Source organism: Dermacentor variabilis, chromosome 3, assembly GCF_050947875.1.
Source record: "Dermacentor variabilis isolate Ectoservices chromosome 3, ASM5094787v1, whole genome shotgun sequence".
NCBI lineage: Eukaryota > Metazoa > Arthropoda > Arachnida > Ixodida > Ixodidae > Dermacentor > Dermacentor variabilis.
Genome location: NC_134570.1, coordinates 123353694 through 123497872, shown reverse-complemented (window position 1 = coordinate 123497872; position 144179 = coordinate 123353694).

The following is a 144179-nucleotide window of genomic DNA, read 5'->3' as shown; positions in this document are numbered from 1 at the left end:
GACAAGCACATGCACTCCCTTTGGTAAACACAGAAGCCGATACCCTACAAGATCAGGCAGACTCACTTGGGGAATATTTTGAGAGCGTGTCAAGTGCAACAAATTATACACAATCCTTTCTCAAATACAAACAAACAGAAGAACGTAAGCCATTAACAAGAAAAGGTAGAGAGAATGAGCCTTACAACCGTCCTTTTAGTATTGCTGAATTGAGAGCTGCCTTGAGCGCATGCAAGAGCTCCGCACCAGGATCGGATCGAATCATGTATGAAATGCTCAAAAATTTACACACGGATACGCAAGTTACACTATTCACACTTTTCAACACCATCTGGGATGCAGGGTACCTTCCAATCGCGTGGAAGGAAGCCATTGTGGTTCCTGTTTTGAAACAGGGAAAAGACCCTTCCTCAGTGGCAATTTACCGCCCAATAGCCCTCACAAGTTGCATTTGTAAGGTGTTTGAAAAAATGATAAATCAGCGACTCATCTTTTTTCTTGAACAGAGCAAAATGCTTGATCCTTATCAGTGCGGCTTCCGAGAAGGGCGCTCAACAACAGACCATCTTGTACGTGTAGAAGCAAATATCCGGGACGCATTTGTACACAAGCAGTTTTTCTCATCCATATTCCTCGACATGGAGAAGGCCTATGACACAACGTGGCGCTACGGCATCTTAAGAGACTTGTCAGAAATGGGCATTCATGGCAATATGCTAAACATAATAAAAAACTACTTGTCCAATCGTACATTCCGGGTAAAAGTCGGCAATGTACTGTCACGTCCTTTCATACAAGAAACTGGTGTACCCCAGGGAGGCGTGCTTAGCTGCACGCTCTTTATCGTGAAGATGAACACGCTTCGTGCTTCACTACCACCCGCCATCTTTTACTCTGTTTACGTGGACGACATTCAAATAGCTTTCAAATCTTGTAACCTCGCAGTCTGCGAGAGACAGGTACAGCATGGCCTGAACAAAGTGTCAATGTGGGCAGAGAGGAATGGATTTAAGATCAATCCTAACAAAAGCTCTTGTGTTCTTTTTACAAGAAAGAGAGGACTTATCCCAGATCCTTGCATAGAACTGCATGGACAACAGATACCTGTTAACAAAGAACACAAATTTCTAGGTGTCATACTTGACTACAGACTCACTTTCGTCCCCCACATTAAAAATCTTAAAGAGAAATGTCTAAAAACAATGAACATAATCAAACTTCTATCCCAGACTACATGGGGTAGTGACAGCAAGTGCTTAATGAATCTCTATAAAAGCCTGATTCGATCGCGACTAGACTATGGCGCCGTTATTTATCACTCTGCCGCCCCGAGCGCGCTAAAGATGCTAGATCCTGTTCACCATCTAGGTATCCGGTTAGCCACTGGTGCTTTCAGAACGAGCCCGATTCAAAGCTTATACGCGGAATCAAATGAATGGTCCCTCCATCTACAGAGAACTTATATCAGCCTTACATATTTCCTTCAAATACAATCCAATCATCAACATCCATGTTTTAACACTGTTAACGATATGACCTGCAGTACACTTTTCCATAATCGCCCCTCTGTAAGAAAGCCTTTCTCGCTTCGAGTGAGGGAGCTTAGTGAAGAAATGCACGTTCCACTCCTCGAGCTTCGCCTAATGCATCTAGCCAAGCTGCTACCTCCTTGGGAGTGGCAGCTCATAGAATGTGATATATCTTTCGTGAAAGTCACAAAGCATGCTCCAGAGATTGAAATCAAGATGCATTTCCGGGAACTCCAGCACAAATACTCCTGCACAGAGTTCTACACAGACGCATCAAAGTCACACGACGGGGTATCCTATGCAGCCGTCGGTCCATCCTTCTCGGAATCCGACGTACTGCACCCGGAAACTAGTATCTTTACGGCTGAGGCCTACGCACTTTTGTCGGCTGTGAAGCATATCAGGAAATCAAAACTCCCGAAATCAGTTATATATACGGACTCCCTCAGTGTTGTGAAGGCCTTGATGTCTTTTTGTAATCACAAAAATCCAGTATTTATTGAACTCTACTCCGCACTGTGCAAAGCATATATATCTAACCAACATGTGATCATATGCTGGGTGCCTGGACATAGCGGCATCGAGGGAAACGTTCTAGCCGACCAGATGGCCACATCAATCTCATCGCATGCAGTTAACTCTACTGCTTTGGTCCCTGTCACAGACCTGAAGGCTTTCTTAAGAAGGAAACTACGAAACCACTGGCAACGCATGTGGGACGAAGAAATAAATAATAAACTGCATGTAATAAAGCCACAATTAGGTTGCTGGCCTCCTGTAACAAAATCCCGCCGGACAGATGTCCTATTCTGCCGTCTAAGAATAGGACACACTTTTGGCACACATAACTTCTTACTCACGGGAAACGAGCCTCCAACCTGTGGTAGATGCGGGGAGAGGTTGACCGTCCTCCACGTCCTACTGGAGTGTCGGGAAGCCGAACCCGAAAGAAAAAAACATTTTCTCTTAGCATACAGGCACCACATCCCCCTTCATCCTGTTATGTTACTTGGTCCAGAACCACTCTTTGACACCAACGCCGTCTTAGGTTTTTTGAAAGATGTTGTGTTGCATGTTATTAGCCCCACACGTTCGTAGCGCCTCCTCTCTTCAGAGGATGCCGCTGCGATAATAATTTTGAATAAGCACATGCCTCTAGGCCCTTGTGGTTCAAGGGCTCTGGCGAGGCTGTAGTGCTGTAAGCAATTTAACGTCTGGCATATTTTAAACAATGCATCATTCTTTTACGATGGATTTTAATGTTCACAGTATTCGTCATTAGTCATCGCCATAATTTTATATCACGTAGATTTTATGCACTTTACAGCAACTATTTTTAGGCCACTTTACAGCCAAGTCACATCTCCATATAACATCGTGAACATCACCACTTGTCATGGCGCTCTTTGGCCACACCTGGCCCTTGCGCCATTAAACACATCATATCATCATCAAAGTAAATGCTCATATTGCAAATAGAAAATCAAGACTACTGACATTGATCACGTTGTAATATACATATATATTGCTGACACCACAAGTATTCACTTCGAAGTCTCCTTTAAAGCACGGTGATCTTGTTAAACAGGCTATCGTGTAAACATGATAGAAGCTTTTCGCTGTGTTTTACTGCGATAATGTATCAAGATCACAGAAAACCATGTTGCACTAAAAGGACACCTATGACATCTATAGATGCTATGTTCGTTTGTACGTGGACACTTTGGGAGCTCAAGGTTGCTCTGTTTGTTTTTCTTTACGACCATGACGCAATAATGAAAAAAACCTTCGAGCACAGCGCTGCGTGGCAAAACACATTTATTGCTACAGCAGCACCAGGAATGATGGAAATAGACATACACGTTGAAGGTTCGTGTAAAATATATCTAAATAGAAATACATATAAGTTTTATACCATCATAAGGAAGACGATCTCAGCTCTGTTGAGAGCACAGTCATGTCTCTTTGCGGCCAGTATGTCAGCTGCTAGTTCTCCGATCTCCAGTGGAGCCTACAAGAGCACAATAGTAATCTTAAACTGTTATAGTTACTTGTTTAAGTCACACTGCAAACCACTATCAACATGTAATGAAAGAGGCATACATTAACCATGAACAGATAAAATGTTACCACAGAACATATATTTGAAACGCAAAATTTAAGTATGTTCTATCAAGGACATTTTGGTAACAATAAAAATTCAAGGTTAAATATTAAAAAAATAATCAATTCAAACAAATCATGTAAATTAATTTCCAAGTCAGTTCGTACTCCTCTTCAGTACAAAAAACAAAACCGGAAGAACGTGACAGTTTAAAAGTCAAAACGCGATATCAAGTGATTACGAAATCAATTACTGCAATTATTATTCTTTAATTTAGGACAGCTTACAATTCAGTTGTAAATATATGACCATATCAGCACAAAATACCAGTTCCGTGCATGATGTCCAATGCTGTGCGTACGCACAAAAGTGCAACATTTACTCGAGGCTTAAGAATAACCAGCAGGGTGACTGATTGAAACTTAAAAAAAAAAACGTGTTTATCGAGCGAGACAGTTGTGCGCTTCAATAAAACTCAGTAGCGTAAGCATGAGCATGAATTGACGGTGAAATATACGACACACATACACAGACCAGCAAATAAATAATTGAAAAAGAAGAATTGCTTACCTGAGTCACATTTATGGATGTCTTCAGCATTCGTTACAGCACTCTCAACTTAAGCGATGCTCACCACTCTCGCTTAAGCGAAGTACTTTTACGATATTCCATCGGCAAAGCGGTTCCTTCCCCGCAGGGGCGTCTGCGTCAGCAGGCGTTTGGTGTGTTGCGACACCACGTACCCGAGCACACGAGGTTTGGAACCTCCCGCGTGTAGCCGTGCGCGGCTTAGCCGTGTCTGGGGACAGGGGGATCCTGGGGGTTGAGCCGATGCTGGGTGTTTGGACCTTTAAGGCCCCCTGGCGGAGGCAACACACCCCTTTGGCCTCTGCTTCGCATAGACGGCACCTCCAGACTGACCCACCTGGAGGACATCGGCAGTCGCCTTTTCCTGTCTCTCCCTCCTCGAATCTTCGTCTTTATCTCTCACTTTTTCACCTTTCCTGTCTTCTTCTCTCTTCCATTTACTTCCTTTCTCCACGGCGGCAAGGGTTAACCCTGTGTGGCTATCCAACCTTGGGTACACCATATTTGGTTATAGTGGCGGCGTACGACTGGCGTAGTGCAGACTTGCATGCAAGCTCTGCCGCGTCCCCTTCGTTGGGCTCCATGGTGGGCGGTCGGCGCTGTTGCCGAATTTATTATGCCTATTCATGGAAAATTCTTTTCCCCCATTTCCTGATCGCCCCCCTAAACGAGGGCGCACCGAAGCCTTTCAATTTTCGGGCAACCGAACATGTAACTTTCCCCGGTTTCACGTCGTCCACTCTGATCAATCTGGAAAGACGGTGAGAATGATCTCACCTTTTCTGGTATCGAAAACCCTGACTGAAGTCTTTGGACCTGGCTACAAAGCGTCGAAAGTGGCAAGCGGCGATCTCCTACTGGAGCTTCGTGATGAGAAACAACATGAAAAACTACCTAAACTAGTGTCCTTTGGCGATGTTCCGGTTACAGTTACCCCACACCGTACCATGAATACCACGCGCGGCGTCGTCTCCGATGCTGATTTGCTAGAGCTATCTGAAACTGAACTCCTGGAGGGCTGGAGTGATCAGAACGTCGTCAGTGTCAAACGAATAAAGATTAGGCGGGAAGGAAAAGAAATTCAGACAAAACACCTAATACTTACTTTCGGCTCTAGTGTTCTGCCCGACACCATCGAGGCCGGGTACCTCAAGATTCGTGTTAGGCCATATGTGCCAAATCCCCTGAGATGCTTCAAGTGTCAAAGGTTCGGCCACAGCTCACAGAACTGTCGAGGCCGGATGACTTGTGCCAACTGTAGTGAACACGAACACTCCTCTGAAACATGCCAAAATACACCACACTGTGTCAACTGTGATGGTGAGCATGCCGCGTACTCGCGGTCCTGCCCGTCTTGGAAAAAAGAAAAAGAAATAGTAACCATGAAAGTAAAAGAAAATATCACTTTCAAAGAGGCACGCAGGCGGGTTTCATGCCTGCCCAAGAAAAGCTTTGCCGATGTAACGCGCCAGGGGGCAGCGACACAAAGGCTTCCAGCGGCTGTCCGACCCACAGGCAGTGAGTCGGCAGTTACGCCATCTGCCCCCGCGGCGGTTGCAGCTAGGGCTGCTCCGTCAACCGAGGAGAAGGGATCATCGACCCCGAAGGTGGGCGCAGCCAAGGCTGCCTCAACCTCCCAGGTCCCTTCCAGCGCTGGCAACGGCCGGCGCAGCCAAATCCCCCAGGGCGCCCCATCGACCTCCGGGCTGGTGGGCGCAGGGGTCTTGCCCTCCAAGGCGGGACTCTCCCTGGTAATATCTCGCTCGCAAGAGCACGTGTCCGGCGCCTCACAAGAGGCAATGGACACTACACCTATTCTCAAGGCGCACCAAGCGCCTAAGCAGCGGCGAGGCTCCCTCGAACGCTCCAGAAAGGGCAGAACCCCCGTTACAGGGCCTCGAAAGAGCTCTGTAACCTAAGCGGCATCACCTCCATTTCCGTAAACAAAGCACAAATTTTTCTTTAAATATGGATACACAAATCATTCAATGGAATGTCAGAGGTCTTCTTAGGAATCTCGATGATGTGCAAGAACTTATCCATAAACACAATCCGAAAGTGCTGTGTTTGCAGGAAACACACTTAAAACCAAAACACACAAATTTTCTTCGACAACACGTTACTATTCGCAAAGATCGCGATGATGCTCTCGCATCATCGGGCGGTGTTGCAATTATAATTCAAAAAAGCATAGCTTGTCAACGTTTGCAGCTACGAACGGCCCTTGAGGCAGTGGCGGTTCGAGTCATTCTGCTAAACAAGCTTATTACTATTTGCTCACTTTATATACCCCCACATTATAAACTAAGCAAACATGAATTTCAGTCCTTTATTGCTGAATTGCCAGAACCCTACGTTGTTCTTGGCGATTTCAATGCACATAACTACCTGTGGGGCGACCCTCGTATAGATGCGCGAGGACGTCTTCTCGAACAGTTCCTCTTTTTTTCTGGTGCTTGTCTGTTGAATAAAAAGGAACACACATATTACTCTCTTGCAAATAGAACCTATTCTTCCATAGACCTTAGCATAGTCTCCCCGTCTGTACTGCCTGAACTTGAATGGGAAGTTACCGACAACCCTTACGGCAGCGACCACTTCCCTATACTGCTAAGATCACCGAAAGAAAATGAATATCCACCACACGCTCCTAGATGGAAGGTTGAGACAGCTGATTGGGAGAAATTTCGATCTCTAACTAGTATCTCATGGGCTGACCTGTGTTCGTTAGGAATTGACGCTGCAGTCGAGTTTTTTACAGCATTCATAATAGATGTCGCATTTAAATGCATATCAGAAGTAAAAGGCTTGGCCTGCAAACGGCGTGTCCCATGGTGGAACGACGATTGTAGGATCGCTCGTAAAAAAACAGAACAGGGCGTGGGGGTTGCTACACGCTTCTCCCACTGCAGAGAATCTTATGAACTTAAAAAAAATAAAGTCCCAAGGCAGGCGAACCCGCCGACAGGCCAGAAGAGAAAGCTGGCACAAGTTTTTATCAAGTATTAACTCGTTTAGGGATGAGGCCAAAGCCTGGAACAGAGTAAATAGGATTAGAGGGCGGCAAACACATTCACTCCCCCTGGTAAACACAAAGGGCGATACACTGCAAGACCAGGCAGACTCACTTGGGGAATATTTTGAGAGCGTGTCAAGTCCAACAAATTATACACAGTCCTTTCTCAAACAGAAAGAAACAGAAGAACGTAAGCCATTACCAAGAAAAGGCCGAGAGAATGAGCCTTACAACCGTCCCTTCAGCATTGCCGAGCTAAGAGCTGCCTTGATCACATGCAAGAGCTCTGCGCCAGGACCTGACAGAATTATGTACGACATAATTAAGAACGTACACACTGATACACAATTGATTTTACTTGCACTTTTTAACACTATTTGGGCTGCTGGATATCTTCCACTTGCATGGAGAGAAGCGATTGTGATTCCCATTCTGAAGCAAGGTAAAGATCCTTCGTTGGCGTCAAGTTACCGCCCAATAGCCCTCACAAGTTGCATTTGTAAGCTGTTTGAGAAAATGGTTAATCGGCGACTCATACATTTCCTGGAATTAAACCAAATGCTTGATCCCTTTCAGTGTGGCTTCAGGGAAGGGCGGTCTACAATTGATCACCTTGTGCGCATTGAGGGAAACATTCGCGACGCCTTTCTACATAAGCAATATTTCCTATCCGTGTTCCTCGATATGGAGAAGGCGTACGACACAACGTGGCGCTACGGAATCTTGAGAGACTTGTCGGGAATGGGCATCCGTGGCAATATGCTCGCCCTAATAGAAAGCTATTTGTCCAACCGTACCTTCCGAGTAAAAGTCGGTAATGCACTGTCGCGTCCTTTTACGCAGGAAACTGGTGTACGCCAGGGAGGTGTGCTCAGCTGCACTCTTTTTAGTGTTAAGATGAACACACTACGTGCTTCACTGCCACCGGCCATTTTTTATTCCGTATACGTCGACGATATACAAATAGGCTTTAAATCCTGCAACCTCGCAGTATGCGAAAGACAAGTACAGCAGGGCCTGAACAAGGTTTGCAAGTGGGCTGAAGAAAACGGATTTAAGATCAACCCCCACAAAAGCTCGTGTGTTCTTTTTACTAGAAAGAGAGGCCTGGTTCCAGATCCTTGTGTTCAACTGAGTGGACATCATATACCTATCAACAAAGAACACAAATTTTTAGGTATTATACTTGACTCCAAGCTCACTTTTATACAGCACATTAAATATCTTAAAGAAAAATGTCTAAGGACAATGAACTTGCTTAAAGTTCTATCCCACTCAACATGGGGTAGCGACAGGAAGTGTCTGATGGATGTTTATAAGAGCCTAATTCGATCACGATTGGACTATGGTGCCGTCGTATATAACTCTGCCGCTCCGAGCGCACTAAAGATCCTAGATCCTATCCACCATCTAGGTATCCGCTTAGCCACTGGTGCTTTCAGAACAAGCCCGATTGAAAGCTTATACGCGGAATCAAATGAATGGTCGCTCCATCTACACAGAACTTACATCAGCCTCACATATTTCCTAAGAATACACTCCAATCATCAACATCCATGTTTTAACACTGTTAACGATATGACCTGCACTACACTATTCCATAATCGTCCTTCTGTAAGAAAGCCTTTCTCGCTTCGAGTGAGGGAGCTTAGTGATGAGATACATGTCCCACTCCCCGAGCTTCGCCTAATGCATCCAGCCAAGCTGCTACCTCCTTGGGAGTGGCAGCTGATACAATGCGACACATCTTTCAAGTTACAAAGCACGCTCCTGAGGCCGAAATCAGAATGCATTTTTTTTAGAACTCCAGCACAAGCATTCCTGTGCAGAGTTCTACACAGACGCTTCGAAGTCAAATGCCGGGGTATCCTATGCAGCCGTCGGCCCATCCTTCTCGGAATCCGACGTACTGCATCCGGAAACAAGCATATTTACGGCTGAAGCCTACGCATTACTTTCTGCTTTGAAGCATATAAGAAAATCAAAACTTCCAAAAGCAGCGATCTATACAGACTCCCTAAGCGTCGTGAAGGCCTTGATGTCAGTCTATACACACAAAAATCCTGTACTTAGTGAACTCTACACCGTCTTGTGTAAAGCGTACATATCTAACCAGCGTATCATTATATGCTGGGTGCCTGGCCACGGGAGCATTGAGGGTAACGTTCTGGCGGACGAGATGGCCATGTCAATCGCATCGCAAACTGTTAACCCTACCGCTGCGGTGCCTGTCACAGATCTGAGGCCTTTCTTGCGAAGGAGATTGCGGGACCACTGGCAACGCATATGGGACGCGGAAACAAATAATAAGCTCCACCTGATAAAACCACAGTTAGGATTCTGGCCCTCTACTACAAAATCGCGCCGAACAGATGTCCTATTCTGTCGTCTCAGAATAGGACACACGTTTGGCACCCATAATTTTCTACTCACCGGAAGTGAGCCTCCAACTTGTGGTAGATGCGGGGAGAGGCTGACCGTACTCCACGTCCTCCTGGAGTGTCGGGAAGCCGAATCTGAGAGAAAGAGACATTTTTCATTAGCATACCAACAGCACATTCCTCTTCATCCTGCAATGCTTCTTGGTCCAGAGCCGCTTTTTAATGCAGACACAGTATTAGGTTTCATCAGAGATGTAGTCTTACATGTTATTAGCACCATGCATTCGTAGCGCCTCCTCTCTCCAGAGGATGCCACTGCGATAATTGTCTTGCATAGCACATGCCTCCAGGCCCTTGTGTTTCAAGAGCCCTAAGGAGGCAGTAGTGCTCTATCATTTCTTACAATCTGCTATATTTTACCTATCGTATCATTCTTATTAAATGCATCTAAATGTTCATAGTACAAGTCATACGTCATCGCCATAATTTTATTATACAGATTTTGCCCACTTTAGTGCGTATATTTTAAGGCCCCTTTACAGCCACGTCGCACCAACTTCATAGTAATCATAAGTACATTGCAAACCCATTAGCACAGAGATGGCGCTCTTTGGCCATACCTGGCCCTTGCGCCAAAAAACCCCATACATCATCATCATCGGTCGCCGCGCGCGCGGTATGTCCGCGCCGTTCGCCGACCCGCCGGCGAAGCGACAGCCCGTCCTCCCCTGCGCCCCCAAGTAACCCTGCCGTGAGGCGGCGTTAGCAACGCAACACTCGCGCCATCTCATCCCGCCGTGGGCATCACGCAGGCCACGCGGCGAAGCCGGATTACAGGAGACGCGCCATGCGGGAAAAACATATCAGGGGACGCGCGAGAGTCGCGCGTCCCCACAAGGGAAACGTATGGTGGGAGCTGTACCTGTTTCGCATGTTTATCAGGACCATGCTTGGCATTGTTGGATACTTGTTCTTAATTCAGAAGAATGCTGCGTTGTGTGTTGTATGGCTTAATACCCACAAAATGTATGCCCTTTTCGCTTCAGTCGCAGTTTTTTTTTTCCGCGAGGAAGCTGCCGCGAAAGATCCCGACCAACGAGAAACTAAAATCTTCGCTGTAAAAAAAAAAAGGCATTCACAAAGTTTCTATTAGTTAATCAATGTCGCTGTCGTAAAGGGCACAAAGAGTTAAACCAGATTATTTCGCGCAATGAAGTTCGCGCAATATTGATGTTTAGCCTGAACTGCGGAAAAGATCACTTGTTCAAAACCATGTCAGACACAAAGAAAGCCGCAACTACCCATGGGTGCGTCAAGGAAGTAGAAAAGTTGTTCTTTTTTTCTTGAAGTTGATCCAATCCCAATAGCAGCGTCGCCGGACTTTAGGAAAGCATTTCACAATCTTTCCCAAAGGGCTGTCTCTCTCTCTCTCATATTCCCGTTCTGTTACCTACTCCCCGCTGCGTGGGTGCCTGTAATTACTTGCATCCCGCTTCTGCGTAATTTGTCCGCAGGCCCGCTCTCATAGAATGCGAGAAGTGACACGAGCACAGGCGATCACAAAGCACTCCGTCAAAGCAGCGCTTATGTGAAATGCTACGCTGTCGCTACCCTGGCCCCTAAAAGCTTTAGACAACTGGGCTGTTCCACATTTAAAGGAATGTGGACATCGTCTCCGTACAGGCGCCTGGCATAACGTGTCATTTGACCTGACAAAAGCGCGTCCGACATCATCGCCCCCAACTTTGGCGACGGTGTCAACGTTCTTGCATTGAAGGGTTGCATTCGTGCGCGTCATGCAAGGTGAGTTACCTTGCAGAGAGAGAGCCGGGAAATTGATTGCATATTTAGCGCGCTACGCCGCCTACTCTGCATGTTTGAGAGATGAGCAGCTTAGCAGAAGTTGCACGTTGAAAATCCCTGCCCCATTATGTCGAGTTTCAAGCGCCTGTAAAATGCCTTATCTGTAAAATGCCTATGAATGTCTACATTATTAGAAACATTAACTAACGAAAAAGGGTTCAAACGTGACATAATAATATACGAATCATATAATTGGAAACATTTAAATATGCGGCAGTAGTTCTATACCAGTCAATCTCGTGTCGTTCCCCATTGCATTCTTGTCGGAATCCCCGATTCCTGACAGAAAAAAAAAATTAATCCCAAAAAGAAGTAACGTTTGTCAAAAATACTTTACATTGGCACATCCATTGGTTTTGTCCAGCGGTGGTGAACGGCTCGAGCCTACCGTTCTTTCGTGATCAACGGTACAAGACAAAGCGCCGTCACTTGCAATCGAATATGCCTTCAATGTTGTTTCTCCAGTTCGCTTGTAAACGTCGAAGAACAATTAATTCGCTGCTTCGTTTGGTTACACGAACGGGAACACCGCTTAGGCCTTTTCACGTTCGCTTCATAAACCTAATACGCTGCGACAAGGACCGCCCTCGCTAAGCAATGAACTTAGCTTACCGATACGCTGTCGAGTACATGGCGGGAAATGCGGATTGAAATGCGTCTACAAGAATTGTTTGCTATTTACTGGGCGGTATGAATGCTCATCTTTTGCATTCCCACAACATCGAATCAATGTTTCAGAGGTAAACAAGCGACAGGTTGCTGCGTTTCCTGCCATTGAGAGGCTGCTGTATATAGAATTTTACGCATTTAATTGTTTATTGCGGCAATGGTCATGTACTCAGCATCTCAATAGAACTGCAATTGAAACAAATGCATTCTTCTCGAAACCTATGCATTCAACCAGCGTAGCGCCTATAAATATGTCCACCATAGTGTATGCGCAGGTGGGCCACCTGCAGGTCATTAAAGTTTCGATTCCGCGATGTCCGCAATCTGTAGGTGGGGCCCAGGGTAAACCCATATGGCTGACCGGAGGGCGATCGCAATTGAAGCTGAGAGCAAGAAAAAGTGTTATATGGCGGGTTGTGACAATTTTTCCCCACCCTGACACTTCTAATATTTCTCATATTGAGCCGCGTGGCAGTGGAGCTTCCATTCTATAGCTAATTAAAGTTCAATGAGTACAAATCAAATATATGCTAGTTCATTTTCTGCGGCGTTATACAGCTCCTTCCAGTCGTGTACATTGGAGCGCCACGGGAGAATGTTAAGTGGAGGGGCTGCAACGACCCACTACCTGCGCTACCCATGCTTTATCACTCTAACCCAAAAAAAGCGAAGAAAGCTTACAATTAATACTATTTCATATGCTCGGCTTAATTAACATTACATATGCAGGTCAGAAAATGAATTCGCCGATGTTCAATACATGAAACATATATATCTCCCATTATGGCTCATTTCATTTCGCGCAAATATGTTGCAATGGACCTACGACATGAATATTATTAATAAGTACACCGGACTGTATTGGAAGACATAAAATAGTGTGTTTCTGACATATTGCTCCGATTTCTTGCAAGCTTACTAGGGAAAACATGTTTTTCAGCCTAATTTATGCAACGTATCCTATGCCGCGTAACCTTAACGCGTTGAGGACGTAGTAAAAATCAAAGAGTAGTAAGCATAACACAAAATTTTATTTGCTTATTATGACTGCCAAAAATCCTCTAGCCGGTACGCTGAAGATAAGAATCTAGATCAAGTGTAATCAAGTGTTGACCTAACCCACACGTGCGGGTGTCTTTTTATATTTCCTCTCCAGATCGCAAATTTTTCTTCTTCCTAAAAGAAGTGGCCGCCGAACTTTCTGCAATTGCACATTATCCTCTTCATCGGTGAGGTCAGGACCTTACATCTCCATAGCCTCACCAACCATTGTTTCTCGTCCGATCTTGCCGGAATGAAGAAAACTGATCTCGTTGTCGTAAATTCGGTTTCTCCACTGGGAAACGCAGCACCTGCGCTTATTATTGTTGTTCTTGACCAACGCACGAGCGAAACGGGTAAACAAAAGGATGTGCCTGCATGGCAGGTTTTGGCACATCCCGGACCAGCCTCGTGAAAACGTGGCCACGCTGCGTTGTCGTCTGCGCGACATTAGACGGGCACTGCGAGGCGGGTTGGTCAATTTTTTTAGAAATCAGGCACGCACCCACCTTCCACGGCACCCAAATCTCGACCTTGACGAATTGTCTGGCTCCTTCTCAGCAAAGCTTTACTTTTTGGGGAAGTCCACCTGAAATTTCCACGCGAAAAAAAAATTATGCAGACTCCACGCGCAGTGGGAATCGATGTAAGCGAAGCTTTCTGTGCTGGTTGCTTTCAATGACGATAATTAGCGGTGATGTTCACGGTGAAAGCTTAATTTCTTGGACGGTTAGTCTAACACGAGAGCGGTGAGTTCATTTTAAACGTTCCTTTGCGTGCGCCACTGCTGTTTGTCTGCGTAGACCAAAGAACACGGACAGGGAGAGACGCTTGGTTTACGCGTTGTGCGCCATATTTAATAATCTCCGAGAGGGTTGAGCATTGTCATTGCCTCACATGGCACATCGCATCGTGGCAGAAGTATCAAAGTTGAATTCGATTATGGGGCTGTAGGTTCCAAAACCACAATCGAATTAGGAGGCACGCCGTAGTGGCTGACTCAGGATTAATTTTGACGCCGTGATGTCATATAACGCGTCCCAAAATGTGTAAAATGTGTGCAAGTGCACGTGGTTTTTCTATTTCGGCCACGTCGAAATGCTGCTGCCGCGGTCTGGAATAAATCCGTGACACCAAGCAACGCCATAGCCGCAAAGCTGCAGCGGCGGGCACACAATTGTTGATTTGGCGGTCGACCGCTTCCGCAGTCTCGCCTGGACCCAGAAGTGCGCTTTAATTATTGCGGCTCTGATTCTGCACGTCCTGCGTAATTTCTCCGCTGACAGATTTTGCATGGGATTTATTTTTCAGAACTAGTCGGAACATACTGTACCGTACCTTGAACTTAAGATTATCCAGAATCATTGCCACCGCTGTTGCATAGCAATAGGGTTTCCTTGCCTTATCCCGTCACCTCCCCACCCTACTTGTATTCGAACTGTATCTTTACTTCCCCCTCTCTACAGTTCTAAGTATCCGCTGGAGTAGAAAAGGAAGCACTGCAGTTTCTACAATGCTTGTGAGGACGGTCACGGATAATTACAGCTGTCAAGAGGATAATGCGGCGACGCCCAAGGAGCTCCATAAGGCATTGCTTACATTCGATGCGGTTGGGACCAAACGCTGTTTCTCACTTCGCCTTATTTCTGATTCGCTCCTGTCATATATAAACATGTTCTAAATCAGCCTGCAGCAGCGCCAGCAGCTGCAGTGGTAAAGTCGAAGGAAGAGACATAGAAAGCTTCGCTTTAAGAATTATGCAGATCCCACGCACTCTGGGTATCATTGTAAGCGAAGCATTCCCTGCTGGATGCTTTGATTGACGATAATTAGCGGTGGTGCTAACGGCTAAAGCCTAATTTCTTCAACGTTTAGTCTAAGACGAGAGTGATGAGTTGATGTTAAACGTTACCTTGCGGGCACCACTGCTGTTTGTGTAGTACACAGAGCATACAGGGAGAGGTGTTTGCGTGAGGCGTTGTTGTGCGCCATTTTTCATACCCTCTCAGAGGGTTGAGCACAGTCATTGCATCATAAGGCACATCGCAATGTGGCAGAAGTACTAAACTTAAATTGGGTTGTTGAATGATATTATTTAACGTGTCCCAAAATCTAAGCTTTCTATTTCGCCCTCGTCGAAATTCGGCTGTCGCGGTTGGGACCAAATAGCCGTAAAGCTACCGCTTCCGTAGTCTCGTCTCTACCCTACGGTGCGCTTTAATTAATGCGGCTCTGCTTTTGCACCCTCTGCGTAGTTTTTCCGCTGGTAATCACTACACTTACGGTGCCTGGTACTTTACCGTCAGCACTACAGTGACGGTGCCCATCACTTTAACAACAACACTGGAGCCACGGGCCGTCGCTATAACGATGTCGGTATTGGGGGCGAGCACTTACGGAGTCGCCATCGGTCGGAAGCGCCTCAATTGCGTCTTCTCATGGATAACGCGGCGCGCTCCGCAATGTTTTGGCTATCGCCGATAAATAAAGATACCATGCGGGAGCCCTCCTGGACATTTTTGCAAGTACACAGGATGAATGCAACACATTAACACATAAAAAACAGAAAAAAAGAATTTTCTTTTTCATTATGCATGAAAATTATCAGCAATTACATAAATTATCACACCGCAAAGAACAGAACGCCAAGCAAGAATACAGGCACCAAACCAGTGGTGCATACGTAATAAATATCATTTTAGTGCTTTGAAGAAATTTTATGTTTCTTTTATTTTGGATGGTATGTTGTTCCATGTCATAATTCCAAGAAATTCACATGCATTATATGCAGGAGGCAGGCTAATATTTCCGGTGGCAGTACTTCCGGTAGCTGTTGACGATGACAGAAATATGGACACAGGTGAAGGATGATTGCATTTCGCAACAGCTGTTAACGTAGATAGCTGTTTTATGCTCAAACACCGACTCCAATGGAATTATGTTTAGTTGATTTTAGCATAACAAAATGAAGCTTCAGTGCAGCCGGGCCCCGTCACTGTAGTGTAGGTGTTAAAGAGCCAGGCCTCGTCACTGCATTTCAGATGTAAGAGGGCCGGGCCCAATCACTGCATTCACTGCCTTTTCCGCTTGACATATCTGCACGGTGTTTATTTCACAGAAATGGTTGGAACGTACTGTAGTGTACCTTGAACTTGAGCTTATTCAGTTTCCCCGAAACCGCCTTCGTTTTGCCTTCTCACGGTACCTCCCCCCCCTCGTCCTTTCTATAGGAACTGCCTCTTCTCCCTACAGTTCTACTTACGTCCCCTCCGGACTAACACCTTAGTAGAAAGGGAAGCCCTGGTGTTTGTGGAATGCTTCTGATGAAAGCCACGGACAATTATAGCGGGCAAGAGGTTAATGTGGTGATGCCCAAGGAGCTGCAGGGGGCATGGTGCAGATTCGACGCGGTGGGGCGAAAACGACTTTCTAGCGTAGCCTTTCCTCTCTAACTTATTCCTGTCATGTATACACACGCAAGGACAATCCCCCTCCCCTCACACCGACGCGGCGTCCCTGACAGCGGCAGAGGGAACATCGAAGGAAGACACAAAGAAAGTTTCGCTTTAAAAACGAGGGGCGAGTTTTCCCCTCACTCATTGCCCTCTCCCATTGGGTAAGGGGGGGCAGTATGCACCTATCGCAGCTCTAGTCTTTTTCATTCTGTGGCTGCCCGCGGTGCTGTTCGGTTCTTTGCTGTGTGTACCACTGAAAGTGATCGTGTGCTTTTTGTCGTAGGTGCCCTCTTGACTACCATGGCGCTGAACGTGAACGATGTGGAGCGGCTAGCCATGGACAAACTTCGAGCTCTCAAGCGTGGCAGCTTCGACCTTCGGAAGTGGCTACTTCTGAAGATCCTGCTGGCAAACACCAGGAGAATTCGGCACAACTGGGAGGTATGAGTTTTCTACAGCGTGTATCTTTCCCTTCCTAGGTCAAGCGTAGCCGAACCATTTCTGCGGCTACAATAAATGATATTATCAAGATGTAGTTTATAACTGACAAATTCCGGTCGCTTCGCAGTTTCTTAACAGCCGCGATATTTCTTTTTACTATGAAATTAGGGATTCAGCTTTTCCTTTCGTGAAGCACTGATTTATTCATTCCTAGAAAGAAATTCTTAAGTTGCAGGGAAGCGTAGGGGCAATGTTTTCATAATGGCGGTGCTGGTGGTGGTCGCGGGTTATCAGCACACTGGTTTAGACTAGCGATTTCTCACAGATGTGTGCTACCACACATTCAACAAATCATTCTTATTCGAATTAATGTTGCGGGATTGGCTAGTTGCTCCATACATGCAAAGGGCGTAGACAAAGATACTGCTGGCAAAGACCGTGAGAATCCGGCACAACTTGGACGCATGAGTTTATATCATGTACATATTTCCCTTGTTAGGTAAAAGGTAGCCAAGCCATCTACTGTGGCTAGCGTGAATACTGCAATCACGATGTAGCTAATAACTGAGAAGTATCGGTCGCTACATATTTTGTTAGCAACCGCGATAGCTTTTTTTTTTTTACACCTGAAGTTTATTGTGAAAACATTCCATAAATCTCCGCCACGCATGCCTATACGCCCAAGATCAATGACAAAGTTTGTAGTCAATTATCAACAAAGTTATACGCGTACACAAAAGCGAAGTCACACCCCATCCCTGCAAAAGCAACACTTGGATTACCATGATAAATTTAGAAATTAAAGTTCTTTATGACTGATATGAAGTGGGAGAGAGCGCAGTAAACTGGACAATGAAATTACCGAAGCGTTCCACATGAAGAAGTTGGGCGCGCATTCAAGTGTGAGTGAGCCTTCGGTTCATATCAATGATAAAGAAATTCAATTTCTAAATTTACCCTGTTAAGCCACGTGTTGTTGCCTTTGTCGGGAAGGGGTGTGACTTCGCTTTTGCGTACGTGCATAACTTCGTTGTTTATTGACTAAAAACCTTGTTATTTTTCTTGGGTGTATACGCATGCGTGGCGGAGATTTGTGGAATCTTTTAAAAAAGAACTGCCCTTGTAAATCCAGCGTTGTTCTGTCCGTTTCTACTTGTGCTCGCGTCTGTACTTGCTGGAAACCATTATCCGTTTACCATGCACCAACTGGCCCAGCAAACTACTCTACGAAAAAAGCCTACTTTTTTTTACTATGCAATTAGCGATACAGCTTTCCCTTTCGTAAGGCTCTTATTTATTCATTTCTAGAAAGAAAATTTTAAGTTGCGCGGAAGCATCAGCGGAATTTTTTTGTAATGGCGGTTCCGGTGGTTCTGGACGGTTAGCACCACGCTGGTGTATAACGATTTGTCACAGATTGAAGTAGTAAAGGCAAGGCGCCGAAGACCAGGACTCAAGATGAAGAACACAAACGACAGGACCGACACCACTCACAACTAATTTTATTTCCGCCACAAGCCTGCCTTATGTAGGTTATTCACGCCGAGTCCCGCACAAAACTTTAGAAGTAAAAAACAGCAATCTATCGACCACTCAGGAATCATATCTGGTGCATAATATCCAATGAGCAAACAAGAACCACACGTGTATCAGCACGGGAGGCAATTGATCTAGTATAGTCTTTTCCAAGCCAACGGCGACAAAAAACGAGAGATAAAAAGTACCGTCTGCGCTTCACTATCAAATTATCCACAACATAACACACTTCAAACGCCTAAGGCCCAGTCAGTAATAAAACTAGCCCGACTATGGGAATAATGACCTACGAATAACACGGAAAAAACATAAAAAAGGCGTCTAACCTAAAATCTCTAACAGTCACTCACCTAAAACATTCATAAAACATGTAACAGCGCGAAAAATGAACCACATGACAAACAATGAAATGGGGACATGAGTTGAACGATAAAGGTCTAACCAACAACGTCTGCGTCAAAGAAATTCAACAAAAGCTTAAGAGATACTAGAAAATCGTCAACAAAATAACAACTAGGTAAATAAAACGAAGACAGACGGAAAAACCAAATGGAATCACTCTAACATCAGGCCTGAATGAAACCTTCTAAAAAAAGTCGTCTCCTTGTCACTAAGCACAACGGACGACCTGCTGACGTATGCGTTTCCCTCTTTCTTGATGAAAATGGCTTCCACAATTTCCAGCTCGAACCTCTCTTTTCCAAACTTCAAAAATTTCGTTTTGTCAAACTGAGGGCGGCAATTAGTGCAGTCTCTACAATGCTCGGCAAGGACACTCAATTCATTGTTGCACAGATTACGACAATGTTCCATTGCACGCTCATAGAAACATCGACCTGTGTGGCCGACATAGCCGCGACCATAGCTTAGAGGGACTTAGAGTGTCCTGCATTCAGTGAACTTCTTCTGATGCTGAATTGAACAAGCCGGGCGTTTCTCTCGGTTTTAGAAGGTTTCATTCAGGCATCTTGTTAGATAGATTCCATTTGGTTTTTCCGTCTGTCTACCTTTTATTTAACTAGTTGTTGTTTTGTTGACGATTTTCTAGTGGCCCTTAAGCTTTTGCAGCATTTTTTTTTTTTGACGCAGACGTTGCTCTTTAGACCTTCATTGTTCAACTCTTCTGTCCATTTCATTGTCACGTGGTTCATTTTTCGCGCGGTCACATGTTTTATCAATTTTTTAGGTGAGTGACAATTAGAGATTTTAGTTTTGTCGCAGACGCTGTACTTAGACGCTTTTTTATGTTTTTTCCGTGTTATTCGTTGATCATTATTCCCATAGTCGTGCGGGTTTCAACACTGACTGGGCCTTAGGCGTTTGAAGTGTGTTATGTTGTGGATAGTATATAATAGTGAAGCGTAGATGGTATTTTTTATGTCTTGTTTTTTTGTCCCCTTTGGCTTGGAAAAGACTATACAAGATCAACTGCCTCCCGTTCTGATCCACGTGTGATTCTTGTTTGCTCATTCGATATTATGTGCCATATATGAGTCCTGAGTGGTCCAGAGATTGTGGTTTTCTACTTCTAAAGTTTAGTGCGTGACTCGGCGTGAATAACCTACATAAGGCAGGCTTGTTGCGGAAATAAACTTAATTGTGAATGGCGACGGTCCTGTCGTTTGTGTTCTTCTTGAGTCCTGGTCTTCTGCGCCTTGCCCTTACTACTTCAAGCATGAACCAACTAGCCCAAGCATGACTTTTACTTCTCAAAGATGTGTGCTACCACACATCCATCAAAGCATTCTTATACGAAATTATGTTGCGAAATCGGTTAATTGCTCCTATATGCAAAGGGCGCGGACAAACATTCTGTGACCCGTTGAATCCGGCACAACTGGGACGTGTGAGCTTTCTACAACGTAGATATTCCCCTTTGCTAGTTAAGAGGTTAGGCAAACCATCTCTGTGGCTAGCGTGATTACTGTAATCATGATGTAGCTAATAACTGAGAAGTACCGGTCACTTCATATTTCGCTAACAACCACAATAGGTGTTTTTTTTACTATGCAATTAGCGATACAGCTTTCCCTTTTGTAAAGGTCTTATTTATTCGTTTCTAGAAAGAAATTCTTAAGTTGCACGGAAGCGTACGCGGAATTATATCATAATGGCGGTGCTCGTAGTGGTGGCGGGTTAACAGCACGCTGGTGTAGACTAGCGATTTGTCACAGATGTGTGCTACCACACATCCATCAAATCATTCTGACACGAAATAATGTTGCGAGATCTTCTAGTTGTTCCAACAAGCAAAAGATGCGGAATGAGACCCTGCTGCCAACAACCCGGAGAATCCAGCACAACTGAGAAGTATAAGTTTTCTACCTTGCAGATATTTCCAATGAAATGTAGAAGGTAGCCAAACCATCTCTGCGGCTACACTCTTAGCACGGTAACGTTTAAGTTTGCCTTTATTCGCAAGTTACCTATAACATAAAGCTTACGAGGTTACTAAACCAACGTGATACTTGTATTTTTCTTAATTTCAGTCGCGGATAGAAGTTACATGTGTCGAAGTATGCTATTTTCAATCTACTTCAACGCCAAATTTCTCGTAACCTTTGGATTGTAACTTATATAAGAAAGTTGCAATTCGTTAGTATAACTTACTAATGAATTGCAACTTTCTTATATAAGTTAAATGGGGTTTAATGTCGCAAAAGCGGCTGAGGCTATGCTGAGCCAAACACGAGATCTTTTAAAATCCAGTTTATGAAGGAAAAGGCTTTGTTAATCTATATTTTATGTAACAAGCCAGTGTCGTCTAGAAATTTACGGACGTCACATAATGGGACTAGCGGATCATCACCTAAAATTAGAGCAGGGTGTAAAGGTAAGTGTAGTCGATATATTTTGTGAAAAAATGTTCGTCTGTGTGTTTCAGTCTGCGTACATGTGAGTAATATGTGCGTAACTGTTAGTGGCAGTTGACATTTCTCGCATGTTGGTGTGTCTTCTTTCGTAAGTAAGTACTTGTGTGTGCCCAATGCGTAGTCGGCATAAAACTACTTCGATGAACCGCTCCTGATGATAGCATGACTTCCACTCGCCAACTGTGGGTTTCGTGAGATGTAGCTTGTTGTCGGCACAACGATCCCATTCGCTTTGCCATTTTGCCGTTAAGGCTTTTCTAATTGCACGGATGCTATCTTTATATGGGAGTGTTGTGTTTGTAATGGTCTTTGTGCGCTGCCATCAATGCATGTGTATCAGCTGCTTCGTTACCCGGTATCCCAACATGGCTTGGGACCTAGCAGAAACGAATTGACCTCCCGTATTCGTTAAAACCCACCATGTTTAAAATGCCTCCAATCAGGGGTTCGCACTCAGATTTCAGCGGTAGAGCCTTCAGTGTGCTTAAAGAGTCAGTGTATATGAGTGCATTTTTGTGTTTATCAGCGATAATCTTTGTAACAACAACCCAAATAGCGTAAACTTCGGCCGCGATAACAGAGGCATGTTGCAATTCGTGGCTCAGGGGACCTATTGTATGGATTGGAAGTTTGCTGATTATTGTGTCGCATTGGCGATCCTGATAGGATATTTTCAACCAGGTCTAACGTGTAAAATATGGTGTGCGGCCGCGGGATGGAGGCAGGCTGTGCTAAATTAAGATATTCTTGGTGCCAGTCGGAATGTTTGTTTTCGCAATGTACAAAAAACCTTAAGTCTTGCCCGAGCGCATGCTCAAGTCAACCAGCAGCAATTCAGTGACCAATTTTATATACTGCATGCGGGCCATTATAATGTAAAAGCAAGCCGCAGAAACATTGAACATACATCGGAGATGGCGAGCGATGCTGTGCCATAAATTGTAACTCCGCTTGAGTGTGTTCGAAAGCCTACCGCTACCAATGCAGGCATCTTATACTGTGGTATAAAACCGGCCTTCAGAACAACTGAACGCAGATGCTATAATTATGGTGTTTGAATATACATTTGTACCCAGTGGGTTTTTTTTTTTTTAGTTGAGCCTCAACGCTTCCTTTAGTCGCGTTTGTAATCTTCTCCTGAAACACGACACCATTTGACAGGAGGACGCACATTGATGGGTGCACGCGGGCGCAGGCTGGAATACTGTAAAAGCTCGACGACCGACAGAATGAAAGCGTCGAGTAGGCCCAATAACTATTCCGTAGGGGAGAGAAATGTTTTGTACACTGCTACAGAATGTAATGTGCCGCTGTGTGTTTTTTTTAATTTTTTCCTTTCTAACGCATAATAGGAGGTGGTTCCTAAACTGCAGCAAATGTCGGGTTCCCTATAGAGAACGTCAGACACGCAACGCTTTTGCTAACACGCGACAGTGACGCCGGTACATTCACATGACAGAGGGCGACAGCCGCTCCAGTAAGGTCTCGTGGAGAGATGAACGGGCACTCACGGTATGAGGCCACAATGGCGACCGGCCAAATAAGCTGAAAGAAAATATACAAATACAAACGAACAGCAACATCTTTAATCTATAGAATATTAGAATCTTCATATGCTGTTTTGTCACACTTTGGCGGAACTGTAGCTTGATTATTGTTTTTATTTGCGCTCTGTAGATGGACGCCATAATCAAACGGGCTTCAGCTTCAGCCAAACGCGTGCGCAGTCATATCTCCTCTGCGTTGTGTAGCTCTCAAGAAGCATGCCGGGAAGAGTATCGTCGATGCGGTCTTTTTGTAACGGTCGTGTCGCGCTTTGTTTCATCGCTTTATCCACGGTTAAACGCTCTCCGATTTCGTGGTGTGCGCTTACCACGCGTGCTGTCTGTCTGAGTCGCTCATGACGCGTGGTCCAGTTACCAAAAAGACGCCTAAACCTGCGCGAGCCGCTGAATATAAGCACTGCCGCCGTAGATCAGCGACATATTGGCGCGCTGCGTGGCACTGGCTGCTGCAAGGAGCCGCGTTGCCGATGGAATATGGTAAATGTTATTCGCTTAAGCGAGAGTGGTGAGCATCGCTTATGTTGTGAGTGCTGTAACGAATGCTGAAGACATCCATAAATGTGACTCAGGTAAGCAATTCTCCTTTTTCAATTATTTATTTGCTGGTGCGTGTGTGTGTGTGTGTGTCGTATATTTCACGCTCATGCGTACGCTACTGAGTTTTATTGAAGCGCACAACTCTCTCGCTTGATAAACACGTTTTTTTTTTAATTTCAATGAGTCACCGTGCTGGTTATTCTTAAGCCTCGAGTACATGTTGCACTTTTGTGCGTACGCACAGCATTGGACATCATGCACGGAACTGGTATTTTGTGCTGATATGGTCATATGTTTACAACTGAATTGTAAACTATCCTTAATTAAAGAATAATAATGGCAGTAATTCATTTCGTAATCACTTGATATGGGGTTTTACTGTTAAACTGTCACGTTCTTCAGGTGTTGTTTTTGGTATTGAAGAGGAGTACGAGCTGACTTGGAAATTAATTTACATGATTTGTTTGAATTGATTACTTTTCTTTAATATTTAACCTTGAAGCTTTGTTGTTACCAAAATGTCCTTGATAGAACATGCTTAAATTTTGCGTTTTAAATATATGTTCTGTGGTAACATTTTATCTGTTCGTGGTTAATTTATGCCTCTTTCATTACATGTTGCTAGCGGCTTGCAGTGCGACTTAAACAAGTAACTATAACAGTTTAAGATTACTATTCTGTTCTTGTAGGCTCCACTGGAGATCGGAGAATTAGCAGCTGACATACTGGCCGCAAAGAGACATGACTATGCTCTCAACAGAGCTGAGATCGTCTTCCTTATGATGGTATAAAACTTGTATGTATTTCTATTTAGATATATTTTACACGAACCTTCAACGTTTATGTCTATTTCCATCATTCCTGGTCTGCTGTAGCAATAGATGTGTTCTGCCACGCAGCGCTGTGCTCGAAGGTCTTTTTCATTATTGCATCATGGCCGTAAAGAAAAAAAAACAGAGCAACCTTGAGTTCCCAAAGTGTCCGCGTACAAACGAACATAGCATCTATAGATGCCATAGGTGTCCTGTTAGTGTCACATGGTTTTCTGTGATCCTGATACATTATAGCAGTAAAACACAGCGAAAACCTTCTATCATGCTTACACGATAGCCTGTTTAACAAGATCAGCGTGCTTTCAGGTAGACTTTGAAGTGAATACTTGTGGTGCCAGCAATAGAAATGTATATAACAACGTGATCAACCTCAGTAGCCTTGATTTTCTATTTGCAATATGAGCATTTACATTAAATACCTAGAAATGTTAACTAGCGAGCTATACTTTATTTAAGGTGATACTTGATATTTGTGGTGGTGTGTGTGTTCTATCATACAAGTGCCACAATTGAAGTGTGATGATCTTACAATTTTACATTGCTACACATTAGTCAGCATACTTGAAATATTTGTCTGCTATATTTGCTAAGCTTTTAATATTAGCTCACATGTATGCAAGTACTGCATCTACTATTTGCATGAACATGTATAGACGTTTAATTTCAACATCCGTTCTTAATTTTATTCTTCCTCAATTACAGCATGAAAGGCTGCTTTTTTTCTCCCTCCCGCTTTCCCTATAATACTGATTTGGCAGCGCTGTACTTGGCTCTATGGTAGTGTTTCTTTTTCAGATGTTACCGGTAATCAAACATTTTAAATCTTGCATTTTTGCATTTGCTATATTATATTTGGAGTGCCTTTGGAACCATGTTATTATTGTACACAGGGTGTGCAGCGATACTTGTGCGGTCTTCAAAGGTAATATAACAATTGTCCCATTCCTCCTGTTGTACTGTAACATCGTGGTGCAGTTCAAATTTTCCTGGTTTTCTTGTTTGCTAACCGCAGTGCAAACTTAAGACAGACAGTCAACAGCATTTCATTGATGCCATGTATAGCCTGTAGTGTATTACGATGCAAATGTTGCTACATTTGAGAGACACTTATTGCTCACATGCATAGAAAAAATGCTTCCTCCAGTGCTTACATGGACATGTATAAAACTCTAATTTCAATATGTGTTTTTCATGTTATCTTTGTTGAGACGTAGGCTGAAAGACTAGTTTTTGGTCCTGATGCCAATTTACATTTATATTGGCTTTGAAGCATGCATGGCCTTATGACCCGTCTTCTTTTTTATGTGTAACCATAGGCGAAAATCTGTATATTTTCTTGCATTTGCTACATTGCGTTGGGACCGTCTGTATTGTCCTGCTCTAAGGCTGCACAGGATGTGTAAAGCTTTTTTTTTTCGGTAGGGAACAAGGTGGATCTGAGCACAAGTGTCCAATTCATGCTTTAGTGCCTGCAATGTCATATACTTAGCCTTTGCCTTGTTTTCTTGCTTCCTGACTGCAGTACGATCTTTTGCACGGACAGTTAACACGGATTTATGATGACATGCATGGCACAAACACCGTGATATGATAGAAGTGATTTCCTGTGATATTATGCAAGTGATACTATTCTTTTGAAGTTTCAAATCTAGTCATCTGCCAGCAAGGCCTGCTGTATTTGTGGTGTATCCTATGTTGCAGTTTCAAATAAAGATGTTGCATTCTAAACAACCCTATACTATAGTTGTGGAACGGTCAGTTTATACTCGAAATATTCATACAAGCTAACTGTGCCTTCTCTTCATATTGTGTTTTCAACTGTATTGTTGAGAACATTACCGTTACATATTTGCTCAAATGCTGAGCTATAGACCATCTCAAAGGGAGTTTCATTTCGCCAGAAATAAGAAAGGACACTAGCAGTAGCCCTTTGCTGGCTGGTATACAACGGCTTAGGTGTTTTAAATAAAAGTAACCTTTTGTTACCCCATTCAGCTGAGCGGTTTTTTTGCAGAAAATTTCATGCGGGCCCCGCTCATTATACGGTCCGCCGAGCCGGGTGCGGTTTAACTACGGGGACGCGCCACCTCTTGGGTTTTGTACCAGAAAGGCCAAATCCGCGCATGGTACACCCAGCCAGCTGTCGACAAACAACATAGGTGCGTCATTTCCTTCTTTCGCGCTTCTCTTTGCTTGTGCCTCTTCTTTCTTGCGCGCTTCTTTCCGTGGCAGGATTAGGCAGACTACACCCGTGCGCGGAGAAATGTGAGCCCTCGCGGAGGACGCCACTCGGCCAGTCCTATTGGGCGCTGTCTCTTCACGCGCATGCGCTTTGAAATAGTTCACCTGTCCACCGCGTGTGGTTTCTTCAGCAAAGGGTGTCCCTGTGCCTCTCACCCCCCAGCTTAAGCAATAAAAAAGAAACTGCGTGTTGCTGGCAACTTGGAATTTACCCAAGCCGTAGCATCTGCTCTTCGACCGCAAGGATATGCAGTTAAAAAATACACTCTTCCCCTCAAAAAGCACAATAAAGGTGAGCGCGGGAGAACCGATATTTACTTACGAATGGCATAGTAATTGACAGGCGCATACTCTTCTTGGGTAAAATTGTGTAGCTGCTAAGCAATTATTAAAAGAAATTTTTTGCTTTGCCCGTGAACAACGCCAAGCATTCGGACCCTTGACCCGTGATGTTGCTGTGTTCCTCCTCTTGCGTATGCGTTTACTTTTACTGCGTGGATTGCTCCAAAGGTATCATCCAGCACGCAAAAATTAAAAAAAAGAACATCAGTCAGCTGAAATTCATTGTTTATTTTCATTTTCACATGCTAAATGATACCTCAGGAGCAATCCACGGAGTAAACACAAATTTATGTGCAGGAGAAGAAAGACAGCGACAGCGCGAGCCAACGGTCGGAACACTTGCCATTCGGAAAGCAAAAATTTGCCTCACTTTTTGGTTAGCAGCAGCACAATTGTAACCGAAAAGAACATGAGTCTGTCACTTCCAATATACTATTTGAAAGTAAAGAAATTTCTGTGGCTACCGCGCTCACCTTTGTTGCGCCTTTTTGGGAAGTATGTAGCATTATTTTGTCATCATATCCTGTAGGTCGAACAGGAGATGTCGCGGCAGGCGTCAGATCTAAGTTGCCCGCAAAACTCAACGTTGGTTTTTTTTTCTTACATTGAGGGGGACACAGGGACACGCTTTGCCCTGGAACCGCACGACGTGGACACGCGAACTATTTCGAAGCGAAAGCGCGTGTAAAGGCAGCCTCCGAAAAGGATGGACCGAGGGGCCTCCGAGAGAGCGCACATTTCTCCGCGCATGGTTGTAGGCTGCCTAATCCGGCAGCAGAAAGAAGCCCGAAAGAAAGAAGAGCCGCGTCCCCGTTGCTAGGCAACACCGGCTATACGGAGCATGCGCAGCGCGGTGTCCATCTGGGAACCCCAGCAAGCCGCTTTGTGTAAACATTTTAATGGTTCAACCGGTATACTGAAGCAAGTAACCTCTATATTTAGGCAAAGGCGCTCAATACTGTATGCCTATACAAGATGTAAAAGTGTCGTAACCTGGTCTTTAGGTGCACGCCTACTTAACTTTAATAGAAGTTAAATTTGTAAAGTTTGATGTTTAACTTTTAGATTAAAGATGCACCAATCTGAGAATATACCCCTTTAATAAACGTCACCGTGCTAAGCTTGTACCATGCATACTGCAATCATGATGTAGCTAATAGCTTCGAAGTACCGGTCGCTTCATATTTTTTAGCAACCGCAATAGCTTTTTTTTTTATTATGCAACTAGTGATTCAGCTTTCCCTTAAGTAAAGCTCTTATTTGTTCATTTCTACAAAGAAATTTTTAAGTTGCACGGATGCCTAGGCGGAATTATTTCATAATGGCGCTGCTGGTGGCGGGTTAACAGCACGCTGGTGTAGACTAGCGATTTGCCGCACATGTGTGCTGCCACACATCATTCAAACCATTCTAATACGAAATAATGATGCGAGATCGGCTAGTTGCTCCCACACTCGTGAGTAGGAACAACGCGAAGGATGGGAACAAAAATTAATGCACATTGCAATCAACGCGACTACCTTCTAGGAATGCAAGAACAGTGCGTGAAACGTCAATGTGAGCCCCTGGCTTTATAACAAACACGGGCTGTTACGGACATCGTGCTTTAGCCTAGTCGCAATGATTCCTGTGATTTAGGACGCGTATATGGTAAAATACATCGATTTGTACCAATGTCTAGTATGGATGATGATGTTTGGTAATTTAGGCGCAAAGGCCAGGTTTGGCCAAAGATCGCCATGACAAGTGACAATGTTAACGATGTATTATGGATGGCACGCACAATGAATTCCTCATGGTAGATGTGATATGGCTGCAAAAGGGCCTAAATTTTACCGCTGTAATTGGCGTAGAATATATACGTGCTAAAATATTTACGCTGACTGGGTGGTGATGCGGAAAAATGTCTAGGAGGGAGAAGACGGACAGGGCAAGAGTGCTGCCCCGTCACAAGTCCGCTCTTAGTGGAGGCGTACTTCCTGTGTTCTTAGTTCTGTTGTCATTATTAAGATATAGCTATTGACTAAGATGATCTGGTCCGTTGACAGTTGCTATGCAACCACGATGGTGCTTGTTTTTTTTTATGAACCAATAAGCCACGAAACATTGCGAACGAACCCCATCGTTTTCTCAGTTTTTTTTTTCAGCCTTGGTTTTTTATTTCTTGCGCTTGACGTTCTGGCAGCTCAAACAATTCTTGCTCTTGATTTTGCAGTAGATATCTTGCATTACAATTTGCAGTTATTAAATTCTTTTTTATTATTGTTAGCCCATTGTCGTCGAACTGACCCGGATTCGAGATTGTATGTTGCTCTTCCATCTCAACTGATATTGAGATTGGTTCCGCCATTTTTTAGGCGCACCGTAGGCTGAAATATGTGACAGCATTTAAAAGGAATGCAAATTGTGTTGCCTATCACTGACTGACTGAATAAAGTTTACTGAAACCAGCAAGAGATGGTGGCTGGGCCTACGCCTCCCACGTGGGGACGTCGAGGTGTTGCCTCTTCGCCGCCTCGCAGGCCTGCTGCGTCGCCCAGAGTTGGTCGTCAAGGTTGGGGCTACGCAGGGCAGCGTGTCACCTCGACGAGAGGGTCGTGGGGTTAGTGTCGGGGTATTGGTGTGTACAGTCCCAAAGCATGTGTGGAAGTGTGGCTGGCTGTGTCTTGCAGATATGGCACGTGGGATTGGGGTAAATGTCTCGGTAGATCTTGTTATAAAGTTGTAACGAGGGGTAAGAATTGGTTTGTAGCAGGCGGAAAGTTGTCATGAAAGTGAATAATTGTCATTCATTTCCCGAATAATACAAGTGCGTAGATACAACACGCCAACGGCAGCCATTACAGATATTGTGGCGGCAACAATTTGCACATTGCTTTCATTCGCTACTAAGTAATTACATGGAGTGCTCTTTCTTTAGCCGGAGTGGTGCAACGTTAAGTGGCGTGTTATTTCTTAACAGCAACCTGTTAGGAACCTGTTAGAAACTCGTCTAACGCGCATTGCTGCTATGTCTTGGGAAGTGTCAAATCTGCTTTTTGCTTTTCACGCCCTGTGGAACGCCGCCCCTTTAAGTGGGGGAATTACTATCGCCTGCCGTTGACGGGTTGTATCTACGCACTTGTATTATTCGGGAAATGAATGACACTTATTCACTTTGATAACCTTCCCACCAGGTCATGGATTTCGACATTACCAATTTCTATGCTATCACCTGATGCCTTGTGCAGGAATACGATTGTTTCAAATTCTAAAATCTGAAATATTCTACGTTGCACATTCTCCTGCGTGCTTAATATCGGATAACTGCACTGGTCTTAGCAAATCTTCTGGATCGTGTCAATTGGTTTCTGACTAAGACTTTTTTTTGTCTATGCAACGCGAAATCTGGCACTTAGAGCCTACAAGATATAGCTGTCTTGACCGTTTTATGCTAAAGCAAAGACAAAGCACAGCGAAAAGCAGCTGATTCGATTGATTGCACAATTTGCCCGCATAATAATGCGCTGCTTGAAGTTTAAATCTTTGACGCTGAACAGCTTCGCCAATATTAACTATGCACGGAATGACGCCACTTCGCACGTTACTATACAATTGTCCCAGCTAAATTTAACCAGAATTTAAAATAATGTCGATGCACTAAGGCAACACTACCAAATGCATGTTTCAGACTATTCTATGCATTTTGCTTAAATGCATAGTTAGTCAAGTGTAATTCTTCGACTTGTGAAGCAACAAAGCAACGCAATAAATTCCAATTAGGAAGTTGTAGGGTGCTTTTCAAGGCATCTGAATAAACAGTTTCTGACTTTCTATCCATTAGGTATTAGTGTTTTTCCGCTTACTCCATATGCCCGCTAAATACAACAAATACCACACGATGTGCCCGCTTGCGCGTCGCGATTGCAGCGCAAGCTACCATATCTACTAGTTAATGTCGCTGTCGTAAAGGGCTCAAAGGGTTAAGCCAGATTATTTCGCGCAATGTTGTTGTTCGATTAGCGATATTGATGTGTAGCCTGAATTTTGGAAAAGAAATGAATTGTTCAAAACCATGTCAGACAAACAGAAAGCCGCAGCTGCCGATGGGTGCATCAAGGAAGTAGAAAAGTTCTTTTTTTCTTGAAGTTGATCCAATCTCATAAGCATGCAGAGACGCCGGACATTAAGAAAGCGTTTCGCACTCTTTCCCAAAGGGCTATAACTCTCTCTCATATTCCCATTTTGTTAGCTACTCCCCCCTGCGTGGGTACCTCTAATTTCTGGCATCCCGGCTCTGCGTAATGTGTCCGCAGGCCCGCTCTCATAGAATACAAGAAGTGACACGCGCACAGGCAATCACAAAGCACTCCAAGCGTTTATGTGAAATGCTACGCTGTCACTGCACTGGCCCCTAAAAGCTTTAGACAACTGGGCTGTTCTACATTTGCAGGATTGTGGACATCGTCTCCGTACAGGTCATAGACCCCGGAAAAGGCGCCTGTCATAGCGTGTCCTTTGACCTGACAAAAGCGCGTCCGACATCATCGCCCCCAACTTTGGCGACGGTGTCAACGCTCCTCCATTGAAGGGTTGCATTCGTACGCGTCATGCACGGTCAGTTCCCGTGCAGAGAAAGAGCCGTGAAATTGATTGTATATTTAGCACGCTACGCCACCTATTCTGCATGTTTGAGAGATAAGTAACTTAGCAGAAGTTGCACGTTGAAAATCCCTGCCCCATTATTGCGAGTTTCAAGCGCCTGTAACGTGGCTTATTAACCTGGCATCTGCGTGTTCCGGGGTGCCTCGTCATCGCGACCCTCCTATCTACACTGGAGCGGACGACACTGACGTGGACGAATGGCTCACGGCGTACGACAGGGTAGGCGACCATAACAAGTGGGATGAAGCAGCCAAATTGAGCCATGTTCTGTTCTACCTCGCTGGAGTGGCCAGCCTGTGGTATAACAACCATCAAGCAGAGTTCCAGACATGGTCGGAATTTAAGACTTCCCTCGCCGATGTATTTGGTCGCCCTGCTGTTCGCAAGCTGCGTGCCGAGCAACGTTTGCGAGAACGAGCTCAACAGCCAGGCGAAACATTCACCAGTTATATCGAAGATGTCCTGGATCTATGCAGGAAAGTCGATTCGACCATGGCGGAGTCTGATCGAATCCGAAACATACTGAAGGGCATAGAAGACGACGCCTTTAACATGTTGCTGGCCAAAAGTCCACGCTCTGTGGCTGAAATTGTCACACTGTGCCAGAGCTATGAAGAACTCCGCAGGCAGCGGTCACTGACCCGTCGATCTCTACCGCGTGACGAACACCCGCTGGCTGCCATGTCCACCCAGGCAGCGTTGCTCGCAGAAATGAAGGCGTTCGTCCGCGAGGAAGTTGCCCGGCAACTCTCGTTGATGGATTTTGCACAGCCGCAGTCGGTACACGCGCCTACGCCAAGTTTTGCGCCTCCGCTTCGCCGCGTCATAGCGCAAGAACTGCACGAGGTTTTGCCTGAGCACCACCAGCGTGTTCCTGCGGCTGCGCCTCACAGCTACGCCGAAGTCATGGCCAGGCCCCAACAGATCCCGACGGCTGTGCCACTCAGCTACGCGGAAGTCATCACCCAGCCTCAACAACTCCCTCAACGGGGACCTCTCACGTACGCCGAAGTCCTCGCTATGCCCCGACAACAGCCTGCTATGCAATCACTTCACCAGGCGCCACGTCCAACGCGTCCTTCCACATGGATGGGACCTGTCGCAACGACTCGGTGGCGTACAGCGGACAATCGACCAATATGTTTTGCGTGCGGCTATGCAGGCCACGTCGCACGCTACTGTAGTCGCGTGCAGTCACCTAGCGCTACACCTTATGGGCCAAGTTCTATGGCGGGTTCTCCGCGCCCTTATTACGACGACGAACCTCGGGCTGCGTCACCACCATTCCGCCGGTCCGCCAACATCCGCCGCTCAACTTCACCACGCACCTTCAACGCCTACGGCATGTTTTGACTTGCTTAGCGAACGCTGGCCTTCAACTGAACCTAAAGAAGTGCCGATTTGCAGCGCGGCAGCTCATGATACTAGGTTATGTCGTCTCGAAGGATGGAATCCTCCCCGATCCAGCCAAACTTCGTGCCGTAGCTGAATTTCCTAAACCGACGTCCGTCAAAGAACTGCGCAGTTTTGTAGGTTTGTGTTCCTACTTCAGGCGCTTCATTCGCAATTTCGCCGCCGTCATATCACCCCTGACGAAGCTCCTTGGCAGCAACGGACCTCTCCATTCGTGGTCGTCCGAGTGCGACGAGGCGTTCACTAAGCTCCGTCGTTTGCTGACGTCTCCTCCCATTTTGCGCCACTACGATCCAACGGCACCTATTGAGGTACACACAGATGCCAGCGGTGTTGGCCTCGGCGCTGTCTTAGCACAGCGCAAAGAAGGGTTTCCTGAATATGTTGTGGCATATGCCAGCCGTATGCTTACTAAAGCCGAGACCAATTACACCGTCACGGAAAAAGAATGTCTGGCGATCATCTGGGCGCTTACCAAGTTCCGGCCCTATTTGTATGGTCGCCAATTTGATGTCGTCACGGACCACCATGCACTATGCTGGCTGTCGTCATTGAAGGATCCCTCAGGCCGTCTCGCCCGCTGGGCGCTTCGCTTACAGGATTACGATGTCCGCGTACTGTACCGCAACGGACGCCAGCATGCTGATGCTGACGCCCTCTCACGTTCTCCCTTGCCAGACGACAATGCCTGCTGCGCAATATCCCAGCTTGACGTCTCTTCCGTCGACATTGGGACCATCGCTTCTGAGCAGCGCAAGGACCCCTGGATTGCCTCCATCCTAGACTGCCTTGCTGATCCGTCATCGCAGCCAACCACTCGTGCACTGCGCCGTCAAGCTCGCCATTTCGCCATTCGCGACGACCTGCTTCATCGACGCAATTACACCTCTGACGGCCGCCAGTGGTTATTAGTTGTACCTCGAACCCTGCGTTCTGAAATCTGCGCATCGTTCCACTATGATCCACAGTGTGCGCATTCGGGACTTTTCAAAACCTACCAGCGCCTCCGACGACGCTACTACTGGCGAGGAATGTACAACTACATTCAAAAGTTTGTTCGTTCATGCCCCGACTGCCAGCGCCGAAAATCTCCACCCCACCTCTCGCCAGCTGGCCTGCAGCCTCTACCCTGCCCTACCCAACCGTTCGGGCGCGTTGGCATCGATTTGTATGGACCACTTCCCCTGACGTCGGCTGGTAACCGCTGGGCCATTGTGGCAGTAGATCACCTTACCCGATACGCTGAAACCGCCGCTCTCCCAGCCGCTACAGCGCGCGATGTTGCATCATTCCTGCTTCGCCGATTCATCCTGCGGCATGGTCCACCCCAAGAATTGCTCAGCGATCGCGGACGCGTCTTCCTGTCGGAGGTAGTTGAAGCGATTCTCAAAGAGTGCCACGTTGTTCATCGTACGACTACGGCGTACCACCCTCAAACGAATGGCCTCACAGAACGCTTCAACCGTACGCTCGGCGACATGCTTTCAATGTACGTTGCCTCCGACCACACGAACTGGGACGCCATTCTGCCATTCGTCACCTACGCGTATAATACCGCTACGCAGAGCGCCACTGGATTTTCCCCCTATTTCTTGCTGTATGGTCGACACCCTTCGCACACCATCGACACCATTCTTCCGTACCGGCCGGATGCATCCGAGTACGTCCCTATTTCTGACACGGTCCGACATGCAGAAGAGTGCCGCGACCTCGCACGGGCCTTTACTTCCGAGGATCAAGAGCGCCGGAGGAGCAATCGCGGTGACGCCACTGCCACGGTCACCTTCGATCCGGGAGCGCTCGTGTGGCTCTCAGTCCCTTTAACTGCCCCTGGCCTCTCATCAAAACTGGTCCCTAAGTATGAAGGCCCTTATCGTGTTCTCGAACGCGCATCTCCTGTAAACTATGTCATCGAACCAGTTGAGCCATCTGAAGACATGCGCCGCCGTGGACGAGACATTGTCCATGTCGACCGTTTAAAGCCTTACTACGACCCGCTCATAGTGACGAGCTCTTAGGTCGCCGGACGGCTCCCTTCTCGCTCCCGGGGGGTGGTTGTAGCGAAGAGATTGTAGAAGAGACGCTAGTGGGTTCAGCGCTACTGGCTCTAAACGCTAGTGGGTCGAGCGCTCCTGCTCAGCAACGGCTCTCGTGCTTGGAAGCTGTGATTGCCCTGCCCGTCGACGTTGCGCTGCTCCCGAGCTCTGCCAAATAAACACCTTTAGATTAATTACAGATTATGCGAAGTTACCGCAAGGAAAACACGTGAGTTGAAGAAAGGGACAGTACGAAGCGGTTCATGTTGTCCATTTGTTCAAGTGTTGTGTTTTGCTTGCGGTAACTTCCCAAAATAATGAATCACAAATTGATCTAAACCCGCACTCTGCTATGTTTTGTTTTATTATTTACTTATACAACATACCCCAAAGGCTCTCACACCTGAGGGCATTGCATAGGGGCCCGTGGGCAGGTACAGGCAATTGATGAAAAATAGAATAAACCGCAAAATCATTGTACACATGATGTGACGTTAGAACAAAAGTATACCGAATACTGTTAATTCTGACAAGCACAAAGAAAAAGGAAAGAACCAATAAGAGGGCTGTAGTAAAAAATTATACCGATAATACATCTTCCAAACAACAGGTTAAAATGAAATGAAACAACCGGGTCTACATTATTAGAAATATTAACTAACGAGAAAGGGTTCAAACGTGACATAACAATATACGAATCATATAATTGCAAACATTTAAATATGCGGCAGTAGTTCTATACCCGTCAATCTCGTGTCGTTCCCCATTGCATTCTTGTCGGAACCCCCCATTCCTTACAGAAAAAAAAATTAATCCCAAAAAGAAGAAACGTTTGTCAAAAATACTTTACATTGGCACATCCATTGGTTTTGTCCAGTGGTGGTGAACGGCTCGAGCCTACCGTTCTGTCGTGATCAAGGGAATTAAACACAAGCACCGTCACTTGCAATCGAACTTGCCTTCAATGTTGTTCCTCCAGTTAGGTTGTAAAATTCGAAGAACAATTAATTCACTGCTTCGTTTGGTTACACGAACGGGAACACCGCTTAGGCCTTTTCACGTTCGCTTCATAAACCTAATACGCTGCGACAAGCCATGAAGAGTTTCACCGCCCTCGCTAAACAATGGACTGAGCTTACCGATACGCTGTCGAGTACATGGCGGGAAATGCGGATTGAAATGCGTCTACAAGAATTGTTTGCTATTTACTGGGCGGTATGAATGCTCATCTTTTGCATTCCCACAACATCCAATCAATGTTTCAGAGGTAAACAAACGACAGGTTACTGCATTTGCTGCCATTGAGAGGCTGCTGTATATAGAATTTTACGCATTTAATTGTTTATTGCGGCAATGGTCATGTACTCAACATCTCCTCAATAGAACTGCAACTGAAACAGATCCAGTCTTCTCGAAACCTACGCATTCAACCAGCGTAGCGCCTATAGATATGTCCACCATGCTGTATGCGCAGGTGGGCCACCTGCAGGTCATTAAAGTTTCGATTTCGCGATGTCCGCAATCTGTAGGCGGGGCCCATGGTAAACCAATATGGCTGACCGGAGGGCGATTGCAATTGAAGCTGAGGGCACGGAAAAGTGTTATATGGCGGGTTGTGATGATGATGATGAAAAACTTTATTTAGCCCTCTTTAAAGGGAAGGGGGCAATGGAATAGAGGGTGGGGGAGGAACTACTTGAAGTAGGCCTCCTTTATCCTCTCAGCCCACTCCAGGATGGCCTCCTGAAGATTGACAATTTTTCCCCACCCTGACAGTGCTAATATTTCTCATATTGAGCCGCGTGGAAGTGGAACTTCCATTCTGTAGCTAATTAAAGTTAAATAAGCACAAATTAAATCTATGCTAGTTCATTTTCTGCGGCGTTATACAGCTCGTTCCAGTCGTGTACATTGGAGCGCCACGGGAGAATCTTAAGTGGAGGGGATGCAACGCCCCACTACCTGCGCTACCTAATGCTTTATCACTCTAACACCAAAAAAGCGAAGAAAGCTTACAATTAATACTATTTCATATGCTCGGCTTAATTAACATTACATATGCAGGTCAGAAAATGAATTCGCCGATGTTCAATACATGAAACATATATATCTCCCATTATTGCACATTTCCCTTTGCGCAACTATATTGCAATGGACCTACGACATGAATATTATTAATAAGTACACCGGACTGTATTGGAAGACATAAAACAGTGTGTTTCTGACATATTGCTCCGACTTCTTGCAAGCTTACTAGGAAAAACATGTTTTTCAGCCTAATTTATGCAACGTATCCTATGCCGCGTAACCTTGAACGCGTTGAGGACGTAGTAACACATTAAAGAGTAGTAAGCATACCAGAAAATTTGATTTGCTTATTATGACTGCCGAAAATCCTGTAGCCGGTACGCTGAAGATAAGAATCTTGATCAAATGTAATCAAGTTTTGACCTAACCCACACGTGCGGGTGTCTTTATATATTTCCTCTCCAGATCGCAAATTTTTCTTATTCCTAAAAGACGTGGCCGCCGAACTTTCTGTAATTGCACATTATCCTCTTCATCGGTGAGGTCAGGACCTTACATCTCCATAGACTCACCAACCATTGTTTCTAGGCCGATCTTGCCGGAATGAATAAAACTGATCTCGTTGTGGTAAATTCGGTTTCTCCACCGGGAAACGCAGCTCCTGCGCTTATTATTGTTGTTCTTGACCAACGCACGAGCGAGACGGGTAAACAAAAGGTCGTGCCTGCATGGCAGGTTTTGGCACATCCCGGACAATCCGTGTGAAAACGTGGCCATGCTGCGTTGTCGTCTGCGCGACAGTCGACGGACACTGCGAGGCGGGTTGGTCAATTTTTGGAAATCATGCGCGCACCCACCGTCCACGACACCCAAATCTCGACCTTGACTAATTGTCTGGCTCCTTCTCAGCAAAGCTTTACTTTTTGGGGAAGTCCACCTGGAATTGCCAAGCGTAAACAAAATTATGCAGGCACCACGCGCAGTGGCAATCGATGTAAGCGAAGCTTTCTGTGCTCTTAGCTTTCAATGGCGATAATTAGCGGTGATGTTCACGGTGAAAGCTTAATTTCTTGGACGGTTAGTCTAACACGAGAGCGGTGAGTTCATTTTAAACGTTTCTTTGCGTGCGCCACTGCTGTTTGTCTGCGTAGACCAAAGAACACAGACAGGGAGAGACGCTTGGTTTACGCGTTGTGCGCCATATTTAATAATCTCCGAGAGGGTTGAGCATTGTCATTGCCTCACATGGCACATCGCATCGTGGCAGAAGTATCAAAGTTGAATTCGATTATGGGGCTGTAGGTTCCAAAACCACAATCGAATTATGAGGCATGCCCTAGTGGCTGCCTCCGGATTAATTTCGACACCGTGATGTCATATAACGCGTCCCAATACGTGTAAAATGTGTGCAAGTGCACGTGGGTTTTCTATTTCGGCCCCGTCGAAAAGCGGCTGCCATGGTTGGGAATAAATCCGTGACATCTAGCAAGGCCATAGCCGCAGGGCTAACGCAGCGGGCACACAACTGTTGATTTGAAGGTCGACCTCTTCCGTAGTGTCGCATGGACCCTGCAGTGCGCTTTAATTATTGCAACTCTGCTTCTGCATGCCCTGCGTAATTTGTCTGCTGACATATTTTGCTTGGGGCTTATTTTTCAGAACTAGTAGGAATGTACTGCACCGTACCTTAAACTTCAGGTTATCCAGAATCGCTGCCACCGCGGTTGCATAGCAGTAGAGTTTCCTTGCTTTATCCCGTCACCTCCCCACCCTACTTGTATTCGAACTGTATCTTTACTTCCCCCTCTCTACAGTTCTAAGTATCCGCTGGAGTAGAAAAGGAAGTACTGCAGTTTCTACAATGCTTGTGAGGACGGTCACGGATAATTACAGCTGTCAAGAGGATAATGCGGCGACGCCCAAGGAGCTCCATAAGGCACTGCGCACATTCGATGCGGTTGGGACCAAACGCTGTTTCTCACTTCGCCTTATTTCTGATTCGCTATTGTCATGTATATACGTGTTCTAAACCAGCCAGCAGCAGCGCCAGCAGCTGCAGTGGGAAAGTCGAAGGAAGAGACATAGAAAGCTTCGCTTTAAATATTATGCAGATCCCACGCACTCTGGGTATCATTGTAAGCGAAGTATTCCATGCTGGATGCTTTGATTGACGATAATTAGCGGTGGTGCTAACGGCTAAAGCCTAATTTCTTCAACGTTTAGTGTAAGACGAGAGTGATGAGTTGATGTTAAACGTTACCTTGCGGGCACCACTGCTGTTTGTGTAGTACACAGAGCATACAGGGAGAGGTGTTTGCGTGAGGCGTTGTTGTGCGGCATTTTTCATACCCTGTCAGAGGGTTGAGCACAGTCATTGCATCATAAGGCACATCGCAATGCGGCTGAAGTACTAAATTTAAATTGGATTATGGGGTTGTACGTGAAAAAAGCACAATCGCATTATGAGGCACGTCGTAGTGGCGGACTCCGGATTAATTCCGACACCATGATGTTCTTTAACGTGTGCCAAAATCTAAGCTTTCTATTTCGCCCCCGTCGAAATGCGGCTGTCGCGGTTGGGACCAAATAGCCGTAAAGCTAACGCCGCGGGCATGAAGTGTTGATTGTGCGGTAGACCGCTTTCGCAGTGTCGCCTGGACCCTACGGCGCGCTTTAATTTATGCGGCTCTGCTTTTGAACACCCTGCGTAGTTTTTCCGCTGATAATCACTACAGTTACGGGGCCCGGTACTTTAAGACCAGCACTACAGTGACAGTGCCTGTGACATTAACAACAACATTGGAGCCACGGGGCCGTCGCTATAACGAAGTCGGTATTGGGGGCGAGCACTTACGGAGTCGCTATCGGTCGGAAGCGCCTCACTTGCGTCTTCGCATGGATAACGCGGCGCGCTCCGCAATGTTTTGGCTATCGCCGATAAATAAGGATACCACGCGCGAGCCTTTCCGGAAATTTTTGCAAGTACACAGGATGAATGAAACACATCAGCACAAAAAAAACAGAAAAGAAGAATTTGTTTTACTTATTGCATGAAAATTATCAGCAGTTACATAAATTATAACACCGCAAACAACAGAACGCCAAGCAAGAATACAGGCACCAAACCAGTGGTTCATACCTAATAAATATGATTTTAGTGCTTTCCCGAAATTTTGTTTCTTTTATTTTGGATGGTATGTTGTTCCATGTCATAACTCCAACAAATACACACGCATTATGTGCAGGAGGCAGGCTAATATTTCCGGTGGCATTACTTCCGGTAGCATGTGACGATGACAGAAATATGGACACAGGGAAAGCACGATTGCGTTGCACAACAGCTATTTACGTAGATAGCTGTTTTATGCTCAAACACTGACTCCAATGGAATTATGTTTAGTTGATTTGAGCATAACAGAATGAAGCTTCAGTGCAGCCGGGCCCCGTCACTGTAGTGTAGGCGTTAAAGAGCCAGGCCTCGTCACTGCATTGCAGATGTGAAAGGGCGGGCCCAATCATTGTATTCACTGCCTTTTTCGCTTCACATATCTGCACTGTGTTTATTTCACAGAAATAGTTGGAAACTACTCTACTGTACCTTGAACTTAAGCTTATTCACATTGCCCGAAACCGCCGTCTTTTTGCCTTCTCACGTTACCTCCCCCCCCCCCCTCATCCCTTCTATAGGAACTGCCTCTTCTCCCTACAGTTCTACTTACGTCCCCTCCGGACTCACACCTTAGTAGAAAGGGAAGGGCTGGTGTTTGTGGAATGCTGCTGAGGAAAGCCACCTGCAATTATAGCTGGCAAGAGGCTAATGTGGTGACGCCCAAGGAGCTACAGGGGGCATTGTGCAGATTCGACGCGGTGGGGTGAAAACGACTTTCTAGCGTAGCCTTTCCTCTCTAACTCATTCCTTTCACGTAAACACACGCAAGGACAATCCCCCTCCCCTCACACCGACGCGGCGTCCCTGACAGCAGCAGAGGGAACATCCAAGGAAGACACAAAGAAAGTTTCGCTTTAAAAACGAGGGGCGAGTTTCCCCCTCAACTCAATGCCCTCTCCCATTGGGTAAGGGGGGCGCAGTATGCACCGATCGCAGGTCTACTTTTTTTCATTCTGTGGCTGCCCGCGGTGCTCTTCGGTTCTTTGCTGTGTGTACCACTGAAAGTGATCGTGTGCTTTTTGTCGCAGGTGCCCTCTTGACTGCCATGGCGCTGAACGTGAACGATGTGGAGCGGCTCGCCATGGACAAGCTTCGAGCTCTCAAGCGTCGTAGCTTCGACCTTCGGAAGTGGCTACTTCTCAAGATCCTGCTGGCAAAGACAGGTAGAATTCGGCACAACTGGGAGGTATGAGTTTTCTACAGCGTGTATCATTCCCTTCCTAGCTCAAACGTAGCCGAACCATCTCCGTGGCTACTACGAATGCCATTATCATGATGTAGTTTATAACTGACAAATTCCGGTCGCTTCGCAGTTTGTTAACACCCACGATATTTCTTTTTACTATGAAATTAGGGATTCAGCTTTTCATTTCGTGAAGCACTGATTTATTCATTCCTAGAAAGAAATTCTTAAGTTGCAGGGAAGCTTAGGGGGATTATTTTCATAATGGCGGTGCTGGTGGTGGTGGCGGGTTATCAGCACGCTGGTGTAGGCTAGCGATTTGTGACACATGCGTGCTACCACACATTCAATAAATCATTCTCATTCGAATTAATGTTGCGGGATTGGCTAGTTGCTCCATACATGCAAAGGGCGCAGACAAAGATACTGCTGGCAAAGACCGTGAGAATCCGGCACAACTTGGACGCATGAGTTTATATCACGTAGATATTTCCATTGTTAGGTAAGACGTAGCCAAGCCATCTCTGTGGCTAGCGTGAATACTGCAATCACGATGTAGCTAATAACTGAGAACTATCTATTCTTAGCAACTGCGATATCTTTTTCTTACACCTGAAGTTTATTCTGAAAACATTTCACAAATCTCCGCCACGCATGCGTATACACCCAAGATCAGTAATAAGATTTGTAGTCAATTATCAACAAAGTTATACGCGCACACAAACGCGAAGTCACACCTCATCCCGACAAAGGCAACAACACTTGGATTAACATGATAAATTTAGAAATTGAAGTTCTTTATCATTGATATGAAGTGGGAGAGAGCGCACTAAACTAGAAAAAGAAATTACCGAAGCGTTCCACATGAAAAAGTTGGGCGCGCATACATGTGTGAGTGAGCCTTCGGTTCATATCAATGATAAAGAAATTCAATTTCTAAATTTATCATGTTAATCCACGTGTTGTTGCCTTTGTCGGGAAGAGGTGTGACTTCGCGTTTGTGTGCGTGTGTCCTGTGTGGAACGCTGCCTTTTTGTCTCTGAGAATTTAAAGCTACTTTGTGGGAGACGCCACTCCCTTAACTACGGCGATGGACGTGGAGTCGCCTGGAGAGGTTCCTGGTCCCTCTACGTCAACAGCGACCGCACCGAGAAAGCGGTCTAGTCGCCCGAGTGACACCTACAGCGAGGACACTGTGATCTACTCAGGGACCAGTGATGAAACCTCGGATGACAGCGACTTCGTGCCCGTAGCGAAGCACAAAGCAAAGAGAAGGCTCGTCAGGACGTCTCCTTCCACAAGTAAGGCAACTGTGATCCCGACGCGAAAGCCATCAGACCTCACCATTTTATATGTGCCTGTGGCTGCTAGCGACAATCTGAACCGGATCAACCGCCAAGCCACATCTGTATCGCTCGAGGCACTTGTTCCGGGTCAGATCAAAGATATAAGGATCAACGGCCGTAAGAACATCCTCGCTATAGATGTCACAAACCGCAGCGCGCTAGACATTCTGAGCAACGTTAAGGTGCTGGATAGCATCAACGTACGCTGCTATAAACAAGACCATCATGACTCTACGGCCGGCGTTGTGTATGACGTAGATAATTCCATAAGCGATGCTGACCTGCATATACTCATCAAGCCGGCGACAGAGGGAATTGCCATATTGCAAGCCCGCCGCCTGGGAAACTCGCAGTGTGTCAAGTTAACTTTCAAAGGAGACAGCCTACCGTCCCACGTCAAGGTCGGTCACTTCCGACACATTGTACGGCCTTTTGTGCCAAAGCCGCTTCAGTGCAGGAAGTGTCAAAGGATAGGGCACGTTAGTGCGGTTTGCACAAACGCTGCCGTATGCTCACGGTGCTCTGGTTCGCACAGCTCCGACGCCTGTCGTGCAGAAAACCAAAAGTGCGCAAATTGTCAGGGCTCTCACGATGCAACTTCGAAGAATTGCCCACATGTGAAAAATGAGGCGAAAGTCTTGAGGCAAATGGTCAGGGATGGTTCCTCGCACAGGGAGGCTGCCGCTAAGGTGCGACGTCGACGTTCACGTCGCCGGAGATCTAGGAAACCCACTGCTATTGCTAAGGATGCACCGCGTCCACTGACAGTCCAGCAACTTCTGCATACAACTAGCAATAGCAGCGATGAGATTCCTCAGCAGAATGTCTCCCATATCATTGCCTCAAGCGAGAAGTGGCCGCCATTGCCACGGCTAGATCCACCAGCGGAGCGACAAGATGTAGCACGCTCGCCGAATCATGCTTCACCTTCTGGCAGCAACCAAGACAACGACAAACAAGTTGTCACCATGATAAGGGCCCTTATGAACACGCTACGAGCACTGCTGACCGCCATACACACTCCGGCGGCTCGAGGCGCACTTCAAATACTGGATGCCCTGTATCCGGTACTGTCCGGTCTTGAGAAGCACCATGGCTGCTCCTCTACATTCGTTCCTTAAAGAGGTCAAGGAAGCGTCTATCTTCCAATGGAATGTCAGAGGCATTAAATCGCGTATTTCGGACTTTCGTCCGTTTGTTTTTAAGAACAAATTTCCAATCATCGTCATTTGTGAACCCAACGTTGAGAGCGCCATCCGCCTATCAGGATATGAAGCTTTCATGTCTGCCACCTGTACCGACCGCAGCAAAGTCATTGTTTATATCAGATGCGATTTCACATATGTTTTACACCCAGTGGCACCTGATGACGACAATCAGTATGTGTGTTTGACTATAAAATGCAAGAACGTCGCACTCACGCTCATAGGTGCCTACATTTCACCTAATAGTCGATTTGACTACGCACGACTGGGTGCAATTTTAACAGCGACACCTGGACCATGGGTTATTACCGGCGACTTCAATGCGCATCATCCGCTATGGGGAAGCTTAAAGATGGACTGTCGAGGCAGACGTGTACTATCCTTCGCGTCGGACCATGAGCTCTGCTGCCTAAATGATGGCAGTCCCACTTTTCTGCGGGGATTGACATACAGCAGCTGCCTGGACTTGACATTTGTTTCAAGATGCCTCAGTGCCAGTGTGAAATGGTTCACGGACAACGAAACGCATGGTAGTGACCACGTTCCAACATATGTCAAAATCGACGGCATACGCAAGTCACACTCTACTACAGTTCTTCATCACATCGACTGGCCTAAATACACATTGCTCATGGAGAAGAATTGCCAAGAGATCCAGGACTGTCTGCCTGGCAACATCGAGAAGCTAATTAACGCTGCTGCTCAAGAAGCAACAAGATCTTTCAGGCCTATTCCTAAATTTTCTGAATTCGAAGCTGAATTGGAGCGGCTTCGAGCAATCCGCCGTCGCGCGGAAAGAAGGTACAGGCGCACCAAGTCCATCTACGACCTACGGGAGGCGAGACGCATACAGAAGAAGATCCAGCGTCGGATTAACTCCCTGCAGTCTCTAAGATGGAAGACCTTCTGTGATACCCTTGATCCACGTAAACCCCTGTCACATATATGGAGAACAGTGCGTGGTCTTCGAACATCACCGCAACAACGCCACCCCTTCAAATGCCTGGCTCTCTACCAAGGTCGCAGAGAGATCGACGTAGCGGAGGACTTCTGTTTCAAAGTTGCTGGTTTACCGCCATCGTTCGCTATACGTGATCCCCGTGATGTTCCAATCTCGCGGGATTCTCGTATGGACAATGTGTTTTCCATCGAGGAGTTGCAGGCGGCGTTGGCAGCGTGCAGACGTTCCTCATCGCCTGGGCCTGACGGGGTGACATACGCAGCTCTTGGAAACCTCGGTCACACAGCCCGGCATGCACTTCTAGACGTGTACAATAATTCATGGCGTGATGGAGAAGTTCCGGCTGCATGGAAGTCCAGCCGCCTTGTGCCTTTGCTCAAGCCAGGTAAATCACCCCTAGATGTGGCGTCTTATCGTCCCATTGCTCTGGCCAGTTGTCTAGGAAAGGTGATGGAGAGGATGGTGCTGACGCGTCTAGAGTGGTATCTAGAACACTACCGGTTATATCCTGACGCTATGGCAGGCTTTCGACGCGGACGCTCTTCTATAGACAACGTTATAGATCTTGTCTCGTCTGTTCAGCACGAAAAAAGCCTCAGGAGACTGTCAGCGGCAATGTTCCTGGATGTCAAAGGCGCATATGACAACGTAACCCATCAAGCCATCCTGGACGCCTTGGGTGAGGTCGGCCTAGGCGGCCTTGTTTTTCGGTGGATATCCAGCTTCTTGAAGGACAGGTCATTCTTTGTGCAAACAGAGGACGGTGCGTCATCACAACGCAACACGTACCGAGGCGTACCACAGGGCGGAGTTTTGAGCCCCACTCTATTTAACCTGGTGCTCATCGACCTGGTCCATACCCTTCCGGAATCCGTCCATGTGTCGATCTATGCAGACGATATATGCATTTGGTCATCAGGAGCAACGCGTCCTCAGGTGCGCGCCAGACTTCAAAAAGCGGCCACACTAACATCAGGTTATCTTCGAGCACGAGGTCTGGAGCTGTCCTGCGAGAAGTGCTCTATAGTCGCTTTCACGCGTAAAGCAATGAAACCGTACGTTATAAGAATTAATGGACAGCCAATTGCCTACGAGAAGACGCACCGGTTTCTAGGAGTGATAATAGATCGCGACCTTTCCTGGAGTCCTCAAATATCCTACCTAAAAAGGAAATTAGTCATGATAACCCACGTGCTCAGATTTCTTGCGGGCAAGTCATGGGGTGCGTCTGTGAGTGCGATGCTCCAACTCTATAACGCACTGTTCCTCGGTCTCCTGCGCTATAGCTTACCTGTACTGGGTGGGACCGGCAAGACCAACCTCCGTGCCCTCCAATCTGTACAAGCGCAAGCTCTGCGAATTTGCCTTGGTCTTCCCAGATGTGCGTCCACGGCTGCAACAATAGCCATCGCGCATGACCACCCCATCAACACGTATCTTCAAGTCGACACTTTAAGGATGCATATCAGGCACTTCGCCCGCCTTCCATCGCATCATCTCGCCTCCCTTCCTGCCGCTCGACCTCGTTCAGCGTTTAGCAAGATTATTGCCGCCAACCATGGAATTTTACCATCAAACTTCACGCCTGCAGCACGACCACCTCAACCGCTGTGGTGCCTCCATCCACTCCAGGCTCTTCTTGCTATTCCCGGTATCAAAAGGAAAACGGAGATGTCCACTTTCGCCCTCAAACAAACCGTGCTTTCAGTGCTACATGAACAGCACAGAGGACGCATCCATGTTTACACAGACGGTTCTGTCCCCTCTAATAGTTCTGCTGGAGCAGTGGTGATTCCCGCAGAGTGCGTCACCCTCAAGTTCAAGACATCTCACATTACGTCATCGACGGCTGCAGAACTCGCAGCTATCCGTGCTGCTCTGGAGTTTATAGTTCACAAATCATCACATTCATGGTCCATCTTATGTGACTCAAAGGCAGCTCTTCAGTGTCTGATGTCTCCTTTCAACCATGGACCAAATGAGCACCTAGTCGCAGACATCCGACTGCTCCACCATCACGCAATCAACAAGGGACACAACATCATCTACCAGTGGATACCGGGACACTGTGGAATTTCAGGAAATGACAGTGCGGATGACGCTGCCCGGTCGGCTCATGATGGTGCCCAGATTATACCCATACCGCTGTCAAGAACAGACGCAGCCACAAGTCTTCGCTCCCTCGCCCGCGAGCTTACGCAGAATCTGTGGAACACCAGTGATTTCACGAACGCACGTCTCCACAAATTGGATCCACGTCTGCAACTCCGCCTACCACCAGGGTTGCCACGAGCGGAAGCAACACTTTTGTGCCGCCTGTGGCTCGGCGTGGCATTCACGAACTCATATTCATTCCGCATTGGCATGGCCGACAGCCCTACTTGTGACACCTGCGGCTGCGAGGAGACGATTCAACACCTCCTATGTGACTGTCCCCGTTACGCAGTGCGAAGAAAAGTGCTCGTGACCGCTCTCGCAAAACTGGACAATCGCCCCTTTACAGAGGAAAAAGCTCTAGGACATTGGTCCACACGGGCTTCGGCACTGAAGGCCTTAAGGGCTCTGTTGAAGTTTTTAAGGAACTGCGAATTGTGCGACCGCCTTTGAACGTTGTAGCGCGTAGTTTCGCGTTACTGTGTGATCAGCACGGGAGGCAATTGATCTAGTATAGTCTTTTCCAAGCCAACGGCGACAAAAAACGAGACATAAAAAGTACCGTCTGCGTTTCGCTATCGAATTATCCACAACATAACACACTTCAAACGCCTAAGGCCCAGTCAGTAATAAAACTCTCGCGACTATGGGAATAATGACCAACGAATAACACGGAAAAAACATAAAAAAGGCGTCAAACCTAAAATCTCTAACAGTCACTCACCTAAAACATCGATAAAACATGTAACAGCGCGAAAAATGGACCACATGACAAACAATGAAAAGGGAAAATGAGTTGAACGATAAAGGTCTAAACAACAACGTCTGCGTCAAAAAAATGCAACAAAAGCTTAAGAGATACTAGAAAATCGTCAACAAAATAACAACTAGGTAAATAAAAGGAAGACAGACGGAAAAATCAAATGGAATCACTCTAACATGAGGCCTGAATGAAACCTTCTAAAAAAAGTCGTCTCCTTGTCACTAAGCACCACGGACGGCCTGCTCACGTATGCGTTTCCCTCTTTGTTGATGAAAAAGGCTTCCACAATTTCCTGCTCGAACCTGTCTTTTCCAAACTTCAAAAATTTAGTTTTGTCCAACTGAGGGCGGCAAATAGTGCAGTCTCTACAATGCTCGGCAAGGACACTCAATTCATTGTTGCACAGATTACGACAATGTTCCATTGCCCGCTCATAGAAACATCGACCTGTGTGGCCGACATAGCTGCGACCATAGCTTAGAGGGATTTGGAAGACAACACGCGTCCTGCATTCAGTGAACTTCTTCTGATGCTGAATTGAACAAGCCGGGCGTTTCTCTCGGTTTCAGAAGGTTTCATTCAGGCATCTTGTTAGATAGATTCCATTCGGTTTTTCCGTCTGTCTTCCTTTTACTTAACTAGTTTTTATTTTGTTGACGATATTCTAGTGGCTCCTAAGCTTTTGTTGCATTTTTTTTTTGACGCAGACGTTGCTCTTTAGACCTTCATTGTTCAACTCTTCTGTCCATTTCATTGTCACGTGGTTAATTTTTCGCGTGGTCACATGTTTTATCTATTTTTTAGGTGAGTGACAATTAGAGATTTTAGTTTTGTCGCAGACGCTGTACTTAGACGCTTTTTTATGTTTTTTCCGTGTTATTCGTTGATCATTATTCCCATAGTCGTGCGCGTTTCATCACTGACTGGGCCTTAGGCGTATGAAGTGTGTTATGTTGTGGATAGTTTAATAGGGAAGCGTAGATGGTACTTTTTATGTCTTGTTTTTGTGTCCCCTTTGGCTTAGAAAAGACTATACAAGATCAATTGCCTTCCGTTATGATCCACGTGTGGTTCTTGTTTGCTCATTCGATATTATGTGCCAGATATGATTCCTCAGTGGTCGATAGATTGTTGTTTTTTACTTCTAAAGTTTAGTGCGTGACTCGGCGTGAATAACCTATATAAGGCAGGCTTGTTGCGGAAATAAACTTAGTTGTGAGTGGCGACGGTCCTGTCGTTCGTGTTCTTCTTCTTGAGTCCTGGTCTTCTGCGCCCTGCCCTTACTACTTCAAGCATGAACCAACTAGCCCAAGCATGTCTTTTACTTGTCAATGATGTGTGCTACCACACATCCATCAAACCATTCTTATACGAAATAATGTTGCGAAATCGGTTAGTTGCCCTATATGCAAAGGGCGCGGACAAACATACTGCGGCAATGACACGTTGAGTCCTGCACAACTGGGACGTGTGAGTTTTCTACAACGCAGATATTCCCCTTTACTAGTTAAAAGGTTAGGCAAACCATCTCTGTGGCTAGCGTGAATACTGTAATCATGATGTAACTAATAACTGAGAGGTACCGCTCACTTTATATTTCATTCACAAGCACAATAGGTGTTTTTTGTTTTACTATGCAACTAGCGATACAGCTTTCCCTTTCGTAAAGCTCTTATTTATTCGTTACTAGAAAAAAATTCTTACGTTGCACAGAAGCGTACGCGGAATTATATCATAATGGCGGTGTGCTGGTAGTGGTGGCGGGTTAACAGCACGTTGATGTAGGCTAGCGATTTGTTTCACATGTGTGCTACCACACATCCATCAAACCATTCTGATACGAAATAATGTTGCGAGATCGGCTAGTTGCTCCAACATGCAAAGGACACGGAATGCGACCGTGCTGGCAACAATCCGGACAATCCAGCACAACTGAGAGGTAGAAGTTTTCTACAATGTAGATATTTCACTTGGTAGGTCAAAGGTCAGGCAAACTATCTCTGTCGCTAGCGTGAATCCTGTAATCATGATGTAGCTAATAACAGAGAAGTACCGATCACTTCATATTTCATTAACAAGCACAATAGGTGTTTTTTGTTATACTATGCAACTAGCGATACAGCTTGCCCTTTCGTAAAGATTTTATTTATTCGTTCCTAGAAAAAAACTTCTTCAGTCGCACGGAAGCGTACGCGGAATTATATCATAATGGCGGTGTGCTGGTAGTGGTGGCGGGTTAACAGCACGCTGGTGTAGACTAGCGATTTGTTTCACATGTGTGCTACCACACATCCATCAAACCATTCTGATACGAAATAATCTTGCGAGATCGGCTAGTTGCTCCAACATGCAAAGGATGCGGAATGAGACCGTGCTGGCAACAACCCGGAGAATCCAGCACAACTGAGAGGTATAAGTTTTCTACAATGTAGATATTTCACTTGCTAGGTCAAAGGTCAGGCAAACCATCTCTGTGGCTAGCGTGAATACTGTAATCATGATGTAGCTAATAACTGAGAAGTACCGGTCGCTTCATATTTCGTTATAACAACCTCAATAGGTTTTTTTTTTACTATGCAATCAGCGATACAGCTTTCCCAGCGTAAAGCACATATTTATTCTCTTCTAGAAAGAAATTCTTAAGTCGCACGGAAGTGTACGCGGAATTACATCATAATGGCGGCGCTGGTGGTGGTGGCGGGTTAACAGCACGCTGGTGTAGACTAGCGATTTCTCAGAGATGTGTGCTACCAAACATCCATCAAACCATTCTAATACGAAATAATGTTGCGAGATCGGCTCGTTGCTCGAACATGCAAAGGACGCGGAATGAGACCGTGCTGGCAACAACCCGGAGAATCCAGCACAACTGAGAGGTATAAGTTTTCTACAATGTAGATATTTCACTTGCTAGGTCAAAGGTCAGGCACACCATCTCTGTGGCTAGCGTGAATACTGTAATCATGATGTAGCTAATAACTGAGAAGTACCGGTCGCTTCATATTTCGTTATAACAACCTCAATAGGTTTTTTTTTTTTTTTACTATGCAACTAGCGATACAGCTTTCCCTTTCGCAAAGCGCATATTTATTCTCTTCTAGAAAGAAATTCTTAAGTCGCACGGAAGTGTACGCGGAATTACATCATAATGGCGGCGCTGGTGGTGGTCGCGGGTTAACAGCACGCTGGTGTAGACTAGCGATTTCTCAGAGATGTGTGCTACCAAACATCCATCAAACCATTCTAATACGAAATAATGTTGCGAGATCGGCTCGTTGCTCGAACATGCAAAGGACGCGGAATGAGACCGTGCTGGCAACAACCCGGAGAATCCAGCACAACTGAGAGGTATAAGTTTTCTACAATGTAGATATTTCACTTGCTAGGTCAAAGGTCAGGCAAACCATCTCTGTGGCTAGCGTGAATATTGTAATCATGATGTAGCTAATAACTGAGAAGTACCGGTCGCTTCATATTTCGTTATAACAACCTCAATAGGTTTTTTTTTTTTTACTATGCAACTAGCGATACAGCTTTCCCTTTCGCAAAGCGCATATTTATTCTCTTCTAGAAAGAAATTCTTAATTCGCACGGAAGCGTTCGCGGAATTACATCATAATGGCGGCGCTGGTAGTGGAGGCGGGTTAACAGCACGCTGGTGTAGACTAGCGATTTCTTTCAGATGTGTGCTACCACACATCCATCAAACCATTCTGATACGAAATAATGTTGCGAGATCGGCTAGTTGCTCGAACATGCAAAGGACGCGGAATGAGACCCTGCTGGCGACAACCCGGAGAATCCAGCACAACTGAGAGGTATAAGTTTTTGACAATGTAGATATTTCCCTTGCTAGGTAAAAGTTCAGGCACACTATCTCTGTCGCTAGCGTGAATCCTGTAATCATGATGTAGCTAATAACAGAGAAGTACCGGTCACTTCATATTTCGTTAACAACCACAATAGGTGTTTTTTTTTTTACTATGCAACTAGCGATACAGCTTTTCCTTTCGTAAAGCTCATATTTATTCGTTTCTAGACAGAAATTCTGAAGTCGCACGGAAGCGTACGCGGAATTATATCATAATGGCGGTGCTGGTAGTGGTGGCGGGTTAACAGCACGCTGGTGTAGACTAGCGATTTGTTTCAGATGTGTGCTACCACACATCCATCAAACCATTCTTATATGAAATAATGTTGCGAGATCGGCTAGTTGTTCCAACATGCAAAGGACGCGGAATGAGACCGTGCTGGCAACAACCCGGAGAATCCAGCACAACTGAGAGGTATAAGTTTTCTACAATGTAGATATTTCACTTGCTAGGTCAAAGGTCAGGCAAACCATCTCTGTGGCTAGCGTGAATACTGTAATCATGATGTAGCTAATAACTGAGAAGTACCGGTCCCATCATATTTCGTTATAACAACCTCAATAGGTTTTTTTTTTTTTACTATGCAACTAGCGATACAGCTTTTCCTTTCGTAAAGCTCATATTTATTCGTTTCTAGAAAGAAATTCTGAAGTCGCACGGAAGCGTACGCGGAATTATATCATAATGGCGGTGCTGGTAGTGGTGGCGGGTTAACAGCACGCTGGTGTAGACTAGCGATTTGTTTCAGATGTGTGCTACCACACATCCATCAAACCATTCTTATATGAAATAATGTTGCGAGATCGGCTAGTTGTTCCAACATGCAAAGGACGCGGAATGAGACCGTGCTGGCAACAACCCGGAGAATCCAGCACAACTGAGAGGTATAAGTTTTCTACAATGTAGATATTTCACTTGCTAGGTCAAAGGTCAGGCAAACCATCTCTGTGGCTAGCGTGAATACTGTAATCATGATGTAGCTAATAACTGAGAAGTACCGGTCGCTTCATATTTCGTTATAACAACCTCAATAGGTTTTTTTTTTTTACTATGCAACTAGCGATACAGCTTTTCCTTTCGTAAAGCTCATATTTATTCGTTTCTAGAAAGAAATTCTTAAGTCGCACGGAAGCGTACGCGGAATAATATCATAATGGCGGCGCTGGTGGTGGTGGCGGGTTAACAGCACGCTGGTGTAGACTAGCGATTTGTCAGAGATGTGTGCTGCCAAACATCCATCAAACCATTCTAATACGAAATAATGTTGCGAGATCGGCTCGTTGCTCCAACATGCAAAGGACGCGGAATGAGACCGTGCTGGCAACAACCCGGAGAATCCAGCACAACTGAGAGGTATAAGTTTTCTAGAATGTAGATATTTCGCTTGCTAGGTCAAAGGTCAGGCAAACCATCTCTGTGGGTAGCGTGAATAGTGTAATCATGATGTAGCTAATAACTGAGAAGTACCGGTCACTTCATATTTCGTTAACAACCACAATAGGTGTTTTTTTTCTTTACTATGCAACTAGCGATACAGCTTGCCCTTTCGTAAAGATTTTATTTATTCGTTCCTAGAAAAAAATTCTAAAGTTGCACGGAAGCGTACGCGGAATTATATCATAATGGCGATGTGCTGGTAGTGGTGGCGGGTTAACAGCACGCTGGTGTAGACTAGCGATTTGTTTCACATGTGTGCTACCACACATCCATCAAACCATTCTGATACGAAATAATGTTGAGAGATCGGCTAGTTGCTCCAACATGCAAAGGACGCGGAATGAGATTGTGCTGGCAACAACCCGGACAATCCAGCACAACTGAGAGGTATAAGTTCCCCACAATGTAGATATTTCCCTTGCTAGGTAAAAGTTAAGGCAAACCATCTCTGTGGCTAGCGTGAATATTGTAATCATGATGTAGCTAATAACTGAGTAGTACCGGTCGCTTCATATTTCGTTATAACAACCTCAATAGGTTTTTTTTTTTTACTATGCAATCAGCGATACAGCTTTCCCTAGCGTAAAGCGCATATTTATTCTCTTCTAGAAAGAAATTCTTAATTCGCACGGAAGCGTACGCGGAATTACATCATAATGGCGGCGCTGGTAGTGGAGGCGGGTTAACAGCACGCTGGTGTAGACTAGCGATTTGTTTCAGATGTGTGCTGCCACACATCCATCAAACCATTCTGATACGAAATAATGTTGCGAGATCGGCTAGTTGCTCCAACATGCAAAGGACGCGGAATGAGACCCTGCTGGCGACAACCCGGAGAATCCAGCACAACTGAGAGGTATAAGTTTTTGACAATGTAGATATTTCCCTTGCTAGGTAAAAGTGCAGGCAAACTATCTCTGTCGCCAGCGTGAATCCTGTAATCATGATGTAGCTAATAACAGAGAAGTACCGGTCACTTCATATTTCGTTAACAACCACAATAGGTGTTTTTTTTTTTTACTATGCAACTAGCGATACAGCTTTTCCTTTCGTAAAGCTCATATTTATTCGTTTCTAGAAAGAAATTCTGAAGTCGCACGGAAGCGTACGCGGAATTATATCATAATGGCGGTGCTGGTAGTGGTGGCGGGTTAACAGCACGCTGGTGTAGGCTAGCGATTTGTTTCAGATGTGTGCTACCACACATCCATCAAACCATTCTTATATGAAATAATGTTGCGAGATCGGCTAGTTGTTCCAACATGCAAAGGACGCGGAATGAGACCGTGCTAGCAACAACCCGGAGAATCCAGCACAACTGAGAGGTATAAGTTTTCTACAATGTAGATATTTCACTTGCTAGGTCAAAGGTCAGGCAAACCATCTCTGTGGCTAGCGTGAATACTGTAATCATGATGTAGCTAATAACTGAGAAGTACCGGTCGCTTCATATTTCGTTATAACAACCTCAATAGGTTTTTTTTTTACTATGCAATCAGCGATACAGCTTTCCCAGCGTAAAGCACATATTTATTCTCTTCTAGAAAGAAATTCTTAAGTCGCACGGAAGTGTACGCGGAATTACATCATAATGGCGGCGCTGGTGGTGGTGGCGGGTTAACAGCACGCTGGTGTAGACTAGCGATTTCTCAGAGATGTGTGCTACCAAACATCCATCAAACCATTCTAATACGAAATAATGTTGCGAGATCGGCTCGTTGCTCGCACATGCAAAGGACGCGGAATGAGACCGTGCTGGCAACAACCCGGAGAATCCAGCACAACTGAGAGGTATAAGTTTTCTACAATGTAGATATTTCACTTGCTAGGTCAAAGGTCAGGCAAACCATCTCTGTGGCTAGCGTGAATACTGTAATCATGATGTAGCTAATAACTGAGAAGTACCGGTCGCTTCATATTTCGTTATAACAACCTCAATAGGTTTTTTTTTTTTTACTATGCAACTAGCGATACAGCTTTCCCTTTCGCAAAGCGCATATTTATTCTCTTCTAGAAAGAAATTCTTAAGTCGCACGGAAGTGTACGCGGAATTACATCATAATGGCGGCGCTGGTGGTGGTGGCGGGTTAACAGCACGCTGGTGTAGACTAGCGATTTCTCAGAGATGTGTGCTACCAAACATCCATCAAACCATTCTAATACGAAATAATGTTGCGAGATCGGCTCGTTGCTCGAACATGCAAAGGACGCGGAATGAGACCGTGCTGGCAACAACCCGGAGAATCCAGCACAACTGAGAGGTATAAGTTTTCTACAATGTAGATATTTCACTTGCTAGGTCAAAGGTCAGGCAAACCATCTCTGTGGCTAGCGTGAATACTGTAATCATGATGTAGCTAATAACTGAGAAGTACCGGTCGCTTCATATTTCGTTATAACAACCTCAATAGGTTTTTTTTTTTTTACTATGCAACTAGCGATACAGCTTTCCCTTTCGCAAAGCGCATATTTATTCTCTTCTAGAAAGAAATTCTTAATTCGCACGGAAGCGTTCGCGGAATTACATCATAATGGCGGCGCTGGTAGTGGAGGCGGGTTAACAGCACGCTGGTGTAGACTAGCGATTTCTTTCAGATGTGTGCTACCACACATCCATCAAACCATTCTGATACGAAATAATGTTGCGAGATCGGCTAGTTGCTCGAACATGCAAAGGACGCGGAATGAGACCCTGCTGGCGACAACCCGGAGAATCCAGCACAACTGAGAGGTATAAGTTTTTGACAATGTAGATATTTCCCTTGCTAGGTAAAAGTTCAGGCACACTATCTCTGTCGCTAGCGTGAATCCTGTAATCATGATGTAGCTAATAACAGAGAAGTACCGGTCACTTCATATTTCGTTAACAACCACAATAGGTGTTTTTTTTTTACTATGCAACTAGCGATACAGCTTTTCCTTTCGTAAAGCTCATATTTATTCGTTTCTAGAAAGAAATTCTGAAGTCGCACGGAAGCGTACGCGGAATTATATCATAATGGCGGTGCTGGTAGTGGTGGCGGGTTAACAGCACGCTGGTGTAGACTAGCGATTTGTTTCAGATGTGTGCTACCACACATCCATCAAACCATTCTTATATGAAATAATGTTGCGAGATCGGCTAGTTGTTCCAACATGCAAAGGACGCGGAATGAGACCGTGCTGGCAACAACCCGGAGAATCCAGCACAACTGAGAGGTATAAGTTTTCTACAATGTAGATATTTCACTTGCTAGGTCAAAGGTCAGGCAAACCATCTCTGTGGCTAGCGTGAATACTGTAATCATGATGTAGCTAATAACTGAGAAGTACCGGTCCCATCATATTTCGTTATAACAACCTCAATAGGTTTTTTTTTTTTTTACTATGCAACTAGCGATACAGCTTTTCCTTTCGTAAAGCTCATATTTATTCGTTTCTAGGAAGAAATTCTGAAGTCGCACGGAAGCGTACGCGGAATTATATCATAATGGCGGTGCTGGTAGTGGTGGCGGGTTAACAGCACGCTGGTGTAGACTAGCGATTTGTTTCAGATGTGTGCTACCACACATCCATCAAACCATTCTTATATGAAATAATGTTGCGAGATCGGCTAGTTGTTCCAACATGCAAAGGACGCGGAATGAGACCGTGCTGGCAACAACCCGGAGAATCCAGCACAACTGAGAGGTATAAGTTTTCTACAATGTAGATATTTCACTTGCTAGGTCAAAGGTCAGGCAAACCATCTCTGTGGCTAGCGTGAATACTGTAATCATGATGTAGCTAATAACTGAGAAGTACCGGTCGCTTCATATTTCGTTATAACAACCTCAATAGGTTTTTTTTTTTTACTATGCAACTAGCGATACAGCTTTTCCTTTCGTAAAGCTCATATTTATTCGTTTCTAGAAAGAAATTCTTAAGTCGCACGGAAGCGTACGCGGAATAATATCATAATGGCGGCGCTGGTGGTGGTGGCGGGTTAACAGCACGCTGGTGTAGACTAGCGATTTGTCAGAGATGTGTGCTGCCAAACATCCATCAAACCATTCTAATACGAAATAATGTTGCGAGATCGGCTCGTTGCTCCAACATGCAAAGGACGCGGAATGAGACCGTGCTGGCAACAACCCGGAGAATCCAGCACAACTGAGAGGTATAAGTTTTCTAGAATGTAGATATTTCGCTTGCTAGGTCAAAGGTCAGGCAAACCATCTCTGTGGGTAGCGTGAATAGTGTAATCATGATGTAGCTAATAACTGAGAAGTACCGGTCACTTCATATTTCGTTAACAACCACAATAGGTGTTTTTTTTCTTTACTATGCAACTAGCGATACAGCTTGCCCTTTCGTAAAGATTTTATTTATTCGTTCCTAGAAAAAAATTCTAAAGTTGCACGGAAGCGTACGCGGAATTATATCATAATGGCGATGTGCTGGTAGTGGTGGCGGGTTAACAGCACGCTGGTGTAGACTAGCGATTTGTTTCACATGTGTGCTACCACACATCCATCAAACCATTCTGATACGAAATAATGTTGAGAGATCGGCTAGTTGCTCCAACATGCAAAGGACGCGGAATGAGATTGTGCTGGCAACAACCCGGACAATCCAGCACAACTGAGAGGTATAAGTTCCCCACAATGTAGATATTTCCCTTGCTAGGTAAAAGTTAAGGCAAACCATCTCTGTGGCTAGCGTGAATACTGTAATCATGATGTAGCTAATAACTGAGTAGTACCGGTCGCTTCATATTTCGTTATAACAACCTCAATAGGGTTTTTTTTTTTTACTATGCAATCAGCGATACAGCTTTCCCTAGCGTAAAGCGCATATGTATTCTCTTCTAGAAAGAAATTCTTAATTCGCACGGAAGCGTACGCGGAATTACATCATAATGGCGGCGCTGGTAGTGGAGGCGGGTTAACAGCACGCTGGTGTAGACTAGCGATTTGTTTCAGATGTGTGCTGCCACACATCCATCAAACCATTCTGATACGAAATAATGTTGCGAGATCGGCTAGTTGCTCCAACATGCAAAGGACGCGGAATGAGACCCTGCTGGCGACAACCCGGAGAATCCAGCACAACTGAGAGGTATAAGTTTTTGACAATGTAGATATTTCCCTTGCTAGGTAAAAGTGCAGGCAAACTATCTCTGTCGCCAGCGTGAATCCTGTAATCATGATGTAGCTAATAACAGAGAAGTACCGGTCACTTCATATTTCGTTAACAACCACAATAGGTGTTTTTTTTTTTTACTATGCAACTAGCGATACAGCTTTTGCTTTCGTAAAGCTCATATTTATTCGTTTCTAGAAAGAAATTCTGAAGTCGCACGGAAGCGTACGCGGAATTATATCATAATGGCGGTGCTGGTAGTGGTGGCGGGTTAACAGCACGCTGGTGTAGGCTAGCGATTTGTTTCAGATGTGTGCTACCACACATCCATCAAACCATTCTTATATGAAATAATGTTGCGAGATCGGCTAGTTGTTCCAACATGCAAAGGACGCGGAATGAGACCGTGCTAGCAACAACCCGGAGAATCCAGCACAACTGAGAGGTATAAGTTGTCTACAATGTAGATATTTCACTTGCTAGGTCAAAGGTCAGGCAAACCATCTCTGTGGCTAGCGCGAATACTGTAATCATGATGTAGCCAATAACTGAGAAGTACCGGTCGCATCATATTTCGTTATAACAACATCAATAGGTTTTTTTTTTTACTATGCAACTAGCGATACAGCTTTTCCTTTCGTAAAGCTCATATTTATTCGTTTCTAGAAAGAAATTCTTAAGTCGCACGGAAGCGTACGCGGAATAATATCATAATGGCGGCGCTGGTGGTAGTGGCGGATTAACAGCACGCTGGTTTAGACTAGCGATTTGTTTCAGATGTGTACCACACATCCATCAAACCATTCTGATACCAAATAATGTTGCGAGATCGCCTATTTGCTCCAACATGCAAAGGACGCAGAATGAGACCGTGCTGGCGACAACACGGACAATCCAGCACAACTGAGAGGTATAAGTTTTCCACAATGTAGATATTTCCCTTGCTAGGTAAAAGGTTAAGCAAACCATCTCTGTGGCTTGCGTGAATACTGTAATCATGATGTAGCTAATAACTGAGAAGTACCGGTCGCTTCATATTTCGTTATAAGAACCTCAAAAGGTTTTTTTTTTTTTTACTATGCAATCAGCGATACAGCTTTCCCTAGCTTAAAGCGCATATTTATTCTCTTCTAGAAAGAAATTCTTAAGTCGCACGGAAGTGTACGCGGAAATACATCATAATGGCGGCGCTGGTGGTGGTGGCGGGTTAACAGCACGCTGGTGTAGACTAGCGATTTGTCAGAGATGTGTGCTACCAAACATCCATCAAACCATTCTAATACGAAATAATGTTGCGAGATCGGCTCGTTGCTCCAACATGCAAAGGACGCGGAATGAGACCGTGCTGGCAACAACCCGGAGAATCCAGCACAACTGAGAGGTATAAGTTGTCTACAATGTAGATATTTCACTTGCTAGGTCAAAGGTCAGGCAAACCATCTCTGTGGCTTGCGCGAATACTGTAATCATGATGTAGCCAATAACTGAGAAGTACCGGTCGCATCATATTTCGTTATAACAACATCAATAGGTTTTTTTTTTTACTATGCAACTAGCGATACAGCTTTTCCTTTCGTAAAGCTCATATTTATTCGTTTCTAGAAAGAAATTCTTAAGTTGCATGGAAGCGTACGCGGAATTATATCATAATGGCGATGTGCTGGTAGTGGTGGCGGGTTAACAGCACGCTGGTGTAGACTAGCGATTTGTTTCACATGTGTGCTACCACACATCCATCAAACCATTCTGATACGAAATAATGTTGAGAGATCGGCTAGTTGCTCCAACATGCAAAGGACGCGGAATGAGATTGTGCTGGCAACAACCCGGACAATCCAGCACAACTGAGAGGTATAACTTCCCCACAATGTAGATATTTCCCTTGCTAGGTAAAAGTTAAGGCAAACCATCTCTGTGGCTAGCGTGAATACTGTAATCATGATGTAGCTAATAACTGAGTAGTACCGGTCGCTTCATATTTCGTTATAACAACCTCAATAGGTTTTTTTTTTTTACTATGCAATCAGCGATACAGCTTTCCCTAGCGTAAAGCGCATATTTATTCTCTTCTAGAAAGAAATTCTTAATTCGCACGGAAGCGTACGCGGAATTACATCATAATGGCGGCGCTGGTAGTGGAGGCGGGTTAACAGCACGCTGGTGTAGACTAGCGATTTGTTTCAGATGTGTGCTGCCACACATCCATCAAACCATTCTGATACGAAATAATGTTGCGAGATCGGCTAGTTGCTCCAACATGCAAAGGACGCGGAATGAGACCCTGCTGGCGACAACCCGGAGAATCCAGCACAACTGAGAGGTATAAGTTTTTGACAATGTAGATATTTCCCTTGCTAGGTAAAAGTGCAGGCAAACTATCTCTGTCGCCAGCGTGAATCCTGTAATCATGATGTAGCTAATAACAGAGAAGTACCGGTCACTTCATATTTCGTTAACAACCACAATAGGTGTTTTTTTTTTTTACTATGCAACTAGCGATACAGCTTTTCCTTTCGTAAAGCTCATATTTATTCGTTTCTAGAAAGAAATTCTGAAGTCGCACGGAAGCGTACGCGGAATTATATCATAATGGCGGTGCTGGTAGTGGTGGCGGGTTAACAGCACGCTGGTGTAGGCTAGCGATTTGTTTCAGATGTGTGCTACCACACATCCATCAAACCATTCTTATATGAAATAATGTTGCGAGATCGGCTAGTTGTTCCAACATGCAAAGGACGCGGAACGAGACCTTGCTGGCAACAACCCGGACAATCCAGCACAACTGAGAGGTATAAGTTTTCCACCATGTAGATATTTCCCTTGCTAGGTAAAAGGTTAGGCAAACCATCTCTGTGGGTAGCGTGAATACTGTAATCATGATGTAACTAATTACTGAGAAGTACAGATCACTTCATATTTCATTAACAAGCACAATAGGTGTTTTTTTGTTTTACTATGCAACTAGCGATACAGCTTTCCCTTTCGTAAAGCTCTTATTTATTCGTTTCTAGAAAAAAATTCTTACGTTGCACAGAAGCGTACGCTGAATTATATCATAATGGCGGTGCTGGTAGTGGTGGCGGGTTAACAGCACGCTGGTGTAGACTAGCGATTTGTTTCAGATGTGTGCTACCACACATCCATCAAACCATTCTGATACCAAATAATGTTGCGAGATCGCCTATTTGCTCCAACATGCAAAGGACGCGGAATGAGACCGTGCTGGCGACAACACGGACAATCCAGCACAACTGAGAGGTATAAGTTTTCCACAATGTAGATATTTCCCTTGCTAGGTAAAAGGTTAAGCAAACCATCTCTGTGGCTTGCGTGAATACTGTAATCATGATGTAGCTAATAACTGAGAAGTACCGGTCGATTCATATTTCGTTATAAGAACCTCAAAAGGTTTTTTTTTTTTTACTATGCAATCAGCGATACAGCTTTCCCTAGCTTAAAGCGCATATTTATTCTCTTCTAGAAAGAAATTCTTAAGTCGCACGGAAGTGTACGCGGAAATACATCATAATGGCGGCGCTGGTGGTGGTGGCGGGTTAACAGCACGCTGGTGTAGACTAGCGATTTGTCAGAGATGTGTGCTACCAAACATCCATCAAACCATTCTAATACGAAATAATGTTGCGAGATCGGCTCGTTGCTCCAACATGCAAAGGACGCGGAATGAGACCGTGCTGGCAACAACCCGGAGAATCCAGCACAACTGAGAGGTATAAGTTTTCCACCATATAGATATTTCCCTTGCTAGGTAAAAGGTTAGGCAAACCATCTCTGTGGGTAGCGTGAATACTGTAATCATGATGTAGCTAATAACTGAGAAGCTCCTTTCGCTTCATATTTCATTATAACAACCACAAAAGGTGTTTTTTTTTACTATGCAATCAGCGATACAGCTTTCGCTAGCGTAAAGCGCATATTTATTCGCTTCTAGAAAGAAATTCTTAAGTCGCACGGAAGTGTACGCGGAATTATATCATAATGGCGGCGCTGGTGGTGCTGGCGGGTTAACAACACGCTGGTGTAGACTAGCGATTTGTTTCAGATGTGTGCTACAACGCATCCATCAAACCATTCTGATACGAAATAATGTTGCGAGATCGGCTACTTGCTCCAACATGCAAAGGACGCGGAACGAGACCTTGCTGGCAACAACCCGGACAATCCAGCACAACTGAGAGGTATAAGTTTTCCACCATGTAGATATTTTCCTTGCTAGGTAAAAGGTTAGGCAAACCATCTCTGTGGGTAGCGTGAATACTGTAATCATGATGTAACTAATTACTGAGAAGTACAGATCACTTCATATTTCATTAACAAGCACAATAGGTGTTTTTTTGTTTTACTATGCAACTAGCGATACAGCTTTCCCTTTCGTAAAGCTCTTATTTATTCGTTTCTAGAAAGAAATTCTTACGTTGCACAGAAGCGTACGCTGAATTATATCATAATGGCGGTGCTGGTAGTGGTGGCGGGTTAACAGCACGCTGGTGTAGACTAGCGATTTGTTTCAGATGTGTGCTACCACACATCCATCAAACCATTCTGATACGAAATAATGTTGCGAGATCGGCTAGTTGCTCCAACATGCAAAGGACGCGGAATGAGACCCTGCTGGCAACAACCCGGACAATAAAGCACAACTGAGAGGTATAAGTTTTCCACCATGTAGATATTTCCCTTGCTAGGTAAAAGGTTAGGCAAACCATCTCTGTGGCTAGCGTGAATACTGTAATCATGATGTAACAAATAACTGAGAAGTACCGATCACTTCATATTTCATTCACAAGCACAATAGGTGTTTTTTGTTTTACTATGCAACTAGCGATACAGCTTTCCCTTTCGTAAAGCTCTTATTTATTCGTTTCTAGAAAAAAATTCTTACGTTGCACAGAAGCGTACGCGGAATTATATCATAATGGCGGTGCTGGTAGTGGTGGCGGGTTAACAGCACGCTGGTGTAGACTAGCGATTTGTTTCAGATGTGTGCTACCACACATCCATCAAACCATTCTGATACGAAATAATGTTGCGAGATCGGCTACTTGCTCCAACATGCAAAGGACACGGAATGCGACCGTGCTGGCAACAACCCGGACAATCCAGCACAACTGAGAGGTACAAGTTTTCGACCATGTAGATATTTCCCTTGCTAGGTAAAAGTTCACGCAAACTATCTCTGTCGCTAGCGTGAATCCTGTAATCATGATGTAGCTAATAACTGAGAAGTACCGGTCGCTTCATATTTCGTTATAACAACCTCAATAGGCTTTTTTTTTTTTACTATGAAAACTAGCGATACAGCTTTTGCTTTGGTTGGTAACGCTCACATTTATTCCTATCTAGAAAGAAATTCTTAAGTCGCACGGAAGCGTACGCGGAATTATATCATAATGGCGGTGCTGGTAGTGGTGGCGGGTTAACAGTACGCTGGTGTAGACTAGCGATTTGTCACAGATGCGTGCTACCAAACATCCATCAAACCATTCTGATACGAAATAACGTTGCGAGATCGGCTAGTTGCTCCAACATGCAAAGGACGCGGAATGAGACCCTGCTGGCGACAACACGGAGAATCCAGCACAACTGAGAGTTATAAGTTTTTGACAATGTAGATATTTCCCTTGCTAGGTAAAAGTTCACGCAAACTATCTCTGTCGCTAGCGTGAATCCCGTAATCATGATGTAGCTAATAACTGAGAAGTACCGGTCGCTTCATATTTCGTTATAACAACCTCAATAGGCTTTTTTTTTTTTACTATGCAACTAGCGATACAGCTTTTGCTTTGGTTGGTAACGCTCACATTTATTCCTATCTAGAAAGAAATTCTTAAGTCGCACGGAAGCGTACGCGGAATTATATCATAATGGCGGTGCTGGTAGTGGTGGCGGGTTAACAGCACGCTGGTGTAGACTAGCGATTTGTTTCACATGTGTGCTACCACACATCCATCAAACCATTCTGATACGAAATAATGTTGCGAGATCGGCTAGTTGCTCCAACATGCAAAGGACGCGGAATGAGACCCTGCTAGCAACAACCCGGAGAATCCAGCACAACTGAGAGGTATAAGTTTTTGACAATGTAGATATTTCCCTTGCTAGGTAAAAGTGCAGGCAAACTATCTCTGTCGCCAGCGTGAATCCTGTAATCATGATGTAGCTAATAACAGAGAAGTACCGGTCACTTCATATTTCGTTAACAACCACAATAGGTGTTTTTTTTTTTTTACTATGCAACTAGCGATACAGCTTTTCCTTTCGTAAAGCTCATATTTATTCGTTTCTAGAAAGAAATTCTGAAGTCGCACGGAAGCGTACGCGGAATTATATCATAATGGCGGTGCTGGTAGTGGTGGCGGGTTAACAGCACGCTGGTGTAGGCTAGCGATTTGTTTCAGATGTGTGCTACCACACATCCATCAAACCATTCTTATATGAAATAATGTTGCGAGATCGGCTAGTTGTTCCAACATGCAAAGGACGCGGAATGAGACCGTGCTAGCAACAACCCGGAGAATCCAGCACAACTGAGAGGTATAAGTTTTCTACAATGTAGATATTTCACTTGCTAGGTCAAAGGTCAGGCAAACCATCTCTGTGGCTAGCGTGAATACTGTAATCATGATGTAGCTAATAACTGAGAAGTACCGGTCGCTTCATATTTCGTTATAACAACCTCAATAGGTTTTTTTTTTACTATGCAATCAGCGATACAGCTTTCCCAGCGTAAAGCACATATTTATTCTCTTCTAGAAAGAAATTCTTAAGTCGCACGGAAGTGTACGCGGAATTACATCATAATGGCGGCGCTGGTGGTGGTGGCGGGTTAACAGCACGCTGGTGTAGACTAGCGATTTCTCAGAGATGTGTGCTACCAAACATCCATCAAACCATTCTAATACGAAATAATGTTGCGAGATCGGCTCGTTGCTCGAACATGCAAAGGACGCGGAATGAGACCGTGCTGGCAACAACCCGGAGAATCCAGCACAACTGAGAGGTATAAGTTTTCTACAATGTAGATATTTCACTTGCTAGGTCAAAGGTCAGGCAAACCATCTCTGTGGCTAGCGTGAATACTGTAATCATGATGTAGCTAATAACTGAGAAGTACCGGTCGCTTCATATTTCGTTATAACAACCTCAATAGGTTTTTTTTTTTTTACTATGCAACTAGCGATACAGCTTTCCCTTTCGCAAAGCGCATATTTATTCTCTTCTAGAAAGAAATTCTTAAGTCGCACGGAAGTGTACGCGGAATTACATCATAATGGCGGCGCTGGTGGTGGTGGCGGGTTAACAGCACGCTGGTGTAGACTAGCGATTTCTCAGAGATGTGTGCTACCAAACATCCATCAAACCATTCTAATACGAAATAATGTTGCGAGATCGGCTCGTTGCTCGAACATGCAAAGGACGCGGAATGAGACCGTGCTGGCAACAACCCGGAGAATCCAGCACAACTGAGAGGTATAAGTTTTCTACAATGTAGATATTTCACTTGCTAGGTCAAAGGTCAGGCAAACCATCTCTGTGGCTAGCGTGAATACTGTAATCATGATGTAGCTAATAACTGAGAAGTACCGGTCGCTTCATATTTCGTTATAACAACCTCAATAGGTTTTTTTTTTTTACTATGCAACTAGCGATACAGCTTTCCCTTTCGCAAAGCGCATATTTATTCTCTTCTAGAAAGAAATTCTTAATTCGCACGGAAGCGTTCGCGGAATTACATCATAATGGCGGCGCTGGTAGTGGAGGCGGGTTAACAGCACGCTGGTGTAGACTAGCGATTTCTTTCAGATGTGTGCTACCACACATCCATCAAACCATTCTGATACGAAATAATGTTGCGAGATCGGCTAGTTGCTCGAACATGCAAAGGACGCGGAATGAGACCCTGCTGGCGACAACCCGGAGAATCCAGCACAACTGAGAGGTATAAGTTTTTGACAATGTAGATATTTCCCTTGCTAGGTAAAAGTTCAGGCACACTATCTCTGTCGCTAGCGTGAATCCTGTAATCATGATGTAGCTAATAACAGAGAAGTACCGGTCACTTCATATTTCGTTAACAACCACAATAGGTGTTTTTTTTTTACTATGCAACTAGCGATACAGCTTTTCCTTTCGTAAAGCTCATATTTATTCGTTTCTAGAAAGAAATTCTGAAGTCGCACGGAAGCGTACGCGGAATTATATCATAATGGCGGTGCTGGTAGTGGTGGCGGGTTAACAGCACGCTGGTGTAGACTAGCGATTTGTTTCAGATGTGTGCTACCACACATCCATCAAACCATTCTTATATGAAATAATGTTGCGAGATCGGCTAGTTGTTCCAACATGCAAAGGACGCGGAATGAGACCGTGCTGGCAACAACCCGGAGAATCCAGCACAACTGAGAGGTATAAGTTTTCTACAATGTAGATATTTCACTTGCTAGGTCAAAGGTCAGGCAAACCATCTCTGTGGCTAGCGTGAATACTGTAATCATGATGTAGCTAATAACTGAGAAGTACCGGTCCCATCATATTTCGTTATAACAACCTCAATAGGTTCTTTTTTTTTATACTATGCAACTAGCGATACAGCTTTTCCTTTCGTAAAGCTCATATTTATTCGTTTCTAGAAAGAAATTCTGAAGTCGCACGGAAGCGTACGCGGAATTATATCATAATGGCGGTGCTGGTAGTGGTGGCGGGTTAACAGCACGCTGGTGTAGACTAGCGATTTGTTTCAGATGTGTGCTACCACACATCCATCAAACCATTCTTATATGAAATAATGTTGCGAGATCGGCTAGTTGTTCCAACATGCAAAGGACGCGGAATGAGACCGTGCTGGCAACAACCCGGAGAATCCAGCACAACTGAGAGGTATAAGTTTTCTACAATGTAGATATTTCACTTGCTAGGTCAAAGGTCAGGCAAACCATCTCTGTGGCTAGCGTGAATACTGTAATCATGATGTAGCTAATAACTGAGAAGTACCGGTCGCTTCATATTTCGTTATAACAACCTCAATAGGTTTTTTTTTTTTACTATGCAACTAGCGATACAGCTTTTCCTTTCGTAAAGCTCATATTTATTCGTTTCTAGAAAGAAATTCTTAAGTCGCACGGAAGCGTACGCGGAATAATATCATAATGGCGGCGCTGGTGGTGGTGGCGGGTTAACAGCACGCTGGTGTAGACTAGCGATTTGTCAGAGATGTGTGCTGCCAAACATCCATCAAACCATTCTAATACGAAATAATGTTGCGAGATCGGCTCGTTGCTCCAACATGCAAAGGACGCGGAATGAGACCGTGCTGGCAACAACCCGGAGAATCCAGCACAACTGAGAGGTATAAGTTTTCTAGAATGTAGATATTTCGCTTGCTAGGTCAAAGGTCAGGCAAACCATCTCTGTGGGTAGCGTGAATAGTGTAATCATGATGTAGCTAATAACTGAGAAGTACCGGTCACTTCATATTTCGTTAACAACCACAATAGGTGTTTTTTTTCTTTACTATGCAACTAGCGATACAGCTTGCCCTTTCGTAAAGATTTTATTTATTCGTTCCTAGAAAAAAATTCTAAAGTTGCACGGAAGCGTACGCGGAATTATATCATAATGGCGATGTGCTGGTAGTGGTGGCGGGTTAACAGCACGCTGGTGTAGACTAGCGATTTGTTTCACATGTGTGCTACCACACATCCATCAAACCATTCTGATACGAAATAATGTTGAGAGATCGGCTAGTTGCTCCAACATGCAAAGGACGCGGAATGAGATTGTGCTGGCAACAACCCGGACAATCCAGCACAACTGAGAGGTATAAGTTCCCCACAATGTAGATATTTCCCTTGCTAGGTAAAAGTTAAGGCAAACCATCTCTGTGGCTAGCGTGAATACTGTAATCATGATGTAGCTAATAACTGAGTAGTACCGGTCGCTTCATATTTCGTTATAACAACCTCAATAGGTTTTTTTTTTTTACTATGCAATCAGCGATACAGCTTTCCCTAGCGTAAAGCGCATATGTATTCTCTTCTAGAAAGAAATTCTTAATTCGCACGGAAGCGTACGCGGAATTACATCATAATGGCGGCGCTGGTAGTGGAGGCGGGTTAACAGCACGCTGGTGTAGACTAGCGATTTGTTTCAGATGTGTGCTGCCACACATCCATCAAACCATTCTGATACGAAATAATGTTGCGAGATCGGCTAGTTGCTCCAACATGCAAAGGACGCGGAATGAGACCCTGCTGGCGACAACCCGGAGAATCCAGCACAACTGAGAGGTATAAGTTTTTGACAATGTAGATATTTCCCTTGCTAGGTAAAAGTGCAGGCAAACTATCTCTGTCGCCAGCGTGAATCCTGTAATCATGATGTAGCTAATAACAGAGAAGTACCGGTCACTTCATATTTCGTTAACAACCACAATAGGTGTTTTTTTTTTTTACTATGCAACTAGCGATACAGCTTTTGCTTTCGTAAAGCTCATATTTATTCGTTTCTAGAAAGAAATTCTGAAGTCGCACGGAAGCGTACGCGGAATTATATCATAATGGCGGTGCTGGTAGTGGTGGCGGGTTAACAGCACGCTGGTGTAGGCTAGCGATTTGTTTCAGATGTGTGCTACCACACATCCATCAAACCATTCTTATATGAAATAATGTTGCGAGATCGGCTAGTTGTTCCAACATGCAAAGGACGCGGAATGAGACCGTGCTAGCAACAACCCGGAGAATCCAGCACAACTGAGAGGTATAAGTTGTCTACAATGTAGATATTTCACTTGCTAGGTCAAAGGTCAGGCAAACCATCTCTGTGGCTAGCGCGAATACTGTAATCATGATGTAGCCAATAACTGAGAAGTACCGGTCGCATCATATTTCGTTATAACAACCTCAATAGGTTTTTTTTTTTTTTTACTATGCAACTAGCGATACAGCTTTTCCTTTCGTAAAGCTCATATTTATTCGTTTCTAGAAAGAAATTCTTAAGTCGCACGGAAGCGTACGCGGAATTATATCATAATGGCGGTGCTGGTAGTGGTGGCGGGTTAACAGCACGCTGGTGTAGACTAGCGATTTGTTTCAGATGTGTGCTACCACACATCCATCAAACCATTCTTATATGAAATAATGTTGCGAGATCGGCTAGTTGTTCCAACATGCAAAGGACGCGGAATGAGACCGTGCTGGCAACAACCCGGAGAATCCAGCACAACTGAGAGGTATAAGTTTTCTACAATGTAGATATTTCACTTGCTAGGTCAAAGGTCAGGCAAACCATCTCTGTGGCTAGCGTGAATACTGTAATCATGATGTAGCTAATAACTGAGAAGTACCGGTCGCTTCATATTTCGTTATAACAACCTCAATAGGTTTTTTTTTTTTACTATGCAACTAGCGATACAGCTTTTCCTTTCGTAAAGCTCATATTTATTCGTTTCTAGAAAGAAATTCTTAAGTCGCACGGAAGCGTACGCGGAATAATATCATAATGGCGGCGCTGGTGGTGGTGGCGGGTTAACAGCACGCTGGTGTAGACTAGCGATTTGTCAGAGATGTGTGCTGCCAAACATCCATCAAACCATTCTAATACGAAATAATGTTGCGAGATCGGCTCGTTGCTCCAACATGCAAAGGACGCGGAATGAGACCGTGCTGGCAACAACCCGGAGAATCCAGCACAACTGAGAGGTATAAGTTTTCTAGAATGTAGATATTTCGCTTGCTAGGTCAAAGGTCAGGCAAACCATCTCTGTGGGTAGCGTGAATAGTGTAATCATGATGTAGCTAATAACTGAGAAGTACCGGTCACTTCATATTTCGTTAACAACCACAATAGGTGTTTTTTTTCTTTACTATGCAACTAGCGATACAGCTTGCCCTTTCGTAAAGATTTTATTTATTCGTTCCTAGAAAAAAATTCTAAAGTTGCACGGAAGCGTACGCGGAATTATATCATAATGGCGATGTGCTGGTAGTGGTGGCGGGTTAACAGCACGCTGGTGTAGACTAGCGATTTGTTTCACATGTGTGCTACCACACATCCATCAAACCATTCTGATACGAAATAATGTTGAGAGATCGGCTAGTTGCTCCAACATGCAAAGGACGCGGAATGAGATTGTGCTGGCAACAACCCGGACAATCCAGCACAACTGAGAGGTATAAGTTCCCCACAATGTAGATATTTCCCTTGCTAGGTAAAAGTTAAGGCAAACCATCTCTGTGGCTAGCGTGAATACTGTAATCATGATGTAGCTAATAACTGAGTAGTACCGGTCGCTTCATATTTCGTTATAACAACCTCAATAGGTTTTTTTTTTTTACTATGCAATCAGCGATACAGCTTTCCCTAGCGTAAAGCGCATATGTATTCTCTTCTAGAAAGAAATTCTTAATTCGCACGGAAGCGTACGCGGAATTACATCATAATGGCGGCGCTGGTAGTGGAGGCGGGTTAACAGCACGCTGGTGTAGACTAGCGATTTGTTTCAGATGTGTGCTGCCACACATCCATCAAACCATTCTGATACGAAATAATGTTGCGAGATCGGCTAGTTGCTCCAACATGCAAAGGACGCGGAATGAGACCCTGCTGGCGACAACCCGGAGAATCCAGCACAACTGAGAGGTATAAGTTTTTGACAATGTAGATATTTCCCTTGCTAGGTAAAAGTGCAGGCAAACTATCTCTGTCGCCAGCGTGAATCCTGTAATCATGATGTAGCTAATAACAGAGAAGTACCGGTCACTTCATATTTCGTTAACAACCACAATAGGTGTTTTTTTTTTTTACTATGCAACTAGCGATACAGCTTTTGCTTTCGTAAAGCTCATATTTATTCGTTTCTAGAAAGAAATTCTGAAGTCGCACGGAAGCGTACGCGGAATTATATCATAATGGCGGTGCTGGTAGTGGTGGCGGGTTAACAGCACGCTGGTGTAGGCTAGCGATTTGTTTCAGATGTGTGCTACCACACATCCATCAAACCATTCTTATATGAAATAATGTTGCGAGATCGGCTAGTTGTTCCAACATGCAAAGGACGCGGAATGAGACCGTGCTAGCAACAACCCGGAGAATCCAGCACAACTGAGAGGTATAAGTTGTCTACAATGTAGATATTTCACTTGCTAGGTCAAAGGTCAGGCAAACCATCTCTGTGGCTAGCGCGAATACTGTAATCATGATGTAGCCAATAACTGAGAAGTACCGGTCGCATCATATTTCGTTATAACAACATCAATAGGTTTTTTTTTTTTACTATGCAACTAGCGATACAGCTTTTCCTTTCGTAAAGCTCATATTTATTCGTTTCTAGAAAGAAATTCTTAAGTCGCACGGAAGCGTACGCGGAATAATATCATAATGGCGGCGCTGGTGGTAGTGGCGGATTAACAGCACGCTGGTTTAGACTAGCGATTTGTTTCAGATGTGTACCACACATCCATCAAACCATTCTGATACCAAATAATGTTGCGAGATCGCCTATTTGCTCCAACATGCAAAGGACGCAGAATGAGACCGTGCTGGCGACAACACGGACAATCCAGCACAACTGAGAGGTATAAGTTTTCCACAATGTAGATATTTCCCTTGCTAGGTAAAAGGTTAAGCAAACCATCTCTGTGGCTTGCGTGAATACTGTAATCATGATGTAGCTAATAACTGAGAAGTACCGGTCGCTTCATATTTCGTTATAAGAACCTCAAAAGGTTTTTTTTTTTTTTACTATGCAATCAGCGATACAGCTTTCCCTAGCTTAAAGCGCATATTTATTCTCTTCTAGAAAGAAATTCTTAAGTCGCACGGAAGTGTACGCGGAAATACATCATAATGGCGGCGCTGGTGGTGGTGGCGGGTTAACAGCACGCTGGTGTAGACTAGCGATTTGTCAGAGATGTGTGCTACCAAACATCCATCAAACCATTCTAATACGAAATAATGTTGCGAGATCGGCTCGTTGCTCCAACATGCAAAGGACGCGGAATGAGACCGTGCTGGCAACAACCCGGAGAATCCAGCACAACTGAGAGGTATAAGTTTTCTAGAATGTAGATATTTCGCTTGCTAGGTCAAAGGTCAGGCAAACCATCTCTGTGGGTAGCGTGAATAGTGTAATCATGATGTAGCTAATAACTGAGAAGTACCGGTCACTTCATATTTCGTTAACAACCACAATAGGTGTTTTTTTTCTTTACTATGCAACTAGCGATACAGCTTGCCCTTTCGTAAAGATTTTATTTATTCGTTCCTAGAAAAAAATTCTTAAGTTGCATGGAAGCGTACGCGGAATTATATCATAATGGCGATGTGCTGGTAGTGGTGGCGGGTTAACAGCACGCTGGTGTAGACTAGCGATTTGTTTCACATGTGTGCTACCACACATCCATCAAACCATTCTGATACGAAATAATGTTGAGAGATCGGCTAGTTGCTCCAACATGCAAAGGACGCGGAATGAGACCGTGCTGGCAACAACCCGGAGAATCCAGCACAACTGAGAGGTATAAGTTCCCCACAATGTAGATATTTCCCTTGCTAGGTAAAAGTTAAGGCAAACCATCTCTGTGGCTAGCGTGAATACTGTAATCATGATGTAGCTAATAACTGAGTAGTACCGGTCGCTTCATATTTCGTTATAACAACCTCAATAGGTTTTTTTTTTTTACTATGCAATCAGCGATACAGCTTTCCCTAGCGTAAAGCGCATATTTATTCTCTTCTAGAAAGAAATTCTTAATTCGCACGGAAGCGTACGCGGAATTACATCATAATGGCGGCGCTGGTAGTGGAGGCGGGTTAACAGCACGCTGGTGTAGACTAGCGATTTGTTTCAGATGTGTGCTGCCACACATCCATCAAACCATTCTGATACGAAATAATGTTGCGAGATCGGCTAGTTGCTCCAACATGCAAAGGACGCGGAATGAGACCCTGCTGGCGACAACCCGGAGAATCCAGCACAACTGAGAGGTATAAGTTTTTGACAATGTAGATATTTCCCTTGCTAGGTAAAAGTGCAGGCAAACTATCTCTGTCGCCAGCGTGAATCCTGTAATCATGATGTAGCTAATAACAGAGAAGTACCGGTCACTTCATATTTCGTTAACAACCACAATAGGTGTTTTTTTTTTTTACTATGCAACTAGCGATACAGCTTTTCCTTTCGTAAAGCTCATATTTATTCGTTTCTAGAAAGAAATTCTGAAGTCGCACGGAAGCGTACGCGGAATTATATCATAATGGCGGTGCTGGTAGTGGTGGCGGGTTAACAGCACGCTGGTGTAGGCTAGCGATTTGTTTCAGATGTGTGCTACCACACATCCATCAAACCATTCTTATATGAAATAATGTTGCGAGATCGGCTAGTTGTTCCAACATGCAAAGGACGCGGAACGAGACCTTGCTGGCAACAACCCGGACAATCCAGCACAACTGAGAGGTATAAGTTTTCCACCATGTAGATATTTCCCTTGCTAGGTAAAAGGTTAGGCAAACCATCTCTGTGGGTAGCGTGAATACTGTAATCATGATGTAACTAATTACTGAGAAGTACAGATCACTTCATATTTCATTAACAAGCACAATAGGTGTTTTTTTGTTTTACTATGCAACTAGCGATACAGCTTTCCCTTTCGTAAAGCTCTTATTTATTCGTTTCTAGAAAAAAATTCTTACGTTGCACAGAAGCGTACGCTGAATTATATCATAATGGCGGTGCTGGTAGTGGTGGCGGGTTAACAGCACGCTGGTGTAGACTAGCGATTTGTTTCAGATGTGTGCTACCACACATCCATCAAACCATTCTGATACCAAATAATGTTGCGAGATCGCCTATTTGCTCCAACATGCAAAGGACGCGGAATGAGACCGTGCTGGCGACAACACGGACAATCCAGCACAACTGAGAGGTATAAGTTTTCCACAATGTAGATATTTCCCTTGCTAGGTAAAAGGTTAAGCAAACCATCTCTGTGGCTTGCGTGAATACTGTAATCATGATGTAGCTAATAACTGAGAAGTACCGGTCGCTTCATATTTCGTTATAAGAACCTCAAAAGGTTTTTTTTTTTTTACTATGCAATCAGCGATACAGCTTTCCCTAGCTTAAAGCGCATATTTATTCTCTTCTAGAAAGAAATTCTTAAGTCGCACGGAAGTGTACGCGGAAATACATCATAATGGCGGCGCTGGTGGTGGTGGCGGGTTAACAGCACGCTGGTGTAGACTAGCGATTTGTCAGAGATGTGTGCTACCAAACATCCATCAAACCATTCTAATACGAAATAATGTTGCGAGATCGGCTCGTTGCTCCAACATGCAAAGGACGCGGAATGAGACCGTGCTGGCAACAACCCGGAGAATCCAGCACAACTGAGAGGTATAAGTTTTCCACCATATAGATATTTCCCTTGCTAGGTAAAAGGTTAGGCAAACCATCTCTGTGGGTAGCGTGAATACTGTAATCATGATGTAGCTAATAACTGAGAAGCTCCTTTCGCTTCATATTTCATTATAACAACCACAAAAGGTGTTTTTTTTTTACTATGCAATCAGCGATACAGCTTTCGCTAGCGTAAAGCGCATATTTATTCGCTTCTAGAAAGAAATTCTTAAGTCGCACGGAAGTGTACGCGGAATTATATCATAATGGCGGCGCTGGTGGTGCTGGCGGGTTAACAACACGCTGGTGTAGACTAGCGATTTGTTTCAGATGTGTGCTACAACGCATCCATCAAACCATTCTGATACGAAATAATGTTGCGAGATCGGCTACTTGCTCCAACATGCAAAGGACGCGGAACGAGACCTTGCTGGCAACAACCCGGACAATCCAGCACAACTGAGAGGTATAAGTTTTCCACCATGTAGATATTTCCCTTGCTAGGTAAAAGGTTAGGCAAACCATCTCTGTGGGTAGCGTGAATACTGTAATCATGATGTAACTAATTACTGAGAAGTACAGATCACTTCATATTTCATTAACAAGCACAATAGGTGTTTTTTTGTTTTACTATGCAACTAGCGATACAGCTTTCCCTTTCGTAAAGCTCTTATTTATTCGTTTCTAGAAAGAAATTCTTACGTTGCACAGAAGCGTACGCTGAATTATATCATAATGGCGGTGCTGGTAGTGGTGGCGGGTTAACAGCACGCTGGTGTAGACTAGCGATTTGTTTCAGATGTGTGCTACCACACATCCATCAAACCATTCTGATACGAAATAATGTTGCGAGATCGGCTAGTTGCTCCAACATGCAAAGGACGCGGAATGAGACCCTGCTGGCAACAACCCGGACAATAAAGCACAACTGAGAGGTATAAGTTTTCCACCATGTAGATATTTCCCTTGCTAGGTAAAAGGTTAGGCAAACCATCTCTGTGGCTAGCGTGAATACTGTAATCATGATGTAACAAATAACTGAGAAGTACCGATCACTTCATATTTCATTCACAAGCACAATAGGTGTTTTTTGTTTTACTATGCAACTAGCGATACAGCTTTCCCTTTCGTAAAGCTCTTATTTATTCGTTTCTAGAAAAAAATTCTTACGTTGCACAGAAGCGTACGCGGAATTATATCATAATGGCGGTGCTAGTAGTGGTGGCGGGTTAACAGCACGCTGGTGTAGACTAGCGATTTGTTTCAGATGTGTGCTACCACACATCCATCAAACCATTCTGATACGAAATAATGTTGCGAGATCGGCTACTTGCTCCAACATGCAAAGGACGCGGAATGACACCGTGCTGGCAACAACCCGGACAATCCAGCACAACTGAGAGGTACAAGTTTTCGACCATGTAGATATTTCCCTTGCTAGGTAAAAGTTCACGCAAACTATCTCTGTCGCTAGCGTGAATCCTGTAATCATGATGTAGCTAATAACTGAGAAGTACCGGTCGCTTCATATTTCGTTATAACAACCTCAATAGGCTTTTTTTTTTTTACTATGAAAACTAGCGATACAGCTTTTGCTTTGGTTGGTAACGCTCACATTTATTCCTATCTAGAAAGAAATTCTTAAGTCGCACGGAAGCGTACGCGGAATTATATCATAATGGCGGTGCTGGTAGTGGTGGCGGGTTAACAGTACGCTGGTGTAGACTAGCGATTTGTCACAGATGTGTGCTACCAAACATCCATCAAACCATTCTGATACGAAATAACGTTGCGAGATCGGCTAGTTGCTCCAACATGCAAAGGACGCGGAATGAGACCCTGCTGGCGACAACACGGAGAATCCAGCACAACTGAGAGGTATAAGTTTTTGACAATGTAGATATTTCCCTTGCTAGGTAAAAGTTCACGCAAACTATCTCTGTCGCTAGCGTGAATCCTGTAATCATGATGTAGCTAATAACTGAGAAGTACCGGTCGCTTCATATTTCGTTATAACAACCTCAATAGGCTTTTTTTTTTTTACTATGAAAACTAGCGATACAGCTTTTGCTTTGGTTGGTAACGCTCACATTTATTCCTATCTAGAAAGAAATTCTTAAGTCGCACGGAAGCGTACGCGGAATTATATCATAATGGCGGTGCTGGTAGTGGTGGCGGGTTAACAGCACGCTGGTGTAGACTAGCGATTTGTCACAGATGTGTGCTACCAAACATCCATCAAACCATTCTGATACGAAATAACGTTGCGAGATCGGCTAGTTGCTCCAACATGCAAAGGACGCGGAATGAGACCCTGCTGGCGACAACACGGAGAATCCAGCACAACTGAGAGTTATAAGTTTTTGACAATGTAGATATTTCCCTTGCTAGGTAAAAGTTCACGCAAACTATCTCTGTCGCTAGCGTGAATCCCGTAATCATGATGTAGCTAATAACTGAGAAGTACCGGTCGCTTCATATTTCGTTATAACAACCTCAATAGGCTTTTTTTTTTTTTACTATGCAACTAGCGATACAGCTTTTGCTTTGGTTGGTAACGCTCACATTTATTCCTATCTAGAAAGAAATTCTTAAGTCGCACGGAAGCGTACGCGGAATTATATCATAATGGCGGTGCTGGTAGTGGTGGCGGGTTAACAGCACGCTGGTGTAGACTAGCGATTTGTTTCACATGTGTGCTACCACACATCCATCAAACCATTCTGATACGAAATAATGTTGCGAGATCGGCTAGTTGCTCCAACATGCAAAGGACGCGGAATGAGACCCTGCTGGCAACAACCCGGACAATAAAGCACAAATGAGAGGTATAAGTTTTCCACCATGTAGATATTTCACTTGCTAGGTAAAAGGTTAGGCAAACCATCTCTCTGGCTAGCGTGAACACTGTAATCATGATGTATCTAATAACTGAGAAGTACCGGTCGCTTCATATTTCGTTATAACAACCTCAATAGGTTTTTTTTTTCACTATGCAACTAGCGATACAGCTTTCCCTTTCGCAAAGCTCTTATTTATTCGTTTCTAGAATAAAATTCTTAAGTTGCACGGAAGCGTACGCGGAATTATATCATAATGGCGGTGCTGGTAGTGGTGGCGGGTTAACAGCACGCTGGTGTAGACTAGCGATTTGTTTCACATGTGTGCTACCACACATCCATCAAACCATTCTGATACGAAACAATGTTGCGAGATCGGCTCGTTGCTCCAACATGCAAAGGACGCGGAATGAGACCGTGCTGGCAACAACCCGGACAATCGAGCACAACTGAGAGGTAGAAGTTTTCTACAATGTAGACAATTCCCTTGCTAGGTCAAAGGTCAGGCAAACCATCTCTGTGGCTAGCGTGAATACTGTAATCATGATGTAGCTAATAACTGAGAAGTACCGGTCGCTTCATATTTCGTTATAACAACCTCAATAGGCTTTTTTTTTTTTTTTACTATGCAACTAGCGATACAGCTTTTCCTTTGGTAACGCTCACATTTATTCGTTTCTAGAAAGAAATTCTTAAGTCGCACGGAAGCGTACGCGGAATTATATCATAATGGCGGCGCTGGTGGTGGTGGCGGGTTAACAGCACGCTGGATTAGACTAGCGATTTGTTTCAGATGTGTGCTACCACACATCAATCAAACCATTCTAATACGAAATAATGTTGCGAGATCGGCTACTTGCTCCAACATGCAAAGGACGCGGAATGAGACCGTGCTGGCAACAACCCTGACTATCCAGCACAACTGAGAGGTATAAGTTTTCCACCATGTAGATATTTCCCCTGCTAGGTAAAAGGTTAGGCAAACCATCTCTGTGGGTAGCGTGAATACTGTAATCATGATGTAGCTAATAACTGAGTAGTACCGGTCGCTTAATATTTCGTTATAACAACCTCAATAGGCTTTTTTTTTTTTTGCTATGCAACTAGCGATACAGCTTTTGCTTTGGTTGGTAACGCTCACATTTATTCCTATCTAGAAAGAAATTCTTAAGTCGCACGGAAGCGCACGCGGAATTATATCATAATGGCGGTGCTGGTGGTGGTGGTGGGTTAACAGCACGCTGGTTTAGACTAGCGATTTGTTTCAGATGTGTGCTACCACACATCGATCAAACCATTCTGATACGAAATAATGTTGCGAGATCGTCTAGTTGCTCCAGCATGCAAAGGACGCGGAATGAGACCCTGCTGGCAACAACCCGGACAATGCAGCACAACTGAGAGGTATAAGTTTTCCACCATGTAGATATTTCCCTTGGTAGGTAAAAGGCTAGGCAAACCATCTCTGTGGCTAGCGTGAATACTGTAATCATGATGTAACAAATAACTGAGAAGTACCGATCACTTCATATTTCATTCACAAGCACAATAGGTGTTTTTTGTTTTACTATGCAACTAGCGATACAGCTTGCCCTTTCGTAAAGATTTTATTTATTCGTTTCTCGAAAAAAATTCTTAAGTTGCACGGAAGCGTACGCGGAATTATATCATAATGGCGGTGTGCTGGTAGTGGTGGCGGGTTAACAGCACGCTGGTGTAGACTAGCGATTTGTTTCACATGTGTGCTACAACACATCCATCAAACCATTCTGATACGAAATAATGTTGCGAGATCGGCTAGTTGCTCCAACATGCAAAGGACGCGGAATGAGACCCTGCTGGCAACAACCCGGACAATCCAGCACAACTGAGAGGTACAAGTTTTCGACCATGTAGATATTTCCCTTGCTAGGTAAAAGTTCACCCAAACTATCTCTGTCGCTAGCGTGAATCCTGTAATCATGATGTAGCTAATAACTGAGAAGTACCGGTCGCTTCATATTTCGTTATAACAACCTCAATAGGCTTTTTTTTTTTTTACTATGCAACTAGCGATACAGCTTTTGCTTTGGTTGGTGACGCTCACATTTATTCCTATCTAGAAAGAAATTCTTAAGTCGAACGGAAGCGTACGCGGAATTATATCATAATGGCGGTGCTGGTGGTGGTGGTGGGTTAACAGCACGCTGGTTTAGACTAGCGATTTGTTTCAGATGTGTGCTACCACACATCGATCTAACCATTCTGATGCGAAATAATGTTGCGAGATCGTCTAGTTGCTCCAGCATGCAAAGGACGCGGAATGAGACCCTGCTGGCAACAACCCGGACAATCCAGCACAACTGAGAGGTACAAGTTTTCGACCATGTAGATATTTCCCTTGGTAGGTAAAAGGTTAGGCAAACCATCTCTGTGGCTAGCGTGAATAGTGTAATCATGATGTAGCTAATAACTGAGAAGTACCGGTCACTTCATATTTCGTTAACAACCACAATAGGTGTTTTTTTTTTTACTATGCAACTAGCGATACAGCTTGCCCTTTCGTAAAGATTTTATTTATTCGTTCCTAGAAAAAAATTCTTAAGTTGCACGGAAGCCTACGCGGAATTATATCATAATGGCGATGTGCTGGTAGTGGTGGCGGGTTAACAGCACGCTGGTGTAGACTAGCGATTTGTTTCACATGTGTGCTACCACACATCCATCAAACCATTCTGATACGAAATAATGTTGCGAGATCGGCTAGTTGCTCCAACATGCAAAGGACGCGGAATGAGACCCTGCTGGCAACAAACCGGACAATAAAGCACAACTGAGAGGTATAAGTTTTCCACCATGTAGATATTTCCCTTGGTAGGTAAAAGGTTAGGCAAACCGTCTCTGTGGCTAGCGTGAATACTGTAATCATGTTGTAACAAATAACTGAGAAGTACCGGTCACTTCATATTTCGTTAACAACCACAATAGGTGTTTTTTTTTTACTATGCAACTAGCCATACAGCTTTCCCTTTCGTAAAGCTTTTATTTATTCGTTTCCAGAAAAAATTCTTAAGTTGCATGGAAGCGTACGCGGAATTACATCCTAGTGGCGGTGCTGGTAGTGGTGGCGGGTTAACAGCACGCTGGTGTAGACTAGCGATTTGCCACAGATGTGTGCTACCAAACATCCATGAAACCATTCTGATACGAAATAACGTTGCGAGATCGGCTAGTTGCTCCAACATGCAAAGGACGCGGAATGAGACCCTGCTGGCGACAACCCGGAGAATCCAGCACAACTGAGAGGTATAAGTTTTTGACAATGTAGATATTTCCCTTGCTAGGTAAAAGTTCACGCAAACTATCTCTGTGGCTAGCGTGAATAGTGTAATCATGATGTAACAAATAACTGAGAAGTACCGATCACTTCATATTTCATTCACAAGCACAATAGGTGTTTTTTGTTTTACTATGCAACTAGCGATACAGCTTTCCCTTTCGTAAAGCTCTTATTTATTCGTTTCTAGAAAAAAATTCTTACGTTGCACAGAAGGGTACGCGGAATTATATCATAATAGCGGTGTGCTGGTAGTGGTGGCGGGTTAACAGAACGCTGGTGTAGACTAATGATTTGTTTCACATGTGTGCTTCCACACATCCGTCAAACCATTCTGATACGAAATAATGTTGCGAGATCGGCTACTTGCTCCAACATGCAAAGGACGCGGAATGAGACCTTGCTGGCAACAACCGGGACAATCCAGCACAACTGAGAGGTATAAGCTTTCTACCATGTAGATATTTCCCTTGCTAGGTAAAATGTTAGGCAAACCATCAATGTGGCTAGCGCGAATACTGTAATCGTGATGTAACTAATAACTGAGAAGTACCGGTCACTTCATATTTCGTTAACAACCAAAATAGGTGTTTTTTTACTATGCAACTAGCCATGCAGCTTTCCCTTTCGTAAAGATTTTATTTATTCGTTTCTAGAAAAAAATTCTTAAGTTGCAGGGAAGCGTACGCGGAATTACATCCTAATGGCGGTGCAGGTAGTTGTGGCGGGTTAAGAGCACGCTGGTGTAGACTAGCGATTTGTCAGAGATGTGTGCTACCAAACATCCATCAAACCATTCTAATGCGAAATAATGTTGCGAGATCGGCTCGTTGCTCCAACATGCAAAGGACGCGGAATGAGACCGTGCTGGCAACAGCCCGGACAATCGAGCACAACTGAGAGGTAGAAGTTTTCTACAATGTAGATGTTTCACTTGCTAAGTCAAAGGTCAGGCAAACCATCTCTGTGGCTAGCGTGAATACTATAATCATGATGTAGCTAATAACAGAGAAGTACCGGTCGCTTCATATTTGGTTATAACAACCTCAATAGGTTTTTTTTTTTTTTTACTATGCAACTAGCGATACAGCTTTTCCTTTGGTAACGCTCACATTTATTCGTTTCTAGAAAGAAATTCTTAAGTCGCACGGAAGCGTACGCGGAATTATATCATAATGGCGGCGCTGGTGGTGGTGGCGGGTTAACAGCACGCTGGATTAGACTAGCGATTTGTTTCAGATGTGTGCTACCACACATCCATCAAACCATTCTAATACGAAATAATGTTGCGAGATCGGCTCGTTGCTCCAACATGCAAAGGACGCGGAATGAGACCGTGCTGGCAACAGCCCGGACAATCGAGCACAACTGAGAGGTAGAAGTTTTCTACAATGTAGATATTTCACTTGCTAGGTCAAAGGTCAGGCAAACCATCTCTGTGGCTAGCGTGAATACTGTAATCATGATGTAGCTAATAACTGAGAAGTACGGGTCACTTCATTTTTCGTTAACAACCAAAATAGGTGTTTTTTTACTACGCAACTAGCCATACAGCTTTCCCTTTCGTAAAGATTTTATTTATTCGTTTCTAGAAAAAAATTCTTAAGTTGCAGGGAAGCGTACGCGGAATTACATCCTAATGGCGGTGGATGTAGTGGTGGCGGGTTAACAGCACGCTGGTGTAGACTAGCGATTTGTCAGAGATGTGTGCTACCACACATCCATCAAACCATTCTAATGCGAAATAATGTTGCGAGATCGCCTCGTTGCTCCAACATGCAAAGGACGCGGAATGAGACCGTGCTGGCGACAACCCGGAGAATCCAGCACAACTGAGAGGTATAAGTTTTTGACAATGTAGATATTTCCCTTGCTAGGTAAAAGTTCACGCAAACTATCTCTGTGGCTAGCGTGAATAGTGTAATCATGATGTAACAAATAACTGAGAAGTACCGATCACTTCATATTTCATTCACAAGCACAATAGGTGTTTTTTGTTTTACTATGCAACTAGCGATACAGCTTTCCCTTTCGTAAAGCTCTTATTTATTCGTTTCTAGAAAAAAATTCTTACGTTGCACAGAAGGGTACGCGGAATTATATCATAATAGCGGTGTGCTGGTAGTGGTGGCGGGTTAACAGAACGCTGGTGTAGACTAATGATTTGTTTCACATGTGTGCTTCCACACATCCGTCAAACCATTCTGATACGAAATAATGTTGCGAGATCGGCTACTTGCTCCAACATGCAAAGGACGCGGAATGAGACCTTGCTGGCAACAACCGGGACAATCCAGCACAACTGAGAGGTATAAGCTTTCTACCATGTAGATATTTCCCTTGCTAGGTAAAATGTTAGGCAAACCATCAATGTGGCTAGCGCGAATACTGTAATCGTGATGTAACTAATAACTGAGAAGTACCGGTCACTTCATATTTCGTTAACAACCAAAATAGGTGTTTTTTTACTATGCAACTAGCCATGCAGCTTTCCCTTTCGTAAAGATTTTATTTATTCGTTTCTAGAAAAAAATTCTTAAGTTGCAGGGAAGCGTACGCGGAATTACATCCTAATGGCGGTGCAGGTAGTTGTGGCGGGTTAAGAGCACGCTGGTGTAGACTAGCGATTTGTCAGAGATGTGTGCTACCAAACATCCATCAAACCATTCTAATGCGAAATAATGTTGCGAGATCGGCTCGTTGCTCCAACATGCAAAGGACGCGGAATGAGACCGTGCTGGCAACAGCCCGGACAATCGAGCACAACTGAGAGGTAGAAGTTTTCTACAATGTAGATGTTTCACTTGCTAAGTCAAAGGTCAGGCAAACCATCTCTGTGGCTAGCGTGAATACTATAATCATGATGTAGCTAATAACAGAGAAGTACCGGTCGCTTCATATTTGGTTATAACAACCTCAATAGGTTTTTTTTTTTTTTTACTATGCAACTAGCGATACAGCTTTTCCTTTGGTAACGCTCACATTTATTCGTTTCTAGAAAGAAATTCTTAAGTCGCACGGAAGCGTACGCGGAATTATATCATAATGGCGGCGCTGGTGGTGGTGGCGGGTTAACAGCACGCTGGATTAGACTAGCGATTTGTTTCAGATGTGTGCTACCACACATCCATCAAACCATTCTAATACGAAATAATGTTGCGAGATCGGCTCGTTGCTCCAACATGCAAAGGACGCGGAATGAGACCGTGCTGGCAACAGCCCGGACAATCGAGCACAACTGAGAGGTAGAAGTTTTCTACAATGTAGATATTTCACTTGCTAGGTCAAAGGTCAGGCAAACCATCTCTGTGGCTAGCGTGAATACTGTAATCATGATGTAGCTAATAACTGAGAAGTACGGGTCACTTCATTTTTCGTTAACAACCAAAATAGGTGTTTTTTTACTACGCAACTAGCCATACAGCTTTCCCTTTCGTAAAGATTTTATTTATTCGTTTCTAGAAAAAAATTCTTAAGTTGCAGGGAAGCGTACGCGGAATTACATCCTAATGGCGGTGGATGTAGTGGTGGCGGGTTAACAGCACGCTGGTGTAGACTAGCGATTTGTCAGAGATGTGTGCTACCACACATCCATCAAACCATTCTAATGCGAAATAATGTTGCGAGATCGCCTCGTTGCTCCAACATGCAAAGGACGCGGAATGAGACCGTGCTGGCGACAACCCGGAGAATCCAGCACAACTGAGAGGTATAAGTTTTTGACAATGTAGATATTTCCCTTGCTAGGTAAAAGTTCACGCAAACTATCTCTGTCGCTAGCGTGAATCCTGTAATCATGATGTAGCTAATAACTGAGAAGTACCGGTCGCTTCATATTTCGTTATAGCAACCTCGATAGGTTTTTTTTGTTTTACTATGCAACTAGCGATACAGCTTTCCCTTTCGTAAAGCTCTTATTTATTCGTTTCTAGAAAAAAATTCTTAAGTCGCACGAAAGCGTACGCGGAATTATATCATAATGGCGGTGCTGGTAGTGGTGGCGGATTAACAGCACGCTGGTGTAGACTAGCGATTTGTCACAGATGTGTGCTACCAAACATCCATCAAACCATTCTGATATGAAATAACGTTGCGAGATCGGCTAGTTGCTCCAACATGCAAAGGACGCGGAATGAGACCCTTCTGGCGACAACCCGGAGAATCCAGCACAACTGAGAGGTATAAGTTTTTGACAATGTAGATATTTCCCTTGCTAGGTAAAAGTTCACGCAAACTATCTCTGTCGCTAGCGTGAATCCTGTAATCATGATGTAGCTAATAACTGAGAAGTACCGGTCGCTTCATATTTCGTTATAACAACCTCAATAGGCTTTTTTTTTTTTTTACTATGCAACTAGCGATACAGCTTTTGCTTTGGTTGGTAACGCTCACATTTATTCCTATCTAGAAAGAAATTCTTAAGTCGCACGGAAGCGTACGCGGAATTATATCATAATGGCGGTGCTGGTGGTGGTGGTGGGTTAACAGCACGCTGGTTTAGACTAGCGATTTGTTTCAGATGTGTGCTACCACACATCGATCTAACCATTCTGATACGAAATATGTTGCGAGATCGTCTAGTTGTTCCAACAAGCAAAGGATGCGGAATGAGACCCTGCTGCCAACAACTCGGAGAATCCAGCACAACTGAGAGGTATAAGTTTTCTACCATGCAGATATTTCCAATGAAATGTAAAAGGTTGCCAAACCATCTCTGCGGCTACACTCTTAGCACGGTAACGTTTAGATTTACCTTTATTCGCAAGTTACCTATAACATAAAGGTTACGAGGTTACCAAACCAACTTGATACTTGTATTTTTCTTAATTTCAGTCGCGGCTAGAAGTTACATGTGTCGAAGCATGCTATTTTCAATCTTACTTCAACGCCAAATGTCTCGTAACCTTTGGATTATAACTTATATAAGAAAGTTGCAATTCGTTAGTTAGTTAGTTAAATGGGGTTTAATGGCTCAAAAGCGTCTGCGGCTATGCTGCGCCAAACACGAGATGTTTTAAAATCCAGTTCATAAAGGAAAAGGCTTTCTTAATCTATACTTTATGTAAAAAGCCAGTGTCGTCTAGAAATTTACGGACGTCACATAATGGGACTAGCGGATCGTCACCTAAAATTAGAGCAGGGTGTCAAGGTAAGTGTAGTCGATATAATTTGTGCAAAATATTCGTCTGCGTGTTTCAGTCTGCTTACATGTGAGTAATATGTGTATAACTGTTAGTGGCTGTTGACATTTCTCGCATGTTGGTGTGTCTTCTTTTGTAAGTAAGTAATTGTGTGTGAGGTGTGTGTGCCCAATGCGTAGTCGGCATAAAACTACTTCGATGAACCGCTCCTGATGATAGCATGACTTCCACTCGCCAACTATGGGTTTCGTGAGATGTAGCTTGTTGTCGGCACAACGGTCCCATTCGCGTTGCCATTTTGCCGTTAAGGCTTTTCTAATTGCACGGATGCTATCCTTATATGGGAGTGTTGTCTTTGTAATGTCTTCGTTCGCTGCCATCAATGCATATCTATCAGCTGCTTCGTTACCCGGTAGACCAACATGCCTTGGGACCCAGCAGAAACGAATTGATGATGTATGGCGTTTTGTGGCGCAAGGGCCAGTTATGGCCAAAGAGCGCCATGTCTGTGCTAATGAGTTTGCAGTGTACTTATGATTACTATGGTGTTGGTGTGAGGTGGCTGTAAAGAGGCCTTAAAATATACGCTCTAAAGTGCGTAAAATCTGTATGATAAAATTATGGCGATGACGTATGACTTGTACTATGAATATTTAGATGTATTTATAAAGAATGATACGATAGGTAAAATATAGCAGATTATAAGAAATGCTAGAGCACTACTGCTTCCATAGGGCCCTTGAAAACACAAGGGCCTGGAGGCATGTGCTATTCAGAACAATTATCGCAGCGGCATCCTCTGGAGCGAGGATGCTCTACGAATTTATTGGGCTTCTAACGTGTAGAACTACATCCTTTAAGAAGTCGAGGACTGCCTTGGTGTTAAAAAGCGGTTCCTTACCAAGAAACATTGCTGGGTGAAGAGGTATGCAATGACGATATGCAAGAGTCAAATGCTTCTTTCTTTCAGGTTCGGCTTCGCGACACTCCAAGAGGACGTGGAGGACGGTCAGCCTCTCACCACATCGACCACAGGTCGGCGGTTCGTTTCCAGTAAGAAGAAAATTGTGTGTACCAAATGTGTACCGTATTCTGAGGCGGCAGAATAGGACATCTGTTCGCCGTGATTTTGATGGGAAGGGTCAAAAACCTAGCTGTGGCTTTTTAACGTGCAGTTTATTGTTTATTTCTGCGTTCCACATGCGTTGCCAGTATTGTCGCAGTTTCTTACGCAAGAAAGGCTTGAGATCTGTGAACGGGACAGCAACTGCGGAAGAAGTGTTTAGTGATGTGAGTGATGTGGCCATTTTATCAGCCAGTACATTGCCCTCGATACCTCTATGGCCAGGTACCCAGCATATTATGATGTTCTGGTTAGATGAGTACGCTTTACACAATACCGAATACAGTTCATTGAATACGGGATTTTTATGTTTGCTGAGTGACATTAAGGCCTTCACGACGCTGAGAGAGTCTGTATAGATCGCTGCTTTTGGAAGTTTCGATTTTCTTATGTGCTTTACAGCAGAGAGTAGTGCGTAGGCCTCGGCCGTAAAGATACTTGTTTCCGGATGCAGTACATCGGATTCCGAAAACGAAGGGCCGACGGCTGCATAGGATACCCCGGCATTTGACTTCGAAGCGTCTGTGTAGAACTCTGCTCAGGAGTGCTTGTGCTGGAGTTCTAGGAAATGCATTCGGATTTCAGCCTCAAGAGCGTGCTTTGTAACTTTTATAAAAGATATGTCACATTGTATCACCTGCCACTCCCAAGGAGGTAAGAGCTTGGTTAAGTGCATTAAGCGATGCTCGAGGAGCGGGACATGCATTTCATCGCTAAGCTGCTTCACACGCAGCGAGAAAGGCTGTCTTATGGAGGGACGATTGCTGAAAAGTGTAGCGCACGTCATATCGGTAACGTTATGAAAACATGGATGTTCAGGATTGTAGCGTACTTTAAGGAAATATGTAAAGCTAATGTATGATCTCTGTAGGTGGAGAGACCATTCATTTGATTCCACATATAGACTTTGTATGGGACTCGTTCTGAAAGCGCCAGTGGCCAGTCGGATTCCCAGATGGTGGACTGGGTCTAACATCTTTAGCGCGCTCGGGGCGGCAGAGTTATACACAACGGCACTATAATCCAATCGAGACCGAATTAGGCTCTTGTATAGGTTCATTAAACACTTCCTATCACTACCCCATGTAGTCTGGGATAGAAGTTTCATTAAGTTCATTGTTTTAAGACACTTTTCTTTAAGATGTTTAATGTGTGGAACGAAAGTAAGTTTATTGTCGAGTATAACACCTAGAAATTTGTGCTCTTTCTTTACAGGTATCTGATGTCCACACATTTCCAAGCAAGGATCCGGGACCAGGCCTCTCTTCCTTGTGAATAGCACACAAGAACTCTTTTGAGGATTGATTTTAAAACCATTTTTCTCTGCCCACCCTGACACCTTGTTCAAACCATGCTGTACCTGTCTCTCGCATACTGCGAGATTACAGGGTTTGAAGCCTATTTGAATGTCGTCCACATAGACGGAATACAAGATGGCCGGTGGTAAGGAAGCACGAAGCGTTGTCATCTTAACAATAAAAAGTGTGCAACTGAGCACGCCTCCCTGGGGTACACCAGTTTCCTGTGTAAAAGCACGTGACAGCACATTGCCGACTTTCACCCGGAAGGTACGATTGGACAAGTAGCTTTTTATTACGTTGAGAATATTACCATGAATGCCCATTTCCGATAAGTCTCGCAAGATCCCGTATCGCCACGTTGTGTCATACGCCTTTTCCATATCGAGAAATATTGAGAGGAAGAACTGTTTATGTATAAATGCGTCCCGGATATTTGTTTCAATACGTACAAGATGGTCGGTTGTGGAGCGCGCTTCTCGGAAGCCACACTGATAGGGATCAAGCATTTTGTTCTCTTCAAGGAAATGGATCAGTCGCCGATTTATCATTTTTTCAAATACCTTACAGATACAACTTGTGAGGGCTATCGGGCGGTAGCTTGCCACTGAAGAAGGATCTTTGCCTTGTTTTAAAACAGGGACCACAATGGCTTCTTTCCATGCGGTCGGAAGGTATCCTGCGTCCCAGATAGTGTTGAAAAGTGTAAGTAGTGTCACTTGCGTGTCGTTGTGTAAGTTTTTTAACATTTCGTACATGATTCTATCAGATCCTGGTGCTGAGCTCTTGCATACGCTCAAGGCAGCTCTCAATTCGGCAATACTGAAAGGACGGTTGTAAGGCTCATTCTCTCGACTTTTTCTTGTTAATGCCTTACGTTCTTCTATTTGTTTATATCTGAAAAAAGATTGCGAATAATTGTTTGAACTTTATATGCTCTGAAAATGCTCCGCAAGTGAGTCTGCCTGATCTTGCAGTGTATCGCCCTGTGTATTTACCAGAGGGAGTGAATATGTTTGTCGCCCTCTAACTCTATTTACCCTGTTCCAGACTTTGGCCTCGTCTGTAAACGAGTTAATGCTGGATAAATACTTCTGCCAGCTTTCTCTTCTGGCCTGTCGGCGGGTTCTCCTGCCTTGGGATTTTACTTGCTTAAAGTTGACTAGATTCTCTGCAGTGGGAGAAGCGCGTAGCAACCCCCAGGCTTTGTTTTGTTTCTTACGAGCGATCCTACAATCTTCGTTCCACCACGGAACCCGCCGTTTACATGCCAAGCCATTTACTTCTGATATGCATTTAGATGCAATATCTATGATGAAGGCTGTGAGATACTGCACAGCGGCATCAATTCCTAAGGAAGACATGTCATTCCATGAGATACTAGTTAAGTTTCGGAACTTCTCCCAGTCGGCTGTATCGATCTTCCACCTAGGAGCCTGCGGTAGACATTCTTTTTCTTTATGTGTTTTTAGCAGTATGGGGAAGTGGTCGCTCCCGTAAGGATTGTTGGTAACTTCCCATTCGAGTTCAGGCAGTATACAAGGAGAAACTAGGCTGAGGTCAATTGAAGAAAATGTTCTGTTTGTGAGAGAATAATATGTGGGTGTCTTCTTATTCAGCAGACACGCACCGGACGAAAAAAGAAACTGTTCAACGAGACGACCTCGCGCATCGATACGAGAGTCTCCCCACAGGCTGCTGTGCGCATTGAGATCGCCAAGAACAACATAGGGTTCTGGTAATTGATCTATCAAGGACTGAAATTCATGTTTGTTTAGTTGGTAATGCGGGGGTATGTAAAGCGAGCAAATGGTGATGAGTTTGTTTAGTAGGACAGCTCGAACCGCCACTGCTTCAAGGGGCGTTTGTAGCTGTAAAGGTTGACACGCTATACTTCTGTGAGTGACTATGGCAACACCGCCCGATGATGCTACGGCATCATCGCGATCTTTGCGAAAAGTTAGACTGTCGAAGAAAGTTTGTGTGTTTGTTTAAGTGTGTTTCCTGTAAACACAGCACTTTTGCATTGTGTTTTTGTATAAGTTCCTGCACATCATCAAGGTTTCTGAGAAGACCTCTGACATTCCATTGTATGATTTGTGTATCCATATTTAAAGAAAAATTGGTGCTGTGTTTACGGAAACGGAGGTGATGCCTTAGGTTACAGAGCTCTTTCGAGGCCCTGTAACGGGAGTTCTACCCTTTCTGGAGCGTTCGAAGGAGCCTCGCCGCTCCTTAGGCGCTTGGCGCGCCGTGAGGACAGGTGTTGTGTCCATTGCCTCTTGTGAGGCGCCGGACACATGCTCTTGCGAGCGAGAAGTTACCAGGGAATTTCCCGCCTTGGGGGGCAAGACCCCTGCGCCCACCAGCCCGGAGGTCGATGGGGCACCCTGCGGGATTTGGCTGCGCCGGCTGATGCCAGCGCTGGAAGGGGCTGGGGAAGTTTGGGCAGCCATGGCTGCGCCCACCTTCGGGGTTGATGGTCCCCTCTGCTGTGTTGACGGAGCAGCGCTAGCTGCAACCGTCGCGGGGGCAGATGGCGTAACTGCCGACTCACTGTGTGTGGGTCGGACAGCCGCCGGAGGCCGTTGTGACGCTGCCCCCTTACGCGCCACATCGGCAAAGCTGCTCTTAGACAGGTATGACACCCGCCTCCGTGCCTCTTTGAAAGTGATATTTTCTTTTACTTTTATGGTCACAATTTCTTTTTCTTTTTTCCAGGACGGGCAGGCGCGCGAGTATGCGGCATGCTCGCCATCACAGTTGACACAATGTGGGGTGTTCTGGCACGTTTCGGAGGAACGTTCATTGTCACTGCACTTGGCACAAGTCAGCCGGCCTCGACAGTTCTGTGAACTGTGGCCGAACCTTTGGCACTTAAAGCATCTAAGAGGATTGGGCACGTATGGCCTAACACGAAGTTTGACATAACCGGCCTCGATGGACTCGGGGAGGACACTTGAACCGAAAGTGAGTATCAGGTGTTTAGTCTTGATCTCTTTTCCATCTCGCCTCATCTTAATTCGCTTAACATTTATGACATTCTGTTCGATAAAGCCCTCCAAGAGTTCAGCTTCAGTGAGCTCTAGCATGTCATCGTCCGAGACAACGCCGAGGGTGGTGTTCATCTTACGGGGCGGAGTTACTGTTATTTGGGTCTCCCCAAATGAGACAAGTTTCGGCAGTTTCTCATACTGTTTCTTATCGTGGAGCTTCAAGAGAAGATCACCACTTGTCATTCTCGACGCCTTATATCCTGTTCCAAAAACTTCAGTTAAAGACTTCGAAACAAGGAACGGTGAAATGTTACGCACTAGTTTGTCTGGGTTTTCTGAGTGTATCACATGATATTTAGGAAAGTTCTGGACTTGTCGTCCGAAAAACTGAAAGAGATCTTCGGTGCGCCCTCGTTTGTGAGGGCGATCAGGGAGTTTAGGAAAAGCGTTTTCCATGAGTACAGTAGGGTTTTCGGCCGCGATGCCGACCACCCACCATGGAGCCCAACAGGGGGACGTGACAGGAGTTCCTGCTCGAGAAACCCTGCCAACGCCAGCCGTACATCGCTGCTATAAGCAAATACAGCATAACCAAGGCTGGCTAGCTACACAAGGTTAACCCTTGCCGCCGGGAAACTAGGAAGTGAGTAGAAGAGATGAGAAGACAGGAAAGATGAAAAAGGCGAGACAGAAAGACGAAGATTGGAGAGGAGGACAGGAAAAGGCGACTGCCGATTTCCCCCGGGTGGGTCAGTCCGGGGGTGCCGTCTACGTGAAGCAAAGGCCAAAGAGGCGTGTTGCCTCCGCCGGGGGGCCTTGAAGGTCCGAACACCCGGCATCGGCTCAACCCCCAGGATCCCCCTTTCCCCGGACACGGCTAGGCCGCGCACGGCTACACGCGGGAGGGTCCAACCCCCGTGTGCTCGGGTACGTGGTGTCGCAACACACCAAACGCCTGCTGACGCAGACGCCCCTGCGGGGGCGTGAGCACCTGGGACACGATACTTGACAAAGTGGAGTAGTGGCGGCCAAACAGTGGCTCCAAATCCCACCACCTGTTGGGATACGCCAGCCTGCGTAGGGTTATGAGAAGAGCTTCCTCGCCACTTACGCTGACACCCTGGGCGCTTATTACTGCGTCCGGGATCAGCAGAGACGTGCTCAGGTCTTTCAGATGTTCCTTATGAAATCTGAACATCCGCCTAAAAGCATCTTCCTGCAGTTCTTCGATGTTAAATAGGCCGTTTACGGACTTATACTGTCGGGGTGTGCGCTGTTGATGTCCAAGGAAAATGTCTTCCAGATCACTCCAGCTGAGATCTAGATAAAGTAGGTGCTCACAAAGAACACCTACACGCGACCGACTCACGTTCGGCATGAATGCTGATGGCAAACTCTGAACTTTACGTCGCAAACACGACAAGAAGCACGACTGGCTCTCTGAGTACGCGCGCGAGTCTGAGCTTAGGGATTAACTTGGCTGGTGAAGGAACGTAAAGGCGGGTATTCAAAACTAAGCGCAACTAATTGCTTGGTGATGATAAATTAACCTCGAAATTTTAATTAAACGCGAAAACACGACAGTTAAAATTACCATTCTTATCGTAAAATGGTATATTCTTTAAAATTGTTTCTAATAACTTTTTTTTATGCCGTAGTGGCGCTGTCAGCGCAAGACGCTATTCGCAAACGCAAAACCCTATTCTAAAACTCTTCACTCGTGCGTGCCCCAACGCTAACGCCCGCAAAGCTCTTTGGGGCCCCAAAATATTTGGGCCCCTATTCTAAAACTCCCTATTGCCTCACACGGCAGATCGCATCGTGGCAGAAGTAGCAAAGTTGAATTCGATTATGGGGCTGTAGGTGCCAAAACCACAATCGAATTAGGAGGCACGCCGTAGTGGCTGACTCAGGATAAATTTTGACACCGTGATGTCATATAACGCATCCCAAAATAGAGAGCTTTAGTTTAGGGGACGCAAGCGGTTTGCGTACGCAAGAACTAGGGGCGACGGTACTGCGCATGCGCAGACGGCTACGTCTACTCGCGTCCTTGGGTTGTTTGGCTGGCCGAAAACATCGCTGCCCCTAAGTGGTCACGTTACCTACGTGACCCTCGCGGTGTGGGAGAACTTACGAGTAGCTAGCGGGTAGATAATAGATCTTTCGGCAAGTGTCGACAAACGTCGTTTTTATATATATATTAGAGATGTCTAGCGTGTCCGGCATTCCGATAAACGCAGTTGGGGCGTTGGGGCGGAGCCATAAACGGGAGGGGCCTGCAAGGTGCATCCACCTGGCGGCGCAAAGCTCAAACGGACAAAAGCAGCAATTATTGCTCTAACCAAGTCTATTCTACTTCGCTGCTGGTGTAAATTTTTCGCACTGGCGTAACTGTGTTGCTGCCAAAAATTTATACCCGCGGCAAAGTAAACTACACTTGGTTACTGCAATATTAGCTGTTTTTGTCTATTTGAGCTTTGCGCCACCAGGGGAGTGCGCCATGCAGGAAGCTCCCGTTCATGGCTCCGCCCCAACGCCCTAGCTTGCACTTACCCAACTACCGGACGCTCTAAACCTCTCTAATAACTGCTTTTAATAATAGTTTTATGTGTTTTACTTCATATGCTTGATATCATTATTTAAAATATAACGTAGCGAAGATCAGACCTTGATGGCGCTGCGAGCGCATGCGATCTCATTGCGGCTTGCGTTTGGGGCCGCCAACCTATAAAGGCTGCGACTCACATGCTGCGACTGCAACGACGAAAATCGGTGCTGTCGCACGCGTCACAATGCGATTTTTAGAGGGCTCATTTCACATGACTGCGATTTCAACAATGCGGCTGGTGCGACGCCCAGGGTTGCTTACTGCCAGGTTTCGTGGCACACGCTGCATAATTATTTTATTGTAGTGAATAAAACGTTTACGCTATAATACTATTGACTTATCTTGATTATAAGCAAATAATATGTACGCTTATTAATTTAAAAACGTTAGTTAAGATTTGTCTTGGAGTGCGCGACGGCGGTTTCTGTTGTTCAGTACGACATCGCGCACGTAAACAGCTGTTCGCAGGTGGTTCAGCGATTCTTTATTCTATATTCAGCGCTGTGTTGTCTTATCTACCTTCTATGACCGTTTCGTTGTGCCTGCGCTACAACAATCTACAAGATGACCTATCGACAAGTTCATATAGCTACCCTCACCGCATATGCAGTATTCGGAATTCGGCTGCCACGAAGTTGTCGTGTCAGCCCAACAAGATCCTCGCGCTACCCGTGCTCGGCGTCAGCTTCTGGAGAAATGATGCGTGTATATTGCCCGTTATTGCGCATATGTGGTGTCTGCTCCTAGCCATATTCTTACGCCAAACGCAACAAGAAGCACCAACCCGAACGCCCGCGTGTGCCCCTGAACGAAGCCTCAAACGATCTGTGTGATTACGACGTGGAATGAAAATTGTGTTGTGAAATTCAACCTTAGCGCTAGCCTGGTTCGTCCATCGCCGTGCTTGCGCTGCGAATATATATATCGGAGCCCTCTCTAAATATTTCTAAAGGCGCAAAAGCCGACGCATCAAATGTTTCGAGCAGTTACCGTCACTTTTGTAGAAACCTGTACGTTGTAACATAGCATTCTAAGAGACACGCTTCTCGTCCACTTTGTTGTCCCGTGTCTCGCGCTGGTAGTATACTTATTCGGAACTTCTAACAAGAAGACCATATCAATACGCACTATTCATAATGCAGGATCGTAGGCCCACGGCAGGCGCACTTGCCGCAGAATTTTGCAGCTTTCTGCTCAGCCTCGCACGCCTCACACGGTTAGCCTGTTTTGTGGAAATAAATATTATTATTATATTATTAACGTTATTAGATATTATAGTTTCTTCACTGTAATTTATAGCAATCATCCAGATTTCTTAAGCCAGTCATGCATTTAACCTGTATTAGATCAACATTGTTACGACATGCTTATGGGAGTAATTTCAAACTAGATTGCTCAGCCAGAGAAAGTACAAATGCAAGCCTCAATGTTTATTCCAATTTGGTATTCCTAAACAGATTATGTTGGAAGAATTTTGTGCCTGCTTGCATTTCCTGCAATTCAATGCTCAGAGCTGGAAAAACTGATTCCTTTTCTTGCTGTCGAATGGCTGCTTCAATGTCGATAGCAAGCTATAATTATTCATTTCGAAAGTGCTAAGCAATGACTATATGTCTAAGCTTATCAATGCATTTTCGTTCCACGAACACAATTAAGTTTTCTCTCTCCCTCTCATTGACAGCCATGGAATGAAACCGTTCACTTTCATAAGTATCAGGATACAAACATTCTGGAGTTTGTCCTGAGCATTTGTCTGCATCCTATAGTGTGCATGTTTGTATCAAGTTCTGGTGTTACAATCGCAGTGATCTACACATATTGTTATATTGCAGCAAACAAATTTATTTCACTTTGTTTTCAAATCTACAATGTGGCCATGCAGTAACGACTGCATTAATAAGCAAAAAAGCAAACTGCAGATTCAGTGTACGTGTTGGAATCTATGCAAAGTGAAGTTCTTGTCAAGAGGTCAATTAAATGCTGCAACATACTGCAAACTAACTGCAACATATACAATTTGTCTTATTTTCAACAATCCAACATCTCATCTTTTGCAAGGTTTGCTCATGCACCGCATAGGTCACAACCTTAATGTCATGTAATCTTTATGCATTACACTGTTCACAAGCCATACCGAAACGCAAACGGCGGTTAATGTAGATGCACGCTGCGAGATGTCAACGCAGTGATGTTTGTTGAGCAAGGAATGGTGCAAGGTGTATGCAGATGAATGAATGACGTGCTTATGTACTTATTTATTTATATACCTCGCAGGCTGCAAGGTTGAAGTATTATGCAAGGGGGAATAAAAAAGTTGTTACAAAAGGAAGAAGGGCACAACATTAAGAAAAAAACCAGCAAGAAAAGCAATACCAATACATTGCACCAACTAGCCCAATGTGTTTTACTGGCACAACATTATACAATACTTAACAAACAATAACAGAAAAAGTTACTGCCTATGCACCCTGTACAGACTGTAAACCAGCGAAGCTGAAATGTGCAGCCCCGGTGTTTATCACTGGGTTAATTCCAATGGTTTATTCAAGTCTTTCTATATTAGTGGTTATGTCTGTGTTTCTTAATGAGGTTATGCACATGTTTGGCTTGGGTTTATCACATTGTTTATTTGGAATGCCACGCATTGCCTTTTGCAAGGTCACCATCATGGAAAGCGCAATGAGTGGTTCATTGTGTTAATCCACCGAGTCCATTAAAGTCTTTCTGATTTATGTTACGCACTTGTGTTTTGTAATGCGTTAATCATAACGTTTATGACTCAGTTATGCACTGTAGTTACGAAGTGGCACCCTGGGGCTGCACATTTCATTTAATTAAATACAGGGCACATTTTGAACCTATTGGGAAGTCGGAGAGAGACTGCTGCACGCACGCTCTGCTGCTAGAGAGAAACGACGTCACTATCGGTCTAGCCAATGGCCCACCACACCTTTGCTGTGAGATAATAATGACATCATGATCTTGTCTTAACCCCATCCCCCTCTGTGTCCCTTCCCTGCAATAATACGCAAATAAATGTGTGTTCGAAATGCATAAGCATTTCTATGTCTACCCAACAAGAAATGTCTCCGTCCATCATGCAAGACGAATGCAATGGCTCACACCCCCTTAAACAATGGCTTATACCCCTACACTAGGGTTTTTGGGATCGGACCATGAGTGTTTCGCCTAGGCATATACAGCTTCACTGTAAAAAGAATGAACACCTTTCTGCCAGAGACCAAGACAATCATGAGGTGTATTAACAAATGAAAGTTTATTGAACATGCCGAGTAAATGCTGGTCGACAAGCAATAAATCGAATTTACACAAAAAGCAGAAGCAAGATCTGATGCGTGTCCATACAGATCCCAACAGGAAACGCATCCATCTCTGAAAGTGTAACAGCGGCCATGCTGACACAAGATTCTCCCAGTGTATTTGCATCTACAGCATCCATAATTTCTCTAGGGAGCCGATCTCCACAGAATGCTAGCTTCTTCCTCTACAATGCACCCTCCACATCTGAGCGTGCATTGTAGAGGAAGAAGCTAGCATTCTGTGCAGATCGGCTGCCTAGAGAAATTACGGAAGCTGTAGATCTAAAAATGCTTGGTTAATCTTGTCAGCACGGCCTCCATTAGAAATGGATGCATTTCTTGTCAGGAAACCCACATGAATTTTTGCTTCTCTTTTTTGTGTATGTTCAGTCTATTGCTTGTCAGCAAGCATTTACTCGGTGTGTACATTAACCTTTTGGTTGTTAGATCATCTCGGGTTTCCTTGTTTGTCCTATGTGTTCTCTGGTCCCATTTGCAGCTAGGCTATTCGTTTTTTTTTTTAGACTGCAACAAGTCACTTTAGTGGCCCTCATGATACCTTATAAAATCTTTTATTTGGCCAATGTAGCAAGAATGTACCGTGTGAAACAGTAAGAACAGGGTACGCTAACTTCTAATTAAAAGGTTTATTGTGAAAATGCAGTGATCTATAAAGGTTACCACAAAGTAGTACAGCAATACAACCTGATAAAGACTAGTGCTTGATGAAACCAAACATAAAAGCAGGAAAGGGAGAAAATGCATAGATATTATGTAGAAGTCCAGGAAAAAATAAACATTGCGATCACCAAGTGTGCATGTGGCTACCTTCCAGGAAACTCATTTTTTTCCCAATGGCATGGAACTGGAAGAATGTGCTTGTATAAGCAAGCTGTCAGTCTGTCTACTGGAATAACAACAGTGTTTCTTGAAAGGTGCTGGCATGCAGGATTGGCAATTGTAATGATTTTTTCCTGCACTTGGAATTTTTCTGTATTTTCTTTCTGTAGCATATTTATTTATGTTTGGCTGCATCAAGTACCAATTTTTATCTATCCTTCAAAAATGTCTTTCTTTTTCTGGGGAAAACTCGGGGAAGGCAGGAGATGGAAATTCAAGACGATGAGCAACATGAGAACAAGGTGAAAGTAGGAGCCAACGTTTCCACACGTGGACCTTGAAGACAAGTCCACTTGTCGAAACGTTGGCTCCTGCTTTCACCTTATTCTCGTTTTGCTCATCGTCTTTTTTTTCTGGTAATTTATATAACTCGCCACGTTTGTAAAACTGAACCTGAGTTGAAAGTTAGTCCTCATCCATATCTAGTGTCATCCTGTTGATACTGCTTCATGCTATGCACTCTTGCAACATTTGTGTGTGTGTGTGTGTGTGTGTGTGTGTGTGTGTGTGTGTGTGTGTGTGTGTGTGTGTGTGTGTGTGTGTGTGTGTGTGTGTGTGTGTGTGTGTGTGTGTGTGTGTGTGTGTGTGTGTGTGTGTGTGTGTGTGTGTGTGTGTGTGTGTGTGTGTGTGTGTGTGTGTGTGTGTGTGTGTGTGTGTGTGTGTGTGTGTGTGTGTGTGTGTGTGTGTGTGTGTGTGTGTGTGTGTGTGTGTGTGTGTGTGTGTGTGTGTGTGTGTGTGTGTGTGTGTGTGTGTGTGTGTGTGTGTGTGTGTGTGTGTGTGTGTGTGTGTGTGTGTGTGTGTGTGTGTGTGTGTGTGTGTGTGTGTGTGTGTGTGTGTGTGTGTGTGTGTGTGTGTGTGTGTGTGTGTGTGTGTGTGTGTGTGTGTGTGTGTGTGTGTGTGTGTGTGTGTGTGTGTGTGTGTGTGTGTGTGTGTGTGTGTGTGTGTGTGTGTGTGTGTGTGTGTGTGTGTGTGTGTGTGTGTGTGTGTGTGTGTGTGTGTGTGTGTGTGTGTGTGTGTGTGTGTGTGTGTGTGTGTGTGTGTGTGTGTGTGTGTGTGTGTGTGTGTGTGTGTGTGTGTGTGTGTGTGTGTGTGTGTGTGTGTGTGTGTGTGTGTGTGTGTGTGTGTGTGTGTGTGTGTGTGTGTGTGTGTGTGTGTGTGTGTGTGTGTGTGTGTGTGTGTGTGTGTGTGTGTGTGTGTGTGTGTGTGTGTGTGTGTGTGTGTGTGTGTGTGTGTGTGTGTGTGTGTGTGTGTGTGTGTGTGTGTGTGTGTGTGTGTGTGTGTGTGTGTGTGTGTGTGTGTGTGTGTGTGTGTGTGTGTGTGCGCGTGCGCGCGTGCGTGCGTGCGTGCGTGTGTGTGTGCGCACGTGGATTTGGATGTGAGATCGGGCCCTTGGGCAGAGGTATCATTCTTCTCCTGTGCAGCCTTATGAATTCATTAACTATAGTGCAACAGAAATGCGATGGACAGGAACGAAGTGAACACACAGAGTGCTTCGTTCTTGTCTGTTGTCTATCTATTGCACTTTAGTTAATAATGAATACACACAAACTCATCTAGTTTTCAGTTATTATGTCAGGCTTATAATAAGCCTGCTTGTGTCCTGGAATATCTGCATGGCTATGTATCCTGTAATTTAATTTCTGGCCATGTGCTTGCAAGTCGCGTGTCAATCTCCTGATTTTCCTGACAATCTTGTGTGATGTGCAGGCCCAGACAGTTTCTGGTGAATCCATGCAGGGTGTTGTGCAGGGTGTAATCTGCACTACAAGTGCTGCTTTGATTGCTTTCAGTTCAGCTTTTCTAGGTGTAGGATGACCTGGAATGGTACTCACTTATATGGGGTTTAGTTTTTTGTAGTGTCATACTACTGTTACACTGCTATTGCCAGATCAGTGTACTATATGTGCCTTATGTTTGCTTGCATCTTCATGATTAGCAACCTCCTCTGTGTGTTTGGCAGTTGCGTATAATCTCCTGGCCTAATTGTTTGCCCCTGTATTCCACGGTATGGGCCTGTTGTGTTTCAAGTTAAGGTACTCCCGAGGTTGTGTTTTGAAGGGAGGGGTAGTCGTCTTTGCATCTCATATGCTAGCTGGCACAGTATCTTGGGACGAGGTTCTGAGCTCTTGAGACAAAGAATTTGTGCTGCAGGCTGCAACTCTACTCTGTCTAGGTGCTTGTTCGTTAGCTCTTTCTCATAGAGGTCTTCAAGCATGGTACAGTTGGAAAGACCTGTTATTACTACCCGATGCCTGTATTCGATGAGTTGTCTTTTTTGTGTGCTGCTGGTAATTCATACCGTACCATACCTTGGACACAAGCACAGCATCTGCGATTTTCTATAGTATCCACTCGTCCACCCCCATTATTTCGAGATTATTCTTTTCACCAGGTATGGAAGTTGTGTCCAGGCATTGCATAATTGTTTCACCCACGTGCTGGCTCTGCCGTCATGAGCTTACACTAGCTGAGGATTTGTGGATGTTGACTTGCGGGCATATTTGCCCAGCTTTGTGGATCACAATGTGCAATCTGGGGTAGTCCTTGATTCTAGTCTTTCTTTTTTTTCCGACGTCGATATGAGCTGACTTATCAGAAAGCGAGAGGCCAGACTGGCCAAGAAAGTCTGCAGTGTTGTCGAGGGCTTGTTGCATCATTCTTGATTTCTGTATAAGATAGCTTTCCCATAGACTGTAATACACCATAAGCTGTAGTGTTTCTTGTAGTACACCCGTGTTGTTGGTGTGTGTGGGCCAAATTTTCTGTCTTTCAGAACGTCGCGAAGCTACCCTGCTTTGTCGACTATGGCTAGGGGTGGCTTTCACCAAGTCTTTCGCTTACCGAATTGGATGGGCCGACGACGCCACGTGTGAGGACTGTGGTGACGAGGAGACTTTTCAACACCTTCTTTGTGACTGTCCTCGATATAATTTGCAGAGACAATCACTCGCAACCGCGATAGCGCGCTTTGACCAAAGACCTCTCACAGAGGAACTTATTTTAAAATACCGCCATCACAAGCCATCGCAGCAGAGGGCGACGAGGGCACTGTTGCGGTTTTTGAGGGCGACAGAATTGGACAGGCGGCTGTAGCCTGAACAGATGTTGATAGTGCGGCAAGTGTCACTGTGCTGTGCGATGACAGTATTCGGTGCCAGTGACCGATTGTGATTGTGTGTCTACGCTCCTTCCTTTCCTTATCTCTACTTTGTTACCACTTTACCTCCCCCTCCCCTCTCTCCCCAGTGTAGGGTAGCCAACCGGATCTTTTTCTCTGGTTAACCTCCTTGCCTTTCCCCTTTCCTCTCTCTCTCTCTCTCTGTCTTTCAGAAAGTTACTGTTTAAGTGCTCTACCAGAAATGTTTTTGCTCATCGTTAATCTTATTAGAGCAGCATGAGGTACTGCTGTTAAAAGCCTCTTCACTCTCTTCATTCTTTCATAAGCGGTATTACACAATGTCCTGCAATAAAGTTTCTGCTGCTTATGGCCCACTCATATCTGCCAGAAGGGACAACTCTTGAAAAAGGTTTTCTTTGTGCCATGTGTGCGACGTAGTGTGAGCATTCATGCCTTGACATTTATACATCTGTAGAACCAGCTTCCTGACAGAGTACTTGCTATAGCTGATCATGCTTATTTGTGCAGTGCTGTTGAACAATACATATTGATGCAATGAATATTTACACACTTGAGTTATCACGAAAGATGGTTGTTTTACAATTCTGCCCTTTGCTTTCTATTGGTATTAGATCTTGCATAAGCATGCCCCCCCCTATGCAATAGTATTTTGAAGTGTAAGGATTCAATAAAAGGTGATGAACTAAATCTAAGTGCAAGAGCTTTTTTTCTCACCTATGACTCCCATTGAAATGCGACTTCCATGGCTGGCAAATCAATCCCTCGCCTTGTGTTAGCTGCAGAATGCTATAGCTACAGTGGGGCAGGTGAACAAATTGAAGAACAATATTTCTGTCTATAATATTTTTTCTTGCCTGTATGTAAGTAAAGTTTGGAATAAGTTTGCCATTGCAAGAAAGCCCAGTTTGTGGTCTTTTATTGAATAAACCAAATATTGTGTATAGTTGAAATGTAGAAATTTGTTCTAAAATTCTCAGGTGATATATGTTCTTGCAAGTAGCATGGTATTTCATTACTTATAAAGATAGTAATCGCAGTGGATATCGTTATGTGGGTTTACACACTAACATATGTGATCACAAACTTATTAGAAACTTACTAGAAACACGTAAGGCATGAATGTTTCTGCACACTTGATCAGCTGTGAACGTGCGAGAACTGCTAGTACTGGCTGACTTCATTGCACAGTTTTGATTTACTTTTCTTCAGCGTGTCGTTTTATACTGTTTTATGCCCACAAGAACAGGCCGTTTGCCTGCTTTTCGCATTGTTGCACGAGTTCTACATAATTGTGCAGGAGGGTACGTTGTCACTGTGCCACTATAGCAAGCAATTTACTTAATCTACTAGCTGTACAGTTAATTACCTTGCAGAGCAAGTGTTCATACAGATGCAGTAACGATACAAGGTCCGCAACATAGTCAATGTTTATTGGTTTCTGTGCAAGAAAAAAAATTCTCCAGAGAAGAGGTGCAACTTAACGTGAATGTAATATTTTATTCAAGCCACGGATTTAATGCTATCGTAGCCAATTCATTACGATAGCCTACACTTTTGCTCTATCAAATTTCATAAGAGGCAAGATAAGCTTTCAAGATGCATCGGGAAACTCGTGCTTGAAAACCGACAAGAAAATGCAACTGAACGGTACCGCGTTCAGCGCAACGTTGAAACTTCGGGTACTTTGCTGTCTTGTCATTTGCCCTTGCCGAGGTTAAAATGATTCAAGCTGCTCCGTAAGCGCGATTTTTGCATGCTACTCAACAAAAGAAAATTGTAACGACCTCGTCGTCTGCTGGGGATCGAACACCTCCTAGCACTGACAACTCGCAAAGGCGTACGAAGCAAACGTGAAAATGCGCTTCATTTGCTGTGTAGCCTGTCAACAAACGCATAGCAATCGGAGAATGCAATCTGCGGTACAAGTTTTTATTCTCCCTTCGCGTACGTACCGAATTCGACGATCCACGTCTCCGCGCATTGCACTTGTCATGCGAGACGCCATTTTCCAAAACAAACCGGCGAAATAGCTCCGTTGACAGCTCTCCGCGCAATTTCGACGGAAAATCGCAGCGATCGGTGCGACGGTGCGACTGTGCGACCAACCGGTTGGTCGCAGCCGAAAATCGGGGGGTCGGCACTGCGACTGCGATTTTCATCGCAAACGACGGAAATCGCACTTCCGGTGCGACGAAAATCGCATCATGTGAAACAGGCATAACGTGTTTCTGCTTCCGTACGCAACGCACCCAAGCCCTAGGGGCCCCAACGCCTTGCGTCCCCTAAACTAAAATTCTCTAATGTGTAAAATGTGCGCAAAATGTGCGCAAGCGCACGTGCGTTTTCTATTTCGCCACCGTCGAAATGCGGCTGTCGCTGTTGGGATTAAGTCCGTGACATCTAGCAAGGCCACAGCCGCAGGGCTAACGCAGCGGGCACACAATTGGTGATTTGAAGGTCGACCACTTCCTCAGTGTCGCCTGGACCCTGCAGTGCGCTTTACTTATTGCAACTCTGCTTATGCACGCCCTGCGTAATTTGTCTGCTGACATATTTTGCTTGGGGCTTATTTTTCAGAACTAGTAGGAACGTACCGCACCGTACCTTGAACTTCAGATTATCCAGAATCGCTGCCACCGCGGTTGCATAGCAGTAGGGTTTCCTTGCCTTATCCCGTGACCTCCCCACCCTACTTGTATTCGAACTGTATCTTTACTTCCCCCTCTCTACAGTTCTAAGTATCCTCTGGAGTAGAAAAGGAAGCACTGCAGTTTCTACAATGCTTGTGAGGACGGTCACGGATAATTATAGCTGTCAAGAGGATAATGCGGCGACGCTCAAGGAGCTCTATAAAGCACTGCGCACATTCGATGCGGTTGAGACCAAACGTTGCTTCTCACTTCGCCTTATTTCTGATTCGCTATTGTCATGTATAAACATGTTCTAAACCAGCCTGCAGCAGCGCCAGCAGCTGCAGTGGGAAAGTCGAAGGAAGAGACATAGAAAGCTTCGCTTTAAAAATTATGCAGATCCCAAGCACTCTGGGTATCATTGTAAGCGAAGCATTCCCTGCTGGATGCTTTGGTTGACGATAATTAGCGGTGGTGTTGACGGCTAAAGCCTAATTTCTTCAACGTTTAGTCTAAGACGAGAGTGATGAGTTGATGTTCAACGTTACCTTGCGGGCACCACTGCTGTTTGTGTAGTACACAGAGCATACAGGGAGAGGTGTTTGCGTGAGGCGTTGTTGTGCATGCGCCATTTTTCATACCCTCTCAGAGGGTTGAGCATAGTCATTTCATCCATCATAAGGCACATCGCAATGTGGCTGAAGTACTAAACTTAAATTGGGTTATGGGGTTGTACGTGAAAAAACCACAATCGCATTATGAGGCACGTCGAAGTGGCGTACTCCGGATTAATTCCGACACCATGATGTTCTTTAACGTGTCCCAAAATCTAAGCTTTCTATTTCGCCCCCGTCGAAATGCGGCTGTCGCGGTTGGGACCAAATAGCCGTAACGCTAGCGCGGCGGGCACGAAGTGTTGATTGTGCGGTAGACCGCTTTCCTAGTGTCGCCTGGACCCTACGGCGCGCTTTAATTGATGCGGCTCTGCTTTTGCACCCCCTGCGTAGTTTTTCCGCTGGTAATCACTACAGTGACGGGGCCCGGTACATTAACATCAGCACTACAGTGACGGTGCCTGTCACTTTAACAACAACACTGGAGCCACGGGGCCGTCACTATAACGATGTCGGTATTGGGGGCAAAGACTTATGGAGTAGCCATCGGCCGGAAGCGCCTCACTTGCGTCTTCTCAGTTTTGGCTATCAGCGCTAAATAAAGATGCCACGCGGGAGCCCTCCTGGACATTTTTGCAAGTACTCTCGGAATTACAAAATCATTACACTTAAATAAGATAACCTCCCACAAACAGAAAACACAGAATGGTTTACTGACGCTATCTGCTCACCTACTACATAGAGTAAGTTGGGACACTGCGCGCGGTCGCCGCGATCGACTCCCCCCAACCGGTTTATTTGCGTGAACGTAGGCAATCGCTGAAAGACAACTATGTAAAACACCTTATTATAGTGGGCTGTCTGTGAAGCCAAATGGAGCATAACGGAATGAAGCTTCAATGCAGCGATCGCACGGACTCGATGTAATCGTCTGCGCGTCTGCATGGATGTTCACGCAGAATGTTTCGCTTTCGCTGCGAGCGCGTTTCCGCACCGTACTGTGAGCTTTATGCCCCAGCGTATGAGCATATCACAGCACACAAGCAAGCTTTGTTGCATGATCACTATCAGAGCTGTTCAAAAATAATTTTGTTATTATGAGGGACTTCGAACGCTACGGCGACTTGTGATGATGCTAACACGTGTGCGGCTACTGTGCTGCTGCGACGATTACCCGCTCCTTCTTTCTCTTAATCCAGAACAATATTCCTTTTCTGGAGCTACACCAGCATGAACGTATGTCATGCCTTTTTTAATGTGCTTTTTACCGTTCCCTTTCCATTCCAGTTAACTTTCTTACTCTCTTTCTTTATTATTACCAGCATAGCTGTTGGACTGTTCGACCTAATAGCAGCAGGCGGTTAGATGCGTCCAGATTCGTAATGTAATAGACATTCGCTACAAGCATGGGGGGATCAATACACAGGATGAATGCAACACATTAGCACATTAAAAACAGAAAAGAAGAATTTTTTTTAATTATGCATGAAAATTATCAGCAATTACATAAATTATCAAACCGCAAAGAACTGAACGCCAAGCAAGTCTACATGCACCAAACCAGTGGTTCAAACTTAATAAATATGATTTTAGTGCTTTGCCGAAATTTTATGTTTCTTTTATTTTGGATGGTATGTTGTTCCATGTCATAATTCCAAGAAATTCACATGCATTGTATACAGGAGGCAGGCTAATATTTCCGGTGGCAGTACTTCCGGTAGCAGGTGACGATGACAGAAATATGGACACAGGTAAAGGATGATTGCGTTTCGCAACAGCTGTTTACGTAGATAGCTGTTTTATGCTCAGACATTAACTCCAATGGCAATATGTTTAGTTGATTTGAGCATAACAGAATGAAGCTTCAGTGCAGCCGGGCCCCGTCACTGTAGTGTAGGCGTTAAAGAGTCAGGCCTCGTCACTGCATTCCAGATGTGAGAGGGCCGGGCCCAATCACTGTATTCACTGCCTCATCCGCCTGACATATCTGCACGGTGTTTATTTCACAGAAATGGTTGGAACGTACTTTACTGTACCTTGAACTTGAGCTTATTCACTTTCCCCGAAATCGCCTTCGTTTTCCCTTCTCACGTTACCTCCCCCCCCCCTCGTCCTTTCTATAGGAACTGCCTCTTCTCCCTACAGTTCTACTTACGTCCCCTCCGGACTCACACCTTAGTAGAAAGGGAAGTGCTGGTGTTTGTGGAATGCTGCTGAGGAAAGCCACGGACAATTAGAGCTGGCAAGAGGTTAATGTGGTGACGCCCAAGGAGCTACAGGGGGCATTGTGCAGATTCGACGCGGTGGGGTGAAAACGACTTTCTAGCGAAGCCTTTCCTCTCTAACTCATTCCTGTCATGTATACACACGCAAGGACAGTCCCCCTCCCCTCACACCGACGCGGCGTCCCTGACAGCAGCAGAGGGCACATCGAAGGAAGACACAAAGAAAGTTTCGCTTTAAAAACGAGGGGCGAGTTTTCCCCTCAACACTTTGCCCTCTCCCATTGGGTAAGGGGGGCGCAGTATGCACCGATCGCAGCTCTAGTCTTTTTCATTCTGTGCCTGTCCACGGTGCTCTTCGGTTCTCTGCTGCGTGTACCACTGAAAGTGATCGTGTGCTTTTTTGTCGCAGGTGCCCTCTTGACTACCATGGCGCTGAACGTGAACGATGTGGAGCGGCTCGCCATGGACAAGCTTCGAGCTCTCAAGCGTCGTAGCTTCGACCTTCGGAGGTGGCTGCTTCTGAAGATCCTGCTGGCAAAGACAAGTAGAATTCGGCACAACTGGGAGGTATGAGTTTTCTACAGCGTGTATCTTTCCCTTCCTATGTCAAGCGTAGCCGAACCATTTCTGCGGCTACAATAAAAGATATTATCATGATGTAGTTTATAACTGACAAATTCCGGTCGCTTCGCAGTTTCTTGTGCTGATGGATGTGCTACCACACATCCATCAAATCATTCTTATTCGAATTAATGTTGCGGGATCGGCTAGTTGCTCCATACATTCAAAACACGCGGACACAGACCCTGCTGGCAATGACCCGGAGAATCCTGCACAACTTGGACGTATGAGTTTTATATGATGTAGATCTTTCGCGTGGTAGTTAAAAGGTAGCCAAACCATCTCTGTGGCTAGAGTGAATACTGCAATCATGATGTACCTAATAACTGAGAAGTTAAAAGACATGTTTTCTGCCGAAATTGTACACACACAAAAGAAAGACACAAAGACAACATGGGCGGCACTTCCAACTGATTTATTTTGGGCTGTCACCCAAGAATATATATACGCATACACGCATGCGCTGGCTGTTCACAGATCTACGTTACCCAGCGGTCAAACAATCTAGTTTCCGATTTATAGAGCACGATAAATGTATCGCTAAAGCAATTTGTACCTTTCTTTATTTTATATAGTAAGCTTTATATAGTAAGGTATGTATCTATATATTCTTCGGTCAACGCCCAAATAAATCAGTTCGAATTGGCGCCCGTGTTGTCTTTATGTGTCTTACTTTTGTTATTGTTCTTGGGTGTTATTGTTATTCTTGGTGCATTGTTATTGTTCTTGGGTGTATACGCATGCGTGGCGGAGATTTGTGTATAATTGCTGCAAAGAACATGTCTTTTAGCAAGCACAATCTAGGCCAACAAGCAGTTCTGTTGTAATTGAGAACTACCGGTCGCTATCTTTTGCTAGCAAGCACGATAGTTTTTTTTTTTTACAACTGAAGTATATTGTGAAAACATTCCACAAATCTCCGCCACGCATGCGTATACACCCAAGAACAATAACAAGGCTTGTAGTCAAATATCAACAAAGTTATACACGTGCACAAAAGCGAAGTCACACCCTTTCCCGACAAAGGCAACAACACTTGGATTAACATGATAAATTTGAGAGAGCGCAGTAATCTGGATAAAGAAATTACCGAAGCGTTCCACATGAAAAAGTTGGGCGCGCATACATGTGTCAGTGAACACTTCGGTTCATATCAATGATAACGAACTTCAATTTCTAAATTTATCATGTTAATCCACGTGTTGTTGCCTTTGTCGAGAAGGGGTGTGACTTCGCTTTTGTGTACGTGTATACCTTCGTTGACTGTTGACTACAAGCATTGTTATTGTTCTTGGGTGTATACGCATGCGTGCCGGAGATTTGTGGAATCTTTTTACAATAAACTTCAGTTGAAAGTCCAGCGTTGTCCTGTCCGTTTCAACTTACTTGTGCTCGCGTCCGTACTTGCTGGAAACCATTATACGTTCACCATGCATCAACTGGCCCAGCAAACTACTCTACTAAAAAAAGCTTTTCTTTATTACTATGCAATTAGCGATACAGCTTTCCCTGTCGTAAAGCTATTATTTATTCATTTCTAGAAAGAAATTCTTAAGTTGCACGGAAGCGTTCGCGGAATGTTTTCATAATGGCGGTGCTGGTGGTGGTGGCGGGTTAACAGCACGCTCGCGTAAACTAGCGATTTGTCACAGATGTGTGCTATCACACATTCATCAAACCATTCTTAAACGAAAAAATGTTGCGAGATCGGCTAGTTGCTCCAACATGCAAAGGACGCGGAATGAAACCCTGCTGCCAACAACCCGGAGAATCCAGCACAACTGAGAGGTATAAGTTTTCTACCGTGTAGATATTTCCCTTGCTAGGTAAAATGTTAGGCAAACCATCCGTGTGGCTAGCGTGAATACTGTAATCGTGATGTAGCTAATAACTGAGAAGTACCGGTCACTTTATATTTCATTAACAAGCACAACAGATTTTTTTTTTTTACTATGAAATTAGCGATACAGCTTTTCCTTTCGTAAAGGCCTTATTTATTCATTTCTAGAAAGAATTTCTTAAGCTGCACGGAAGAGTACGCCGGATTATTTCATAATGGCGGTGCTGGTGGTGGTGGCGGGTTAACAGCACGCTCGTGTAGACTAGCGTTTGTCACACATGTGTGCTACCACACATCCTTCAAACCATTCTTATACGAAATAATGTTGCGAGATCGGCTAGTTGCTCCATACATTCAAAGGGCATGGACGAAGACCCTGCTGGCAACGACCGGGGGATTACGTCACAACTGGTACATATGAGTTTTATACAATATAGATATTTCCCTTGCTAGGTAAAAGGTTGTCAAACCATCTCTGTGGCTAGCGTGGATACTGTAATCATGATTTAGCTAATAACTGAGAAGTACCGGTCGCTTCCTATTTTGTTAACAAGCGCAATAGTTCTTTTTTTTACTATGCAACTGGCGATACAGCTTTTCCTTTCGTAAAGGCCTTATTTATTCATTTCTAGAAAGAATTTCTTAAGTTGCACGGAAGAGTACGCGGCATTATATCATAATGGCGGTGCTGGTGGTGGTGGCGGGTTAACAGGACGCTCGTGTAGGCTAGCGATTTGTCACCGATGTTTGCTACCACACATTCATCAAACCATTCTTATGTGAAATAATTTTGCGAGATCGGCTAGTTGCTCCATACATTCAAAGGGCGTGGACGAAGACCGTGCTTGCAACGACCCGGGGATTACGGCAGAACTGGTACGTATGAGTTTTATACGATATAGATATTTCCCTTGCTAGGTAAAAGCTAGCCAAATACCATCTCTCTGGCTAGCGTGGATACTGTAATCATGATTTAGCTAATAACTGAGAAGTACCGGTCGCTTCCTATTTTGTTAGCAAGCGCGATATCTTTTTTTTTTTTTACTATGCAACTGGCGATACAGCTTTTTCTTACTTGAAGGCCTTATTTATTCATTTCTAGAAAGATTCTAGAATCTAGAAGAGGCGCAAGCAGAAAGAAGCCCGAAACAAAGAAAAGCCGCGTCTCCGTTGCTAGGCGACGCCGGCTTTACGGAGCATGCGCAGCGCGGTGTCCATCTGGGAACGCCAGGAAGCCGCTTTGTGTAAACATTTTAATGGTTCAACCGGTATAGTGTAGCAAGTAACCTCTATAGAGAGAGAGCAAATGATAAATGAAAGGTAGGGAGGTTAACCAGGACTGAGCCCGGTTGGCTACCCTACACTGGGGAAAGGGAAACGGGGACTGAAAGATTAAAGAAAGAGAAAGTCCACCGGGGATATCGTTCAGTCACTCAGTCCGGATCACAGACGCTGACTCAATCATGTATCTTTCAAATATCGCAGCAGCTGCGATATTTGTAGCGATGTAGCTGCGATATGCGAGGCTATCGTCCCAAGATCTTGTTCAAGGTGAACGGTTTTCTATCTAACTGGTTGAGAGCTGTGCAGAGACCTTGTCTTTCATTTTCAAATGATGGGCAGTAGCACAGTAGATGGTCTATAGTTTCTTCGACACCGCAGGCATTGCACTCGGCGCTATCAGCCATTCCAATTAAAAACGTATATGCATTCGTGAATGCGACGCCCAAGCTTAAGCGGCACAGCATTGTTTCCTCATTACGCGGAAGCCCTGGTAACAGCCGCAGTTGCATAGATGGATCGAGGGAATGCAATCGATGTTGAGTGAAATCAGGTTTGTGCCACTTCTCCAATGTCATACGGTGCGCTAGCTTGCCTAAGTGTTGGGCTGCGTCAGTACGCGATAAAGGTATAGAAACAAGGGTTGCTCCATCGTGTGCTTTCTTAGCAGCTTCGTCAGCGAGGTCGTTGCCGGAGATACCGCAATGGCCAGGAAGCCACTGAAACACGACGTCGTGCCCTTTCGCAATCATGTGATGGTGCATTACTCGTATCTCCGATACGAGTTGTTCACAAGACCTGCGACGAAGAGATGACAGAAGACATTGTAAGGCCGCCTTTGAATCACAGAATATTGCCCACCGATTAGCCGGTTGGTTGTTAACATATTCAACGGCACCTCGGAGGGCAACAAGCTCCGAACAGGTCGATGTTGTCAAGTGAGAAATCTTGTACCGGATGCTTAGTGATCGTGATGGTATAACCACTGCCCCGGTGGAGCTGGTCTGGGTGGAAGAGCCATCCGTATATATGTGGACTCGGTCAAAGTAGAAAGTGTGCAAACAATCCAGAGCTGCTTGCTACAAGGCCAAGGTAGGCAGGTCGTTCTTCTTTCTTATCCCTGGAACCGTAAGACGCACTTGAGGTTGTTTTAAACACCACAAAGCTGAGGTTGAACGTGCTGATGGTGTGAACCCCGATGGTAGGGAGGCACGATGCTTGCTGACCTTGTTGGAGAAGGATGCCTGTGGTCGTCGTTCTGGCAGACAGGCAAGAAAGCTTGATTAAATCCGTGAAATATGACGAACATGGGCCCTAAGCGAGTCGGTGCTGATGTAAGTCGTGATCGGATGGTCTTGAGCCATTATAATGGTTCCTGCTGTTGAGGCGCTCCGCGGAAGGCCTAGGCAAACACGTAGTGCCTGTGCTTGCACGCTCTGAAGTTCTCGAAGATTTGACTTGCTTGTTTTAGCAAGTACGGGAGAACTATAGCGTAGAAATTCGATAAAAAGTGCTCGATATAACTGTAGCATGGAGCCCACTGACGATCCCCATGTTTTGCCGGCGATGAACTTGAAGATGTGAACAATAGATGTGAGCCTCTTCTTCAAGTGGGCAACCTGAGGGCTCCAAGAGAGGTCCCGGTCAACAATGACACCCAAAAACCGATGATTTTTCTTGTAGCAGATAGGCTGGCCATTGATGTATACTGGATAACCAGACATCGATTTTCGCGTAAAAGCGACTAACGCATATTTTTCTGTTGAGATGGTAAGGCCTTGTGTCTGAAGATAGTCAGATGCCTGTGTTGCTGCTTGCTGCAGCCTTGCGCGAACCTGCAGGCGAGTGACCGCTGATGTCATGTTGCAGATGTCGTCGGCGTATATTGAAACACTCACTGTTTCCGGTAGGGATTCAGCCAGCCCAAGAAGCGCGAGGTTGAAAAGAACAGGGCTTAGAACACCGCCTTGGGGAACGCCTCGGCATGTGTAGTGGTCGGACCATCTTCCGTACGCACGAACAAGGACCTTTGTGTCAAGTAGTTTCTGATCCATCGATATACTCGCCCTCCTAGTTCAACTGTCAGAAGTGCGTCTAGAATGGTTTGATGGTAAAGACTGTCGTAAGCGCCTTTCACGTCAAGAAAGAGAGCGACTGATAATCGCTTTCGAGATTTTTGTTGTTCTACAGATGATACCAGATCGATGACACTATCAATCGATGAACGGCCTCGTCGAAATCCCGCCATTGAGTCAGGGTAAATTTTGTTGTGTTCAAGGTACCATTCGAGACGCATGAGGATCATACGTTCCATGAGTTTCCCGACGCAGCTGGCAAGTGCTATCGGCCGATACGATGCCAGTTCGAGCGGTGACTTTCCTGTTTTTAGTAGCGGTACCAGGCGGCTTCGTTTCCATTCCTGTGGGACGACACCATCTCGCCATGAGCTGCTAAAAAGGCTGAGGAGTTCTCTTCGTGCTTCTTGACCTAGGTGGCGCAAAGCACTATATGTTATCCCATCGGACACTGGTGAAGATGAGCACCTACAGAGCGCCATAGCAGCTTCTAACTCTTCCATAGAGAATGGAGCGTCCATACTTGTATCTCGTGGACCGGGGATGTCACCTGAAGTCATGTCAAAGCCTAAAACTGTGCCGCCGGCGACTTTCGCACAAAATTCCTCCGCAACTTCTACCTCACGGCGGTTTTTATAGAGAGCAAGGGCGTTGAAAGGGCGTCGTTGCTGCGGGCTTGAACTAAGGCCCCGTAGGGTACGCCACACACGGGATAATGGCTTGCGGAGGTCCAGTGACTCGCAAAAGCATTTCCATCTTTGATCCGCTAGCTTATCCATTCGCCGCTTTATCTTCTTTTGCATGCGCCGAGCTTCTCTGAGGTCAGGAATTGACTTCGTGCGCCTGTACCTCTTTTCAGCTCGGCGACGAAGTGCACGAAGCCTTTCCAACTCAATGTCATTCTCTGTACGCTTTGATGAATGTGTGAAGCAACGCGTGCAATCGTGCATTGCGTCAGCAATTATTTCTTCTAATTTGCGTGCGATACGTTTCTTGCATGTGTCTTCTACACGAGCTTGAAAGACTGACCAGTCAATTTGGCGAGATACAACCGGTAATGCGGCGTATAGTCCATCGATTCTCACATAGGTCGGAATGTGATCACTTCCATGGGTTTCAATATCGGTGAACCACTGCACGCTCGAAGTCAGGCAACGTGACACAAAAGTCAAGTCAAGGCAGCTGCTGTACGTTGTTCCTCGCAGAAATGTCGGGCTTCCGTCGTTTAGAAGACATAGGTTGTGGCCTGATGCAAATGATATTAGTGACCTGCCCCTCGAATTGATCCTGGAGCTTTCCCATATATGGTGGTGAGCGTTGAAATCCCCTGTTATTATCCAAGGACCGGGAGTAGCAGTCATATCTTCTAGTCTTTTGTTATCAAACTGACTGGTTGGTTGGTTGGGGACGTATTGGTTACCGTCGTGTGGCGCTACGGGTTGGGAAAAATACGTAAGGTCTTGGCGGATGTAAACCAAAACCTTACTACTACGGACACACGTGGTTGAAACAAAAGGTTCATATCCTGATAGTCTTATGGAGGCTGATAAGTTCGGTTCACAGATAACCAGTATAGGAAAGTGGTTGTCAAACACGAACTGCCGCAACTCCGAAATACGTGACCTCAGGCCTCTCGCATTCCATTGGAATATGGGGGCACTTCTGACATCATCCCGGAACGATCGCTGTTGTTGTCGGTGAGCCATGGTTCTGCTGTAGAAGCCCTCAAGCACTGGACTTCTGAAGGCTCTCAAGAACCGGATTGATGGCATCCAGCACTTGCAACGCACTTCGAGCTGTTGGTGTCTGTAGCTTGTCCAGAAGAACACGAATAACACTCATCAGAGAGCTTATCATGACAACAACTTGTTGATCCTGGTCTGACAATTTATCAGGAACCGACGAGGTATCCCTTGCTGTAGAGCTCTGATTTCGCTCAGTAGGTGCATGTAGCCGCGGGAATGCAGGCCAAGCGTCAGCAACCGTGCTGTTCGATGCACCTGTGTCCTTTGAGCTGACTGCGTTTGGCCGGGGCGGAAGAGCGGGTGGTAATGTGCGCGGCTGGCGTTCTGCAGAGGCTTTGGAGGTTCTTGATTGACGTCGGCGACGTGATCGTCGTCGCTTAATAGATGCTGCTGCTTCTCGGTGAGACGAGTGGTCTCTAACCATTTTTTTCAATATTGCCATTTCCTTTCGTATCAAAGGGCATTCCTTCGAGGATGCATCGTGAGAGCCGCTACAGTTTGTGCACTTCAGCACATTGGCCTCGCACGTGTTAGTGGTGTGGGGCCCAGTGCAGCGAGAACAGACGGTAGTGTTCTTGCACACACTACTCACATGTCCAAACTTCATGCATTTCCAACACTGCAGCGGTTTTGGTATAAACGGGCGAACCGCGTGTCGAAAGTGACCCACTTTTACATGCGATGGGAGGGATTCGCCCTTAAATATGATCTTAACACACCGTGACGTGCCGAGGCGAAACGCGTTTGTGATGATGGTGTTTTCGGTAGCCGGCTTGATTAAGATCGACAGATCGGAGTCGACAATGGTCTCGTCAACATCGTAAATTACGCCAGTACTGACTTGTTTGCCCAGCGGAATATGAGGGCGGACTTTCATCCCGTCAAGTTCCGTGACATTGCGCAAAGAATCCAACGCAGCTGCGTGTTCTACGTCAATCGCTAGGACGTTCTTACGGGTGTTCACTCTGACGTCTTTGATTTCATTCGGAACTAGCGCCTCTAGAAGTGAAGACACGGCTTGCCTGTTGAGGCGTCTCAGGTTGTCAGTGGCGAGAACTGGCGCAAACAGGATGGTGAGCTCCTCGGTATTGCGCGAGGATCTCACAATGGACTCACTCGAATTCGATGATGCGCTGAGAAATCTTCGCTTTGCTTTACGACTCCGCACCAGCTCGAAGGTGTCGTCACAAGAATCTTCACCGCTGACATAGTACTGCATCGTGTCGTCGCTGTCAGTGTCGCTCTCGGTGCCATTGCGCTTCCTGGAGGCAGCCGTCGCGGGCACTGCCGAGTCCGGCGGACGTGCGTGAGACTCCATCTCCATCGCAGTTAAGGAGGAAACAGCAGTTCAAGGCAGAGTCCAAGAAATTCCAAAATGAGTAGAGCTGGAAGACTCGGCGTTCTGCCTGAAAGGCACGTCGTCTTCTTCTCCAAGTAACCTCTATAAAGGCGCTCAATACTATATGCCTATACAAGAGGTAAAAGTGTTGTAACCTGGTGTTTAGGTGCACGCCTACTTACCTTTAACAGAAGTTAAATTTCTAAAGGTTGATGTTTAACTTATAATACGTCGAACTGTACCAATGTCTAGGAGGAGTGATGATGATGTGTGGCAATTTATGGCGCAAGGGCCAGGTTTGCCCAAAGATCGCCATGACAAGTGACAATGTTAACGATGTATTATGGATGGGGTGCACAATTAATTCCTCATGGTAGATGTGATACGGCTGTAAAGGGGCCTAAAAATTGCCGCTGTAATTGGCGTAGAATATATGCGTGCTAAAATATTTACGCTGACTTGGTGGTGATGTGGGCTATGGCGATGGGCTTTTGGTAAAAACATGATGCAACTAAACATAACAATGAAACGATAGTTATAAGAGAGCCCTTGAATGCAGGCCTGTTAGTCATGTGCTTAATGTTGCCTGACCGAACGATTTCCAGGTTGTCGGTTTCGGTTAAGAAATTTTAAAACTACCTGCAGATTAAAAAATGGTTCATCACTAAGAATAAGTGCCGGGTGAAGAGGTATATTTTCGCGATATTCAGAAGGGAAATACTTTTTCCTCTCTGTTTCTATTGCAGGGAACTGAATAATGTCTAGCAGGGAAAAGACGGACATGGCATGAGTGCTGCCCCAAAACAAGTCCGCTCCTAGTGGAGACGTACTTCCTGCCTTTCCTAGCGCTGCTGTCATTATTAAGGTATAGCTATTGACTAAGATGAGCTGGTCCATTGACAGTTCCTATACAACCACGATGGTGCTTGTTATTTTAGGAACCAATAACCCACGAAATATTGAGAACGAGCCCCATCGTTTTCTCAGTTTTTTTTCAGCCTTGTTTTCTTCTTTTCCCACTTGACGTTCCGGCCACTCAAGCAAGAATTCTTGCTCTTGATGTTGCAGTAGATACGTTGCATTTTATTTGCAGTTATTAAATTCTGTCTTTTTTATTGTTAGCCTATTTTCGTCGAACTGACCCGGATTCGAGACTGTATGTTGCTCTTCAATCTCAATTCATCTTGAGATTGGTTTCGCCATTTTTTAAGAGCACATTGGGCAGAAATATGTGACAGCATTTAAAAGGAATGCAAATTGTGTTGTCTGCCAGCAAAAATTTCTTTTTTGCGCGCCATTACAGATAGTGGCGGCAACAATTTGCAGATTGCTTTCATTCGCTAGTAAATAATAATATGGAGTGCTCTTTCTTTAGGCAGACTGGTGTAACTTTAAGTGGCGTATTATTTCTGAAGAGCAACCTGTTAGGAATGACTCCGAGTACTCACGTAACGTGCAACGATGCTATGTCTTTGGAAGTGTCAAATGTGTTCTTTGCATTTCACGCCCTGTGGAACGCCGCCCCTTTAAGTGGGGGAATTTTCACATTCACATTTCACAAGTGGGGGAATTTTCACGTTTCACATTCTCCTGCGTTCTTAATATCGGATAAGTGCACTGGTCTTAGCAAATCTTCTGGATCGTGTCAATTGGTTTCTGAGTAAGCTTTTTTTTGTGTGTACACAACACGAAATCTGGCACTTAGAGCCTACAAGATAAAGCTGTCCTGACCGTTTTTTATTAAAGCAACGACAAAGCATAGCGAAAAGCAGCTGAATCGGTTGATTGCACAATTTGCCCGCATAATAATGCGCTGCTTGAATTTTAAATCCTTGACTCTGAACAGCTTTGCCAATATTAACTATGTACGGAATGACGCCACTCCGCACGTTACTATACAGTTGTCCCAGCTAAATTTAACCAGAATTTAAAATAATGTCGATGCACTAAGGCAACGCTACCAAATGCATGTTGTAGACTATTCTATGTCTTTTGCTTAAATGCATAATTAGTCAAGTGTAATTCTTCGACTTGTGAAGCAAGAAAGTAAAGCAAAAAATTACAATTAGAAAGTTATAGGGTGGTTTGCAAGGCATCTGATTAAACAGTTTCTAACTCTCCAACCATTAAGTATTAGTGTTTTTCTGCTTACTCCATAGGCCCGCTAAATACAAAAAATACCACATGATGTGCCCGCTTGCGCGTCGCGATTGCAGCGCAAGCTACCATATCTACTAGTTAATCAATGTCGCTGTCGTAAGAGGCTCAAAGGTTTAAACTAGATTATTTCGCGCAATGTAGTTGTTCGATTAGCGATATTGATGTGTAGCCTGAATCGTGGAAAATATGAATTGTTAAAAACCAAGTCAGACACAAAGAAAGCCGCAGCTACCCCCATGGGTGCGTCAAGGAAGTCGAAAAGTTGTTCTTTTTTTCTTGAAGTTGACCCAATCCCATTAGCAGCGTGGCCGGACTTTAGGAAAGCGTTTCGCACTCTTTCCCAAAGGGCTCTCTCTCTCTCTCTCTCTTTCTCATATTCCCGTTCTGTTAGCTACTACCCGCTGCGTGGGTGCCTCTAATTTCTGGCATCGCGCTTCTGCGTAATTTGTCCGCAGGACCGCTCTCATATAATACGAGAAGTGACACACGCAGTGGCAATCACAAAGCACTCCGTCAAAGCAGTGTTTATGTGAAATGCTACGCTGTCGCTACACTGGCGCCTAAAAGCTTTAAACAACTGGGCTGTTCTACATCTGCAGGATTGTGGCCATCGTCTCCGTACAGGTCATACACCCCGTAAAAGGCGCCTGTCATAACGTGTCCTTTGACCTGACAAAAGCGCGTCCGACATCATCGCCCCCAACTTTGGCGACGGTGTCAACGCTCTTGCATTGAAGGGTTGCATTCGTGCGCGTCATGCACGGTCAGTTCCCGTGCAGAAAGAGAGCCGGGAAATTGATTGTATATTTAGCGCGCTACGCCACCTATTCTGCATGTTTGAGAGATAAGCAACTTAGCAGAAGTTGCAGGTTGAAAATCCCTGCCCCATTATTTCGAGTTTCAAGCATCTGTAAAGTCCCTTATATTTAATTACAGATTTTGGGAAGTTACCGCAAAGAAAACAGGAGACTTAAAAAAAGGGGCAGTATGAAGAGGTTCATGTTGTCCATTTGTTCAAGTCTTGTGTTTTGCTTGCGGTAACTTCCCAAAATAATGAATCACAAATTGATCTAAACCCGCACTCTGCTATGTTTTGTTTTATTATTTACTTATACAACATACCCCAAAGGCTCTCACACCTGAGGGCATTGCATACGGGTCCGTGGGAAGGTACAGGCAATTGATGAAAAACAGAATACACCGCAAAATCATTGTACACATGATGTGACGTTAGAACACAAGTATACCGAATACTGTTACTTCTGACAAGTACAAAGAAAAAGGAAAGAACCAATAAGAAGGCTGTAGTAAAATATTATACCGATAATACATCTTCCAAGCAATAGGTTAAAATGAAATGAAACAACATGGTCTACATTATTAGAAACATTAACTAACAAAAAAGGGTTCAAACATGACATAATAATATACGAATCATATAATTGCAAACATTTAGATTTGCGGCAGTAGTTCTATACACGTCAATCTCGTGTCGTTCCCCACTGCATTCTTGTCGGCATCCCCCATTCCTGACAGACAAAAAAATTAATAACAAAAAGAGGCAACGTTTGTCAAAAAGAATTTACATTGGCCCATCCATTGGTTTTGTCCAGTGGTGTTGAACGTCTCGAGGCTACCGTTCTGTCGTGATCAAGGGTACTAAACAAAAGCGCCGTCACTTGCAATCGAATATGCCTTCAATGTTGTTTCTCCAGTTCGGTTGTAAACTTCGAAGAACAATTAATTCGCTGCTTCGTTTGGTTACACGAACGGGAACACCGCTTAGGCCTTTTCACGTTCGCTTCATAAACCTAATACGCTGCGACAAGCCATGAAGAGTTTGACCGCCCTCGCTAAGCAATGAACTTAGCTTACCGATACGCCGTCGAGTAGATGGCGGGAAATGCGGATTGAAATGCGTCTACAAGAATTGTGTGCTATTTACTCGGCGGTATGAATGCTCATCGTTTGCATTTCCACAACATCCAATCAATGTTTCAGAGGTAAACGAACGACAGGTTGCTATGTTTCCTGCCATTGAGAGGCTGCTGTATATTGAATTTTACGCATTTAATTGTCTATTGCGGCAATGGTCATGTACTCAACATCTCCTAAATAGAACTGCAACTGAAACAGATCCATTCTTCTCGAAACCTATGCATTCAACCAGCGTAGCGCCTATAAATATGTCCACCATGCTGTATGCGCAGGTGGGCCACCTGCAGGTCATTAAAGTTTCGAGTTGGCGATGTCCGCAATCTGTAGGCGGGGCCCATGGTAAACCAATATGGCTGACCGGAGGGCGATTGCAATTGAAGCTGAGGGCACGGAAAAGTGTTATATGGCGGGTTGTGACAATTTTTCCCCACCCTGCCACTTTTAATATTTCGCATATTGAGCCGCGTGGAAGCGGAACTGCGATTCTATAGGTAATGATGCTCAATAAGCACAAATTAAATCCATGCTGGTTCATTTTCTGCGGCGTTATACAGCTCGTTCCGGTCGTGTACATAAGAGCGCCACGGGAGAAATTTAAGGGGAGGGGCTGCAACACCCCACTACCTGCCTACCCGATGCTTCTTCACGCTAACACCGAAAAAGCGAATAACGCTTACTAGTAATACTATTTCATATGCTCGGCTTAATTAACGATACATATGCAGGTCAGAAAAGGAATTCGCCGATGTTCAATACATAAAACATATATATCTCCCATTATTGCACATTCTTCTTCGCGCAAATATATTGCAATGGACCTACGACATGAATATTATTCATGTCGTAGGTCCATTGAACTGTATTGGAAGAAATAAAATAGTGCGTTTCTGACATATTGCTCCGACTTCTTGCAAGCTTACTAGGAAAAACATGTTTTTCACCCTAATTTATGTAACGTATCCCATGCCGCGTAACCTTGAACGCGTTGAGGACGTAGTAACACATTAAAGAGTAGTAAGCATACGACAAAATTTGATTTGCTTATTATGACTGCCGAAAATCCTGTAGCCGGTACGCTGAAGATAAGAATCTAGATCAAGTGTAATCAAGTGTTGACCTAACCCACACGTGCGGATGTCTTTTTATATTTCCTCTCCAGATCGCAAATTTTTCTTATTCCTAAAAGACGTGGCCGCCGAACTTTCTGTAATTGCACATTATCCTCTTCATCGGTGAGGTCAGGACCTTACATCTCCATAGCCTCACCAACCATTGTTTCTAGGCCGATCTCGCCGGAATGAATAAAACTGATCTCGTTGTGGTAAATTTGGTTTCTCCACCGGGAAACGCAGCACCTGCGCTTATTATTGTTGTTCTTGACCAACGCACGAGCGAGACGGGTAAACAAAAGGTTGTGCCTGCATGGCAGGTTTTGGCACATCCCGGACAACCCGTGTGAAAACGTGGCCATGCCGGGTTGTCATCTGTGCGACAGCCGACGGGCACTTCGAGGCGGGTTGGTCAATTTTTTTAGAAATCAGGCGCGCACACACCTGGCACGACATCCAAATCTCGACCTTGACTAATTGCCTGCCTCGTTCTCAGCAAAGCTTTACTTTTTGGGGAAGTCCACCTGGTATTGCCACGCGTAAACAAAATTATGCAGGCTCCCCGCGCAGTGGCAATCGATGTAAGCGAAGCTTTCTGTGCTGCTTGCTTTCAATGACGATAATTGGCGGTGATGTTCACGGCGAAAGCTTAATTTCTTGGACGGTTAGTCTAACACGAGAGCGGTGAGTTCATTTTAAACGTTCCTTTGTGTGCGCCACTGCTGTTTGTCTGCGTAGACCAAAGAACACACACAGGGAGAGACGCTTGGTTTACGCGTTGTGCGCCATATTTAATAATCTCCGAGAGGGTTGAGCATTGTCATTGCCTCACATGGCACATCGCATCGTGGCAGAAGTATCAAAGTTGAATTCGATTATGGGGCTGTAGGTTCCAAAACCACAATCAAATTATGTGGCATGCCCTAGTTGCTACCTCCGGATTAATTTTGACACCGTGATGTCATATAACGCGTCCCAATACGTGTAAAATGTGTGCAAGTGCACGTGGTTTTTCTATTTCGGCCCCGTCGAAATGCGGCTGCCGCGGTTGGGATTAAATCCGTGACATCTAGCAAGGCCACAGCCGCAGGGCTAACGCAGCGGGCACACAATTGGTGATTTGAAGGTCGACCACTTCCTCAGTGTCGCCTGGACCCTGCAGTGCGCTTTACTTATTGCAACTCTGCTTATGCACGCCCTGCGTAATTTGTCTGCTGACATATTTTGCTTGGGGCTTATTTTTCAGAACTAGTAGGAACGTACCGCACCGTACCTTGAACTTCAGATTATCCAGAATCGCTGCCACCGCGGTTGCATAGCAATAGGGTTTCCTTCCCTTATCCCGTCACCTCAACACCCCGTTTGTATGGGAACTGCCTTTTCCCCCTCTCTACAGTTCTATGTCTCCTCTGGAGTAGAAAAGGAAGCACTGCAGTTTGCACAATGCTTGTGAAGACGGTCACGGATAATTACAGCCGTCAATAGGATAATGCGGCGACGCTCAAGGAGCTCTATAAAGCACTGCGCACATTCGATGAGGTTGGGACCGAACCTTGCTTCTCACTTCGCCTTATTCCTGATTCGCTATTGTCATGTATAAACATGCCTGCCGCAGCGCCAGCAGCTGCAGTGGGAAAGTCGAAGGAAGAGACATAGAAAGCTTCGCTTTAAATATTATGCAGATCCCAAGCACTGTGGGTATCATTGTAAGCGAAGCATTCCATGCTGGATGCTTTGATTGACGATAATTAGCGGTGGTGCTGACGGCTAAAGCCTAATTTCTTCAACCTTTAGTCTAAGACGAGAGTGATGAGTTGATGTTAAACGTTGCCTTGCGGGCACCACCGCTGTTTGTGTAGTACACAGAGCATACAGGGAGAGGTGTTTGCGTGAGGCGTTGTTGTGCGCCATTTTTCATACCCTCTCAGAGGGTTGAGCATAGTCATTGCATCATAAGGCACATCGCAATGTGGCTGAAGTACTAAACTTAAATTGGATTATGGGGTTGTATACGTGAAAAAAGCACAATCGCATTATGAGGCACGTCGTAGTGGCGGACTCCGGATTAATTCCGACACCATGATGTTCTTTAACGTGTGCCAAAATCTAAGCTTTCTATTTCGCCCCCGTCGAAATGCGGCTGTCGCGGTTGGGACCAAATAGCCGTAAAGCTAACGCCGCGGGCACGAAGTGTCGATATGGCGGCAGACCGCTTCCGTAGTGTCGTCTCTACCCTAGGGTGCGCTTTAATTAATGCGGCTCTGCTTTTGCACCCCCTGCGTAGTTTTTCCGCTGGTAATCACTACAGTGACGGGGCCCGTCACTTTAACAACAACATTGGAGCCACGGGGCCGTCGCTATAACGAAGTCGGTATTGGGGGCGAGCACTTACGGAGTCGCCATCGGTCGGAAGCGCCTCAATTGCGTCTTCTCATGCGTCAGACAGGGAGATACGATATCTCCAATGCTATTCACAGCATGTTTACAGGAGGTATTCAGAGGCCTGGAGTGGGAAGAATTGGGGATAAAAGTTGATGGAGAATACCTTAGCAACTTGCGATTCGCTGATGATATTGCCTTGCTTAGTAACTCAGGAGACCAATTGCAATGCATGCTCACTGACCTGGAGAGGCAAAGCAGAAGGGTGGGTCTGAAAATTAATTTGCAGAAACCTAAAGTATTGTTTAACATTCTCGGAAGAGAACAGCAGTTTACGATAGGTTTACGTGTACGGTTTATCGAAATTCACCACTGAATGTTCTTTTTTTGCTGTTACGTTTGTTTCCGCTCGTACGGTATATATTTATCAATGCGTGCGAAAATAACATCAATTTTCTTCATATGCTTACTAGAGAGTGACAGCATTGGGCGATATGGTTTCAGCCTGTCTGGACATAAAACAGTTCTGAATCACTCAGGGAATTTTGCAAAGGCACTCAGGGAAAATCTGAAACACTCGGGGAATTTGGGAATGCCAACTTGGTAGATACCCTGTTTCCTTGCCTTCACACATCACCTCCCCCCTCTTTTATATTGGAACTAAAGTAATGTTTAACAGTCTTGGAAGAGAACAGCAATTTACAATAGGTAGCGAGGCACTGGAAGTGGTAAGGGAATACATCTACTTAGGGCAGGTAGTGACCACGGATCCGGATCATGAGACTGAAATAACCAGAAGAATAAGAATGGGCTGGGGTGCGTTTGGCAGGCATTCTCAAATCATGAACAGCAGGTTGCCACTATCCCTCAAAAGGAAAGTGTATAACAGCTGTGTGTTACCAGTACTCACATATGGGGCAGAAACCTGGAGGCTTACGAAAAGGGTTCTGCTGAAATTGAGGACGACGCAACGAGCTATGGAAAGAAGAATGATGGGTGTAACGTTGAGGGATAGGAAGAGAGCGGATTGGGTGAGGCAACAAACGCGGGTAAACGACATCTTAGTTGAAATCAAGAAAACGAAATGGGCATGCGCAGGACATGTAATGAGGAGGGAAGATAACCGATGGTCATTAAGGGTTACGGACTGCATTCCAAGGGAAAGGAAGCGTAGCAGGGGGCGGCAGAAAGTTAGGTGGGCGGATGAAATTAAGATGTTTGCAGGGACAACATGGCAACAATTAGTCCATGACCGGGGCAGTTGGAGAAGTATGGGAGAGGCCTTTGCCCTGCAGTGGGCGTAACTAGGCTGATGATGATGATGATGATGATGATGATGATGATGATGATGATGATGATGATGATGATGATGATGATGTATAACGCGGCGCGCTCCGCAATGTTTTGGCTATCGCCGATCAATAAGGATACCACGCGGGAGCCTTCCCGGAAATTTTTGCAAGTACACATGATGAATGCAACACATCAGCACATAAAAAACGGAAAAGAAGAATTTTTTTTTGCATTATGCATGAAAATTATTAGCAATTACATAAATTATCACACCGCAAAGAACAGAACGCCAAGCAAGCATACACGCACCAAACCAGTGGTGCATGCGTAATAAATATCATTTGAGTGCTTTGCCGAAATTTTGTGTTTACTTTATTTTGGATGGTATGTTGTTCCATGTCATAACTCCAACAAATTCACACCCATTATGTGCAGGAGGCAGGCTAAAATTTCCGGTGGCAGTACTTCCGGTAGCATGCGACGATGACAGAAATATGGACACAGGGAAAGCACGATTGCGTTTCACAACAGCTGTTTACGTAGATAGCTGTTTTATGCTCAGACATTAACTCCAATGGCAATATGTTTAGTTGATTTGAGCATAACAGAATGCATGCTCAATACAGCCGGGCCCCGTCACTGTAGTGTAGGTGTTAAAGAGCCAGGCCCCGTCACTGCAGGGCAGATGTTAGAGGGCCGGGCCCAGTCACTGTAATAGCTGCTTTTTCCCCTTGACACACCTGCACAGTGTTCATTTTTCAGAAATAGTTGGAACCTACTGTACTGTGCCTTAAACTTGAGCTTATTCACTTTCCCCGAAATCGCCGTCTTTTTGCCTTCTCACGTTACCTCCCCCCCCCTCGTCCTTTCTCTAGGAACTGCCTCATCACCCTACAGTTCTACTTACGTCCCCTCCGGACTCACACATTAGTAGAAAGGTAAGCGCTGGTGTTTGTGGAATGCTGCTGAGGAAAGCCACGGGCAATTATAGCTGGCAAGAGGTTAATGTGGTGCCGCCCAAGGAGCTACAGGGGGCATTGTGCAGATTCGACGCGGAGGGGTGAAAACGATTTTCTAGCGTAGCCTTTCCTCTCTAACTCATTCCTGTCATGTATACATACGCAAGGACAATCCCCCTCCCCTCACCCCGACGCGGCGTGCCTGACAGCAGCAGAGGGAAGATCGAGGGAAGACACAAAGAAAGTTTCGCTTTAAAAACGAGGGGCGAGTTTCCCCTCAACTCATTGCCCTCTCCCATTGGGTAAGGGGGGCGCAGTATGCACCGATCGCAGCTCTAGTTTTTTTCATTCTGTGGCTGCCCGCGGTGCTGTTCGGTTCTTTGCTGAGTGTACCACTGAAAGTGATCGTGTGCTTTTTGTCGCAGGTGCTCTCTTGACTGCCATGGCGCTGAACGTGAACGATGTGGAGCGGCTCGCCATGGAGAAGCTTCGAGCTCTCAAGCGTCGTAGCTTCGACCTTCGGAAGTAGCTACTTCTCAAGATCCTGCTGGCAAAGACCAGGAGAATTCAGCACAACTGGGAGGTATGAGTTTTCTACAGCGTGTAACTTTCCCTTCCTAGGTCAAGCGTAGCCGAACCATATCTGCGGCTACTATGAATGATATTATCATGATGTAGTTTATAAATGACAAATTCCGGTCGCTTCGCAATTTCTTAACAGCCGCGATATTTCTTTTTACTATGAAATTAGGGATTCAGCTTTTCATTTCGTGAAGCACTCATTTATTCATTCCTAGAAAGAAATTCTTATATAGCACGGAAGCGTACGCGGAATGTTTTCATAATGGCGGTGCTGGTGGTGTTGGCGGGTTATCAGCACGCTGGTGTAGGCTAGCGATTTGTCACACATGTGTGCTACCACACATTCAATAAATCATTCTTATTCGAATTAGTGTTGCGGGATTGGCTAGTTGCTCCATACATGCAAAGGGCGCAGACATAGATACTGCTGGCAAAGACCGTGAGAATCCGGCACAACTTCGACGCATCAGTTTATATCATGTACATATTTCCCTTGTTAGTATTCACACTTGCCATCTCTGTGGCTAGTGTGAATACTGCAATCACGATGTAGCTAATAACTGAGAAGTATCGGTCACAACATATTTTGTTAGCAGACGCGATAGCTTTCTTTTAAACCTGAAGTTTATTGTGAGAACATTCCACAAATTTCCGCCACGCATGCCTATACATCCAAGATCAATGACAAAGTTGGTAGTCAATTATCAACAAAGTTATACACGTACACAAAAGCGAAGTCACACCCCATCCCGACAAAGGCAACAACACTTGGATTAACATGATAAATCTAGAAATTGAAGTTCTTTATCATTGATATGAAGTGGGAGAGAGCGCAGTATTCTGGAAAAAGAAATTACCGAAGCGTTCCACATTAAAAAGTTGGGCGCGCATACATGTGCGAGTGAGCCTTCGGTTCATATCAATGATAAAGAAATTGAATTTCCAAATTTGTCATGTTAAGCCACGTGTTGTTGCCTTTGTCGGGAAGAGGTGTGACTTCGCGTTTGTGTGCGTGTATAACTTCGTTGACTATTGCCGACAAGCATTGTTACTGTTCTTGGGTGAATACGCATGCGTGGCGGAGATTTGTGTAATCTTTTCAGAAAAAAACTTCAGTTGTAAATCCAGCGTTGTCTTGTCCGTTTCTACTTGTGCTCGCGTCCGTACTTGCTGGAAACCATTATACGTTCACCATGCACCAATTGGCCCAGCAAACTACTCTACGAAAAAAGCTTATTTTTTTACTATGCAATTGCCGATACAGCTTTCCCTTTCGTAAAGCTCTTATTTATTCATTTCTAGAAAAAAAATTTTAAGTTGCGCGGTAGCATCAGCGGAATTTTTTTGTAATGGCGGTTCTGGTATTTGTGGAGGGTTATCACTACGCTCGTGTATACTAACGATTTGTCACAGATTGAAGTAGTAAAGGCAAGGCGCAGAAGACCAGGACTCAAGAAGAAGAACACAAACGACAGGACCGACACCACTCACAACTAAGTTTATTTCCGCAACAAGTCTGCCTTATGTAGGTTAATCACGCTGAGTCACGCACTAAACTTTAGAAGTAAAAAACAGCAATCTATCGACCACTCAGGAATCATATCTGGTACATAATATCGAATGAGCAAAGAAGAACCATACGTGGATCAGCACGGGAGGCAATTGATCTAGTATAGTCTTTTCCAAGCCAACGGCGACAAAAAACGAGACATAAAAAGTACCGTCTGCGCTTCACTATCGAATTATGCGAAACATAACACACTTCAAACGCCTAAGGCCCAGTCAGTAATAAAACTAGCGCGACTATGGGAATAATGACCTACGAATAACACGGAAAAAACAAAAAAGGCGTCAAACCTAAAATCTCTAACAGTCACTCACCTAAAAAATTGATAAAACATGTAACAGCGCGAAAAATGAACCACATGACAAACAATGAAATGGGGACAAGAGTTGAACGAAAAGGTCTAAACAACAACGTCTGCGTCAAAAAAATGCAACAAAAGCTTAAGAGATACTAGAAAATCGTCAACAAAATAACAACTGGGTAAATAAAAGGAAGACAGACGGAAAAATCAAATGGAATCACTCTAACATGAGGCCTGAATGAAACCTTCTAAAAAATGTCGTCTCCTTGTCACTAAGCACAACAGACGGCCTGCTGAGGCATGCGTTTCCCGCTTTCTTGATGAAAAAGGCTTCCACAATTTCCCGCTCGAACCTGTCTTTTCCTAACTTCAAAAATTTAGTTTTGTTCAACTGAGGGCGGCAATTAGTGCAGTCTCTACAACGCTCGACAAGGAAACTCAATTCATTGTTGCACAGATTACGACAATGTTCCATTGCATGCTCATAGAAACATCGACCTGTGTGGCCGATATAGCTGCGACCACAGCTTAGAGGGATTTCGCAGACGACACGTGTCCTGCATTCAGTGAACTTCTTCTGATGCTGAATTGAACAAGCCGGGCGTTTCTCTCGGTTTTAGAAGGTTTCATTCAGGCATCTTGTTAGATAGATTCCATTCGCTTTTTCCGTCTGTCTTCCTTTTATTTAACTAGTTTTTATTTTGTTGACGATTTTCTAGTGGCTCTTAAGCTTTTGTTGCATTTTTTGACGCAGACATTGTTCTTTAGACTTTTATCGTTCAACTCTTCTGTTCATTTCATTGTTTGTCACGTGGTTCATTTCTCGAGCGGTCACATGTTTTATCAATTTTTTAGGTGAGTGAGAATTAGAGATTTTAGTTTTGACGCAGACGCTGTACTTAGACGCTTTTTTATGTTTTTTCCGTGTTATTCGTTCATCATTATTCCCATAGTCGTGCGCGTTTCATCACTGACTGGGCCTTAGGCGTTTGAAGTGTGTTATGTTGTGGATAGTTTAATAGTGAAGCGCAGATGGAACTTTTTATGTCTTGTTTTTTTGTCCCCGGTGGCTTGGAAAAGACTATACAAGATCAATTGCCTTCCGTTATGATCCACGTGTGGTTCTTGTTTACTCCTTCAATATTATGTGCCATATATGATTCCTGAGTGGTCGAGAGATTGTTGTTTTTTACTTCTGAAGATTAGTGCGTGACTCGGCGTGAATAACCTATATAAGGCAGGCTCGTTGCGGAAATAAACTTAGTTGTGAGTGGCGACGGTCCTGTCGTTCGTGTTCTTCTTCTTGAGTCCTGGTCTTCTGCGCCTTGCCCTTACTACTTCAAGCATGAACCAACTAGCCCAAGCATGACTTTTACTTGTCAAAGATGTGTGCTACCACACATCCATCAAACCATTCTTATACGAAATAATGTTGCGAAATCGCTTAGTTGCCCCTATATGCAAAGGGCGCGGACAAACATACTGTGGCAATGACCCGTTGAGTCCTGCACAACTGGGACGTGTGAGTTTTCTACCACGTAGATATTCAACTTTGCTTGGTAAAAGGTTAGGGAAACCATCTCTGTGGCAACCGTGAATACTGTAATCATGATGTCATCATCATGATGTCATGATGATGACTGAGAAGTACCGGTGCCTTCATATTAACAGGTTTTTTTTTTTTTTAGTATGCAACTAGCGATACAGCTTTCCCTTTCGTAAACCTGATATGTATTCGTTTCAAGAAAGAAATTCTTAAGTTGCACGGAAGCGTACGCGGACGTATCATAATGGCGGTGCTGGTAGCGGTGGCGGGTTAACAGCACGCTGGTGTAGACTAGCAATTTGTCTTAGATGTGTGCTACCACACATCCATCAAACCATTCTGATACGAAATAGCGTTGCGAGATCGGCTAGTTGCTAAAACATGCAAAGGACGCTGAATGAGATCCTACTGGCAACAACCCGGAGAATCCAGCACAACTGAGAGGTATTAGTTTTCTACCATCTAGATATTTCCCTTGCTAGGTAAAATGTTAGGCAAACCATCTCTGTGGCTAGCGTGAATACTGTAATCGTGATGTAACTAATAACTGACAAGTACCGATCACTTCATATTTCATTAACAACCACAATAGGTGTTTCTTTTACTATGCAACTAGCGATACAGCTTTCCCTTTCGTAAAGCTCTTATTTATACGTTTCTAGAAAAAAATTCTTAAGTTGCACGGAAGCGTACACGTAATTATTTCATAATGGCGGCGCTGGTAGTGGTGGCGGGTTAACAGCACGCTGGTGTAGACTAGCGATTTGTTTCAGATGTGTGCTACGGCACATCCATCAAAACATTCTGATACGAAATAATGTTGCGAGATCGGCTAGTTGCTCCAGCATGCAAAGAACGCGGAATGAGACCGTGCTGGCAACAACCCGGACAATCGAGCACAACTGAGAGGTATAAGTTTTCTACCATGTAGATATTTCACTTGCTAGGTAAAAGGTTAGGCAAACCATCTCTCTGGCTAGCATGAACACTGTAATCATGATGTATCTAATAACTGAGAAGTACCGGTCGCTTCATATTTCGTTATAACAACCTCAATAGGTTTTTTTTTTTACTATGCAACTAGCGATACAGCTTTCCCTTTCGCAAAGCTCTTATTTATTCGTTTCTAGGAAAAAAATCTTAAGTTGCACGGAAGCGTACGCGGAATTATATCATGATGGCGGTGCTGGTAGTGGTGGCGGGTTAACAGCACGCTGGTGTAGACTAGCGATTTGTCACCGATGTGTGCTACCACACACCCATCAAACCATTCTGATACGAAATAATGTTGCGAGATCGGCTAGTTGCTCCAACATGCAAAGAACGCGGAATGAGACCCTGCTGGCAACAACCCGGACAATACTGCACAACTGAGAGGTATAAGTTTTCTACCATGTAGATATTTCCCTTGCTATGTAAAAGGTTAGGCAAGCTATCTCTGTGGCTAGCGTGAATACTGTAATCATGATGTAACTAATAACTGAGAAGTTCCGATCACTTCATGTTTCATTAAAAACCACAATAGGTGTTTTTTTTTTCTATGCAACTAGCGATACAGCTTTCGCTTTCGTGAAGCTCTTATTTATTCGTTTCTAGAAAACAATTCTTATGTTGCACGGAAGCGTACACGTAATTATTTCATAATGGCGGTGCTGGTAGTGGTGGCGGGTTAACAGCAGGCTGGTGTAGACTAGCGATTTGTCACCGATGTGTGCTACCACACACCCATCAAACCATTCTGATACGAAATAATGTTGCGAGATCGGCTAGTTGCTCCAACATGCAAAGAACGCGGAATGAGACCCTGATGGCAACAACCCGGACAATACTGCACAACTGAGAGGTATAAGTTTTCTACCATGTAGATATTTCCCTTGCTATGTAAAAGGTTAGGCAAGCTATCTCTGTGGCTAGCGTGAATACTGTAATCGTGATGTAGCTAATAATTGAGAAGTACCTGTCACTTCATATTTCATTAACAAGCACGACAGGTTTTTTTTTTTACTATGAAATTAGCGATACAGATTTCCCTTTCGTAAGGCTCTTATTTATTCATTCCTACAAGGATTTTCTTAAGATGCACGGAAGCGTACACATAATTATTTCATAATGGCGGTGCTGGTGGTGGTGGCGGGATAACAGCACGCTGGTGTAGACTAGCCATTTGTCACAGATGTTTGCTACCTCACATCCATCAAACCATTCTGATACGAAATAATGTTGCGAGATCGGCTAGTTGCTCCAACATGCAAAGGACGCGGAATGAGACCCTGGAGGCAACAACCCGGAAAATACTGCACAACTGAGAGGTATAAGTTTTCTACCATGCAGATATTTCCCTTGCTAGGTAAAAGTTTAGGCAAACTATCTCTGTGGCTAGCGTGAATACTGTAATCATGATGTAACTAATAACTGAGAAGTACCGATCACTTCATATTTCATTAACAACCACAATAGGTGTTTTTCTTTTTTTTTTACTATGCAACTAGCGATACAGCTTTCGCTTTCGTAAAGCTCTTATTTATTCGTTTCTAGAAAAAAATTCTTAGGTTGCACGGAAGCGTACGCGGATCTATATCATAATGGCGGTGCTGGTAGTGGTGGCGGGTTAACAGCAGGCTGGTGTAGACTAGCGATTTGTTTCAGATGTGTGCTATCACACATCCATCAAACCATTCTGATACGAAATAATGTTGCGAGATCGGCTAGTTGCTCTAACATGCAAAAGACGCGGAATGAGACCGTGCTGGGAACAACCCGGACAATCGAGCACAACTGAGAGGTATAAGTTTTCTACCATGTAGATATTTTCCTTGCTATGTAAAAGGTTAGGCGAACTATCTCTGTGGCTAGCGTGAATACTGTAATCGTGATGTAGCTAATAATTGAGAAGTACCTGTCACTTCATATTTCATTAACACGCACAACAAGTTTTTTTGTTTTTTTTTTACTATGAAATTAGCGATACAGATTTCGCTTTCGTAAAGCTCTTATTTATTCGTTTCTAGAAAAAAATTCTTAGGTTGCACGGAAGCGTACACGTAATTATTTCATAATGGCGGTGCTGGTAGTGGTGGCGGGTTAACAGCACGCTGGTGTAGACTAGCGATTTGTTTCAGATGTGTGCTACCACACATCCATCAAACCATTCTGATACGAAAAAATGTTGCGAGATCGGCTAGTTGCTCCAACATGCAAAGGACGCGGAATGAGACCCTGCTGGCAATAACCCGGACAATCCGGCACAACTAAGAGGTATAAGTTTTCTACCATGTAGATATTTCACTTGCTAGGTAAAAGGTTAGGCAAACCATCTCTCTGGCTAGCGTGAACACTGTAATCATGATGTATCTAATAACTGAGAAGTACCGGTCGCTTCATATTTCGTTATAACAACCTCAATAGGTTTTTTTTTTCACTATGCAACTAGCGATACAGCTTTCCCTTTCGCAAAGCTCTTATTTATTCGTTTCTAGAATAAAATTCTTAAGTTGCACGGAAGCGTACGCGGAATTATATCATAGTGGCGGTGCTGGTAGTGGTGGCGGGTTAACAGCACGCTGGTGTAGACTAGCGATTTGTCACCAATGTGTGCTACCACACACCCATCAAACCATTCTGATACGAAATAATGTTGCGAGATCGGCTAGTTGCTCCAACATGCAAAGAACGCGGAATGAGACCCTGCTGGCAATAACCCGGACAATCCGGCACAACTAAGAGGTATAAGTTTTCTACCATGTAGATATTTCCCTTGCTATGTAAAAGGTTAGGCAAGCTATCTCTGTGGCTAGCGTGAATACTGTAATCATGATGTAACTAATAACTGAGAAGTACCTATCACTTCATATTTCAGTAAAAACCACAATAGGTGTTTTTTTTTTTTACTATGCAACTAGCGATACAGCTTTCGGTTTCGTAAAGCTCTTATTTATTCGTTTCTAGAAAACAATTCTTAGGTTGCACGGAAGCGTACGCGGAATTATATCATAATGGCGGTGCTGGTAGTGGTGGCGGGTTAACAGCAGGCTGGTGTAGACTAGCGATTTGTTTCAGATGTGTGCTACCACACATCCATCAAACCATTCTTATACGAAATAATGTTGCGAGATCGGCTAGTTGTTTCAACAAGCAAACGACGCGGAATGAAACCCTGCTGCCAACAACCCGGAGAATCCAGAACAACTGAGAGGTATAAGTTTTCTACCATGTAGATATTTCCCTTGCTATGTAAAAGGTTAGGCAAACTATCTCTGTGGCTAGCGTGAATACTGTAATCATGATGTAACTAATAACTGAGAAGTACCGATCACTTCACATTTCATTAACAACCACAATAGGTGTTTTTTTTTAACTGTGCAACTAGCGATACAGCTTTCCCTTTCGTAAAGCTCTTATTTATTCCTTTCTAGAAAAAAAATTCTTAAGTTGCACGGAAGCGTACACGGAATTATATCATAATGGCGGTGCTGGTAGTGGTGGCGCGTTAACAGCAGGCTGGTGTAGACTAGTCATTTGCCACAGATGTTTGCTACCTCACATCCATCAAACCATTCTGATACGAAAAAATGTTGCGAGATCGGCTAGTTGCTCCAACATGCAAAGGACGCGGAATGAGACCCTACTGGCAACAACAACCTTAGGTTGCACTGAAGCGTACACGTAATTATTTCATAATGGCGGTGCTGGTAGTGGTGGCGGGTTAACAGCACGCTGGTGTAGACTAGCGATTTGTTTCAGATGTGTGCTACAGCACATCCATGCAAACATTCTTATACGAAATAATGTTGCCAGATTGGCTAGTTGTTTCAACAAGCAAACGACGCGGAATGAAACCCTGCTGCCAACAACCCGGAGAATCCAGAACAACTGAGAGGTATAAGTTTTCTACCATGTAGATATTTCCGTTGCTAGGTAAAATGTTAGGCAAACCATCTCTGTGGCTAGCGTGAATACTGTAATCGTGATGTAGCTAATAATTGAGAAGTACCTGTCACTTCATATTTCATTAACAAGCACAACAGGTTTTTTTTTTTTTCACTATGCAACTAGCGATACAGCTTTCCCTTTCGCAAAGCTCTTATTTATTCGTTTCTAGAATAAAATTCTTAAGTTGCACGGAAGCGTACGCGGAATTATATCATAGTGGCGGTGCTGGTAGTGGTGGCGGGTTAACAGCACGCTGGTGTAGACTAGCGATTTGTCACCAATGTGTGCTACCACACATCCATCAAACCATTCTGATACGAAATAATGTTGCGAGATCGGCTAGGTGCTCCAACATGCAAATAACGCGGAATGAGACCGTGCTGGCAACAACCCGGACAATCGAGCACAACTGAGAGGTATCAGTTTTCTACCATGTAGATATTTCCCTTCCTATGTAAAAGGTTAGGCAAACTATCTCTGTGGCTAGCATGAATACTGTAATCATGATGTAACTAATAACTGAGAAGTACCGATCACTTCACGTTTCATTAACAACCACAATAGGTGTTTTTTTTTTTACTGTGCAACTAACGATACAGCTTTCCCTTTCGTAAAGCTCTTATTTATTCGTTTCTAGAAAAAAATTCTTACGTTGCACGGAAGCGTACGCGTAATTATATCATAATGGCGGTGCTGGTAGTGGTGGCGGGATAACAGCACGCTGGTGTAGACTAGCGATTTGTTTCAGATGTGTGCTACCACACATCCATCAAACCATTCTGATACGAAATAATGTTGCGAGATCGGCTAGTTGCTCCAACATGCAAAGGACGCGGAATGAGACCCTGCTGGCAAGAACCCGGACAATCCGGCACAACTAAGAGGTATAAGTTTTCTACCATGTAGATATTTCACTTGCTAGGTAAAAGGTTAGGCAAACCATCTCTCTGGCTAGCGTGAACACTGTAATCATGATTTATCTAATAACTGAGAAGTACCGGTCGCTTCATATTTCGTTATAACAACCTCAATAGGTTTTTTTTTTCCACTATGCAACTAGCGATACAGCTTTCCCTTTCGCAAAGCTCTTATTTATTCGTTTCTAGAATAAAATTCTTAAGTTGCACGGAAGCGTACGCGGAATTATATCATAGTGGCGGTGCTGGTAGTGGTGGCGGGTTAACAGCACGCTGGTGTAGACTAGCGATTTGTCACCAATGTGTGCTACCACACACCCATCAAACCATTCTGATACGAAATAATGTTGCGAGATCGGCTAGTTGCTCCAACATGCAAAGAACGCGGAATGAGACCCTGCTGGCAATAACCCGGACAATCAGGCACAACTAAGAGGTATAAGTTTTCTACCATGTAGATATTTACCTTGCTATGTAAAAGGTTAGGCAAGCTATCTCTGTGGCTAGCGTGAATACTGTAATCATGATGTAACTAATAACTGAGAAGTACCGATCACTTCATATTTCATTAAAAACCACAATAGGTGTTCTTTTTTTTACTATGCAACTAGCGTTACAGCTTTCGGTTTCGTAAAGCTCTTATTTATTCGTTTCTAGAAAAAAATTCTTTGGTTGCACGGAAGCGTACGCGGAATTATATCATAATGGCGGTGCTGGTAGTGGTGGCGGGTTAACAGCAGGCTGGTGTAGACTAGCGAGTTGTTTCAGATGTGTGCTACCACACATCCATCAAACCATTCTTATACGAAATAATGTTGCGAGATCGGCTAGTTGTTTCAACAAGCAAACGACGCGGAATGAAACCCTGCTGCCAACAACCCGGAGAATCCAGAACAACTGAGAGGTATAAGTTTTCTACCATGTAGATATTTCCCTTGCTATGTAAAAGGTTAGGCAAACTATCTCTGTGGCTAGCGTGAATACTGTAATCATGATGTAACTAATAACTGAGAAGTACCGATCACTTCACATTTCATTAACAACCACAATAGGTGTTTTTTTTTTTTTTTACTGTGCAACTAGCGATACAGCTTTCGCTTTCGTAAAGCTCTTATTTATTCGTTTCTAGAAAAAAATTCTTAGGTTGCACGGAAGCGTACGCGGATCTATATCATAATGGCGGTGCTGGTAGTGGTGGCGGGTTAACAGCAGGCTGGTGTAGACTAGCGATTTGTTTCAGATGTGTGCTATCACACATCCATCAAACCATTCTGATACGAAATAATGTTGCGAGATCGGCTAGTTGCTCTAACATGCAAAAGACGCGGAATGAGACCGTGCTGGGAACAACCCGGACAATCGAGCACAACTGAGAGGTATAAGTTTTCTACCATGTAGATATTTTCCTTGCTATGTAAAAGGTTAGGCGAACTATCTCTGTGGCTAGCGTGAATACTGTAATCGTGATGTAGCTAATAATTGAGAAGTACCTGTCACTTCATATTTCATTAACACGCACAACAAGTTTTTTTGTTTTTTTTTTACTATGAAATTAGCGATACAGATTTCGCTTTCGTAAAGCTCTTATTTATTCGTTTCTAGAAAAAAATTCTTAGGTTGCACGGAAGCGTACACGTAATTATTTCATAATGGCGGTGCTGGTAGTGGTGGCGGGTTAACAGCACGCTGGTGTAGACTAGCGATTTGTTTCAGATGTGTGCTACCACACATCCATCAAACCATTCTGATACGAAAAAATGTTGCGAGATCGGCTAGTTGCTCCAACATGCAAAGGACGCGGAATGAGACCCTGCTGGCAATAACCCGGACAATCCGGCACAACTAAGAGGTATAAGTTTTCTACCATGTAGATATTTCACTTGCTAGGTAAAAGGTTAGGCAAACCATCTCTCTGGCTAGCGTGAACACTGTAATCATGATGTATCTAATAACTGAGAAGTACCGGTCGCTTCATATTTCGTTATAACAACCTCAATAGGTTTTTTTTTTCACTATGCAACTAGCGATACAGCTTTCCCTTTCGCAAAGCTCTTATTTATTCGTTTCTAGAATAAAATTCTTAAGTTGCACGGAAGCGTACGCGGAATTATATCATAGTGGCGGTGCTGGTAGTGGTGGCGGGTTAACAGCACGCTGGTGTAGACTAGCGATTTGTCACCAATGTGTGCTACCACACACCCATCAAACCATTCTGATACGAAATAATGTTGCGAGATCGGCTAGTTGCTCCAACATGCAAAGAACGCGGAATGAGACCCTGCTGGCAATAACCCGGACAATCCGGCACAACTAAGAGGTATAAGTTTTCTACCATGTAGATATTTCCCTTGCTATGTAAAAGGTTAGGCAAGCTATCTCTGTGGCTAGCGTGAATACTGTAATCATGATGTAACTAATAACTGAGAAGTACCTATCACTTCATATTTCAGTAAAAACCACAATAGGTGTTTTTTTTTTTTACTATGCAACTAGCGATACAGCTTTCGGTTTCGTAAAGCTCTTATTTATTCGTTTCTAGAAAACAATTCTTAGGTTGCACGGAAGCGTACGCGGAATTATATCATAATGGCGGTGCTGGTAGTGGTGGCGGGTTAACAGCAGGCTGGTGTAGACTAGCGATTTGTTTCAGATGTGTGCTACCACACATCCATCAAACCATTCTTATACGAAATAATGTTGCGAGATCGGCTAGTTGTTTCAACAAGCAAACGACGCGGAATGAAACCCTGCTGCCAACAACCCGGAGAATCCAGAACAACTGAGAGGTATAAGTTTTCTACCATGTAGATATTTCCCTTGCTATGTAAAAGGTTAGGCAAACTATCTCTGTGGCTAGCGTGAATACTGTAATCATGATGTAACTAATAACTGAGAAGTACCGATCACTTCACATTTCATTAACAACCACAATAGGTGTTTTTTTTTAACTGTGCAACTAGCGATACAGCTTTCCCTTTCGTAAAGCTCTTATTTATTCCTTTCTAGAAAAAAAATTCTTAAGTTGCACGGAAGCGTACACGGAATTATATCATAATGGCGGTGCTGGTAGTGGTGGCGCGTTAACAGCAGGCTGGTGTAGACTAGTCATTTGCCACAGATGTTTGCTACCTCACATCCATCAAACCATTCTGATACGAAAAAATGTTGCGAGATCGGCTAGTTGCTCCAACATGCAAAGGACGCGGAATGAGACCCTACTGGCAACAACAACCTTAGGTTGCACTGAAGCGTACACGTAATTATTTCATAATGGCGGTGCTGGTAGTGGTGGCGGGTTAACAGCACGCTGGTGTAGACTAGCGATTTGTTTCAGATGTGTGCTACAGCACATCCATGCAAACATTCTTATACGAAATAATGTTGCCAGATTGGCTAGTTGTTTCAACAAGCAAACGACGCGGAATGAAACCCTGCTGCCAACAACCCGGAGAATCCAGAACAACTGAGAGGTATAAGTTTTCTACCATGTAGATATTTCCGTTGCTAGGTAAAATGTTAGGCAAACCATCTCTGTGGCTAGCGTGAATACTGTAATCGTGATGTAGCTAATAATTGAGAAGTACCTGTCACTTCATATTTCATTAACAAGCACAACAGGTTTTTTTTTTTTTTCACTATGCAACTAGCGATACAGCTTTCCCTTTCGCAAAGCTCTTATTTATTCGTTTCTAGAATAAAATTCTTAAGTTGCACGGAAGCGTACGCGGAATTATATCATAGTGGCGGTGCTGGTAGTGGTGGCGGGTTAACAGCACGCTGGTGTAGACTAGCGATTTGTCACCAATGTGTGCTACCACACATCCATCAAACCATTCTGATACGAAATAATGTTGCGAGATCGGCTAGGTGCTCCAACATGCAAATAACGCGGAATGAGACCGTGCTGGCAACAACCCGGACAATCGAGCACAACTGAGAGGTATCAGTTTTCTACCATGTAGATATTTCCCTTCCTATGTAAAAGGTTAGGCAAACTATCTCTGTGGCTAGCATGAATACTGTAATCATGATGTAACTAATAACTGAGAAGTACCGATCACTTCACGTTTCATTAACAACCACAATAGGTGTTTTTTTTTTTTACTGTGCAACTAACGATACAGCTTTCCCTTTCGTAAAGCTCTTATTTATTCGTTTCTAGAAAAAAATTCTTACGTTGCACGGAAGCGTACGCGTAATTATATCATAATGGCGGTGCTGGTAGTGGTGGCGGGATAACAGCACGCTGGTGTAGACTAGCGATTTGTTTCAGATGTGTGCTACCACACATCCATCAAACCATTCTGATACGAAATAATGTTGCGAGATCGGCTAGTTGCTCCAACATGCAAAGGACGCGGAATGAGACCCTGCTGGCAAGAACCCGGACAATCCGGCACAACTAAGAGGTATAAGTTTTCTACCATGTAGATATTTCACTTGCTAGGTAAAAGGTTAGGCAAACCATCTCTCTGGCTAGCGTGAACACTGTAATCATGATTTATCTAATAACTGAGAAGTACCGGTCGCTTCATATTTCGTTATAACAACCTCAATAGGTTTTTTTTTTCCACTATGCAACTAGCGATACAGCTTTCCCTTTCGCAAAGCTCTTATTTATTCGTTTCTAGAATAAAATTCTTAAGTTGCACGGAAGCGTACGCGGAATTATATCATAGTGGCGGTGCTGGTAGTGGTGGCGGGTTAACAGCACGCTGGTGTAGACTAGCGATTTGTCACCAATGTGTGCTACCACACACCCATCAAACCATTCTGATACGAAATAATGTTGCGAGATCGGCTAGTTGCTCCAACATGCAAAGAACGCGGAATGAGACCCTGCTGGCAATAACCCGGACAATCAGGCACAACTAAGAGGTATAAGTTTTCTACCATGTAGATATTTACCTTGCTATGTAAAAGGTTAGGCAAGCTATCTCTGTGGCTAGCGTGAATACTGTAATCATGATGTAACTAATAACTGAGAAGTACCGATCACTTCATATTTCATTAAAAACCACAATAGGTGTTCTTTTTTTTACTATGCAACTAGCGTTACAGCTTTCGGTTTCGTAAAGCTCTTATTTATTCGTTTCTAGAAAAAAATTCTTTGGTTGCACGGAAGCGTACGCGGAATTATATCATAATGGCGGTGCTGGTAGTGGTGGCGGGTTAACAGCAGGCTGGTGTAGACTAGCGAGTTGTTTCAGATGTGTGCTACCACACATCCATCAAACCATTCTTATACGAAATAATGTTGCGAGATCGGCTAGTTGTTTCAACAAGCAAACGACGCGGAATGAAACCCTGCTGCCAACAACCCGGAGAATCCAGAACAACTGAGAGGTATAAGTTTTCTACCATGTAGATATTTCCCTTGCTATGTAAAAGGTTAGGCAAACTATCTCTGTGGCTAGCGTGAATACTGTAATCATGATGTAACTAATAACTGAGAAGTACCGATCACTTCACATTTCATTAACAACCACAATAGGTGTTTTTTTTTTTTTACTGTGCAACTAGCGATACAGCTTTCGCTTTCGTAAAGCTCTTATTTATTCGTTTCTAGAAAAAAATTCTTAGGTTGCACGGAAGCGTACACGTAATTATTTCATAATGGCGGTGCTGGTAGTGGTGGCGGGTTAACAGCACGCTGGTGTAGACTAGCGATTTGTTTCAGATGCGTGCTACGGCACATCCATCAAAACATTCTTATACGAAATAATGTTGCGAGATCGGCTAGTTGCTCCAACATGCAAAGGACGCGGAATGAGACCCTACTGGCAACAACAACCTTAGGTTGCACTGAAGCGTACACGTAATTATTTCATAATGGCGGTGCTGGTAGTGGTGGCGGGTTAACAGCACGCTGGTGTAGACTAGCGATTTGTTTCAGATGTGTGCTACGGCACATCCATGAAAACATTCTTATACGAAATAATGTTGCCAGATCGGCTAGTTGTTTCAACAAGCAAACGACGCGGAATGAAACCCTGCTGCCAACAACCCGGAGAATCCAGAACTGAGAGGTATAAGTTTTCTACCATGTAGATATTTCCGTTGCTAGGTAAAATGTTAGGCAAACCATCTCTGTGGCTAGCGTGAATACTGTAATCGTGATGTAGCTAATAATTGAGAAGTACCTGTCACTTCATATTTCATTAACAAGCACAACAGGTTTTTTTTTTTACTATGAAATTAGCGATACAGATTTCCCTTTCGTAAGGCTCTTATTTATTCATTCCTACAAGGATTTTCTTAAGATGCACGGAAGCGTACACGTACTTATTTCATAATGGCGGTGCCGGTGGTGGTGGCGGGATAACAGCACGAGGGTGTAGACTTGCCATTTGTCACAGATGTTTGCTACCACACATCCATCAAACCATTCTGATACGAAATAATGTTGCGAGATCGGCTAGGTGCTCCAACATGCAAAGAACGCGGAATGAGACCGTGCTGGCAACAACCCGGAAAATCGAGCACAACTGAGAGGTATAAGTTTTCTACCATGTAGATATTTCCCCTCCTATGTAAAAGGTTAGGCAAACTATCTCTGTGGCTAGCATGAATACTGTAATCATGATGTAACTAATAACTGAGAAGTACCGATCACTTCACATTTCATTAACAACCACAATAGGTGTTCTTTTTTTCTTTTTACTGTGCAACTAGCGATACAGCTTTCGCTTTCGTAAAGCTCTTATTTATTCGTTTCTAGAAAAAAATTCTTAAGTTGCACGGAAGCGTTCGCGGAATTATATCATAATGGCGGTGCTGGTAGTGGTGGCAGGTTAACAGCACGCTGGTGTAGACTAGCGATTTGTTTCAGATGTGTGCTACTACACATCCATGAAACCATTCTGATGCGAAATAATGTTGCGAGATCCGCTAGTTGCTCCTGTGGTAGATATTCGTTTTCTTTATATGTTCTCAGCAGTATAGGGAAGTGGTCGCTTCCGTAAGGATTGTTTATAACTTCCCATTCGAGTTCAGGCAGTATATAGACGGGGAGACTATGCTGAGATCAATTGAGGAAAAAGTTCTGTTTGCAAGACAGTAATATGTGAGTTTCTTCTTATTCAGAAGGCACGCATCAGAAGAAAAAAGGAACTGTTCAAGAAGACGGCCTCGCGCATCTATACGAGAGTTGCCCCACAGGGAGCTGTGCGCATTGAAATCGCCAAGAACAACATAAGGTTCTGGTAATTGATCTATATAGGATTGAAATTCATATTTCGGTTATTTGTAATGTGGGGGTATGTAAAGAGAGCTAATGGTGATGAGTTTGTGTAGGAGAACAGCTCGAACCGCCACTGCTTCGAGAGGTGTTTGTAGCTGTAAAAGTTGACACGCAATGCTCTTATGGATAACAATGGCGACACCGCCCGATGATGCTGTCGCATCATCGCGATCTTTGCGAAGAGTTATATACTCTCGGAGAAAGTTTGTGTGTTTGGATTTTAAGTGTGTTTCCTGTAAACACAGCGCTTTTGGATTGTGTTTTTGGATGAGTACCTGCACATCATCAAGGTTTCTTAGAAGACCTATGACGTTCCACTGAATTATTTGTGTATCCATATTGGAAGTCAATAGGTGCTGTGTGTACAGAAACAGAAGTTTTAATTAGAGATTTCAGAGATTAGATTGCAGAGCTTTTTCGAGGCACTATAAACGGGATTTCGCCCTTTCTGGAGCGTTCGAGGGAGCCTCGCCGTTCCTGAGGCGCTTGGCGCGCCCTGGGGATAGGTGTAGTGTCCATTGCCTCTTGTGAGGCGCCGGACACGTGCTCTTGCGACCGAGAAGTTACCAGGGAGTGCCCCGCCTTGGAGGGCAATACCCCTGCGCCCACCAGCCCGGAGTTCGATGGGGCTCTTTGGCGGATTTGGCTGCGCCGGCTGTTGCCAGCGCTAGAAGGGACCTGGGAGGTTGAGGCAGCCTCGGCTGCGCCCACCTTCGGGGTCGATGGTCCCTTCTCCTCGGTTGACGGAGCAGCGCTAGCTGCAACCACTGTGGTGGCAAATGGCGTAACTGCCGACTCACTGCCTGTGGGTCGGACAGCCGCCGGGGGCCGTTGTGACGCTGCCCCCTGAAGCGCCACTTCGGCAAAGCTTTTCTTTGGCAGGTATGCTACCCGCCTGCGTGCCTCTTTGAACGATATGTTTTCCTTAACTTTGATTGTGACAATTTCTTTCTCCTTCTTCCAGGATGGGGACGACCGCGAATATACGGTGTGCTCCCCTTCACAGTTTACACAATGCGGAGTGTTCACGCAAGCTTCAGAAGTATGTTCGTGGGCACTGCACTTCGCACAGGTTTGACGGCCTCGGCAGCTTTGCGAACTGTGGTCGAAACGTTGGCATTTGAAACATCTGAGGGGATTTGGCACATATGGCCTAACACGGAGCTTGATGTACCCGGCCTCTACAGACTCGGGCCGAATACTTGAGCCGAAAGTCAATATAAGATATTTGGTCTTGATTTCTTTGCTGTCACGCCTGATCTTAATTGTTTTAACATCGATAACATTCTGGTCCCTGAAGCCCTCCAAAAGTGCATCCTTAGTAAGCTCCAGCAAGTCATCGTCCGAGACAACACCGCGGCTTGTGTTCATCGTACGGTGCGGGGTTACAACTTACTTGGGTTTCCCCAAATGATTCTAGTTTTGTCAATTTCTCATAATGTTTCTGATAGCGGAGTTCCAAG